We start from the raw sequence: 136,938 nt of genomic DNA, 5'->3' as shown, positions 1-136,938 counted from the left end.
TCTTTACTACAATACTCTTGTCCGTTATTTTCGGCAGATGTTGGAAAAAAGAGAAAAACAAACGACTTTGGACAGGTTTTTCATGAAACCATCGGCCAAAAAGCAGAAAATGGATGAAGATGTGCAAGATTCGGTAGACTCTACTTTGTCTGTCTTAAAATTAAAAAAATGTGTTTTTTTTTAAATTATGTTTTTAGATGTATGTATCTAAATAAAAATAATAACAAAAAATTTATCTTTTTTTATGTCATCTTAGCATATTTTATGCTACAGAACGAATTATTTTTTTATAACATGTATGTATTGTTATGGGAAAACGCGTTTCACATAACGAACTTTTCGCATAACAAACTTGCTCCTGGAACGAATTCAGTTCGTTGTGTGAGACACCACTGTATATGGAAGTTAAAATCTAAAGATTATACAAATAAAAGCTTAAAAGAAGAGGCTTACAAGAAATTAGTAAAAAAATTAACTGAAGTTGACTCAAACGCAAAAAAAAAGATGTTATAAAAAAAATAAATTCTTTACGTAGTTGCTTTAGAAAAGAATTTGAGAAAGTTACCGATTCAAAAAAATCTGGGTCTGGTTTTGAACAGGTATATAAGCCAAATCTTTGGTATTACGAGCTCTTATTGTTTTTAAAAGATCAAGAAATTCCAAGGGAATCGGTAGGATTTGATACAAGTTACATTCGCCAATCCTGTAGGGTTGCAATAAAATAAGAAGTAGGAGTTATAGATAAGCAGCTTCTATATAATAAGATGCACCACTACAATTAATTAAGTCTACTTTTAATCGCTGTACCGTGCTCGTCGGGTCATATGTTAATTTTCCAATAAAATAAAACAAATAAGTTTCAAGTTTAAAAGTTGTTTTGATTTAATTTGAATTTAAATAAAATAAACTCTTTTTAAAAACCTTAACCGCTCGACACGATTTGAAACTGGCGCAGTCAGTAGGATAACTTGTACGAATACTGGAATTTAGTGAAAGTGTTCGGGGTGAATTTTAATTCTTCAACAATCGAATACAACAATTGGAACTTAACGGTGACTTAAAAAGGCGTTCACTGTACTTAGCGAAGAAAGAAAAAGGGACCCACGGTGGAAGGTAAAATTCCTGAAATCAACGAACAAAAGGGTCGGATCAATATTTCCCATACCCACGACACCCACAGCGTGAGGATAATATTTCCCATACGCAACACACCCCCCAGTCCAGAGGATAGAATTTCCCAGCGACCACAACAAAGAAAAACCGAAGAAACGAACAAAGAAGAACGAAGACAAAAACCGAAAACAATTTAGAAATTAAGAAAACAGCTTCCACGTCCGCAACTGACGACAACAACAACAACATCAACTTTATGTGCACCACAAGGACCATAGCCTTACTCATAGTCCTTTTTCTTTTATATTTTTTTTGTAAAACTGATATTTTCAAAATTGACGAATTATTGGCAAATTTCAAAAATTTTAAATTAAAAATGGCAAATGCAAATCCAGTTCAACCTGTTGCGAACATAAATAGAATAGATCAGATAACAACTGTTGAGGTTAATATTATTTCAAAATTTACTGGTAATCCTATATCTTTACCGCTTTTTATTGAAGCATCAGAAAGTTTAATAAACAGACGAGCCAATAGGGTTAATGAAGATGATCCAATTAATTTTTATATATTGCAAATTATAAAATCACGTTTTGAAGGAGACGCGCAAGATTTAATTGCATCACGGGAATTAAATACCTGGGTTGACATAAAATCATGCCTTGAATTAGGTTATAGTGACCAACGATCAGAAGATTGTTTGTTAACTGACTTAATGAATATTTTGCCTACTACAAACGAAAATCCTTATTCTTTAGGTAATAGAATTAGAAATGTTTTAAATCTCTTGCTGACAAAAGTTAAGTTAACTGTACATCAACTTGCTGATAGACAATTAAAAATCAGTATGTATAAAAAAACTGCATTACAGACGTACATGCGTTCATTGATGCAATATTCAGATTATGGAGAATATATTTATTTAAAAAATCCCGCAGATTTAGAAACTGCTATGCAAAATATTTTAGAAAAACAAAATTGGCAATATTATTGTAAACAATCATCAAAAATAAATCAATTTAATTCACCAAAGCAAAATTTATTAATTCCGGGAAAAGATTTAAATTTATCTCAAAATTCACAAAACAAAACAAATCCTTTAAATTTATCATCAAATTTAAATAGGATAAGAGCAATTGATAAATATCCACAACAATTCAATAGAAATCCGTTAGGTCGAACTCCACAATTTAGTATACAACCAAGACCCACAACTTTTGCACAACCAAATTTCAATCAAAATCAATTTAATTTTCCAAGACCTCAATTTAATCAACCAAATTATATGCAAAAATATCCATATCAAAAGCCAAATTCTAAACAAAATATGAAACCATTTGTACAACAAAAGCCACACATGCCAACTCCGATGGATGTAGATACCACCATGAGTAATTATAGATTAAATAAATCTAAAATAAACAACATTGAAGGCGAAAATCTATTTTATGATGAAGAAAATGGAATGTACTACCAATACGTCGATCCTTACTTGCAAACACCATCAAATGAAAATTTTAATTCAACACAAGAAGAGATTATAGATGAAGAAACTCATAATTCTTGTCCTGAAATTTCTGAAGTAGACTCTGAAACAAATTTTCCTGTAACAGCCTCACCACATCAGAATCCGTAGTTGAAGTAACTTTTCAGAATTCTTCAAAATTACCTTATATCATATTACCAGAGTTAGATAATGTCAAAATTTTAATCGATACTGGTGCAACACATTCGGCTATATCTTCAAAATTAGCAAAAAGTTATTTTCAAGAGTATTATTATAATGAACGATATGTAGTAAAAACTATGCATGGATTAACAAAACACTATTATAAATTGAATTTACCCAGCTTTAAAACTTTTAATGACTACGAAAACAATTATTGTTTCAATATAATAGATTTTTCTGAAAAATTCGATGGAATCCTAGGTAGCGATCATTTAGAAATGATGGGAGCTAAATTAGATTATCAATCAAAAACGTTACAAACTAAAAATGCGAGTATACCATTTTATTTTAATAAAACTGTAATTAATCTACCCCAACGAACACGACAAATTGTTAAAATACCTGCAACTAACAAGGAAGGACAATTTTTAATAAATCATTGCGAAATAATAAAGAACGTAGAAATACCTAATGCATTAGTAAGTGTTAATAACTACGAATGTTTAGTAGAAATAACAAACTTTAACGAATATCCTGTACAACTAAATTGTAATCCTGTGGAACTTGAAGAACTTGACGTAAAACAGTATGAAACAAACAAAACACTTACAAAACAACAAGTAATTAAAATTCAAAGAGAAAACATTAGTAAAAAGTCACGTTTAGATCATCTAAACAACGAAGAAAAATCGATGATAAAGAACTTGTTACATCAATATCCAGAAATTATACATGATGAAAGAATTCCTTTAACATTCCATTCGGAAGTAAAACACGAAATAAATTTATCAGATGAAGTACCTGTTTACCAGAAGCCATATCGACAACCATATGTTCAACAAAAAGAAACAAAAAGGCAAATTGAAAATTTAAAATCACAAGGGATCATCAGAGATAGTTGTTCCCCATGGGCAAGTCCAATAGCGTTGGTACCAAAGAAATTAGACGCATCCGGAATTCCTAAATGGAGGATGGTAATCGATTATCGACGTCTCAATGATAAAACAATAAAAGATCGGTATCCCTTGCCTAATATTAACGAGATATTAGATAAATTGGGAAGAGCAAACTATTTTTCCTGTTTAGATTTAGCAAGTGGCTATCATCAAATTGAACTAAAAGAATCAGATAAATATAAAACTGCGTTTATTACAAATCAAGGTCAATACGAGTTCGAGAGAATGCCATTTGGGTTAAGTAACGCACCCTCAACCTTCCAAAGGACGATGAACAGTATGTTACGAGGACTTACCGAGGATATATGTCACGTGTATCTTGACGATATTATTATATTCAGTACCTCATTGCAAAAACACAAAGTACGGTTGCAAAAGGTATTTGAAAGACTAAAGCAGAATGGAGTTAAGATATCTTTAGACAAGAGTGATTTTTTAAAAAAGGAGATCAAGTATTTGGGACACTTAATAACCGAAAAAGGAATAAAACCTGATCCTTCGAAAATCGAAGCAATACAAAAATTTCCCTTACCAAGAACTAAACGTGAAATAAAATCATTCACTGGGTTATTGGGATATTATCGAAAATTCATTAAAAACTATGCGAAATTATTAAAACCAATAACACAATATTTGGCCAAGGATAAAGAAATTGAATTCACATCCGAATATAAAAACTGTTTCGAAATGTGTAAAAATTTATTGTGCAACGATCCCATTTTACAATATCCTGATTTTACAAGACCATTCATAATCACCACAGATGTAAGCAACGTCGCAATTGGAGCCGTGCTGAGTCAAGGAACAATTGGCAATAGCTTACGCAAGTAGAACCCTATCTAAAACAGAATTAAAATATTCTACAGTAGAGAAGGAACTATTGTCAGTCGTTTATGCTTGTAAGCAGTTCCGTCCGTATATCTATGGAACAGAATTCACTCTTGTGACCGACCATCGACCCCTATTGTGGATACATAATTTAAAAGACAATAATCTCAAGCTACAACGTTGGAAGATTTATCTCCAGGAATTTAACTACAAAGTCGTATACAAAAAAGGTAAAATGAACGTTAATGCAGATGCACTAAGTAGAATCCAAATAAATCACATTGATAATGAAAGTATTTTGGCAAACAACGGATCAATAAACTTAGATGATGATAATGAAAGTTTAAATAGCAATCAAAATTCCGAAATAATTAACACAATTCCAATTACTGAAGAACCAATAGACAATAAAAATAATCAACTTTTTATCTATCTACATGAGAAACCAACTGAAGTACAAGAAGAAGTGAAAGAAAACAAAAGTATTTTAAACATCTATATTAATAAAAGAGAAATTGAAACACATTTATTACATGTATTAAAAGAATACTGTACAGAAAAATTGTATCATTTATTTTGCAATGATGAAATGTATAAAATTATTACTGAAATTTATTTAAATCATTTTGAAAATGGAAAATTCAAATTAATTAGATGTTTAACAAGAGTTCAAGTTATTAATGCAAGCGATAAAATGAGACAATTGGCTTTAATAAGGAAATACCACGAAGGAATAACCAATCACAGAGGAATAGAACATACAATTAAGGAAATAAGAAAAAATTTTAGTTGGAAAAACTTAAATCAGATGGTAAATAAATACGTAAATAATTGTCAACAATGCCAGCTAACTAAATATGATCGAAATCCACCTGAAATTAGACAAGTAATTACTGTAACACCCACAAAACCGATGCAAGTTTTGCATATAGATTCATTTTCAACAGAAAGAACATTGTTTTTAACTCAACGATAAAAACGCCATAACTATTGTTGATAAATTAACTGAACATTTTAGCAAATTCGGAATACCAAGCGAAATCGTATGTGATCAAGGAAGTGAATTTAACAATTATTTAGTTAGAGATCAATTAAAATTATATAAAATAAATGTACATTTTACTACAATAGGTCATCATAATTCAAATTCACCTATTGAAAGATTTCATTCAACACTTATAGAACATTTACGACTTATAAGATTAATGGATAAAAATCTCTTTCTACGCATTGCAATGAATAGAGCAATTTTGGCATACAATTCAACAATCCACTCATCAACCGGATTCACACCCTTCAACTTACATTTTGGACATTTGGACAATTTGGATCCAATCAACATAGATTATGAGCATAGAGCCTCACAAGATTATGTCAATAAACAAAAGGAGATTACCCAATTAGTTTACGAAAAGATAAATGAAAAAGAAAAAGCGAGAAAAACTAATGTAAATGAGAAAGTAAACAAGAATATACCTGAATCTCAATTTACAGTAGGACAGCAAGTATACTGGTACAAGGAAAATAGAGAGAAATTAAAAGAAAAATATATCGGACCATATGAAATTATAGAAATTCTAGCAAATAATAAAGTAAAATTAAAATCTAAAAATATCAAAGGAACTAGAGTGGGACACATGAAAGAATTAAAACATCGTCTTTTTACAGGTGCTATGCCAGCACAGGACGACCCGAACTAATAAGATTAGAAGATTCTAATGGAGCGATTATACATCAGTTAGGAATCGCATATAACAGTCATTCAGACGCGGAATTAGTATTAGAAATAGATTTAAGAAAAGTTATTAATACTATAAACACTAATTTTAATTTCATTAATTCAGACGTAAGATTTAGCAACCAAAGTGCAGAATTAATTTTTAAATTACATAATGAAATACGCGATAAGTTGGAAATTTTGAGTTTAAAACAAAGAAATAAAAGAGCACTAATAAATATAGCAGGGAAATTAATAAAAGCCATTACAGGCAACCTTGATGATTCAGATGCAGAAAGGTATGACAATTTGATAACAAAATTAGATAAAAATCAAGAAAAACTTGATCATAGTTTACATTATTTGGCAAAATTGGTAAATAAAACTAATATTCAAGTTCAAAATAATTTCGATCTGATTATAAATAAAATCAAAAGATTAGACGATAAATTAGGGTTATTATGGCTCGATAAAAATGTAAATGAAATTATTGAATGCTACGAAATGACAGCAAGAAATTTGAACGAACTTATAGACGTATTAAATTATGCGAAAAGGGGAATTGTACACCCTCTATTAATAACTCCTTCAAAATTGATAGAAGAAATTAAATTAATACACTTGGATGATAACCATAAATTTCCTTTCGATATATTACTGGAACAAGTTGATATAATTGACAGAATAACGGAAGTAAAAGCATATAAAAAGAACGATAAATACACGATCATTTTACAGATACCTTTGATAAGTAATGAAATATTTCAGTATTACGAAATTCATCCATTGCCAACTATTGTCAATGATACCTTAATTCAAATTGAAAATCAATTTAAGTTTATAGCATCAAACGAAAATAAATACATTACTGGTAATACTATTTGTGAAAAATTATTTGAAGAACAGTATTTGTGTAAACAACAGATTGAAAGTAAAAATTTACAAAGTTGCGAATATCAGTTAGTAGTCAGAAATATTGTAAATGAAAATTGTAAATTAATAAATTTAATGATAGTAGATTTTGAAATAATTGAATATGAATTTGGTACGGTAATTGTATTAATTAAAGAAACAGAAATGTCAGAAATTTGTAATAAAATGATAAAAATTCATAAATTAAAAGGCACTTATTTAATTAATCGAAAAAATCAGTGTATTTTTAAGATAGCTGATATTATGATTCGTAATTTTTATACTGTTAGTATGGATACGCCATCAATATCAATACCAATTATAAATAAGAATGTATTAAATATAACATTTGATGAAAATAAATTAAAATTGGAGAATCTTACATTTGTTAACAGTAATAACTTAGAAAAATTGAATTCTATTAAAAGTTTTGGCGAAACCCATAGTTATATACTTTATATAAGGTAAGCTGGGGCAACTGGGTCATGATTTTACAACATGCCAATGTCGTTCATAAATTTGCACTCGTTTGATTCGAAGAAGAATTGTTAAAATGAACTTCTGAATACGTACGGATCTTAAAGAAGTATTTCTTTAAGATATCCGCATGTTTAACATTGATAATTCAAGATGCCAACGAGAAAAATAATTATTTTATGTTTTTGGCGCTCCTGGGCCCAGTTATCCCCGTAGAGTGGGGCGACTGGACCCCACCTGTCTATTCCATAAGCAAGATAATACAATTCAATCTGAGGTAGCTGGGCCTGTTTTAGGACGTGTTTATTTTCGGTACCATATCAAAAATTTCAGATTTTGTTTCATGGTAGGCTTTTTAGGGGTGTTGCAAATAGATAAACATCATTTGTTAACTAAAAATGTAACAAAAAGTGTCATAATAATGCTTTATTAAGTCATAAACTTCAACACAACTTCAACAAAAACTTGAGATACATAAATTACTTTGAAACTAAACATAAGTATTGCTTTTTCTGAGTTTTTAACAGAACAATTGGCTTCCCCTTAAAACAAATCAGTAAGTGCTAACATATTAATTTAACAGATTCGTTAAATCTTCCAAATAGGTACTAAAATGCAACATATTATTGTAGCGCGATGAGGTGTGTTTTAGAGGCTCTGATAATTTTCTACAAAGTTCACTTTGTTGAACATACGACTCTTCTTCTGTTTCAGTAAATTGCATATTGTGGCCACGCCTTTTGAAAAATTTTACTTGATAACCATTGTCATCAGCTTCTTGAATTCTTCCAACATACAATCGGAAAGAAACCTTATCTTTTCCAAAAACTTTAAATACAGCAAAATCATCAGGACTCAAATTGTCCGCGTTGGTTTCTTTCTCGGAGTCGGACAACTCCAAGCTATCATCACTTTCATGTAGAGAATAATTACTTTCCTCATTACTTGAATGTTCTTCATTCTTCTTCTCAGAGTTTGGTTTCCTTTTCTTAAGATTCTTCTGTTTTCTTGTAGTTCCTCTTTCGACCTGTTTCTGTTTCTTCTTCTTCAAATTTTCTTGTTTCTCAAGTTCGTCTTGTTCCTTCTTCTGCAAATATCCCGCTGTTGTTATTATCTCACAATTAGTCACCAGCCTCTTGCGTTTTCGTTCCGGGTTTGCTTTTGTGTCTTTATTGAACAAATCTAGAAGAACGTCTTCAAAACTTTTTCGTATCGGTGTTTCCAACTCTTTTGAGTTTTCATCATTCCTGAGATTTGTTGGTTCATTTGTGTACGTGTTCGGTTGTTCATCTTCATGGTTTTGTGTTTCTGCTGGTACATTAAAAAAAGCCTTGGATGTACTCGGCTGTTCATTTAATAGAACTTGTGGATGTGAGGTAGAAGCTATGTTAGTTTGTTGCTCAGTTGACGTCACTGGTACCTCACTGTCTTGTGCGGAAGATGTGGACAAAGTGGCTTCAACTTGTGTATCTGACGGCGCAAGTGATTTCTTCCTGTATTTTTTTAAATCTTCAGGTTTAAAAACTGAAACCGGAATAGCTTCCCGATTTGGACCATCTTTGCATGGATCGTATATTCCTGTTGCTTTGAATCCGTTTTTTATGCTTTCTTCAGGAATTTCGCCGCTAAGCTTTGTAAGGATGGTTGTGAATTCAGCTTTGGGAATTTTTTTCCGCGGATTCTGCCGTTGCCATTTGCACAATGCCTTGTCCCATGCCGTTTTCAAGCCTTTAAAAATGGCAACATCGAGGGGTTGTAGAACATGTGTTGTGTGTGGTGGCAACTTCATGATAATGATGTCATTTGCCCGTGCTAGTTGGATCAACTTTACGGAAATGTGGGTCACGTGCCCATCATAAATTAAAATTACAGGTCTTTCTCTACCAATATTTGCAAGGAAAACATCTCTAAACCAGTTGTAGAATAAGGTTGTCTCCATCCACCCACGCTCAGTTACTGAAACAGCAGTTTGTGTGGCCAATTCTTCGTTTATCCAATTTTCCATGACAAACTTCCCCTTAAAAACGCAAAGCAATGGAAGGGTTCTTCCATCAGCGGAACAACAAAGCAACACAGAAGTATTTTCGCGCCCAGAAGAACTAGTTTTGCGCTGACATCGCGCACCAATGGCCCCAACAATTTTGGTTTTAGAAGGGTCATGGCAAAATGACGTTTCATCACAATTGAATATCTGTCCTGGCTTTCCTTCAAGTTTTAAGTCTTTCATGAGGTGTTCCAACTTGTCAAAAAAGTCGTAGATGACCCAAGGGTTAACTTGGTCACACCGAACGTATTCGATACTTTGGGGTTTTTTGATAGACAAATGTTGCCTTTTCTTGAAAGAGATGAACCAGTCGGTTCCAGGTCGTTGGTCTTTGAATCTTGTTGGCAAATTATTCTGTCTAATGTACATTTGTACTAAATCCAGTACATCTTCTCGCGACAGACCAAATCCATGCTTTTCCATTACCTTGATGCAATTGGCAATTTCTTCTTCTTCGGCAGTTGACAGGTACGAAGTTACACCTCCGCCTCCTCTGCCTTCCTTTGATGTGGAACCCTTTCCCCTCGTTCCTAACACATGATGTTTCAGTGTGCTCCTTGGTATGTTGTAGAACAGTGCTGCACCTCTGGTTGTTTTGTTGCCATTTCTTACATCATCAATCGCACGCTGGAAATCTTCTACCGTGTAAGCGGACCCTGCACCTTTCTCAGTTTTTCGAACGTACGTTCTCACCATGTTGAAACGTTAATGTCTGTAAAAGAAAGAAGAAACATGTCGAAATTTATTTCTAAAAGTGTAAGTAATTACTTCCAAAATTCGGGGTAACTGGAACCCAAGGATCCAGTTACCCCCGAGGAATGATCCAGTTACCCCATTTCCACAAAACATACGGGGTTACTGGGCCATTTATGCTTGAATTACAATACGGAAAAATAATTGTCTGAAACACATGCTAATCACTCGTTTTAAACGTATTTCATTATTACATCTATAAGTTAATTTATCAATACTTACACTGCTCAAATCAGGACCACACAAATGCACTACTGCAGCACGTTGTCAGACCAAAATATATGCATTAAATTCAGAACGCACTCACGTGCATGCCGCATAGAAAAACGAGGTTATATTCGTTGTACCGGCAAGTCGACAGGTTGACACAACGTTGCCAACTGTTTGAATATTCCGTGGCAGCAGGTTAGACATTGACAGACTCATGGCCCACTTACCCCCTGGGTCCAGTTGCCCCAGCTTACCTTAATTATTGTTATAATTGTTTTTGTCATAATTGTGTATTTCATGAAAAAGTTCTTTAAAAGCAAAAATTTTAAAGTTAAGAGAATCCAGGAGGATCCTCAATCTAGCCAAGGAGGAGTTACATTCGCTAATCCTGTAGGGTTGCAATAAAATAAGAAGTAGGAGTTATAGATAAGCAGCTTCTATATAATAAGATGCACCACTACAATTAATTAAGTCTACTTTTAATCGCTGTACCGTGCGCGTCGGGTCATATGTTAATTTTCCAATAAAATAAAACAAATAAGTTTCAAGTTTAAAAGTTGTTTTGATTTAATTTGAATTTAAATAAAATAAACTCTTTTTAAAAACCTTAACCGCTCGACACGATTTGAAACTTACACCACATTTTTTTGAGGACACTAGTGACGTAAGTTTTGTTTTTCGGTTATATGAAGGTGCTATGTTTGTTTTTTTTTAGGGTAAATCAGATGGGAATTGTGATGATCCACAAACACCTAAGTCCGTATCTACTTGCCATTCATCAATATCTTCCGTTAAGAGAAGAAGAAATGCTAAAGAAAACGACAATACGGAATCGCTAATAACATTAGTAACCGAAAAGCTTAAAAAAACCGAAGAAGACGAATTTGACATATAATTGGCAAAAACGTTGCTGAAAATTAAGGAAACTTCCTACTAATATGAAGTTATTTTCAGAAAAAATAATAAACGATTGTCTTTTTGAGGCACAATTAGGCACCTTAAACAGGCATGCATATATAGAAATCCCACAAGCACAATCATACATTTGTCCTAGCGAAAATTTTACATTAACGGTAACTCATTAGATTTTGAAATATTATATTAAAATTACACGATTTATCATTTCAAAATTTACAACAGCAAAGACAAACCTCTGATGTTACTAATTATATAAATAATTTTCAAGGTTAATACTCAAAGTGTTAAAGGTTTAGTACTTCTGTTTATTTGTTATTATTAAACATTTTTTGTTACACAATATGTTACATTACATAAACAAAAGGAGTGTTTTTGTAAGTTTTTAAAAAATAAACCAATTTATTCATTACTCTTTGATTTAATAAAAAAATAGTAAACTATAAGCAAAAGTACTATCAGTACAATATTCTGGATGGGTTGCACCAACATTTTTAAGAAACATTTTTTATATTTTAATTCAGTTCAAAAAGTTTACACACTTGACAAAGTAGGATTAATTTTATAAAAAGGGAATATTTATGTTTACTTTATAGCATTTTCTTGCCACGAAACTTTTCCATCAGTCATAAAATATTCCAAAAATGCGTTCCTAACTTCTTTGCCTTGGTCCGAAGCATGCCTATTTTGTCCTCGTTTTAAATTTGTAAATCCATGTTCTTCTTCATAAATTAAAGCATCTTCAATATCAGTGTAATTGGATCCCAAATAATCTTTGCTTTTTTGTCTAAGAAAATTATGAAGCGCACAGGTTGCTAATACAACGGATTCTATATTTTTTATTTGCATGTTTATTTCTGTGTGATAAATTCTGAATCTACTAGCTAAAATGCCAAACGCATTTTCAACAACGTTCCTTGCACGCGAAAGACGACCATTGAATATTTTTTTAGGTGTTGAGAGATCTCTTTGGGCAAACGGTTTCAACAAATCTGTTCGCAAAGAAAATGCCTCATCGCCAATAAAAACAAAAGGTAGGTTAATTGTGTTGGTTGCATTAACAAAAGATGAATTTGGAATATGTAAATTCTTGGATTTTAATTTCTCATAAAAAATTGTGTTTTCAATTACACCGCCATCTGACACACGTCCGTTTATGCCAAAATTTACCAGGATAAATTGATAGTTACTATCAACACTAGCTAATAATACTGAACTGAAGGCTTAACGATTCTGACATGTTTCCCATCAACTGCTCCCAAACAGTTTGGAAAATTCCACCTCCGTTTAAAACCTTCAGATATTATTCTCCAATCATTTTCACTCTGAGGAAACTACAAATGTACATGATTTGAAACAATATTGCAATTAATGATTATACTAAAACTACCTTTACATAGTCTTTTAAAACAATACAAATTGCTTTGCATGTTTCAGGAATTGTCCGTCCCAATGCTTGTGCTGATATTATTGTTGTGAACTTCAGATCCTCATAACTTCTTCCTGTGGCTAAAAACCTGAGAGTGGCACTCAATCTCTCATGAGGTGTTATCTCTCTTCTCATTCTTGTGTCCTGATGTTTGATAAGAGCTGTTACTAAATTTAATAATTCAAGATAACTTTCTTCGTCCATTCTTAAATAATTTCTATAGTCGTCGGGCTGCAGTTTTAATTCAGTCAATAAATTAACTAGTACTTAGTACGTTTTGATATCTTTTTCATATTTTGTTTGTTTTTGATAGTAATAAGCAAAAGACCAATTGCAATTAATATTGATTCTTCAGAAGTCATCATATGAGAATATTTATGTATTAACAAGTAAACCACACTACCACATTAAATCTCCTTCTAAACAATTTCGTTAAAACTGAGAAACTGAAGTGAATAATGTATGGCGAAAACTCGCGTTCAGTTTTGCTCGAGAGCTTTAGGCCGGTTAACACATTGAGCGATTTTTACCGCGGCGGTAAATTTGCCGTCGCCGTCGTTCTGCTAGTGGCGCGAAGAAACAAATGGGAGTGTACACATTGGGCGATAAAAGTATCGCGTGGAAGATTTGCAGCCGTCGATTGCCACTGGCGGCAGTTTTGCCGCCCTTGTATTGACAGTGGCGCATACGAATATATCACCACTTTCACATTGAGCTGATTTTTACCGCGTTAATTGTTGTGTTGAGGTTAGGTTTTCAAATGAATTGAAAAATCGCAACATGGCTGAAGTAGTTATTGATAACGATCTTCTAATTTCGGCAAATCAGCGAAACCAGTATTATGGGACAAAACTTTAGATATTTTTAAAGATAGGGATGCTACGAATATTGCGTGGAAAGAAGTGTGCTCGGAAATTCGAAAGGACTTTAACGAACTCGAAGACGAAGAGAAAAATGCATTTGGTAAGTACACAATTTCATTTATTTTTTTCATTGATTTCCTGTTATGCACATAGATATTCATAGATAATAATAATAACCTAGATAGTAATAATAGATAATAGGACTAACTTAATAGATAGTAATAGTAATAATAATGAAATATAATATATAGATTTTCATGTTCACTGTTGTACAAATGTTAGCTTATATCTTAGACCATTGCCAAGGAACACTTCCAACACTAGATACAAAATATTTGCATAGGATGTTCCTTACATTATTTGCATTCAAACCTCCTCGTGTTGTTGTTTCGCGTTTAATATCTTCGATCCCTGCTATCGACATTGTGTCCTCAACTAAATATCCGTCTCTATCTCTAACATAATTGTGAAGGATAACACAAGCTGTTTAAATAATATCTGGGTTTCTCTGGGTTGCACTGGTTAAAAAACTTCTTTCGGTGAAAAATACCTTATTTTTATTTGTTTGCAACAGCCAAACATTAAAAGACGTGCGTTCGAGTTGTGAATAATTATTTTTATTTTTTGTTTTGTTTGTTATCGCGTTGACGACGAATGTCGCGTTGACGACGAATCAATTTTTACGCCGTGCAACGGATAACTTGATAACGTGAGGGTAAATACATATAATAAAAAATATATAATTAATAAAATAACAAATAATTAACATGCCCCCCGCCTTGAAAGGGTTCTTTCAATGAAAACAAAAGATAAATAAGGAAAAAATATGGATTACATTTTTTTTTTTTTAATCTCGAATTTCAAACCACCGGTAAACAGCAAAGTTTCACAACGGCTCTTTTTATAATTCCGCTGGAAGTTCGAACCGATGCTACTCTTGCAATGTTGTGAGTTCCTTTATGGAGTTCAACAATTCTTCCAGTCTTCCAAAACAAGGTAGGTAAGTTATCTTCCCTAATCAGAACTAATTGTCCAATTTTTAGGTTAGAGTCGCTCTTCGTCCATTTGTGTCGACGCTGTAATTCTGCGAGGTATTCTCGGTACCATCGAGCCCAAAAATGCTGTTGAACGTGTTGAAAATGCGATAGTCTATTTTCACCCACGTGACTTAAATCTGGATCTGGTGGTGAGATGAGTTGTTTTCCAATCAAGAAATGGGCCGGGGTTAAAGGAGCCAAGTCATTGGGATCGGATGATAACGGTGTAAGGGGTCGTGAATTAAGAATTGCTTCAATCTGAACCAGCAAGGTATAAAAATCTTCGAATCTAAACGAGGCATTACTAGCTACCCGCCTTAAATGAAACTTTACGGATTTAACCCCCGCCTCCCAGATTCCTCCAAAATGAGGAGACTTGGGAGGAATAAACGACCAATTTATATTACACGCATTAATCATGTCTGTCAGTTCGTTGGAATTATTAATTAGGAATTTGCTTAATTCCTCTAACTCTCTATTAGCGCCCACAAAATTAGTGCCGTTGTCAGAGTACATTTTCTGCGGTTTACCCCTTCTTGCTGCGAAACGACGGAGTGCGGATAAAAATGACTCAGAAGTTAATTCAGATAGCAATTCTAAATGAATTGCACGTGTCACAAAACATACGAATAAACAATTGTAGCATTTGCTTGTCTTTGCCCCTCTACCCCTTTTATTTTTTAGAAGAAATTGACCTGCGTAGTCCACTCCTGTGGTATGAAAGGGAGGTGCTGGTGTTATCCGATTTTTAGGTAAGTTACCCATACGGGGTTGTGTGAATTTTGGGTTTACTTGACAACAAGTTATACATTTACGCGCAATGTGCTTTGCGATGCTTCGTCCACCGATTGGCCAAAACCGTTCCCGTATTGATGCTAATAATTGTTGGGGCCCGGCGTGAAAAAGAAATTTATGTTCTGCTTCGAAAATTAAACGGGTTAATGTATGTTTGCCTGATATTATTATTGGAAATTTCTTGTCAAATGCATAATCCGAGTTACTTAATCGTCCGCCTACTCGAATTATCCCGTTTTCATCTAAAAATGCACTCAAATTTGTTAATCTGTTTTCCTTTGGTAAACATTTATCGCTCTCTAATAATTGTAATTCTTCAGGAAATGTTTCCCTTTGACTACATTTAACTAAATATTCCAAAGCAACTCTTAACTCATCAGCATTTAGAGGACCTTTAAGTCTTAATTTTCCTTTACAATTATTTTTGAATCTGAATACGAAGGCAACAATTCTTTGTAACTTTATTAAAGACGAAAACTTTGAAAATGGAATTAACTGATTGACATTAGTTGTTAAATTTAATACAACTCTTTTTTCAGGAAGATTTTCTGTCTGAAATTTCCGAACAGGCCACATGTTTTCGTTTTGTATTAACCAAGCCGGTCCCAACCAATACTTTTCTAAATTTGATAATTCCCGAACATTAACCCCGCGCGAAATAGGATCGGCCGGGTTGTCTTTTGTAGAGACGTATCTCCATTCATTTGAATTTGTTCTCTCCAATATTTTTGTGACACGATTACCTACGAATATTTGCAACTGTGATGGCTCTATTGATAACCAACCCAAAACCACACTAGAGTCTGTCCAGTAAATTGTTTTTAATATATCTACTATTAAGGCATTTTTAACCTTACTCATTAAGTCCGCAAGCAGTAATGCTCCCATCAACTCTAATCGCGGCACGGTAATTTGCTTTAATGGTGCAACTCTGGATTTTGCACAAATCAAACGACTTATAACGTCTCCGTCGACCCCACAAGAACGAAGGTAAATGCACGCTCCGTACGCTTTCGTTGAAGCGTCCGAAAATCCGTGTAATTCTAATGACCTTGAGTATTGAAGTGATATGTGCCGCGGAACACGAATTGAATTTAGATAAGGTAATTGTTGTCGAAATTTAACCCAGCTTGTATGGATATGATTTGGTAGCACTTCATCCCAATTCAACCCTGCTTGCCAAATTTCTTGTAAAATAATTTTTGCATTTATTGTTACCGGACATAATAACCCAAGTGGATCGAACACTTGTGCAATATCGGACAGAATTGTACGTTTATTGATCTTATTATATTTGGTACCTTCACTTATCTCATATCTAAATTCATCGCTTGTAGGATCCCACAATAATCCCAAAGTTCGAGTGTTTTCGTATTTGCCTAAATCGACCCGGTCTATCGTAGATGTTAAAGTAAGCTCGCGAATAATTTGGAGGTTATTTGACGTCCATTTAGCTAATTCAAAACCGCCTTCAAGTACGCTATTAGGCTACCGCATGTGCGGTCGTAGCCTAATAGCTACCTCCTCTCAATTCATTCGCATTCCTCTCTCTCAATAAATAATTGAGAGAGAGGAATGTCCAACCTGAACCTCGCTCATCTCAATAAAAAAATAATAGGTAATTAATATGCTTTTATAAAACAAAGAAAAAAACTCACCTGAGCTAAAATTATCTCGATAAATTCATTTAACCTTTAACTGGTGACGTGCATGTGGAGGAACGTGCGTGGTGACGTTGGGTCCTAGGGACCCATGTCTTTTTAAGAGCCTTTGGTATATTTTTCTTTTAGTTTGCCGTTTTATGCTTCATTTCATACCTTACTTAATTAGAAAAGTGGATTCTGCTCATTTTATTGCTATTAACAAGGGCGGTATTAAATAAACAGCAATAGCCTACAAAAAAAGGTATTATTTTATTCTTAGAGAAAGAAATACAAATAAACTAAATAAGGATCACATCTATGATGTCTATATTGTTTAACATATATATGATAACAAAATAAAATTAAAAATGGCACTCTAGGTTCTATTTTCACAATTTCTGCAGAGCATGAGTAGTGTAAGAATGCCGGTTCTAGACCGGAAGTTGCTCCTGCTGCTCCTGCGGTGACGTCACGCCTCAATGTATTAGGTATAGGGGGGGATACCAACTAAAGTTTGGGGGAAAAAAAATTAGGTTGGTATTAAAAGTAACTAGAGATCTAGGGATTTTTAGAAAATTAAATAGAAAAATTTAAATTAATATAAATAAATAAATTAACTTTTAATCTTTTAGAATTTTTTATGAAATTAAACTGAAAAATTTAAATAAATGAACTTGTAATCTTTATGAATTTTTTTATGAAATTAAACTGAAAAATTTAAATAAATTAACTTTTAATCTTTTAGAATTTTTTATGAAATTAAACTGAAAAATTTAAATGTAATGACGTCGATCGACTGTGATTGAGAATTGAACTTTAAATTGGTGTAACTTGAGCTGAAAAATTAAATGGTGGTGGTGGGGATATAGGATTAGAAATGAAAAAACTTATTACAAAAAAATAAATATATTAACAATTTTTAAAAAAAATTAATACATTTCAAAGCATAATATTATATAAACAATATATAAAAATAATGTGTGATTAACATTTTTTAAAAAAATTAATTACATTTCAAAGCATAATATAATCTATGATTCGCAATTAATTAATTGCATTTCAAAGCATTATATAAAAAACAATATATAAAAAAATAATCTGTGATTAACCTGTAATATGACTACTACATTTCATCATCATCATCATTGGAACCAATCTTCTTCTTCTTCTTTATAAATTCAATTTTTTGCACAGTACATGTCTTGTTCAGTTCAAGTTCTCCAAGATATACCAAACACATTTCACTTAGTTCAACAATTTCAGCATCGGAAATCACTTCAGCAATACGTTTAGGTAGAAACACAATAAATCCAGCTTCCAGTTCAACAATTACCATAGGCCAAGCTCGGCTTGGAATACGTTTAGCTGCTACAATTGGATACGGTGTATGTAAATGTAAATCACTCACTTTTTTCTTAGGTAAAAATTCACACTGTCCTAAACGATTTAGATGTTCCATCTTTTCAATAAGCGGTGTATAAAGTTCAAGTGAACAGCTTGGAGTGTAAGTTCGGAATGAATAAATTTCGCACCAGGCGGTAGAGATAATGTAACCGCAAAAAAAAATAATGTGGTTAGACGCAGTAACATCTCTCTAGATAAACAAATTTCCAATAACAACTGTTGATAAAATTAAAAAAAATAAAATTATCAAAAGGAAAATTCGAGAAACAATAGAAATTACTCACAGTATAAAAAATAAATCGATCCTAAGTGTTCCCAACACATCCCAATGGTTGGTAAACCATGTTCTCCACAATCTCAATATGATTTCGATGGGCAACATCCCGTAAAGCTCAAATAGATGAATTCTTTTTTTAGTCTTAAATTCACAACCTCGGCTGCTGAATCAAACAGGCTTGATGGCTGTTTATAACTCATCTTTTTATAATTTGATGTTTATGTTCTGTTTTAGATTGAACTAATTCTATAATGTCTTTTTACCACATTTTATATTAATTTTCTATCTGTCCTATTTCCCGATGTTGTCATCCGAAGAAATTTATCTGTTTTTTTGTGGTAATTTGTTTTTCGTGGTATTTCGTTTGTTCGTCACTGTATTTTTTGCAGATGTATTTCTCAGTTGTGATAATTGCGGTTTTTGTGGTTTTACTTTATTATGCACGTGTTATTTTTTTATTTTATTATCTATTTACTTAGAATAACATTTTAATCAGTTGTGTCCCACAGATTGATTTCATCGGTTCTATATCGGTTAAAAATGGAAAATTTTAATCAAATTGGTGCGTCATTGAATAGTAAACTTGATTTACTTAACAATATATATGCAAGATCCAGTAAAACCTTGGTTAGAGTCTCTCGTTTGGAGTGTAATAGAGTATATCGTATAATAGGAATTGAGAGACATGTTAATTCGAGTAGTACATATCCCAAAGTTTTAATTGAATTGGAGGATTTTAAAGTCTATATACCTAAATGTTATGAAGATGAGATATTAAAGGATGATACGTTTACAATTTTAACATTTTCAATCAATTCTATCGGATTGATCTTTAAAGGTTCTACCTATCTAATGGATATTTTAAATTTTGTAAATTTAAATGAAGTTTAATTTTTTTTATAATGTGAGTATTTCTATTGTTTCTCGAACATTCCTTTCAATAATCTTTATTTTTTATCTTTTACCAACAGTTGCTATGGAAAGTTTGTTAACCACAAGCGGATATGCGCGTGAAAAAACAACTATATTTTAAATAAAAAACAATGTATTAAATGAAAAAATTTATTTAAACCAATAAAATGTATATTTAATCTTTACAATACATTTTCTTTAGAAATCCAACTGTTCTGAGACGAATCAAAACCTAACCATTTCACGTACAATCTATCCCCTTTCCTCCTTCTTATCACTTTTTCAACGAGATAAACGTCAGGTTGTTTAGATAAACTGAGCTCAAATTCATAAAATGCTCCTGAAATGGGTTGACCATTCATATCCTCCAACAAATATGTTACAGGGTTTGTTATCTGAACTTTAGCAATTTTAAACAATTCAGTAGTCCAATTTGGTAGGTATCCTTTATCGAAAACATGTTTATGTGATACTGTGTTACTGATTCGTACCGTATCACCAACTTTAGACTTTCATTTACCAGTAATTTTTACGAAATTGTAGACTGTATTGAGAAGCTGATTTTCAATAGATTTAGAATTTATTAAATTAGGAGCTAGGAGCTAGCTTTGTAGTCCTATGCTTTAAAGCGTTATAAATTTTAGCTACGTCATTCAAAAGATGTAACCATTTATGATTCCCGTAAAGACTAAAGTATTTATAGAGCCTTCTGTTTTATCTGACCAACCGCTTCTATCGGCACCGATACTTTTTCGAACTGAAAAGCGGTTGGATGGGTAAAACAGATTGGTACAGATAAATTTTAACAGGCCGGTTTTAACCGATCTGTTTTATCTGACCAACCGCTTTTATCGGTTGTAACACCGATACTTTTTCAAACTGAAAAGCGGTTGGATGGGTAAAACAGATTGGTTTCTGATCAAATTATACCGTTGACGGATGGAATTCTTATAATTACTGGGGGACGTTAAGGATTGTCACAGGTTGTTATATAAACTGTTTTAGCAGATAAATTTTAACAGGCCGGTTTTAACCGATCTGTTTTATCTGACCAACCGCTTTTATCGGTTGTAACACCGATACTTTTTCAAACTGAAAAGCGATTGGATGAGTAAAACAGATTGGTTTCTGATCAAATTATACCGTTGACGGATGGAATTCTTATAGTTACTGGGGGACGTTAAGGGTTGTCGCAGGTTGTTATATAAACTGTTTTAACAGATAAATTTTAACAGGCCGGTTTTAACCGATCTGTTTTATCTGACCAACCGCTTTTATCGGTTGTAACACCGATACTTTTTCAAACTGAAAATCGGTTGGATGGGTAAAACAGATTGGTTTCTGATCAAATTATACCGTTGGCGGATGGAATTCTTATAGTTACTGGGGACGCTTTACGGACTGTGGAGGATATGGTTGGAACAAACTCGAGTTTACGTGCCTCCCGTCAGCGTCGCTTGAATGCGCATGCGCAGGAAATTAGGAATATTTCTAATAAAATTTCAGCCAACTTAAATACGACTAACTTTATTTTGTTTATATAAAAATCCAGTTCAGCTACTTTATTAAAACATAATGTTATTGACATAGAGTTGTTTACAAACTGATCTATATTTGATTAATCATACCAGTTAAAGGAACATATTTGAAAACTCTATCATGTAAGATTAAACAGTAGAGCGAAGTAGCATTAGGTATCTCTTCACTCGTTTCAAATTCAATGCGAATATCAACGGTTCCAACATTTAAAATATCATTTTGCCGTGAACAATCAATGTATCTCTGTTAAACATTGGTTCTGCAAGTTCTCGATCGTAATAGGTTTTTACCTTAGCAGGCGGTAGACAGTGGAACGCACATCTGTTGAGCGATAAATAGCGCGCTTATAGCTATAGGCGTTCTGGACCAAAATCCCATAAGATTTAACATTGGGGTTCAAAAGTATCCTTTTTATCCCCACCACTATCTCCTTTCGAGGTTCTGGCTACGCCAACATTTTAAATTCGATCAATCAGAGCGCAGCATTCTCCAAGAACCACCTTTTGGCGGAAAATTTGAATGAGGCTATCTAGATCGACAGGCTCAATGCAAATAATATATATGACGTGTTTAAACTCGAATAAATATGAAATCGGTTCGATTTAAGGAGGAGATTGAGATTTATGAAGTAGAGCGTGATGATGTACATAAAAGAGCAAGAAGCGGGCGGGAATGGTTAGAGGCGGTAATTGATAGACAACGATTTCAAAGACGTATTAAAGAAATTGAACGAATTCTTGACAAAATATTGCGTGAAAAATTGTTAAAAATGAATGAATAAATTAAACATAATAAAATACATTGTATTAATTATTTTAGTTTTAATATATAGTTGTATAAAACGTGCATATAAGTTAAATGTTATGTATGGTTGAATTAAATTCTATCCCCACCACCACCACCACTACTACTACAACAACCAGTCTCATAACCCCATGGAACATACTTACTTATTTACTGAGAATGCTTATCGCAAAATACTTGGGAAACGTTGATGCACAAAAGAAATGTTTAAACAAAATATATGATTTGAAGCAGATAAGTATACTACTAAAATAAGGGTCAGATAACATATTACAAAAATTGTTTTATTTAAAAAAATCTACATACTACTACACAATATCTGATTTCTTAATCCAACTTCTTTCATCTATTCCAAACCACTTGACGTACATTCTGTTTCCTTTCCGTTTTAGAATCTTTTCAATCAACTGTATGTCAGGATAATGAGTCCGTTGTAATTCTTCAGTGTAGAAAGCTCCTTTAATGTTATCACCTTTCAAATCTTGTAATAAATACGTCACTGGATTACTATATTGAATCTTAACAATTTTAAAAACTTCATTGCTCCAGTTAGGAGTATACCCTTTGGTGAACACACCACGATGTTTCGATATTCTTACAAAGTCATTCAAACGAAATTTTATGGGTAATGTTTGATTTTGATAATGTATTTTCCTATTATAAACAGTACGCAATAGCTTTTCCTCATCCGCCTCTATTGGTTTCATGCCTGTAGTGGAATGCTTGCGGGTATTATATGTTAATAAAATTTGCGGTAATAAATTTAACCACTTAAAAGATCCCTGCACACTAAATTCTTTCCACATTAAACCTTTTAAAGTTCTATTTAAACGTTCAACGATAGATGCTTTTAATGAGCTAAACGTAGAGTAATGATTAATTTTTAATTTACTCATAAGTGAGATAAAATCTTTATTATAAAACTCTTTTCCTTGATCGGTTTGAAGGTTTTTTGGTACGTTTGCATCCTTTAAAATACTTTTCATTGCTTTAGTAACATCTTTACCCGATTTAGTTTTTACCGGAACAGCCCATGCATATTTGCTAAAGACATCAATTACAACGAGTATATAACGATAACCACTATTTTGTCGTGCATAGGGTATCATCTCTACTAAATCAGCCTGGTATAAATCATTTATCCCTTTAGTAAGTACATGTCTCCTTTTAAAATGTATTCGAGCAGGTTTATGAAGTTCTTCAGCTAATTTTCTTTTAATATCAGAGGACATGTTACTACGATTTCAACAAACAGTGTATTAATCGTCGCAGTAGGAGATGGAATAAATCTTAATCTATCACCTTTCTTCAATTTGATACCCTTCCCATTTGAGCTATCATAAATCCTATTGTTTACTATAAAAGTGGTGTCCGATGGCTCAATAGTGATAGAGTAAATTTCTCCTGATTCAATAGGAAAAATATAATATTTTTTTAAATTACTCAGCGCATAACTATGTCCAGCTTTCCCACCAGTCAAAGAAATATTCAAATAAGAATAATGGTTATGTTCTACTGAGGAGGCGGAGGAGGAGGAAGAAATATGATGTCCGAACTTGTGGATAGTCATAACTAAAATGATGAATGTATTGTAGGTTTATACAATTATATGAGCTTCTCGTAACTCTTCTGTAATACTATTAATTTCATTACCATGTGACCTATTACCGGCAAGCTGAGAGGCTATTAAAAGTTTTAATCTATTTACTAATTCATTAGGATCATCCCAATAAATAAAATTTGACCGTTGATTATTGTACTGCTGCTGCTGCATGAGACCTTCACCAGTTCTCATACGAACAGGAACGCTTTTTACTCTGCTCCGTCGTACAACTCCTTCCGTTGCATTTAAAACAGGTGCAATTATTTGACGATACTTGTCCGACTTGTCACCCATAATTTGTTTGCTTTTATCTTGGTTTTTGTTTAATGCTGCTGTTGTTTTTAGTATTTCAACGTAATTCTTTTGATCGTCACTAGTATATTGTTCTGGTTCCCTCTTGAAAATTAGCTCATACAGACCTTTCGTACCCTTATAAGTTTTATTTGCAATGGTTATATCATTCGTTTTACTACTAAAGGATATTTCACTATCTCCAATGTAATATTTATCAGTTAAAATATTAACACGAACTCCCTTGTTGCTAGAATCGAATTCATTGTTATCATCTCTTACATAACCCTCAATGTAGGATCTTGTTAGAGGAGCAAATTGTTCCAAGTATAAGAAAAATGATTCTTCAGGAATATTCATAGTTTCTGGTAATGGAGATTCATCTGCTGCTGTCGCTGCTGCTGCTGCTGCAGGTGGTGATGTTTGCGTTGGTTGTGGTGGTGGTGATGGAGATGTTGCAAAAACATCGTCATCGTCATCGCTTAATATTGATATTGTTGGTGATTGAGGCGCTTGTTGTTGTTGTTGATGAAGTTCTGGTAGACGTGATGCTTGTACTGCTTTTGATACTCTTCTTTTCTTTGTAGGTATTACTGTTTTAAATTCTTCTTCTTTAACTTCCTCCGATTTAAGCTCTTCCTCCTCCTCTTCGTCCTCCTCCTCTCCCTTCTTAACTTTAATAGGATGTTTAATTGTGGAAATTATTTTTTCTAAAGGGGTTGTTACTGCTTTATATTGCTGTTGAAGCAAATGTTCAGATTTATGTTTCCTTGATTTTAATTTATCCAATTTCTTTTTCACATTTTCTCTTGTTTTAATAAGCTTTCGTGTTAATTGTTTTGAATCCATGTTTTCTGTACAATGAATGAACACTTACTGACTAATGCATGTGCTTACTGTAGAGTTTTATTAGAACTGTTCAAGTCGGCTTTAACTGATCTGTTTTATCCGACCGGTTTTAACCGATCCGTTTTATCTGGCCGGTTTTAACCGATCCGTTTTATCCGACCGGTTTTAACCAATCCGTTTTATCCGACCAACCGCATTTATCGGCTGAAACACCGATACTTTTTCGGATTCTCCAATCCGAAACCCAACTTTTGTTTTACTTTCATCGCGTTAGTAACAAACCATGCGTTAGCTTTTTCACCAATCGAAGAATCTTTCGCTAATACTCTTTTCCATGCTTCTGCAGCTAATACTTTATCTGCTATATGCCGATTGTGTAAATCTGTGTATTGTGTATAGGCTAAATCATGACGTTTACATGCTCTATCAAGGTCATTAATGCCAGGATCTCCACGTGCTAAGCGTTTCATGAGATTTGTCCCAGGTCCACAGAACTGATAGCCGGGTAAATGCAGCTCTCCACCTGTTCGTATCACTAACATGACTGATATAGAAACATACACAATCACAGTTTTATATAGTAATGAAACCCATTACGATATCTACCATTGTTCATATCGTCCTCCTTACTGATTACAAAAAATCCGAATCTATCTCTCCAACACATTGAACACATTTTCTTAAAGACGTTGAATTTCATATAGGGTATTACATGATCGTTATAAATATGTCTTAAATTTAGATCATCTTGTTTGAAAAGTATTAAAAAGTTTGCATTATCACGTATTAAATGCTTTGGAATATGCGTGTAACTCTGACATAAATAAAAACTGTCTATTGCCTTATGTCGTCCCATACAAAAATAATCACGAATAATTGATTGTTTATCGCATGCTACATCATCAAATATAAAAACCGAATCTTCATTCGCTTTGGAAGGATGCATTATGTCATCACTACTGCTATACTCATAATATCCTAAACCTTTTATAGGCTGTAGTAATTTTCTCAAATATTCATATTTGCTTTGATACAATGACTTTGAATACACATACACATTTTTAAAGGATAGTCCATTAGGATCCTGTAATAAGCTAATTATCAGATTTGTTTTACCAGAGTTAGAAGGTCCGGATATTATGCAACGTAGATTATTTGGAAATAAATAACTATGCTTTTTGTTTTGAGGTGATTGATTATTATTATTAAATTGTATTGTTACATCATCAACATTTAATGTGTAAGGTTGTTTTATCACTTTCATGTTTATTGTATAACTAACTCTTATATCAGTTTGATTTTGAATATATAATGTTCTAATTTGTCTGTTGACCATTGAAGTGATTATCAATATCATCAATATTTAATGTGTAAGATTGTTTTATCACTTTCATGTTTATGGTATAACTGACTCCTATATAAGTCTGAATCTGAACATATAATATTCATTTGTCTGTTGACCATTGAAGTGATTGGATGATCATGAAGAAAAGAGCCAGTGGAAAAGCCATTTCTTTTAATAGAGCCGTTAAAAATGCTAAAATAAAATTAAAAGAGTCAAGCACTAATGATTTGAAATCTGCTGCAAAGTTAGCTTTACGTGCCGTAAAAGGTATTGTCAAAAAGAAACCTCGTTCTAGAATTATTACAATTCCGAAAAGCGGTGGTATCCTTCCGCTCATTCCAATTTTTGCTGGTTTAAGTGCATTAGGAGCTTTAGCAGGTGGCACTGCTTCCGTTATAAGTGCTGTCAATAAAGCGAAGCAAGCACAAACGGCCCTCAAGGAAAGTCAAAGACATAATCAAACGATGGAATCAATAGCTTTAGGTAAAGGTCTATATTTAAAACCATATAAAAAAGGATTAGGTGTTTTTTTAAAGACACGCCAAGAAAAACCATACAACGGCAGAAAGCGCTAACAAACGTTGACTTGATGCGTTATGTAAAAATATTGGGAATACCAGAGTTTAGAGGGATATTCATGCGAGATAAATTGCCTATACGTATTAATAATAATGAAAGAGGTATTATTAACTTGGATAGTGTGAAAGGGCCTGGCACTCATTGGACAGCCTATATTAAGAAGGGAAATATAATTACTTATTTTGATAGTTTTGGTAATTTAAAACCAAGTAAAGAAATTGTGAACTATTTCAAGAGTGCTGGAAATAATGTAATTATTAAATATAATCACCATCAATATCAAACCTATAACACAAGTAATTGTGGTTATTTATGTTTAAATTTCTTACTATCGGACGCATTATAGCTTCAACAATCAAAGGATGTGGACGTTTGATTTAGTAGGAAAAACATCTGTTCTAACAGCAAATTACCACCCTGCAATAGAACTGAATCCTAATTATCAATATGAACTGGCACTTGTAAGCTTTGATGGTTACAACTCAATTCCAAATATTGATGAAACAAACAATTGCTTAAAAATAGATAATGTATTGATAGCACTACCAACAGGATCTTATGAATTAATACACATTTCGAATGCTATTAATAAACAACTTAAAGAAAAGAATATTAATGGTGTGACCTTTAGCCTACAAGCAAATGAGGATACGCTACAAGCAGTGATCACATGTAACAAAACTATTGATTTTAATATAAACAACTCCATCTCAACAATATTAGGATTTAATAAAACAGATGTACTGGATCCAATAAAATCCCCGCATAGAGCTCGCAATATTGTAGATATATTTAAAGTAAATTCTATACAAGTACTATGTAGCATAACTCATGGAGCTTATCACAACGACATACCTGCGCACACTATCTACTCATTTTTCCCTACAGTACCTAAAGGTTATAAAATATCAGAAACTCCCCACAATTTAATATATATGCCTTTGAATACACAAATAATTAATAATATTACCCTTAAAATAGTTGATCAAAACGGAGTGTTGGTCAATTTCAGAGGAGAAGTCATCAAGATAAGACTACATTTAAAGCTCTCTAGTAATAATGGTTCTTAAGGTGAAAGGTTATATAAACCCACGAAATCAAACCAATACTTTTAGTTCTCCTCACACTGTGAAACAGTTAACACCTCAAAACAAACAATTTCTTGAATCATTAGGTTTACAATTAATAAAATAATATTCAATATGAGTATCTTAAACGTCTCGGATAAAGTAGAATTTGATAATTCACTCGTACGGATTCAGTATCATAATCATTTACCATACTCATCAAATTCGTTTAACAATAGCGATGAAATTCGTATTGCAATTCAACAACAGGACGTTTACACGTTACCAAGTCAATCTTTTATTTACGTACAAGGGAAACTATTGAAAGATGACGGAACCGTTGATAAAGATTCAAAATTATCAGTAAATCCGATCGCTCATATGTTTAGTGAAGTACGATTTGAATGTGGAGGGAACGTAATTGACAGAGTAAGAAATCCAGGAATAGCTAGCACATTAAAAAATCTTTGCTCATTAACAAGATCGGAATACTATCATGCCTCTAACGCAGGTTTCGAATATCCAAATGTTAAAGTAAATGAAAATACAGGACATTTTGATTTTTGTGTTCCCTTGAAATATTTTCTTGGTTTCGCAGAAGATTATAATAAAATTTTGATAAATCTCCGTCAAGAATTAGTTTTAGTACGCAGTAATTCAGACAAGAATGTTATCGAAAGTCTTTTACCTAATGTGATAATTACTATTAATAAAATAGTATGGAAAGTCCCTCATGTTTCTGTAGCCGATGTTGAACGTTTAAAACTTTTAGAGTACATTGAACAAGGAATTGAATTAGACATGGGATTTAGATCATTTGATTTACATGAATACCCATCATTACCAAAAAGTAGACAACACACATGGACAATTAAAACATCTACTCAATTAGAAAAACCCAGATACTTTATATTAGGGTTTCAAATCAATAGAAAAGATAATCCGTTACGTTCTGCATCACAATTTGACCACTGTAATTTAACAGATATGAAAGTGTTTTTAAATAGTGAGAAATATCCCTATGAAGCTTTAAATTTAAATTTTAAGACAGGTCAAATTGCAGTTTTATATGAAATGTATTGTAATTTCGCAAAAACCTATTACGATCGAGAACTTGCAGAACCAATGTTTAACAGAGATACATTTTTAGCACATACACCGATTATTGTAGTTGATTGTTCACGGCAAAATGATATTTTAAATGTTGGAACCGTTGATATTCGCATTGAATTTGAAACGAGTGAAGAGATACCTAATGCTACTTCGCTCTACTGTTTAATCTTACATGATAGAGTTTTCAAATATGTTCCTTTAACTGGTATGATTAATCAAATATAGATCAGTTTGTAAACAACTCTATGTCAATAACATTATGTTTTAATAAAGTAGATGAACTGGATTTTTATGTAAACAAAATAAAGTTAGTCGTATTTAAGTTGGCTGAAATTTTATTAGAAATATTCCTAATTTCCTGAGCATGCGCATTCAAGCGACGCCGACGGGAGGCACGCCTTTAAACGCTCAGCAAATTTAAATTTTAAAAATGTAACAGTTCGTCAGGTAAATTTATTTTATTCATTAAATATATTATTTTTTTTTTATTAAATGTATTATTCTTATTCATCGTCTGCGAGCGAGTTTCCTCTTATCTAATCTTCGCACATATTCTACCGCATATTTCCTGCGATTCGCTAACGCGTCAACAACCGCCGCACTCGAAAGACCCGATTCAGTTCGTTTTTAACCGCTGCTGATTCCTCTAGTTCGTAAATCACGATATAAAAGAAAATGTTTAGTACAATTTCAAGTACAACGGTCTTCCTCTTCTTTCTTTTTATTACGACAACATTGTGCGATAGCGGAGAAGAAGAAGAAGGAGAAACAACCGTAGCAGTTACTGCATCACCTTCAGCTGAAACCTTAGAGATTACTACTACTACATACTACATTAGCATCATCTCCAGCTGATATTCGAAAAATAAATAATTTTCATTATCAACTACTCCGGTTGAAGACAGATCCTAAAGTAAGTTTCAAAGTTAAAAATCCTAAGAAAGGAGGAGGAACCTCCGCAAAACAAGATCAACCTACAACAACCACAGCGATGAAAGATGCATCTTCGATCATCAGAGGTTCAGTGTCTTTAATATGTTTAAATATATTAGGGTTAATTGTGTTTTAAAATAAATATAATATTAATTTTTATTTATTAATTTTGTGTTTTATTTATCCACCACACACCAGAGTGCGCATAACTCAGTCCTACTTACACCACTCAAATCTAGGTGGCGCCATTGTATTTAAATTTTTCTATTTAATTTTCTAAAAATCCCTAGATCTCTAGTTACTTTTAATACCAACCTATTTTTTTTTCCCCCAAACTTTAGTTGGTATCCCTCCCTATACCTAATACATTGAGGCGTGACGTCACCGCAGGAGCAGCAGGAGCAACTTCCGGTCTAGAACCGGCATTCTTACACTACTAGCATGTCCGAACATTGTAGACAAATGGGATGTTTACAGTCCTTGCAGTAATATGATGTCTTTCTATCCACATTTTTTGGGCACATGTAGCACCGTTTGCGCTTGGAACGCTCTACAGTATCTTCTACAGCTGCTAGAGGTAGTGTTTCAGGAGCATCAGGTCCTAAAATCCGATTGATCGTTATCCGAAGTTGGGATGGTAACCTATCATTATATGTACGACGTTTCAGTTCGGGTAGTATCAGCTCTCTTGTCAATTGCTTGATAAAATCTAACCGACTGATTTGTTTTCTATTTGGTAAACAGTTGTATAAAATATATGAGTTAACGGAAGACATGTTAATCATTGCGTAAAAAACTGCCATAGGCCATCTACGAGTTCTGCGATTGACGGAATAATTCGCACATTTTTTATCTAAACTGTCTACTCCGCCTTTAGTCATGCTATATAACGTTATTATTTCGGGTTTCTTTGTTTCTTGATCAATGCCAGATGTTTGATGCATAGAAGAAAGTGCAATAACAACCTTGGATTTTTTGGGTACATGAGAAACCAAAGTCATATTTCCGTGAAACCCGTACAACGTTGAGCATATCCCTTTTATTTTTTCGCATTGTGCCCACATACGTTAATTTTCTCTTTGTAAGTTCATTTACAAGTTTAACCGATGTAAACCAATTGTCGGCTGTAACATTTCTATTGGAGCCATAAAATGCATTATAGCAGTAATTATTTCTGGCGTCGGTAAGTATCATCACTTTTATGCCATATTTATTCGGTTTGTTTGGGATGTACATTTTGAAACTGCAGCGACCCCTAAATCCTACTAGCATTTCGTCTACACAGACATATTCTCCCAAAATATAGTTATCTTGAAAGTTTGACACTAGTTTTTCGAAACACCAAGATATAGGTGCTGCAGCATTATCTTTTCTTCTTTGCTGTCTTGTGTTTGAATCATCGAATCGAAGACATGCTAATAACGTCAATATCCGCTTCAGTGACATCGTACAGCGAAATAAATCACGACCAGTACCATCTGTCGCAAACAGTGAACTCAAATCTTCATGTCCTGACTTGAAGACCCCACTATACAAGAGCAACCCTAATAGCGCTTGAAATTCGATCTCATCCACATTTCGGATTTCTATGCGAGTTGTACCTTGAAATTTTTCGCGATTGGCTTCTAACTTTTGGTTTGTTTTGGAAATTATTTCTTGGGAGAGTTCTTGTGAGAATAGACAATTCCAAATATCGGAGATACGTGAAGAATCCTGAACATTTTTACAGGTCCTCTGACGCCTGGTAGTTTTATGGTTACTTTATTAGAGGCGGACACTCTTGTTGTTCTTTTTTTCTCTTGTGCGGCCCACTTCAATCTATTTTTCCCATAAAAATATTTAACGCGGCTCTCCTTTCGGTTACTTTTTTCACTTTCATCGTTTAGTAATTGTACGTTTCGTACAGGTACTGCACAGGTATCATCTATATCACTGTCACCTTGTTCAAAGTCAGAGTTATGGCAACTTTTAGAGTAGTGATCACTAGGACAATCGTCTATATCACTTGCATTTTCGTCCACTTCAGGAAGTTCAAAATCAGGAAATCTTGGATCATCCGGTCTCGTAGATTCGAGATAACGTTTTGTGGCCATTGTTTTTTAATTTATGTTCTTTGATAATATTTTCTATTTACAATTAGTTAAATGCACCCGGATACCCCAACAATGACTTTTCATAAAGTATCTTCAGATTATATTCAGAAATTGAATAGTTTAGACAAAGATGATGCTTACAGTAAGGACGCTTAAAATCAACTGTTATAAATTTGTTTGTATGCACAGTAAATCGTTTTTTTTTTCTAAGCCTACTTGGATAATTTTGAAACGAAGCCTATTTGGATTTTTTAGTCAACATCTACCTTAAATATAACGTTTACGACGACGTCGGGTCCCTGGGACCCAAGAGTCGCTGTCGTGTGCTCAATACACGCCGTAAACAATTAAAACATTACCGACTGAGTAAGTTGCTATGTTTTAGGAAGGTATTGAAGAGTTAGGTCTGAAAGTGTTTGTATATGTTGTTCAGCAACCAAAATTAACAGGCACGGGTCCCAGAGACCCATACGTCACCAGTTAAAGGTTAAGATTGTGTTGATACATGAAGATTGTAATATTACCCTGTTGGGTGTATTAAAATATTTGATATCCTGTTCTTCAGTTGTGGGAATAATAAAATTACTTGATAGTTCTACATTCACTTTTACTCCGCTCATTTTTGTTAATATGTTTCGGATTCTTGATTTAATGAGAGGAACACAATCTTCCAAAAATTTTTGCGGGTCTATATGCGTTAAATTGATGATCGCTGCCGTTCGTAATCGAGATTCGAATGCTGAAGTGATATCTTGCCATCTCACGCGTTTACTTCGTACCCTGCTATTTAACCCTTCACCCCTTTTAATTAAAAATTGTAGAGAACGTTTTATTTTTATATCGAGTTGTCTTAAGTCGCACAGTATTGTTTGATAACGCTTATTACACGAAAGATTACTATTACCAATACGCAAACATTTATTAATTAAACGAATATTGGTTTTATTAAATTTTTCGATATTGTTAAAATCTTCCACAGTTTTCGATTGTTCGATCATTAATCGCACAGTTTTTACTAATTGATTTGAAATATTTTCCATCGTTGTAGGTTGTTTATATAGCGTTTAAAATAAAACTAATGATTTTTCATATTAACTCGCCAATCTTACATACTATCGAGGAAGTATTTTTCCTCCTCCCTCCCTCACTCCCCTAAAAAAAAATCGTTTGGAAAGTTTATATGCGAAGGATTGTGGTTATGGTGAATAAAGTCATAATATATTTTTAAAATTATATTTATTTTAAGAATTCAATTTAATAGATTTTTTACATGTTTTGAATCTATATTACCATTAGCATTTATTTACATGTTTTGAATTCTATATTACCATTAACATTTAACGAATTTAAATTCGTGTAACGGATTTTTGTCTTTGGAAACACATTTCCGGGAGTGTAACAGCAATCCAATTCTTTCGTATTCCCCCGAATTTACCATTTCCGGAAACTCCTCATCTATGTGGTTTAGATATCGCTCTGGGAGAAAAACAACATTATCTTCAAGCTCCATCAGCAATGAAGGGAATGTAGCGTTCACTAATCGTTTCAGGGCAATAATTGGATATACCAAATCTAACTCCATTTCCGTACAGGATAATTTTGGCTTTAGCGAAGGCAAATTTGCGTTAATAAGCTTATCATCAAATTTTTGCTGTGAAACGGACGATGTAGATTCATCACTTTCATATATAACATTTTTCTTAACTTTTTTCATATACGGCATTGTTGGGGTAATCGCCGATTCACAAGTTTTTTTATTTGAAACTTTAGGCATTTTTAGCGTGTACACAGTAAAAACCGGCTTCTACTAATTTACTACAACAATGTAGTACTTTTTTTGTCGTAAAAACTGATACAATTGTATTAATTTCTAATACACCGTTTGCCGATATACACAGAACACGATTGTACTGATCTCAGCGCTTTGTAGTACAAAAATTGTGTTAGTATTTACTACAATGTATGGTATGCTGTCTTCAACGTGAATGAAAACAGCCGGTGTTAGTTTTTAATATTTTTTGTAGTAATATTTAAATAAAATTTGTTGTATATTTTTTGGTATTTTATGTAAAGAAACTTTAAGCGCGTTGTTCTTTTTACTACAATTATTATACAATTCGTGTATGGTCCACATTACTATTGTGTGTAGTAAAATCATACACCGTCATGTGTAAAATAAGTTAGATTAACCCGTTTTTTGTAAGAAGACGCCCGCCAGTTTGACGCGTGTTCGACCGTTTATTCCCTATATTTTCTGTTCTGTTAACTTAGTTAACGGCGTTAGTGGTCAGTGTTAAGATGTGTGACAACGTTAACAATATTCTCAGAGAATGGGAATTGTTTGATGTACTTGGAGAACGATTCAAAGGTAAGTAATGAGATTTATTTTCTTTTTTTTTCTTACATTTGTTTCGGCCCAGAATTGAACGCTTCTCGGTGTAATAGATTTATGAAAATCGCGTTAAACTAAACATTTCTAAATAATCTGAATCAAATTTTCGGCGGTTTATAAAAATATCAGAAAAGTGAAATGAAACAGCTATTTATCACGGAACTGTTGTCGGCAATTGTTATATAAAGTTCTTTTCCGTTTTTTTTTGTTCTTTTCTGTTTCGTTATTCTCGTGTGCGCATCACAACACGGAAGATTACGTAATAAAGCGTTTTGTTATATTATTCTGTTGTAAATTAAATGGTTGTTATAATTTCGGTCAAAATTTGCAACGCGGAGTGTATTGGTCAAAATTTCGAAGCTTCTAAACTCAGTCAGGCCGCGTTTCAACTTGTCGGATGTCAGATGTTCTAGTGGCATCTCGTTTTATATGGAACTGTTCACATTCATTCGACAAGTGAGAACAAGGACAGATCACAAACGGATCACGACACCCGACAAGTGGAAACGCGGCCTTAGAGTAGCTTTAAGCGGAAAACACATATACGCGATCACGACCACGATCGCGATAGCGTTGGCGATCAGATGCGTCACACGGAAACTAATGAAACCGAACATACATGTTACGACCTGTTAGCGATATAGTAGACTTGTGCAGCGTTCGTTCGCGTCCTCATCGACAACCACAGCGTTAGCGACCAAACGCAACAAGTTGTATTTATCGCAGATCGCGTGAAATATATTGTGTACGAAAAATGGCTGATTTTACAGAAACATTAATTGAAAATGTTAAGAAACATAAAAGTTTATATGATTTATCACATTGCGACTACAAGAATGTACGTATAAAAAATAAAGTATGGGATGAAATTGCGAAGGACATGGAATTAGAACAAACAGGTCAGTATTTTTTTCTAGTTTATTGTATATTTAAAAGTTATTGAAATATGTGACAAATTTTTCACGTATATTAAAGGCCAGGTTTATTGCTCTTCTTCCGTCAACCGGCAAGTTATTCAACACTTGTACTGATCCATCAATAGTTTCTTGTAAGTTTACAAATTGTTGATCAATTTTTTTTATCCGTAAAAGGTTATGTAATACGCAAGCCGCTTTGACAAGTTTTGTAGCTGTTTCCACCTTCACTTCTAATGGTCTAAAAAACAATCTCCATTTGTGTGCCAGTATTCCAAATGCGTTTTCCACAACGCGACGCGCTATACACAAGTGATAGTTAAAATTTTCTTTATTATGGTCATGTCTTGATTGTCTATAGGGAAACGGTCGCATTAAATAAGTACTGAGTGTAAAGGCTTCATCGCCTATCAAAACACACGGAACTTCAGCATCTTCACCTGGTAAAGGTCTACTTGGAGCAGAGCTGGGCATACTTAAAATACTTATATTTAAAATATGTATTTTAAGTATCAAAAGTATTTTGGGCTTAGTATTTTAAATACTCTGTAAAATTGGTACTTATATTTAGTATTTAAAATACTTCGACAATATATTTAGTATTTTATACTTAAAAAAGTATTTTAAATATCATACAAGTATTTTAAGAATCTGAAAAGTATTTTAAGTATTTTTCATTTCCAAAATACTTGTTAGATTTGCAAGTCTGAACGTGTTCAAACGAAAACTATAATTAGAATTCAGCGCCATCTCTACAAATTAGGTGGGTACTGCATTTTTGGTTTACTTGTTATGTCGGTAATATCATTTGCTAGTTGTTCTCTTGCAACTTGCAATTTGCAATCGTAGTTTGAGATGAGACGACTGTGGACTGAGACGAGTCACAAGTCGTGTGTTGCTGTGTCGAGTTCGTGTACACCAGTAGTGAAATTGTTAAATTGAATAAACGATCGCTGTAGTGATAGGTAAGATTTTTTTTTATTACAGATTTTATTAACGAGTAAATACTGAGAATTTTACGTTTATGGCTTGAATAACCGCAAAAAGACGTTTACGTTATCTGCACACGTTTATGTTAGAAATGGCTACCAACTCGTTATTTAAAAAAATATATACAAATTTTATTTAGCGGCTGAGCTATGGAAATTTACTTAAAAAAAATTTTTATCCAATATTTTTAAATAAAAATTATGCAGAGGTAAATTAGGACAATAGAAGATGAAATTTAAATTTTTTTTTTAAAAGAGTAGGTACAAGAATAGTGAAGCTTTAAAGATAAAATTTTGCTATAAAAATAATTTAATTTTTTTATTTTATTTTGGGCGGTAAAACAGGCCCTAGGACCGTAAAGGTGCTAAATAATCTGAACCTCAACGCTAATCACGATCAGCCATTTGGTACTTCAACAATGGCGTTGATGATTTGAAACATGTGTTAGAATCTCTAAACCGAAATTCTCAGATGGCTCTCGAGGCTCCTTTCACACTATACGGTTTCGACCGTACGGGAAAAAATCGTACGAATGGACAACAATGGGTGTCCATTGTTTTGCCCGACCGTATAATGTGAAAGGTGCCATACACTTCATCACTTCATCACAAAAATGGAAGAACCATTAAAACCAAGTTGTTCACATGAAAAAAATAATAATGCGATTGATACATCCACGCAATCCAGCATGAATGCACATTTACAACAACGACTAAAAAATAGTCCATTACTGGATGGTACTTTTTTTAAAGTAGCAGGTGAAATTCGAAATTTTAAAAACTTTGAAGTTACCTGCGTTACCTGTCAACCAAAAATAAAGATTCTAAAAGCAAATTTATTTGCTACATCTAATTTATTAAAACACCTGAAGCAATCACATCGGAATAAATTTGACACTTACATTAAACACAAATCCGAAAAAAAAATCCGTTAAGCGCAAAGCTGAAAGTCCTCTATGGAAGAAACAAAAATGTGAAAAATTACAGCAACCCACTTTCACTTTCACCCACGTTCAACAAGCTGAGTTTAACAGAAGATTAACACGGTTTATAATTAATACAATATCACCGTTATCAATAATTGAAAATGACAGTTTTAAAGCAATCTTTGAGGGGTTTAACGTAGATATACCTAGTCGGCGAACTATATGTAGAGATATGGAATTATTATATGAGTCTACTATCACTCATATTCAAGCAGAAATGTCAAAACAGAATTATTTCTGTACTACTGCCGACATTTGGTCTTGCAAAAATAGAAGCTTTTTGGGTGTAACAGTACACTGGATTGATGACAACTTAGAACGTCGATCAGCTGCTCTTTCGTGTAGCAGATTTAAAGGTTTGTGTATCGATACTATCGATACACAAACCTTAGAGAGCACTATCGATTCGATAGTGCTCTCTAGTTGTATAATTCCTATTTTTTTAGGTGTCCACTCATTTAACCGGATTGCTGAAGCATTAGATGAAATTAATATTAAGTTTTACTTAAATTATAAGAATATTGTCAGCACAATTACTGACAATGGAAGTAATTTTGTCAAGGCGTTTAAGGAATTTGGCTATGTAACTCCGGAACTTGATGATATGGGTATGTTGGTTAATTCCTGTTTTATGCAGTAGAATACAGAATGACCTAACATTTTAGATGATGGTGCTGAAGATGATGAAGTTCTCCATTTCGAATATATATCCGAAGGCGATAGGAATGATCAGGATAATATTAATATAATTCTTCCTCGTCATCTTCGATGTGCTAGTCACACCTTAAACCTCATAGCAACTACCGACATGAAAAATATTTTACAGAAAAACACTATATTACGCAGCAGAAATATTCACGCCATTAATAAATGTTCTTTGTTGTGGAATAAGGCTAACAGGCCAAAATCAGCTGAAGTTATAAAAGGGGTGTTGGGACATGCGCTTTCAACACCTGGAGTTACACGATGGAATTCTTTGTATGACTCTATAACACAAATTTTGAAAGAAAAAGAAAAATTGCCGGTTTTGTTCAAAGAATTGGATTTAAATTCTAGTTTTAAGGATGCAGAATTAGCGTACTTAGAGCAATACGTCAACATCATGAAGCCATTAGCGCAAACAATTTAACTTTAAAGGCATACCTTTAAAGTATGCCTTTACGATTTTGCCTTACAAGCGCTTACCTGACCGCATGGGCGCTTGGTCTACGCTCTCTTTTGTCATATGCTAATATATCTTTTGCCGATAGTACATTTCGGCGTTATAAGCAGATAGCAGATAAGCAGTATACATGAATTTTATGAATGATAAGTTTATGAAATTGCAATGTTTTTCATTTTTATATTAAAAATTTCATCGAAAGTGAATAAAAATATAATATGGCATGTGAATTATAGATTTAAATACGTTAAAGATTATAATTCACCCAAAGAAACGTTCTGATAACTTTTTAGTTATTCAGTAAATTTATTTTTGTTATTCAGTTATGATGTTTTAGGGGGAAGAGTGCTGTTTCTATGGATTTTTATTGCCTTCTATTTTATCGTTACACCGAAAATGGACTAAAATGATTGACTCTTCACTGGATCAGGTTGGATTGATATTAAGGGATGCATAGATGCCCTCAATAACCGTTATGGACTGCTTTTAAACCTAGAATGTGATACTGCCACTATTGCGGCTGTATCACATCCTAGGTTTAAATTGCGATGGCTGTGTGGGATTGAAGATAAAAAGGTGGAAGAAGAAAGCAATAAAATAAAAACCAAGATTTTAAATTTAATAAATGAAGAAAATTTTGAAATAATGGACTCTTCTCCAACTGGCAGTGAAGAGGATGATTTTTTTGAATTCGAAAAACGAGGAACAAATAAAGATGTGGGACATAACGAAATCCAATTATTGAACTATCTGCAAGATAAAAGATGTGATATTAAGATGCTGAATGATTATCCAGCAATGAAGAAAATATTTTTAAAATATAATACCCCATTACCATCTCCTGCGGCAGTGGAGCGTTTGTTTTCATTTGCCACGATGATTAATACGCCGCGACGACACGGACTATCAGATAATAATTTTGAAATGTTGACGTTATTAAAAGCTAATAAAGTGTACCACTAATAAGTTACAATAATTGATTTTGACCCAATTTCAAACAATAGATTAATTTATTTTTTATTAATCATTTTATTATTTTTCAAATGAATTAGAGAGTATTTGAAAAAGTATTTTGAAAAATATTTAAATACTTTACACGAGTACTTAGTATTTAAAATACTTTTTATCGAAAGTATTTGTACTTAATACTTTAAATATTTCTTAAATTTAGTACTGAGTATTTTGTATTTAAAATACTTGTGGGAAGTATTTTGCCCAGCTCTGACTTGGAGGAATGTTAAAAGTGCCATTTGCAAATCTTCTACCCATAATTGATGCCTCGAAGATACCACCGTCACTATTTTTACCATATCCTCCTACATCTATACAAGTAAATTTATACTCAGGATCAACAATCGCCATTAGAACAATTGAAAATTTTTTTAAGTAAGAAAAGTAGTTTGATCCGCTCTTTTGTGGACATTTGATTGTCACATGCTTGCCGTCTATGCTTCCCAAACAATTAGGAAACTGCCACAAGTTTTTGTAGCCCAAAATTGATTTTTCCCATAATTCCATTGTGGGCTCTGGCATATAAATTGGCTGCAATTTATTCCATATTGCCTGGCAAACTTCTTCAACAATAGTCACAACTGTTGAAAATCCTAATCGAAAGCTGTGACCAATTGTTTTGTATGAATCGCCGGTAGCTAAAAATCTAGAAAAAATAGAAAATATACCTTAGAAATAATGTTTTTCTGCTAGTGTTAAATGTAAATAAAAATACAATTTTATTTTAAAAAAAATTCCGATGGAAACAGGACTCTTGTTTATTGTAGACCTGTTCTTTGCAGGTGACGATTTAAAAAAACGGTGGAAAAAGTTGAGAGATTGTTTTTCAAAATATCTACGTTCTGAAACAACCCGAACTGGACAAGCAGCTAAAGGTGTATCCCGATATAAGACCTGGCCTTGGGCGCACCATATGGAAATGTTTAGACCATTCTACCAATTTGCTCAGACGTATACAAATGTACATGATGCCATAGCAGAGACTCCTGAACTAACAAATGAAGAAACAGAAACCACTGAAACTTCCGACAGCCGTCAAAGTGAGGCAAAGAATGATGAAGGATCTCTCTTCATCGACAACAGGAAGTGATCGTAAACAGGCAAAAAAAAGGAAACTGATCGAAGACCCCCCATCAAATTCTTCCTCTGTTGAGAAGGTTATTCAGTTTTTGAACAAAAAACACAATGAAGTTAATAATCATCCTATAGATTTAGCGTTTCAAGCGTATGCTGCGAGCGTAAAGAAATTATCGCCTCATCGTCAAACACTAATAAAATATAAAGTGGCAAAAATACTAATGGAAGAAGAACTGCAACAACTAGCAGAAACCCAGGAGGAAAACCGACCAATGACAAGTTCTTCTTTCAATTCTATTTCCCCACCTCACGCATCAAATATGACATCAAATTCCATACATAATACCCATCAATACCGGAATATCGATGAAACTGCTAATAACAGTTCATCTTCAGCAGCTTGGTATGAGGATTTCAGTCGTAATATCATATAAAGGTTTTTATATAGTATTTTTGTATTTGAGTATTATTTATTATAGTAGTATTAGTAAAAAATAAATAATATCTAAATAGTATTATTACCTTAATGTGACTGCTAAACGTTCTGTGCGTTTAGCGTTTAAAAAGCATATGTTCACTGCTTCGTATGATCGCAATCGTTAACGCAATCGCTATCGCGATCGTGGTCGTGATCGCGTATACAGCGTGTCCCGTATCTTCCGCATCAGAGCATTATACGGTTGTAGAATACATTATTCTGAAGCGATCTTTCTAATAAAATTTTTTCGAAATGTTTATAATAACCGCACGGGAACTGTTTAACGACGACCAATAACGGACAACTTTGATTCATCGAAAAAGTTTATTTCTCTTTCCATGACGAATTTATTGGTGAGTACACGTGGGAAACGAGTTATCATCGGCGTAGCGGACCGGCCGAGGGTGGCACCGATTACCTGAGTCTGATTTGCGATCTGCTGATTGGACGAAAAACAGTTCCTTTAAACAGTTCCCGTGCGGTTATTATAAACATTTCGAAAAAAATTTATTAGAAAGATCGCTTCAGAATAATGTATCCTACAACCGTATAATGCTCTGATGCGGAAGATACGGGACACGCTGTATGTGTTCTCCGCTTTACACGTGCCTGATAGATGCGTCCGGTGCCGGGTGATGGAACTGGTGTTGTATAAGTTAGTGTGCACCATTTCCGACGTACCGGACGAACCTACCCGGCGCCGGCCCGACCGCTGGCAACCGCCTTGTCGCCGGCTATCCCCACTGGAGCACTCGGTGCCGGGTACCGGATGGTTCGTAGTAGTATGAGGTAGTCGGTAGTCTATATGGATAGCCGGTATTGCGATTTTTTAAATTTTCTTGTAGTCATTACAATGTCGCAAGAAATAGACATTGAAGTGTTGATTAGCTTGGTGGAAGCTCAGCCGATGTTGTGGGACAAAACTATAGAAAAATACAAAAATTAAGTTTTGACGAAACACGCTTGATAATGAAAAAAACAAATTTGGTAAGTACTTATAAATCATATTTTTTTATTATTTTGTAAAATTTTTGACATTTGCCAACTGACTGATCCGACTTCTGACATAAAATAATCTGCATATATGAGGAGCAGACTTTCTATATGCATTTTGTCCAAAATTTGAAATTCTTAACTAAAGATGGTGTAACAATCTAGAAACAGTTTGCTATCATTTTATATATGATAGGACTTTCTAAAAGCATTATCTCCCAAGTAAAATAGATTATGAAAACCGCTTGGACTATCTACAGGGTGTATCTGAATGACTGCAACAAACTTCAAGGGGTGATTCTTTAGTGAATTTTAAGAGTACTTTGATATATGAACCATGGGCGACTTCGGCTCCCCTAAGGAGTTACACCCCTCCAAAAATGGCGGAACATTTTGGTTTAATTTTTTTTTCTCAAAAACCATAAACGGTAGGAAAATGAAATTTGGGGAATATGTTTAACTCATAATAGGGCACGTTTTGACCCTATTTGTAGTTTCAACCTACCCTTCAGCCGAAGTCGCCCATGGTTCATATATCAAAGTACCCTTAAAATTCACTAAAGAATCACCCCTTGAAGTTTGTTGCAGTCATTCAGATACACCCTGTATATGCTGTATGTCCATATACAGTGGACAAACCAATGGTAGTTTGTCTTATACTGTGGACTAACTGCTATTTGATTGTCGCTATCCGTTAAATGTCTTTCGTTAGTATTCTGTTTTCGTTTATTAACCCTTAATTAGCTAAGTTGATCGTTCACATAATAAATGAAACCGGTGAAGGACAGCATGTAGTCGGTGATGTTGACCGAGGAACCAGAAAGCGACAAAGAAATATTACTGCAAAACAGCGTAAAAGTGAAATTAGATAAGTTTTAATAATTTTGTTGGTTATGTTTTTATTAAATATATTGTTTTTTTATTTTTAGCATTTGTTAAGGCATTCAGACCATTTCCCTAATTTGGAACACATTGACTTTTCCTGTACCCATAAACGTAAAGATTTTCGATGTCATGAAATAAGCCAAGACGATATTATAAAAGAAATTAGAAATAATTTTTTTAAAACAAAAAATAAAAATCTTCAAGATAATAAACTAGGAAATTTTATAGCTATTGATAAACCAAGGAGAGTTAGAAATCGAAAACCTGAAAAAAGATATCCCATAATTTTACTATAAAATACTTTGTAAGTTTTATTTCGTATTCTTTTTCTGTCTGCAAGATGTAAAAAATACTATTAATACTTTTTGTAGGTTTGGAAGGATCAGGAAAAAATTAACATTTGCCAAAAACTGTTCCTAAAAGTATTCAGTGTAACTCAGAGACGTGTTAATACTATTGCTGAGAAAATTCAGTCTGGTTGTGGTATTGTTGAAAAACGTGGGGGAGACAAACGCTCTTTCAAGAATATTGATAGACTTGAAAATGTGAAAAAATTTATAGCCGGATTAAAAGGACATGAGAGTTATTACGGGCGCGCTAAATCTCGCCGAATTTACTTACCATCAGAACTGAATATCACTGTGTTATGGAAACTGTACAACGCAAATACGGTAGAAAATTTAATAGTAAATTACATGTACTTTAGCAGAATATTCAGTAATAAGTTTAACATTGCATTCGGAAGCCCTGCCACAGACGTGTGTGGTTTTTGTGTTAAGCGGGATCCACAAAATTTGCGTGTGTGTTAAATTTACTGTGCGGCGAAAATTTTTACCGACGTAAAAGTACCACACACAGCCAATAAATATTTGTGCTGTGTGTGTTGTATGCCCTGCTCCATCTGTGTGTGCAGTATGATTTTGTTAGGTTATGTTTTAGTAAGTTATTCCAACATGTGGCAAAAATAAATGAATGATGGGTTACCTATGGATTCACCTATATCAGGAATCCTAGCCGATATATTTGTCAACGATTTTGAAAATACTCTTTTCTCAGAAAAATATAATCTCTTTACACGCGACATCTCCTTCTACGCCAGATACGTGGACGATATTTTCATAATTTTTAAAGGTAACCCAGCTAAACTTCATGCACTTACAACTATTTTCAACAACATCTCAAATTTAGAATTCACCACAGAGTGTGAAAATGACTCCGGTATACTTAACTTCCTCGATTTACAGATTCAAAGAGACATTAATTGCAACAAGCTTTTGTTCAACATTTTCACTAAACCTACCAACACTGATATTATGATCCCAAAAGATTCTTTTAACTGTAGACAACATAAATATGCTGGATTTAGATTTTTATTCAACCGTTTATACAACATTCCACTCAGTGACGAAAATCTGATTAATGAAGTGAGGAGAATTGCCAAGATGGGTTTGAACAATAAGTATACTATTAAAGATTTACAATACATTTTCAATAAAGTTCACAATATGCAATTAAATAGAATAATCTATCCACACTTCAAAAACAAACCTAAGTTTATCGCTGTTCCCTTCCACCCATCCCTAGAAAACAAACTCTCACGAAACTTACATAAATTCAACATTATTCCAGCCTTCATTTCCAATAATAACAAACCTCTGTTACATTTATTTAATAATAAACATAAATTTAATAGTTTAGAACTGAGTGGTATTTACAACATTCATTGTCCAGAATGTGATTTAATGTACATCGGACAGACAGGTCGCAACATTAAGGTTATATTTAAAGAACACTCCTCCAAGAAAACTTCCGCAGTTTTCAAACACATGGAAGAATCTAAACACAAGATTTCCATAGATAATGTTAAGTTAATTAAGAAAGTTTGTAAATCACGTGAGATGGATTTATACGAAGAATATTATATTAATGCTAATAGCAGCGGTTCCCTTATGAACGAAAATATTGAACAAAATCCATTCAGACAATTTTTATCATTTTTGTAAAACTTTTTCTCCCTTATTTCAACTATAATGTTTTTTGAAAATATTTTTAAAAATAGTTTTAAATATTTGACTCTCACCGCCCCCATTTTTCTTACATTCCACCTGATACGCATGCTCAACTTGGTCTCATTTTCTTACCCTCAGTCCAACGAAAATATGTGAACTGTTAAGACCGACTCAAATTCACCTTTGTGTTTCTCCGTTTCGCCTCTTTTTTCTTTTTTAATTATCAACTTTTTTGATTATCAATTTTTTCTTTGTTTACTTTTCCAGTTCTCGTTACTCGAAGAACATTTCACCCTTTTTTGGGGTTTCTTTTCACATTCTCCGGTTTTTTCATTGAGGTTCCCAAAACCACTTTTGACGTAAGTCACCATCTGCTCATTCTTTTATTTCTCAAACTTATTTTTCGGGTTATTTTTCAGATTTCTGTTTCTACCTAAACTCTATAATTTAAAATCATCCTTTCACCACCCTACAATATTAATTATTTATTCCTTTTCATATTTCCCGTTACTTAATTTAAGTCACTCTTTGTTTTTTGTTTTTACCGTAATGATTCACCGCTGTGGGTTTTGATGGTTTTTGCACTTTGGCCGGACTTTCCTTTCAACTCAACCACGTATTCTTCCAATTTGACGGTAAATATTTGTTTTGTTAGTAGTGTTTAGTATCATAACAGTTAAGTTGGTTATGTTTAGTATCATAATATTTTAATTATTATTATTTTTTGACATGTCTTTTCTCTCTTTGTTTACTATTCTTAGTCGTGCCCGATGAAGACAAATTATTGTCGAAACATGTAGCACCGAACCAATTTAATAAAAGAATTTTCATCGTCATTCAAGAATTTTATTTAGAGCAATGTGTTCACGTGTTGTCGAGTGTTAAAGAAATTTTGGTTGGTTCGCCATTTTTGGTTTTGGTGTAAAATTTTGTTTCTAATCCATATTTGTGGGATTCATCACTCGAAATAAAGTTTTGGAAAAGTGTTTTTCTTTTACCAAATTGTACGGAGATTCCGGAATTTAACGTATTTCATTATATTTTCTTCTGTCCTCTGGTTAAACCTCGAACATCAGAGGTTTTTATTGAGGGGAGCAACTTTTGGCATCTCTTATTGGAACAACTTTTTTTTTGTTGGTATTTTGGAACCATTGTCCAAGGGTATAATTTCCATTACATCCTAAGGATTTTAATTATTTTTTTTGGAACAAAACAAAGAATATTACCTTACCTTTCCTGAGTCATCAGAATTTGTTGCTGAGGATTTATTTCGAATCGGGCCGCTGATCAAGACTTGGAGTAAAGGTCAGATAGAACAACATACTATTATTTTGGTCATTGAAGAATTTGTATCTTATATATTTTTTTTATTTTTTTTGATTTTCCTTAAGAAAATCTTTAAATTAATTAATCATTGGAACATTAAACCTTTTCATTTTTCTTATAATATCATTTCATTTTTTTTTTGTAAATTCTTGTTTGGCGAGAGTTTTTTTAATTCTATTTTTGGCGTTGATTTTTTTTTATAATTTTTGATTTCACGTTGAGCTCAACCATACGGAGTCAGACGCGGGTTAATTTTTCATTTTCATTTTTTTGGTATTTTGATTTAAATTTCCTTTCAGTTTTGACTTTCATTTTTTTTAAAGCTCGCAAACATCAATATAGTTTTTTTTGTTGTTTGAACCTAAAAGTTTACGGTTTTATAATTTTGTTATTAGTTTATTTTTTTTTACTTACCTGTTATTTACGGGAGTTTTAATAAATTTTGTCTGCAACTCAAAACCTATTTTGTTGAGCGTTTATGTTTTGTTGTGTTATTTGTTTATATCACCATACTCCATCATCTCACGTCACAGTTCGTGTTGTACGCGGGGTTAACTGTGTGGCGCCATATAAATACCCCTCCCTTCTTCACTGAGCCGGTCGAGGACTCGCGTACATCTCAAGGTGATAAAACTAGTTTTGTCCTTGTTGAAAATTTCGTTAATTTTTTTTTGTTTTGATTTAAAATCTTTTAACGCATTTGGCGTCATAATTTATAATGGCTGTAAGAGCAACAGATTCAAACTTTCAATCTACGGTGTTAAAGTGGCTAGACGAGATTGAACAAGAAACTTCGGATAATAATGAAAGTGATAGCGAGGACAATGTTTCAACTCAGTCAGATATAGAAGATGAAATATCCGCCGATGAAGATATTGATGCACTACCTTCCACTTCTGATCCCTCTACAGTAATAAAAGGTATAAACGGTCATATGTGGTCGAGTCAAGGAGTAGATAGAACTCGAACTCCTAAAAGAAACATTGTTCTACGTATCCCGGGCGTAAAAGGGCCCAGCAAAACAGTCAAAACAGAGTTAGAAGCGTAGAAAATATTATTTACAATTAACATGATAAGCAGTGTAGTTTTATACACAAACATAGAAATTAACAAAAGGAACAAAAAATTCAGTGGTGATTGTCGATATGTTGGAGTAACTGATGCTGAAGAAATTAGTGTACCTTTTGGACTTCTGTACATACTTGGGTGTAGAAAAGATGGCCACTTATCAACCAGCGAAATTTGGTCACAGTATGGACCTGAAATTTACAAAACTATAATGTCTAAAACTCGTTTTGAGTTTTTAGTAGCCTGCCTTCGATTCGATAATAGACTTGTGAGAAACGCACAAGACAAATTTTCGCCAATTCGGGACCTATGGACAACCTTTATATCAAATTGCACCAATTCGTATACACCACATGAGTACTGCACGATTGACGAGCAGTTGTTGGGTTTCCGTGGCAAGTGCCCGTTTCGAGTCTATATCGCCTCCAAACCAGACAAGTACGGCATAAAAATTGTCACCATATGCGATTCTCGTACTTACTATATGGTAAATGCAATACCATACATAGGAAAGGAGAACAGATCAAAAACAGATAAAGAACCTCTGCCAGATCGTTACGTCAGGATATTGACTAGCTCTATTCATGGCACCTTCCGAAATATAACCATGGATAACTGGTTTACGTCGATCTCTCTGGCAGAAAAAATGTTAAATGAATATAAGTTGACAATAGTAGGAACACTACGGAAGAACAAGAGGGAGATACCAAACAGTTTTCTACCAAACAAAACAAAAGAAGTTATGTCATCACAATTTGCATTTGACAAGCAAACAACTCTTGTATCATTTACTCCAAAAAAAGCAAAATCAGTTATCTTGCTTTCTACGATGCACTATAATGCGGAAATAAATGAATCTAATCGCAAACCAGACATAATCAACTTTTACAATTCTACAAAAGGAAGCGTTGATACGTTCGATCAGATGGTACATACTTACTCTGTCTGTCGTAAAACTCGTCGGTGGCCTTCGAGATTTTTCTACGGTATTTTAGATCAAGCAGGCATAAATGCTCAAGTGATTTATTTCATGGCAACAAAAACACCAAAGTGTGTAAGACGACAGTTCCTTTTTCAACTAGGTTTACAATTGGCTAAACCACATATGGAGAGAAGATTAACTAAACATATACCTCGAAAAGTAAGTACAGGCATTAGAAAAATAATATATCCGCCAGAGGAGAACGAAATGGAACCTCCTGTAAAATTACAGAAACAAACCAGGTGCGGACTCTGTCCAAGATCCTTCGACCGGAAAATTAAAACGTCATGTATTAAATGTTCTAAACCTGTTTGTGCTGATCACAGATATGACATTTGTATAGAATGCACCAAATAAACGATTTGTTCAGTTCTATTTTAATTTATTATTCATTTTTGTATACTTTACTTGGTTATATAGCCATGGGGTTATTTATCACCCCACGTAAGTGTTAACAGTTAGTTCATTTATGTAAGTATTCTAGGGTTAAAACAACCTGTTGGATACACTTTGGTAATGATACAACCTGTTTTAGCTTGAAGTAGATTTTGAAAAGCTTTTTCCGGACAAAGTTAACAAATTTCTATGTTTGAGGCCGCAATTTGCAGCAAAACTTTTAAATTTTGCTAAGAATAAAAAAGACACATATTTACAAAAAATATTAAAAGAAAATGAAGGCATCTTAAAAAATGAAAGTTCACGTAAGTAAACAACATAGATCTAAATTGTAATAATTATATATGTAGGAGTTTACCCAAGAGAGGGCGTCACTTTTCGCGTCCTCCCCCCCATTCGCGCACACACACATTTTATTTTTTAAGAATATCAAGACCAGTCGAGAGAGTTCCGCCGAAGACACCGTACGAAACACTTCTCAAGACGTGCAAAGACGAATTCATTGTTCATTTTTGTTATTATCAAACAGTTTATTTTAATATACGGTTTAATTCTAAAACGTGTTACATTAAAAGAAAATCCCTAGACAACATAAAGAAAGAGCCTACATATATATGCTTTCTTAGGTTCGAGTGACGTTTTTATGCTAACAATACTACCATTGTTATTTTCCACTGTCAATGTCAAAAGCAAGAAACCCGGAATTCACTGGAGACCTTCAAAAGTGGAGGTTCAAAATGGTTTTCTTTTAGTTTTAAAAGTAAGATATTTATTTATGGCTTTTGAAAATCGTTCCAAACGAAGAATGTTTTCTCTTATTACAGGATATATCTGATTTGGAGACAAAGCTAAAACAACGACGAGATAAATACGCAGTATACGGTTTAACAGCACAGCCCATTCCGGTCTTAGTGGGTAAAGACTTCGACAATTTTAATGCATGTTACGTCGTCATCGATGATGTAAAGTATAAAGTTGAAACACATTGATTTATGTTTTAAAGCATATCAAGTGTTCAATGCGTCATATCCGCCGGAAGCAGACGTGATATGGCAATTTCTACAACAAGGTGTATATAATATAACCAGTGAATTTGATAAAAAGTATGTTCAAATTTCTACATTATTATCGGATATAAAACATCGACAACCCTCTGCGTAGTATCTTGTCGATTATATATCAAGAGGTCGTTATTTTTTTGTTATTATAGCTAAGTGGATTTTAGTTTTATAAATGTTTTAAGTGTTCTAAAGAAATATATTCCTATAAAGGACTTTTCTACCATTTCAAACATGTTCACAATTTAAAGCAACATAGCGCTTACTTTTGCACTAAAAACAATTGTTTTCGTCAGTTTTCTTATCTTAATTCTTTTAGAAAGCATATCAGATGGCATTAAACTTTAAACCATACAGATAACTTCATCTTAAATAATGAAAGCAATAAAACTTCAAATCCTACCGCAAAGAGCAGGTTAAATAATGAAAGTACGGAAAATTTAAATCTTGGTACAGCTGGAAAAATGTCAAGTACTAATATGTTTGTCGCAGATAATTCTGAAACTCTAACAAAGCATTCTAACTTAGATATGGCTGTTATTCATACTTCTGTCAAAAACGATATAATACATTTTATTTTAAGTATATATAATAACGCTCTTGTTCCAAGAAATGCAACCCAATTTGTAGTCGATCAAATAGAACAAATATTTGTAATTAATTTTATCAATTATATAGAAAATGTGATAAGAGAAACTTCACAAAGTGCTGATGTAACCACGGTCTATGATCGTTTGGTAAAATTATTTGATATATATAAAAGTTGTTTGAAAAATTTGAATAGCGAATACAAGCGATTTAAACATTTCGAAAATTCCGAAAAGTATATACCGCCAAATGATTACATATTAGGTCAAAAAGACGTAATAGTACAAAATACTGAAGGTGTCACTTTAGATATTATACCAGCTATAGGAAAAATGATTCCACTTAGACACACTTTAAAGCAAGTGTTAGAAATTCCTAACATGCTATCATCAATGAAGTCATATTATCATTCTTTAATGGCATCGTCACTTTACATACATTTTATTCAAGGAAAATTATGGAGAGAAAAAATTATGCATTACTCCGATAAAACTGTTTTTCCTATATTTTTATTTTTTGATGATTTTGAGATAGGCAATGCTCTCGGATCCCATGCGAGTGTAAACAAATTGGGCGTTGTTTATGTAACAATTCCAACAATACCGCCACATTTATATTCACTTATCAGTAATATCTACTTATTTGCTTTATTCTACAATCGAGATCACAAAAAATTTGGAAACGAAGCGACATTTCGTCCACTTATCCACGAATTGAAACATCTTGAAAAATCTGGCATATCTATTCATTTCTAAAATTGCGTTGAGACTGTTTACTTCAAACTTGGACTTATTATAGGAGATAATCTAGGACTTCATACTATATTGGGACACACAGAGAGTTTTTCAGCTCAATTTTGTTGTAGATTTTGTAAAATGAATAAAAGTGAACGACAGTTAGCTTTGATACAAAACGATAATTTACTTAGAAATTTTGATAATTACTCATATGACTTAAGTCTTAATAATTTAGCTTTTACCGGTATCAAAGAACGATGTGTTTGGCACTTTATAGAGGATTTTCACATCACAACTAATTTTTGTGTGGATATAATGCATGACATTTTTGAAAGGGGCTGTAATTATGATTTAACGGCTTTACTCAACAGATTAATATTCGATTTGAAATTATTCCGATTAAGCGATTTAAATTCAAGAATAAATCTTTTTAATTACGGAGAATTAGAAAAACTTAATAAACCACCGGCGATAAGCGGCGAACTTTCAACGTTCAAACTTAAAATGTCTGCCAGTGAAATGTTAAGTTTTACTCGCTATTTAGGTTTAATGATAGGCGACTTAGTGCCACAAAATTTAGACGTTTGGCAACTTTGGATTAAACTTCGGGAAATTATTGATATAGTAACTTGTCCAGTCATGAGATATGAGGACATAAATCATTTAAAAATATCAATTGAAGAACATAATATGTTACACATCAAATATTTTGGCAATCTTAAACCTAAACATCATCACCTTGTACATTATCCAACAGTTGCAGAAATGAGTGGTCCTTTAATTCATATGTGGTGTATGAGATCCGAACAAAAACATAGACAATCTAAATTAACATCTAAAGTATCGGGAGGATTTAAAAATATTTTACACACACTAGCTGTTAAGGAGCAATTGCGACTATACTATAATTTGTTAACACAAAAGTCTGAGAAATATGAATTTGGTTCCTTTATTGCAGAAAACTTGAATAGGCTAAAAGAACATTTTACGCAACTTAACAATAACCTAACACGATTTGTAAAATGGGTGAATATAAAAGGAACAATTTATAAATCAGGAATGATTATTGTTTTAAATGTTGAAGATATTCCTTTATTTGCGTCTATAAGTTATATTGCTACTGTGCGGGAAGAAATTTATTTTATTTATGAAAAAATAAGTTCAACAGGTTTTGACAGTCATGTCAACATATTATAAATTGCAGTGAACTACATGATTATATACCTTGCATATTAGTAACTTCACCTATAGGTGAAAGCTTTGTATCAGTAAGATATTGTTTATAAAAGTTATTCTAACTACGCCAGAATTGTATTGTTGTGTTGTAATATTTTGTTCTATAGGTTATGTTTCAAAGCTGACTTTGTTTCACAATTACGTCATTCTTTAATAAAATAATTTAATAAAATAAAGTGTTTTTAATTATTTGTTTCCTCACCAACAATGTTTTATCTTTCAGTTACATTCAGCATCTTGTCATTTCCAGTTGCACATGTCAAATAATGCCGTCATATTTTTACAGATTTGACTGCATTATTAGACATGTAGGTACCTACGACCTGTAAATGATAAGTTTCTGATGGTTTCTGATTCTTTGCGAGCAGAGTCAATAACAACAATTGAGTGTAAATTATGTACTTTTTATCCTAAATATTACTACAAAATGTATAAATTATTAGATTTAATTGTAGTATATTTTACTACAAGAGAAAACAAAAATACAACAATTTTTGTGCATTGTGCATGTATTTATGGTTAGTATTACTACAAAATTGTTAAAAAGTTAAACATAATTATAGTAGATTTTACTACAAAGATAAGAGAAATTTAATAAATTTGTGTACAATGTGCTTTCATTTGCGGTAATTAATACTACAAAGTTTATAACATACTACACTTAATTGTAGTAGATTTTACTATAGAAATATTAAAATTAACTTTAATAAATAGTAACAAATTTATATTAATCATTGGGAGCATTACAATTAATTGTAATAAAAGCACCACATATTTGTAGTGAAGGTTACACTACATAAAATTTGGTTTCGACAAACTTCTGTGGTAGTATTTAATATATATTGTGTGTATATGTGCCACATTATTTTTACTACAATACGATGCGGTCGATTACTACAATTTGCTCTCGTCCCCATTTTAGATGCAAACTGTAGTCGAAACCACTACAATTGTAGTACGAGTTACAACAATTTTTTTTACTGTGTAGGGTGATGATGCTTATATTATGTCTACTTTATGACTGTATATATATTGCCGAAATTTACCCTGTTTATATATGTTGGTGTGACCATGAAATTTTTCCAATAAATAAATGATCAGGATGTAATGAATAATATCCTGCTAATTAAACATGTTGTTATAACCCCTGTATTTCTCCTTTATATTTTATATTATTTTCTCACGTAGATAATGTAAGAATGTGCTAACGTATTAGTATAAAACAAAGAAAGCTTGTGACAAAGTCACTCGGGTCGGACTGTACGTGACCATTGAAGTAGAAGATAAGTAATAAAACTGTGTAGGCGTACCGAGAGCATAAATAGAGAGCGAGCGCTAGTTTCGAGGACATTCTTTTGTTTCTCGTCTTGATCGTTGTAAAATAAGAAAAGCCACATCAACGTGTTAATTAATTAGTGAATAAGTTATACTTTATCATCGTTCTTTAATCATCTTCCGATCATCCGTCGTCCGTCTTCATATAATTTTAATCACATCGTCCGCCGTCCGTAAAATCGTCGGCTGTGTCATCGTTGTTCATTATAATTACCAATAAAATACAAGAAAAGGTCACTCTGAGTTTTATTTGCGGACACCAACTCAAGAACCCATTCTGTGCTGGATAGGAGCACAACAAATTTCGTGGCAGCGGTGGGATAACACTGATGTATTTTGGACAAGTATCTGGAGAAAATTGGAGAGAAGAAAAATCTAAAGTTGGATAAATTGGCAAGTGTTGGAAAATAGTCAAGTATAGAAGATAGTAGTGTAAAAAATAGTGATTGAGTTGGAGTGCCGACGGAAAAAAAAAATATAAATAAATAAATAAATAAAATTTGTGAAGTCGGGTGAAAAAAGTTTAGAAGATTAAGGAAAAAGAAAAAAAAAAAAGAGAACAAAGAAAAGGAACAAAACAGAAGAACGTAGTCAAGGATTGCTGAGCAGACAACGAGGTGCCGAGTTGAGATCACGTAGGCCGCTGGTCAGGACCGGATTAAAGACTTTGTGTGAGAAGAAAAATAAAGGTTAGGTTAATATTTTTCTTTTATTGTTTCTTTTTGAATTTGTTTAATAAATAAATATGGCGGAAGACAGATTAGAGAATGTTAACGAGGAAGTTGATGAGGATTGTTTATAATTAGAAACGGCTGTTAGACTAGTAGCTGAATTTGATGGAACCAATAGAGAACTGTTAAATTATTTCATAAAGTCTTGTGATTTAGCTCTTAATTCTATTCATCCACGATCAAAAAATTTGTTATACAATATTATACAGGGTCATCCACGACGACTGTCCATTAGAACTTTACAGGGTTCTGGCCAAAATAAAAATTTGAAAATTCAGATTTAAGTATTATCAATTGCGTTCTCTTCGACTAAAATATTTTCAAATATCTAACACTTCCGGTTATACCGGAAGTCGCCACCTACTTTATTTTTTCAAATGGAACACCCTGTATATTTTTACATATTTGGATTTGTCTGTTTTCAAGGTTTATGAATGACTTTACTTTTTGCAATATGATTCGGCCGTTCTCGAGTTATTCGAATTTTTCTAGAAAAATCTGCTCCAGTAGACATTTGTTCAAAAAATCAGAGAACACTCGATTTTTGGGATATCAATTTAGGATTTAGAACATGCTTAAGCAACATGATGGAGTATGTTTTGGTGCCGAGTGTGGCTGTCTAGAACGTTTGGTCACTTTACTATGTCACGCTCCTTTTTCGAAACTTCGAAGTACCATAACTTCATTTCTTTAAATGGCACCCCCCATATTTTATTACTTAGTCGTCTTCGGTGTCTCATTTTACATCTTTTATATCCGATATGTCCTATACCTAACATTTATAGTTTGGGAAATAATTAGGATTTTTTGAAAAATGCACACAAATATCGATATTTAACCTAGTGTGTCATGGATACCTAGTGCAACCTAGTGAATAACCGAATGAAGTGGAGGTTTGAAAATTTGCAGACTTGTGATGTTTGATGCCAGCTTTTTAACTAAAGTATTTTCAGGTTCCGGGTACTTGTGGTTACACCGGAAGAGATGACAATTTTCATATTTCAAATGGAACACCCTGAGTTTTATAACATTTTTCAATCAAAAATGTCAACTACAACGTTACTTTTTATAATTTATAAATCATCTACTTTGACCACCGGAAAAAAATTTTATTTTGGGAATGTTGTTGTGGTTATGTATTATCAGAGGATTAATAAGGAAAGAGTAAACAGTTTGACATTTGCTAAAGCTATGGTTTATTTCTGTTGGTGTGATGACTAGATTATTTTTTGTAGTGATCTGTTCTCAAGAAATGCCACGTTTGGAATTTAGTAATGAGAATTATTTGAATTTGATAATAATTTATGGAGAGTGCAACCAAATAATTGCGCGTACGTGTCGGCTGCAACATACAAGGGACCTAAAATTGAACAAAAATTTCAAAAATGTAATGAAATACAGGCTGTTCCATTTGAAATATGAAAATTGTCACCTCTTCCGGTGTAACCGCAAGCACCCGGAACCTGAAAATATTTTAGTAAAAAGTTGGCATCAAACACAGAAGTCTGCAAATTTTCAAAAAGCCAGTTCATATGGTTAAACACTAGGTCACACTAGGTATTCATGGCACACTAGGTTAAATATCGATATGATATGTGTGCATTTTTCAAAAAACCCTAATTATCTCCCAAACTATAAATGTTAGGTATAGGACATATGGGATATAAAAGATGTAAAATGAGACACCGAAGACGACTAAGTAATAAAATATGGGGAGTGCCATTTTAAAAAATTAAGTTATGGTATTTCCAAATTTCGAAAAGTTAACGTGTCGTAGTAAAGTGACCAAACGTTCTAGACAACCATACTCGGCACCAAAACATACTCCATCATGTTACTTAAGAGTAGATAATAAATGCCGATTCTGGACCGGAAGTTGCTCCCCCTGCTCCCCCATGACGTCACTTCCGGTGTGATGACATCACTTCCATGGTTACATGTTTATATTTACTGATACGAACGGTATCTCCAACTCTAAACTTTCCTCTGCCAGCAATTTTAATATGATTGTACACCGTATCGAGAAGTGTTTTCTCTACGGATTTCGAATTTATTTCCGATGGTTTCATTTTCGTAGTCGAATGTTTCGTACTGTTATATCGAGATGTTATATCTTTTAACAGGTGCGCCCATTTATGATTTCCATATAGACTGAAGAACTTGTATATCCTCTGTTTAACGGTTATTATTAATTACACGCTCAGCCATCGACGCTTTCATAACGCTATACGTTGAAAAATGATTAATTTTAAAATCCGACATTAACCGCTTAAAGTGGCTGTTGTAGAATTCTTTGCCCTGGTCGGTTTGAAGATTTCGAGGTACGCGACCGTCGGTGAGAATTGAGCGTAGCGCGGCGGTGACGTCCGTAGAATTTTTACTTTTTAACGGACGCATCCAGAGAAACTTGGAGAAACAGTCTATAACCACCAATATATATTTAAATCCGGAATTCAATTTAGCAAACTCAATCATTTGACACCTCCATTGTGATAATTAAGGTTTGAGGCCGACTTTTTTCTTTAATATATCAAGTCTGGAAAATATCACGGAATCCATAAGGTCAACTCGCGATTTCTGCGCACCCATCGAATGTCGCATATTCGATATGAGGGTATCCATCACCAGTAGAGAATAAAGGCCGGTTCTGGACCGGAAGTGCTCCCCAGCTCCCCCTGATCCTGCGCATGCGCGCCGGAAGTGACGTCACGACATCCTTAAGGATCGGTCGACGGTGGCGCCACCTGTAGCATCCTTAAGGATCGGTCGACGGTGGCGCCACCTGTAGCATCCTTAAGGATCGGTCGACGGTGGCGCCACCTGTAGCATCCATACATATTAATAGTATATTATTCAACAAGCGTATAATGGCGGCTGTTACCCACGAAGAAGAAGTTGCAACACGAGCGAGCGAAGCGAGCGAGTGTTGTAATCTGAGTGGGTAACATCCATTATACGCAAGTTGAATACTATACTTTATCTACAACTATTTAATTTTGAAAAAAAAATCAAAAAAACGAAAAAAAAATAAACTTGATAGACATTTCAGACATAACCTCAATATAAGAAAGCTGTCATTTCTGTTAATATTTTATTTTTTGATTAGTAGGCAGTGTCAGAAGTGTGGAATAATGGCCTCATTATTCAACACTTTGTCTGTCATGGGTAATGAGTGTCATTACCCGTCAAAAATCAATTGTATAACGAATAGATAATTCAATAGTTGTAGATAAAAATTTAAATTAAACATACTCAAAAAAATGATACTATTTTCTACTTAACCTACTTAAATATATTTAAACGTTATTCGAAATAATTGTAAAATGACCCCAAGCCAATGTTTTAATACCATCGGCATCGATACATCGCTTTGAATCATGTAGGGAAAGGGCCAATTTGTTTTGTAAAACGGTTAAAACTTCTAAATAATAACTGTTTTAAGTTGCTCCCCCGTGAAATAATATTAATAATAATAATAATACTTACCTTAAAATAGGTTCCCTATTACTGATTGAGGGTAGGAGGAGGAAGAGAAAATCACAAAAAATTAAAGTTAATACATATATTAAAGATTTAAATTAAACATATAAGCACCATCTATGTTCCAATAGTTCATACATAAATTTCAAATAACGTCCAATGAGAGAGACGAAGGCGACGCTCGTATGCTTATCAGCGGAAGTTGCTCCCCCGCGGAACGATGACTTAATTGAAATAATAATACTTACCTTAAAAAATATGTTATTTATTACTGGTTCTTTATTACTGATTGAGGGTAGCAGGAGGAAATCACACGCAGAATTAATACGATAAATAAATGTTAACGATACATATATTGTGAAATTATTAATACAAACAACAAAAAGATGTGTTTAAGAAATACATTTATTATTATTTAATTTTTAAGTATCCATAACTTTTATAATACAATTACATTTATATATTCATACAGATGAGCATCAGGGTCATCGGTCGGAAGTTTTTTACGTTTCAGGCTTCCTGATGAAATCTAATAAATATACAGGGAAATTAAATTTCATTTAACAACTATACTCAAAAAAAATGATACTATTTTCTACTTAACCTACTTAAATATATTTAAACGTTATTCGAAATAGCGGTAAAATGACCCCAAGCCAATGTTTTAATACCATCGGCATCGATACATCGCTTTGAATCATGTGGGGAAAGGGTCAATTTGTTTTGTAAAACGGTAAAAACCGTGTGGTTAAAACTTCTAAATAATAACTGTTTTAAGTTGCTCCCCCGTGAAATAATATTAATAATAATAATAATACTTACCTTAAAATAGGTTCTCTATTACTGATTGAGGGTAGGAGGGGGAAGAGAAAATCACAAAAAATTAAAGTTAATACATATATTAAAAATTTAAATTAAACATACTCAAAAAAAAATGATGCTATTTTCTACTTAACCTACTTAAATATATTTAAACGTTATTCGAAATAGTGGTAAAATGACCCCAAGCCAATGTTTTGTAAAATACGTCTAAAATAATTCTTCATGATAATGTAAATGTACAGGGCTGAATAATGAATTATCACATAGCAGACGAACTACAATATTCATAGCACAAGTAATTTTACATATAAATATAGTCATTTTTACCTGTTAACACGTGTACATTACCTGGGTTAAGAAGTAAAATTACATCAATCACAAACGAAAAGTACAAACACAGAAATGGAAAATGTGCTTGTTTAGATATGTATTTATTTTGCTATTACATACGTGTAACTTTTTTACACGAATATCCATGACAATAAATTACCAGTACTGGACCATGTAATTATTTTTTTACTGTGCATGGTAGTTCTCGATAGAGTCATGATACATCTACACGGTTTTTTATATTTAAATTTATTTTATCAAGGGTTAAATCCGCAAAGGAAGATGGACTGAATAAAACCATTGTAAGGTAACTAAACTTCAACATATTGATTTACCTTTAGATAATTTATATTATAATAATTACACGTTTCACGGTAAATAATAGGTTACGAGAGACGTATTGAAATCAAATTTGAAATAATAATTTTTATTAATTTTGATAATTTGTATTATCATAACGATACGTTTCATAAAAGTATAAGGTCAGCAGAGATATGCATTAGATGTATATATTCCCAGCGAGTGGTAGCGGTTTCTACACACAGAGGGTCCTTTGATTCACATTATGTATTTAAGCGAACTGGTGGAGAAAAGCGTCACTTCTTCACGCATCTTTATGGTAATACTCGGAATAATGGAAAATAGTGAGTTTTATTTATTTTTGTTATAATTGTTAATATTATTATTACTATTGTTTTACTATTTTTTAATTTCAGTTTGGAAATTTGTAAGAAACGTGTGTGTTAATTATAACCCAAACATAAGATTTTTATTTTATTTTCTAATTAATTTTTTTAATTCACATTTTTTAGCCTACTATCATAAACACAAATTTACAAATGCTACTGCATTTAAAAAATTTATATGCAGATTATTTAAACGTGGTATACAACGGTGTGTATAATCCATCGGAGGGGGATTATATTATTATACTAGGCATTCCTTCGGGGATGGAATTTTATTTTACATATTTCGGTAAGTTGTAAACACTAATATTTCTATTAATACTTCTATTTATATTTAAATTTTAATTTATAGATACCATTCCCGAAGGATTGGAGTGTAAGTAATAATTAAAAACAAAAAACGATGTATCTAATATCTCTTTTTTTCATAGATTATAACGAAGATCTCTTCTAATGTACTGTTAAATAATAAATTATTATAAATGTACTCTAATTTTTTAATACAAAATGGTATAATAAAAATGATATAATTTAATAAAAATTTCTTTTTTAACATCTTTAACATAAACGATAGTAAAATCATCCTTAATGTGTTTATTTAATATTCTTTTATTGATACCATAATTTCCTCCTACGATCAAATATTTGTTAAGGGAAATCAAAAGAAGCAGTTTTTGGAAATACGTAACAGCAATTCAATACTAATAACTGATATTGCGTTAGAATTTGCGGAAGAGGATGGGGTTAAATTAAATTCAACCACCAATCAATGTTGGTTCCACACCGGCTCTCCAGCAGTCGAAATAGTGGTAAAATGACCCCAAGCCAATGTTTTAATACCATCGGCATCGATACATCGCTTTGAATCATGTGGGGAAAGGGCCAATCTGTTTTGTAAAACGGTAAAAACCGTGTGGTTAAAACTTCTAAATAATAACTGTTTTAAGTTGCTCCCCCGTGAAATAATATTAATAATAATAATAATACTTACCTTAAAATAACCTACTTAAATATCCCACGGATACCTTTTTTAATGAAATGAACTTGATCAATATCCGTCAACAATTCCAATTTAATTTTAGTGAATTTCAACATGACATCCCAAGATAACCCCGGTGCCGTATAATAATACGCGGGATCTAGCCATTTCTTTAATAAATAAATGACAATCGTAACCGCTAAAATTATGAAAGAATATTGGAATAAAATTTTGAAGTTTGAAACTTGGTTGCTCATCGGTTGTTAAAAGTATCATTGGTTTTACGGTTTTCAAGTATTTATTATAAATAAATTTAACATCATCGATTAATTTTGTGATAAAAACTTGAGATGCATCAAGTCCCGTATACGTTTCAAATTTATTAGAACTGCCATCAATCGTGGAAACAATGGGGATTCGATTCATCGCATAATTCTTGGATATCAAATAAAGATATATCATAAAATTTCTCTATATCGTTGCGAATTATTTTTTAAATAAAATTTAATTTTTAAACGTCTATTATATAGAATTTTACTCGAGTTTCTTTTTCCTTAAGTAACCACATTTGATAAAGGGGTTTGCTGAATAAGAACGTTGCAGCCAAGTTCTTTACTTAGGAAAACAAACACTTGATAACTGGGTATACTGTAACGGGTATAAAGCCTTACGCAATACCGTTTTACAGCATTTTCGTTGGAAATGTTTAACCAAAGAGGTGAGCTCTAAATTATTAAAGTTTAGTTTAAGTTTTGAGTTTAAAATTCATATTTTTTTCAGCCAAAATAATTATATATAATTATAATTATAAAAATAATTATTAAGAATTAGCGGGAAGGCTTCTACCTCCCCATTTAAAAGTAAGTCTCCCTTCGGGGTTTAATTTCATTGATTTAATTGATTTCTATCTTTAATTTTAGCAGGTGCAAATGTCGATATTTGCGTCGAGGCTGCTGCCTCGATATAAGTGTCCGAGGGGTTATACGCCTCTCGGGTCAGGAATATTTTTTAAAGGTATGGAGACGTATGTCTCCATATTATATAAATTAGAAAGTGAGTTTAATCTTTTTACATTGTTATTATATTTATATTAATTTTCATTTTTTTAATTTATTTAGATTAAAATGTCCTGACCTGAATTTAATTTGTTTTATTTATCAAATTTCCACACAGAAGATGTGATAAAAATAGTCAATTATATTAAAAGCAGACCATTAAAATCACGGTTATTCAAAGAATTATGTGACAGCATGGAAGCTAATTACAATTGGAGGACAAAAGGAGAGTCAATTATGCAAAAAAATTTGGCTCGGTATTTCCAAAAAATGGGAGAGCGACAAGGCACGAAATTCGAACATTTTATTGACCTCCTTCTTGGCGCAGCTATCCAAAACGTTATACTCCATGACATCATACGACCTACTTTCGATGAAAGCACCGGACGACTTTATAACATTATTACGGGATTACAAAAGATTAAATTCCGAAATGAAATCTTCATTGTCGCAAGCCACAACTCACACTACCACGTCATTCATTCGTGTCCCTATACCTCAAAAAGGTGTCGGTGCGCGCGAATCGCAGCCCTCGACGAGTTCAGGAGGAAGAGCGCTCGCCGCGTTGTTTCGGCGCCCAACATTACAAGACACTTCCTCGAGCATTCAGCAATATATTTATGCACGGGAGGACGGAAGATACTCTACCAAATCGCCGGGCGAGAAGGACGGCGAGTATGTTGTACAGATCAAGATTTATCCCATAGAGCCTTGTTTGAGACAAGATCCGAAGAACTGGTGGAAGACGGCGACGATCCGGTCGCAGTTTTTGATACCTTCCACGGAGCATGTGATGTACTAGCAGTTATTGGACCTAATGGAGACGGTACAGAAGGAAATGGAGAAAGTCCCAGGGATAGACAGCCACGAGACCCAGGACTCCTTTTATTCTTAAAGGCCCATCCGTTCTCACCCGTACAATTAGTGTTAGATTCAAAGGTATGGATGGAGTCCAAGTACCGATTCATAATTGATAGACGTAAATTGGATCCATTCTTTAATGTTTTTAATTATTCGTTTATAAAAATGTCTACGCTTGAAATATATGAATATGTAAAAGATATAAATTGTAGTTACGGCTGCACGTTAACAGATCCTTTTGAATATTATTACTCTGTAGATGAAAGCGTAAATATTTTAAACGAATTATTATTATTTCAAATGGGTAAAGACACTGAAGTTGTTAAACAATTCTTAGTTGCGTTATACGATGTATTAGAAAGACAAGAAAATTAATTGTTTTGCAATTTTTTCTCCACCGAGCGCAGGTAAGAATTTCTTTGTTGATGCAGTCTTATGTTATTACTTTAATTTTGGACAAATACACGATTTCAATAAGCATTGCAATTTTCCGTTACAAGACTGTGTTAATAGACGAGTTCTTTATTGGAACGAACCGAATTTCGAACCTGCCGCTACAGAAACTTTAAAAATGTTACTCGGCGGTGATAACTGTCCTGCGAGAATCAAATACTTGTCAGATAAAGTAATAACTAGAACACCAATTATTATTACAGGCAATTATGACTGTTTTCCGCGTGATAGTGCATTTGAACATCCCTGGTCATCGTTATCTTGGTCCTGGTAATAATTTGAATATTGGCGATCCTATAGACGAAGACGACTTCATTGCATTACTACACGACTTAAGGTATGAACTCGCTGAATCGGAAGAAGACATTATCAATGCCGATTTAGATGCTATAGACGAATTTATAGTAGATTTTCATATAAATAATAATTATCATTCTTTAATTGGCGCTGTTGGATTATCTTTTAAAAATATTTTTGAGCAATTATTTGGCGTTGTATATCCAATGGTTGGTGGCGCAAAGAAAAAGAAATTAAATCGTGGTCAATATTTATATGCGTATATCAACTCTAAAGCCGCGCACGAGTATAGATTATTACGTGATACAACAGGCATTAGTTATAAAGATTTTCTTAAGTCAGATTACTACAAACATATTAAATAACAAGCACGCATTGACTTCGATCATGAGTATCCCCCCGGAACCACCTTGGAATCCCCCGGAGACAACGACGATGGAGTTTCTAACGACGAAAGTGGAGTTGAGACTTCACGGGATAATAACGTCATTGATAATGCTTCTTCTGATAATGCTGATTCTGAAGTATATAACGAAGATGATATTGTCCCTGAAACACAGGTTCAAGAACCCAGTACCTCTAGCAAACTTTCGGGGGAGTTACTCGGAGATAGGAACGGAGGTTCTTTAAAACGTAAGTATGGCGCCGATTCCAATCGTTGATCCAGAAAAACAAAATTTAAGTGCAAGTCAATCTGTACAATATCAAAATTTACTGCATAAATATGGACCCATTACCAAGAAAAAGTATTTTAAAAGCAATGGATTTCGCATTAAGAATTTGTACTTCTGGAAAGGAAAATTATATAAAAGTATAAATTGTATATTTATTGAAATCTATAATTTATTTTTATCTTTTCAGGTGTATTAGAACGTAATCAAGCGCAATTTGATTCCCAAGCCAAACGTCCTGCAATGGAACCTTCAGTAGAGGGTATGGAAGTAGAAGATAATACAAGATCGGGTGGTGGGGGAGCTGTATCCGGATCATCTGGAATGAATGGTGCAATGGTTTCAATTCCTCGATGTTCCAACTTTGTGTATTCTTTAAAGAAATATTTTCCATCCATCCATCCATATAGAAAAACATGACTGGATTCGAAACCCTTTTACTGGTAATACGTCAGACAGCAATCTTTGTCTTGAAGAGGAGGAAGAACTAATCTCCCTCTCTTCTGACCGAACATTAAAATTAAAATATTCAGAACTTCCACTCGATACATTTTGGATATCAATTCATGATGAATATCCAAAATTATTTAAAAGAGCAATAAGTATTTTGCTCCAGTTTTCAACATCCTATTTGTGCGAATTAGGATTTTCAACATTAACAACCATAAAAAATAAACGATCATAATTGAAAAATGTTGAGGACGAATTGAGAGTTGCTCTCTCAACAATAAAACCAAATATAGAAGAGATAACAAAACATCGTCAATCACATATTTCTCACTAAAATACATGTTTATTACAGGTTTCTTTATTTTGTATTTATACTATTAATTATTACTCATTTTTTATTTTATTATAGGAAATGTTTCTATATTGTTCTTATATTCATATTATAATAAATCTTTCTTTTAAATTCTTTTCTATTTATTTATTTATAGTTAAAAGTAATTTTTTTAAAGTTGATGTGCCCTCAATAAAAATTTTTTTCGAAAATGTGCCACGAGAGAAAAAACTTTGAGAAACACTGCTATACCCCCATTTATTCGATTGAAAATTTCGTCGCTAAAGTATTATTAAAATTTCAGTTAGCTTTATATACTATATTTTAATTTTTAATTTACCTGAAAATTTCTACATTCCTGAATAGGGCGCATTGCAACGTATGATTCAGGTTGAAATTAAAATACATCTATTGTAATGCCCCTCACGTCCACATCATCGGAACATTTTTTATGTGCCCCAAGCTCGAACCAATTATCCTGGAACCAGGTGTTCCACAACTCTAACACTACTTTCCAAGGTAAATATTGAACTAGTGCCAGCACATGTATACGTTTCGATAATTTTAAGTTGATTTTAGTTTGAGCCAACTCTTTCAGTGAAGGTACGTTGTTCAGAGTCATTGTAGTATATGTTAACGCAGAACAAGTTAAATGATACTAAACTCCTTAATTTAATATTATTATTTCAATTAAGTCATTGCTCCGCGGGGAGCAACTTCCGCTGATAAGCATACGAGCGTCGACGTCATCGTCGTCGTCGTCATCGTATTTATTTATCATCGCACCGCGGGGGAGCAACTTCCGCTGTTAAAACGTTTCAATATATTCGCGTTCGATTAATTGGGAAAAATTAAGTTGTATTATTCCCCAAAAATATTTCTAATTTCTTGCGCACGCGCTTACGTTAAATGTTAATAAATCCTATTATTTTAAATTGAAACTTTTAATTTATTGCTTCCTTAATAATTTCCTTCGCACTAATAATTCGATTACTCAGCGTTATTACAGCTGTGCGCCGATTCTCACAGTGTAACTTGACACTCTCTCTAGCGTAAGCATTTAATCTACTTGTCCTTGGCGATTTAATAAAAACTGCTTAATTTATGTTTGATGGAATTTGAAAAGATATATGTGTTGTAACTCGTAATTTATGACCCAGTTTAACTTCATCAACACAACGCTTACATCAACCATCATTCAGACGTTCAGTTGCATCGAAATAACTTATAACATATATTAAAAATGTTCGTATGTGAGGTTTGTGGAAAAACATTTTCATTTAAAAGTAATTTAAATCGACACATTCGAAATTCACACATGGTTGAACCTAACATTAGGTGTTTAATTTGCGATAAACAATTTACGAGGTCGAACAATCTAATTGTACACCAACGAAAAGTGCATGGAGTAAACGTGGATGCATGACATGATTCAAAGCGATGTATCGATGCCGATGGTATTAAAACATTGGCTTGGGTTTATTAAATTAAATTTATTAAATTAAAACAATTGTAAAATGACAATTATTTCGAATAACGTTTAAATATATTTAAGTGGTTAAGTAGAAAATAATATCATTTTTTTTTGAGTATGTTTAATTTAAATTTTTAATATATGTATTAACTTTAATTTTTTGTGATTTTCTCTTCCTCCTCCTACCCTCAATCAGTAATAGAGAACCTATTTTAAGGTAAGTATTATTATTATTAATATTATTTCACGGGGGAGCAACTTCCGCTGATAAGCATACGACGTCGACGGGGTCAATAGGGCACTAAGATGGGGTTGAAGGAGTTGAAGGGGTTGAAGGGGGTTAATAGGACACTAAGATGGGGTTGAAGGGGGTCAATAGGATACTAAGATGGGGTTGAAGGGGTTGAAGGGGGTCAATAGTGTACTAAGATGGGGTTGGGTTGGGTTGAAGGGGGTCAATAGGACACTAAGATGGGGTTGAAGGGGCGTCGACCGATCCTTAAGGATGCTACAGGTGGCGCCACCGTCGACCGATCCTTAAGCAGCAGGGGGAGCAACCTTCGATCCTTAAGGATGCTACATGTGGCGCCACCGTCGACCGATCCTTAAGGAGCAACCTTCGATCCTTAAGGATGCTACATGTGGCGCCACCGTCGACCGATCCTTAAGGATGTACCGCTAGGTGGCGCCACCGTCGACCGATTCTTAAGGATGTCGTGGCGTCACTTCCGGCGCGCATGCGCAGGATCAGGGGGAGCTGGAGCACTTCCGGTCCAGAACCGGCCTTTATTCTCTACTGATATTCAAGCTTTTCTTCAATTAGTGGTAAAATGTTTAAAACAGTATTCTTTGTTAAACGAAATCGTTGAAAAAATGTAAGGTTATCCAAATCTTCAAAATGATTGCGCCGTAGATATATCCGTTTAGGAAATCCATAATCAACAATCTCTAATATTTCTGCATCATTTCCAAACATATCTTCATCGTCGTCAAAAATATCCATGTTTTCACAATTTTCACGTGACACAAAATTAATGTAATAAATTAATAAATTTTTTTAACGTAATTTAAAGCTACGCTTAACCGGTAAACTCCGAACATTGAACGCTTAAATTAAGCTGAGAATAAGCGTAGCTTAAACAACGGTGCAAACCGATTTAAAAATTTAAGGAAAGCTTAGCGTAAAGCGACGCTTAACTATTGCGGTGCAAACGGGCATGAATTATTTAAAATTGTTAAAGTGCAAATTACAAATCCTGTAACCTACATATTGGAAGATATCAACGGGCAGCCGATTAAAGGTGCGTTTTATGAATTTGAACTTCAAAAATCTAGACAATCGGATGCATATCTTGTTGAGAAAGTGTTAAAACGTAAAAAGAATATGCTATATGTAAAAGGGCTAGGTTTTGATTCAACACATAATAGTTGGATATCTAAAGATAATATTGTTTAATTTTTAAGTTTTATAAATTATAATTTTTTTAAAAAATCTACAAGGACAATTTTAATTTATAAACAAATTGATATTAACAACCATGAAAACCGAGTTTTCCGGAGATAATTAAAATGATTCATATTCAAACTAAATCTTCCTGTTTTCGTTAATTTTTTTAGATATCATCTCTCGGTATAAATAGCGTGACTTATGTTTTTACAGTTAGTTTAAAGTAGGTTTTTTTTAATGCAACATGAACAATAACAACGCAAACGAATATGCGGCAATCCCCTGGGATCTAATCCGGGGGATTTGTGAATTACATCATCCAAATGTAAGTTATACCTATACTAGAATTAATTTTTCAATATGTAATATTATTTTTTTAGCCCATTATGATTGTAACAACTAATGGCGGTTTGGAGGACTCGCTCGTGCAGGGGGGGCGCATAGTTTATAGCTATGTGACCCCCACAGATTTTTTAATAATTTCTGAGAGCGAGGTTGTGCCATCTCATTTTTTTATACTCTGTAAGTATTTTTTCTTTTTACTTTAATTTTGTATTAATTTTTTATACTTTTATTTATAGTCGGAGGAGTAATTTTACCACCGCCACCGCTTATCCCATTAGATATGGTCGATTTAACCGGTGAAGGTAATGATGACTTATGTAGTTGGTTTTTTACTTTTTAATTAATTTTATTTTTACAGAGGAATTGATCGATCTAACGACGGGTACCGGTGGTGGTGTAGGCGCTGTTAATTCTGTGGTAATAGAAATAGACATTACCACAGATAACGATTCAGCGGTAATTGATATATTTTTATTTTATATTCAGTTGGCTTTTATACTTTTATTTCATTTTATTTATAGCCGGAAAAGTAATTTTTGCTGCCGCTTATCCCATTAGATATGGTTGACGTAACCACTAAAGGTGATGATGACTTAGTTAGTTTTTTACTTTTTAATTAATTTTATTTTTTTATAGAGGAAGTAATCAAACGCTGTTAATTCTGCAGTGCAGTATAGCTATGGGCGTTCTGGACCAAAATCCCATAAGATTTAACATTGGGGGTCCGAAATCACATTTTATCCCCACCATTATCTGTTGAAGGCAATGATGATGTAGTTAGTTTTTTTACTTTTTAATTAATTTTATATTTTTTACAGGTGGAGTTATGGTATCGCCACTGGTGTTGGTAATGATGACCATGTGATCGTTATCGCTGACTCCATGAGAAATGGAGTCAGAGTCAAGAAATTAAATTAATATATAAGAAATTAATTAATATATTTTATTTAACTTATTTTATTTAACATGTTTTATTTACATTTCATTGAATATCCTATGTACATGTGATGAGCATTCCGTTTTTAATAGCAACCTGAAGTTGGGGCGTCTTAAACAAAAGTTACACCAATTTCCAAACTCTAGAATAGTATCGCTACACTCTTCTGTTGAAACTATTTCATGATCGATTTTACATTCTTCATATGCTACTACGAACAGCCGTTCCGCAAAAAAATCTTTGAAACCTCTAACATATATGTTATAGCGCCTTATACAATCATGACACACCCCACCATGCGTTGTTTTATAATAGCACCACCACATACATATCTGCTGATTATCTTCAAAGATTGCATCACTTTGAAATTTTTATAAAAATTAGCATCCGTTGTTTATTCATTAATTTGCTCCTACCTACCTATAACTACTGAAATGGAATGATAGCGCTTTTATACACCGATGATTCATTTCATAATTAAACGTTTCCCGTTCGATACATAGCATTTCATAATTTATATTGTGATCATATGCACCCACTATCTCATCCCAATTATCTTCAACCCAGGTGTTCCATAGCGCTAATACTAACCCCCAGGGTAAATACAAATGTAGTCTTAAAATTCCCACTCTGTTATTTACACTTAAATTTATACGTTTTAATGCTATGTCGCGTAAAGACACTGGTTGGAATTTATATGAACTCATTTTTACTAATATTAAAAAATTACTATCATACATCCTTACTTATATATGTCCGTTCCACACCACATCCGTTATCCCTTGCAAATGAAATGTTTAAATACATAAAATTCTGAAATTAATTAATCAGTTACATATTTAACTTCTAAAAGAAAACATGTATAAAATGATGTCTCAGGAAGAATTTAGATGCGCATTGAAGGTGTTTTTAAACGATATTATTCTACATGCTGAAAACTCCGAACTCGAGTTGAAACTATTAAATTTAGAAGACCTGGACACTGAATTATTTGAAAATGTTGAGTTCATTATGTATTGTGATTATTTATCGATAAACTGGAAAATCTATCGGAATGGAAATACGTTCTATGCTGGAAATAGTGATGTATTTGAATTTCATAATAAATTTAAAAGTTTTTTAAAAGAAAAAGGACACTTTATTGAAAATGAAACCGCTAAATTAATCGTTATGGATAATGCTTTATCTTTCAATAATAATATCGAACATGTGGAATTTTGCTACTTTGATTATGCTGTTTGGAGTTTATATCATAAAAATAATGTGATTTTTTTTTGTTTTTGTAAAAGACATAGTTATCTCCATGGTTTACCACGACTTCCCGGAAATCCCCCGTATTTCTTCTTTCATGTAAACATCCTGTTTTTCATAACAGACATAATTATCTTTATGGTCTACCGCAACTTCCCGGAAACCCACCCTATTTCTTCTTACGCGTCAACATCCTGTTGTTCATAAAAGAGATAGTTATCTTTATGGTCTACCACAACTTCCCGGAAATCCCCCCTATTTTTTCTTCTCAACCAATAAAAGTTCTGTAAACACCCTGTTTTTTATTTCTAGATAATTCGAAATGACGTGAAATTTAGGTATATAAGACAGCTTTTAATTATGAGTATTCTAGTTAAAGTCAAAACTGCTATACCAAGTATGTCACTATCGCATTTAAATAAGTTGGGGCTCTGTGAATTCCCACAGAAGAAGAAATTGGTTGATTTGGGCTTGAAAATTCCTCATCCTATAAAACAAGCAAAACGTGTGACAACGTTGAAATGGCCATCAGTTGTTCCCCAATTAGAGGATGGTTTTTCGGTGTTTTTGCCGAAACGGATGGCTGAGGAGATGACTGATGAAGACATCCAGTCGCTAAGTTCAATGTGCATCATCTATGAAGGGGAGAAAGAAGTTGGGCAAGTCAACATGCGCACCTTGTATCGTTTTGTGAAAAATCTCCTCAACCAAATTAAGTATTCAAACACTTCGATTCGCTAAGTTCAATAATGTGCATCATCATCTATGAAGGGGAGAGAAATAACTTGGACAAGTCGACAATGCGCACCTAGCATGCAGTATCGTTTTGTGAAAAATCTCCCCAACCAAATTAAGTTAACATAATGAATGTATATACTATTTTTAGCAATAAAATTACATTTATACGTTAATATTCTTTTTATTTCAAACATATTAAATTTACATTATTTTTATTTCAATCCTATAATCTCATACTATGTTGCTCTACTACACCATCCTCAATTCTGATATGTTACTAGATATGTTTCACAATTAACACAATAATGATCAATGTTCATAATTTAAGCATCTATAATTTAAATATTTATTACATTTAAGAATCTCTTTGTACTATAATTTATTTACCCAAACAAACATAATATTAAACTGAACGTGTGAGTTCTTGTTGTTATTTTAGATTTAATTCTAGTTTTACCTTCTTGCCCACAATGTGAGCATACGATATTTTGACTTTCTGTTCCGTAAGCTATGTGTGACATATCTGCTCACTTGCTGTTCGCTTAATTCGTTTTAATTTAACCCATCAACACCGCCCCACCGCTAGGTGCCTGCATGCACTTGCGGGCCGGAAGGTGCTTCACCCCCACCTCAACAGAAACCTACATTACTCACACCGCCGACACTCTCCAACAGATGGGCATCACCCCCACCACAACAGAAACCTACATTACCCACACCGCCGACACTCTCCAAAAGATGGGCTTCACCCCCACCACAACAGAAACCTACATTACCCACACCGCCAACACTCTCCAACAGATGGCGCACTCCATGACGTCATACATTACGTCACACCATCTGTGACGTCACACGTGACGCGGGAGCCGAAGCCATTTCCGTTCCAGAACCGGCATTACTATACTACTTCTTGCGATTCCCCTCCCACAAACATACTCCGCGCGCATATGCACACACACAAGTATACTTATACTTACGTCCGTGTTGGGTGTATCTCCTAAAATTAAAGTTACCAATCGGTATACATTTACGTTGACTGGAAAGTCATCTGAATTGACTTGTAATTTAAATCCTCCGATCTATTTGAACGAATTTGGTAGTTACGAGTTGGCTCTTTTGAATTTCGAAACGTTTAATAGTTTAGCAAACGTTAATAAAAGCAACAACGTAATCCAATACGAAGATAAGACAGGACATTTTAAAAACAATATAATAGTACCTGTTGGAACGTACGATATTGATGATATTGCCGAGTTCGTGAATTAACAGCTAGACAAAAGACACGCTAAAGGAGTCGTAATAAGAATTAATAATAACACACAACATTTTTTAATAAAAAGTACGCGCCGAATTAATTTTGCATGCGATAATTCTATAGGACCGTTACTTGGTTTCAAGCATCAAATATTACCTAGAGATACGGAAGTGGAATCCGATTTCGTAGTAAACATAAATAAAACGAACGCCTTACAAATTTATTGTAATTTAGTGACGGGATCGTATAATAACGGAGTTCCCGTACACGTTTTATATCATTTTTTCCCAAATGTTCCGGCAGGTTTTAAAATAATCGAATCACCACAACTGCCTATTTATTTACCGGTTTTACCGAACGTGATTAGTAGCTTAACAGTACGTATATTTGATCAGGACGGAAACTTGGTAGACTTCAGAGAAGAAGAAATAACAGTGAGAGTTCACCTGAGATCGATAAATTGAATTATTTAAATTAAAATATTTAAATTTGACTAACGTTATGACAGTGTTATATCAAAACAAAAGAATGCGGTGGTCAAGAAGAGACAGAGCGAGAAAATTGTTTAATGGAGAAAACTATATAGCGCGCGTCATCAGTCAACGTAGCGGCAGTAGAAGACGATCCATTCATCGATCATCACCAGTCAATCGAAGGTATTTAGTTCAGTTAGGATACGAAGTGTTAAAACAATGGATATTTTAAAAGTAACCGATAAGATAAAAACAGATCACACTATCGTAAGTTATGAATTCCATTCGCATCAACCGCAACCGTTTGGATCGACCACATTCGATAACAATGACGAAATTAGAATTTCAATTCCGGAAATAGCGTTCGTAAGTTAGCCGCGAACGGAAGTATAACAAAAGATGCCAGCGCAACGGGGCAATTGGTTAACAATCCCGTTGCATTTATGTTTAGCGATATTCGATATCTTATTAACGGAGTACATGTTGATGGTGTGCAGAACGTCGGTATAAGCTCATGCATGAAAGGTTATTTCTCATCTACACAGAACGAGGTGGTGAAATTACAGAACGCCGGTTGGCACATAAAACCTTGGAAAGACGATATAGCGGGTGTTTCAAAGGCTTTAGATAAAAATGGAAATTTCGGTCTTATCGTTCCGCTAAAAACGTTGCTAGGATTCGCAGAAGATTTCAGAAAGATCATGATGAACATTCGACAGGAACTTGTGCTAATTCGCGGACACGATGATACGGACGTCATCTTTCAACCAGCAGCCGCTCCGAACGACGAAAAATTGAAATTGATCATTAATAAAATTATATGGAGAGTTCCTCACGTGGCGGTGGGACTACGCGAACAGTTGGCATTAACAAAACTATCAGAAAGAAACGTAGACATTCACGTTCCTTTTCGATCGTGGGAAATACACGAGTACCCTCAATTACCTCAAACTACGAAGCAATCTTGGGCCGTCAAAACTGCTCCACAATTGGAAACGCCTAGATTTATAATCATCGGATTTCAAACAAATCGAAAGGGTATATTTAAAGGAAACATGGCATTATTTGATAATATGAACGTAACCGTTTTCTTGAATGGAGAACGTTTTCCGTACGATAATTTGAATGTGGATTTTGATAACAATCACTATGCGATTTTGTATGATATGTATTCAGATATGTACTATCAAGAAAGCGAACCTTTGTTTTCACCAGAAGAATTTAAAACTTACGCGCCGTTAATTGGAATCGATTGCACGTATCAACAGGAAGCAATACATAAAAGCGGAGTAGAAATAAAAATCGAGTATTCAACGAAAAATCCAATTCCGGAGGGTACGACAGCTTACGCATTAATTCTGCATGACAGCTTTGTGTATTCGCCTCTTACGAAAATGGTTAAGCAATTAATATAGTGGTACTGTTGAAGCAACGTCATTTAGTGTATCTCTAAACATCGAAGCAAACGTTTGCATATGGTGGTATATTATGGTTTTTCAAAGGGATTTTATTATTTTGGACATTCAGATCAGTTTTTGATAACTTCGTAATTTCAGCAACTTTTTTCTGGTAAGTATAGTCTCCTTTCTTGGCATATATTGTTTTTAATCTTGTGTTTTTAGTTCCTATAGCTCCTTCTATTTTTCAAGTTAACTTTTGTTGGTAAGCATAACTTTATTTTTTCGAACGTTTTATCATTCATATCCTATCATTCAGCACTTTGTTGACAAGCACCCTCTGCAGTTAAATTTTAACGTGCAACTGTATTTTTCATCAAGCGATGTAAGTATACATGTTTTTTTATTAAAATAAAATAAATTAATTTTCTTTTCTTATCAAGATGTCTCAAGACGGTTTTAGTCAAATTGATTTAACTGCTCCGGGTTTCGCCAGCCAAGAATCCTTTCTGTTAAACAGTTTTGACATAAACCTGTTGAACATGTCGACTGTTGAGAAGGCTCTGGATCCAAACGTGCAGCCTAATGAGCAGCCGATGGATCCAAACGTAGAATCTAATGTACAGCAAGCTACGGCGCTTCCAAATATCGCAGGTTCCTCGAATGTCGACGATAAGAATGTGAAACACCTTTCACTTTCACTTCGTCGAAAGTCGGGGAACCGTGAACACCGGACGAAGGGTGCAGGTGTGTGGTTACCGCCAGATAAGTATAGAGAGCTTCGACGGGAGACCCGTGCTCGTTCGCGAAGTACCAAACCCAAGCGTGTGTCATTTGAACCTGCGACTCTGTCAAAGGTTGAAGTGACACACTCGGAAGTGGCTAGCGGCGATGAGTCCAACAACTCTCTTTCTTTAATGGCGGTATCCCAACACTGCACCGAAAACCGGACATACCTTAAAGCTATTAATGCAGCTTTTGTTTCTAAGGCTTCTTCTTCTAAAGCTTCGTCGATTCCCACTCCCCCTACTAACATAAACATTCCTACCATCGAAATTCCCTCATTAAGCCCGAAAGTACAAATCTTAAGGGTGGACACAATTCCCGCTACTTCAGTCATTTCCGATGTACCTGCCAGCCTTTTTTCAAATGCAATGTGTGCAGCAGTAGAAACAACCAAAGGGGAGATTTTGACCGAAATTAATATTTTGTATCAAAATTTTTATAAGGACCTTCATGCAAAGGTACTTCAGTTGCAGACCTCTTTGAGAGAACTTTCACAGTTTAGGGAAGGGCTGGCGTCGAGTTCTAACCACTCTTTAACAACGTCACTCGACATCACCGTTGCAACATTAACCGTTGAAATGAAAAAAGCAGAATTCATTTTGTCTTCTTTACATACTAATAACTTCCCTTCCTAGCTAAAAGATGTCCGGTAGCAACAACGTCGGGAGGGTGCTCACGTTGGAGCGAAGAGTTGCTTCATTGGAGGTAAAAGTAGATACCCTGTTTCAGCTGGTAGGCTATATCTATAATCTTTTTTGCACGTTTTTAATTTCATAATCTTCTTAGGTAAACAGTATTGTCTCAGAGTCGGCAGTGGTGAGAGGGCAGGTGCATGTTCAAAACATGCACATACACCATTGTTCGACTGGGATAGAACCTCCGACACCGACACCTGCAGCGCCTCCGTCCCCGTATGAAGTGCGGGATGAGCAGGAAGAGGAGGGATTATTATTATTCTTCTTAAATATATGTATATATAGTTTCTTTTGCTATATTTTCATTCAGTCTTATCCTGTTAATGTTATAATTCATTTAGTACTGGAATCATGATCGACGAGAAATTAAAGTGTTTACCGCAACTTCTAACACTGCCTATAGTAAATTTTAGTAATGGTTCGGTCGAAGAACACTTTACAAGACACAGTAATTTATTTGGTGGAAAATGTAAACGAGGTTTAATTGTACGACACTCAGGTGTCGGAAAAACAAATGCTATGTTATCGCTTTTAGTTGCACGTAATGGGTTGCGCTTCCTAAACTTGTACTTATGCTCTAATTCGTTATACCAAAATAAGTACGATTTTTTAAGACGTTTAATTGAACCTATAAAAGATTGCGGTTACTATGAATTTTCTAATATAGACGAGTTCATTCGACCGGAAGATGCGAAAGAATATTCGGTAGTCGTATTTGACGATGTTTCCTGTACAGGTCAAAATGTCATTAAGGAATTTTTTTCGTATGGTCGGCATAAAAACATTGATTGCTTTCTAATTTGTCAAAGTTATAGTGCAATTCCAAAACAATTAGTTCGCGATAATTGTAACTTTTTGGTGTTATTTAAACAAGACTTAACAAATTTAAAACACGTATTTGAAGATCACATAATGAGCGATATGGAGTTTCATCGGCTAAAGGAAATTAGCGATGCTTGTTGGGAGAATAGACAGGGCATCCTAGTTATTGATTTAGATTGTAGTGTATCTAAGGGACGTTACCGTAAGGGTTTTAATAAATTCATTGAAGTTTAAAACTAACGACTTCAGCTGTACAGTTCGTAGTAACTTCACATACATCATACAATGAACAAGACGATAGCTGCAGAACTTATCGCGGCACGAGAAGTCGTGAGAGACAAAATTATGATATCCAGGGACGTAAACTAACTAACGTTCAACAACCGACGGATGAAAACGATTGTGCGATAAAAATTTACGTAGATGAAATTTGTGAAAAATTGAAAGCTACAATCTTAAACGAAATTGCCGTCATAATAGCGAAAGTTAAATTAAATCAATCGGATATATCGTCTCTACAAGGATCTTACAATAGAATCGAGCAAAAACTTAAAGAAGACATTACAAAAATTAACGCGGGAATCCTATTAAACGAACAGCAAACTTCAGCTCTAAAAAGTTCATTCATTTCTAATTTAAATACAATTGATATACTCACAACCAATCTACAGAATGGAATACAGGATGTTGCAAATCGTATGCTTGATACAGAAAACAGTATAAATTCCCGACCAGACGCATTAGAGAAAAAAGTTGTACCTAATCCATAAGCGTAAGAATGCAGGTATCGAAAGCAAAACAAACTATAGTTGAAGAACTTCATCGGCCTGCTAGACGTTTATTTTTCAGACGAAGAACTATATTGAAGGGGATTGATGATTTATGGCAAGCTGATCTTATTGAAATGATTGAATTTAGTAAATTCAATGCCGGACATAAGTACATATTAGTGGTTATCGATTGTTTTTCGAAGTATCTCTGGATGCGACCGTTAAAAAATAAATCTTCAACGGATGTAACACACGCGTTACGTTCAATTCTCTCTGAAGGTCGTCTACCTAAAAATCTACAAACAGATCAAGGAAAAGAATTTTACAATACTCACTTTAAAAAGTTGATGATGGAATTTAAAATTAATCATTATTCAACCTATAGTGTAATGAAGGCTTCAATAGCTGAACGTGTAATTAGAACCATAAAACAAAAGTTATATAAAATGTTTAGTCTTTACGGAAATCATAAATGGTTACATTTATTGGATACTATTACAACTCAATATAACAATACAAAGCATTCAACAACGAAAATGAAGCCATTTCAAATAAATTCGAAATCTATAGAAAATAAACTTCTCAATACGGTGTACAATCATATTAAAATTGCTGGTAAGGGAAACTTTAAAATTGGAGATGTAGTTCGCATTAGCAAGCATAAACACGTTTTCGATAAAGGATATTTACCCAACTGGACCACCGAATTATTTAAAATAGTTAAAAGACAAATTACGAATCCAATTTCTTATTTATTAGAGGATATGGATGGTCAGCCTATTAAAGGAGCTTTTTATGAATTTGAACTTCAAAAATCAAAACAACCTGATGTATATCTTGTTGAAAAAGTGTTGAAAAGGAAAAAGAATAAAGTGTACGTTAAGTGGTTAGGATTCGATTCATCGCATAACAGTTGGATTTCTAAAGATAATATTGTTTAATTTTTATGTTATTTTGTAAATAAAACTTCTACGCTTTCAATCGATATTACATAATGGAAACCTGTTCACATAAACCGTATTCTATACATTATCATTAGGAAAACTTCTACGCTTCTTTTAACCCTTCCGCGTGGAAGTTAAAAAATTCAATTACTATGTGAGATGCGTGAGTGTGATCTACTCTATGCTATCTACTCTAATGTGATCTTCCGCAGTAGAAATAATTTTATGCATGACGTACACGTGTACGACACTCCACGCGGAAGGGTTAACCTCTTTGCATAAACAGTATTCCATAGTATATAAAGAGGATAAATGCGCCTTTAAGCCACATAGTTCAACTAGTTCTTCTTCTTCACAAAATGCCTTTACCACAACTCGTTCACGATATGTGCAATGCCGTATGGCAAAATGTAAGTATTAATTCCATACTCGTTTAATTTTAAATTTTATTTTTATATTATTTTCAGTGTATAATACATGAAGTGACAGACATTCAAATGACACTAATGCAAATATGGGGGTGGGAAATCATTTTTTGCGGCCCCTTTTATGAGGGGTCGCTGCGAATATCGAGAGATCCCTACTACGACGACAAGCTCTACGTCTGCTGTAAGTTATTGATTTTTTATTTACTTTGAAAAAGTGGATTTTACATTTTTACTTTTTCAGTGAAGCTGCCCCCAAATGCGTAATTGTTTTGAGAAGCGTCTGGGTAAGTTATTGATTTTTATTTACTTTTATAATTTCACATTTTAATTTTTTCAGTCATCAAATTTTTTATTTATTAAGTTTAGTTTAATTTTATGATCTTATTTTAGTAAGTTTAATTTTATGATCTTATTTTAGTATTAAATATAGTTAGATAATTAATTTTATATTTTATTATTATTATTATTAAATATATATTTTATTGCTTAATATATATGTTTTTTTCTACGCTTAAACTTCTACGCTTCTTTCAATCGACATTAATTAAAAACCTGTTTACATAAACGATGTCCCATAGTATATATAAAGAGGATATACGCAGTTTTAAGCTGCATAGCGGCGCTACATTGTTTTCTAAAATGCCGTCAATACAGCTATCGATGATACCGTATCATGTGATTGGGATAATTTTTACAATTTGTTCTTTCGTATGTGAAAATGTAAGTGATATTTTATTGATCATTATTCCTTCCGAATTGTAATAATAATACATAGTCCTTTCAATTTACAGCCCTCCGTATTCATAACGTCGGTGGAGGAATTAGAGGATATCATCCTCCGTGAGGGGGGTAATGTCCTTTATTGGGGACCAGTTCCCGGAGGATCGTTAAAAATTATCTGGGAGGTCGATAACGAAGGCAATAATTTTTTTGCTGCTTGTAAGTTATTTATTTATAGCTTTGAATATTAATCATAATTAATTAAATTAATTTTTTAGTTATACCCCATTAAAAGACAATTTTTGTTACTTTAATAATAATAATAATTACACATTTTTATATTAAATATATAATAATAATTACATATTTTAATATTAAATATAATTAATTTTTTTATAATTTTTGTTAAATATATGTTTTATATTATTATTTTATTGTTTTAATATACATGTTTTTCCTATAAGCTAATTTGAAATTAAAATTTCATGAACCTTTTCAGAGCAATTTTCTATTAAAATAAATTTAAAATGTGAGCGGGTTAAACAGAACGCGCACCACATAACTTCAGTTTCAATTAAATTGATGAAATTATTTTTAGTAATACTTTTGTGTTGTAATCTACACGAGTTTTTGTGTTCAAATTAATTTTATCAAGGGCAAAATCCGCTAATGAAGATGGATTGAATTGAGCCATTGTAACGCAACTAAACTTCGAAATACATATTTACTCCATTATAAATACTTATGTTAAAGCGTAAATAACGGTGGTATGTGGTTGATGAGATCACACTAACTTACGCAAGCAACTTAATCTTGCACTAAAAATGCATTTTAAATTTCTATTTGCATAGGGTACGTACATAAATCGAGGTGCGACGTAGATTCAAGAAAATAAAATACATAATATATTGGTAATTCTCTAAAGAGTCTTAACGCATCTAATACATATTTACTCAATTATAAATACTTATATTAAAACGCAAATAACGTTGGTATGTGGTTGATGAGATCACGCTAACTTACGTAAGCAACTTTAAGATGTACACATAATCTTGTACTAAAAAATGCATTGAAACTTTATATTTTCATTTGCATTTCTATTTGCATATTGTCCGTAAATTCGAGAAAATAAAATACATAATATATTGGTAATGGTTGATGAGATCACACTAACTTACGCAAGCAACTTAATCTTACACTAAAAATGCATTTTAAATTTCTATTTGCATAGTGTACGTACATAAATCGAGGTGCGACGTAGATTCAAGAAAATAAAATACATAATATATTGGTAATTCTCTAAAGAGTCTTAACGCATCTAATACATATTTACTCAATTATAAATACTTATATTAAAACGCAAATAACGTTGGTATGCGGTTGATGAGATCACGCTAACTTACGTAAGCAACTTAATCTTACACTAAAAAATGCATTTTAACGTAATTAACTTTAAAATATGCGAATAACCTTGTACTAAAATGCGTTTTTATGGCTCAGTTTATTATTTAATTGTAAATTTAAATCATATTTGTCTCAGTTGACTATTAAAAATTAAAGTGTTCACATCACCGTTATAATGTCTTGGACTGACTTCCGCCTCCATTTGAAGCAGTGCTTAAACACAGATTTCCCAGAAGAAATTACCCAGCTTGATTTGGTACTTCTAGAAATACAAGACCTCGATGGTGATAAAATGATCGATTCGCAATTTGTACAGTTTTGTGAATTTGACAATAATACATGGAGAGTTTATCGAAAGGGTGATATTCTGTATGTTGGTAGTGATGATGACTTTGAAATTCATCAAAAATTTAAAGACTTCCTAAAAGATAATGGATACTTTCTCGATAACGAATCAGCTAAATTAATTATTGATGGTGATATTAATTTGTCTGATTTTGAATATATTAACGATTGTTATTACAATTATAACTACTGGCATGTGTACCGTAATGTGAATACTATATTTGTTAATTTTACGGATTATTAAATTTTATATTTGTTTAATTGCGTATAAACGTTTAAGTTGTTGTCCTGCGCAACTCGCATTCTAAAATTTTTCAAGGTTTTTCTCGATGGTATATAAACGGTTAAAATTTTTATATGGAACTCAGTAACTGCTTTCTACTACTACTCTCATCGCTCACAAAAGCTATTAGTATGTCACGGTTAAGTCGGTTAGGACAGTGTCAATTTTCCCCGAAGAAGAACATATCTGAATTAGAGGTGAATAAATTATATGCGATTAAGTCTGCGAAGCGGATTACATCATGTACATGGCCATCAGTTGTTGTTGATTTGGAGGATGGTTTCTCCGTATTTTTACCAAAACGTATCGCGGAGGTGATTACAGATGATGAAATTACTGAGCTAGGAGGTATGAGCTTAATTTTCAAAGGAGTGAAAGATGTTGGAAAAGGGAATCCAGCGCATCTCATCGACTTTGTAAAAACGTTAGAAAGTAAATAAATTAAAATGTTCTCATCGACTAAAAAACGTTAGCAAGTAAGCGCATTCTATCGACTTTGTAAAAACGTAGAAAGTAAATAAATAGAAATGTTAATAAATTTTGTTCTTATTTCTAATTTTCCAATCAGAATAATTTCTTCCAGGCAAAAAGAGGGTTCTTGGGACTTTAAAATGTGGGCGTGGTCGGAACCTCAAAAGGAGGTAGTGGTAGGGATAAAATGTGATTTCGGACTCCCCTATGTTAAATCTTATGGGATTTTGATTTAGAACGCCCAGACGCGCGCCATTTATCACTCAACATATGTACGTTCCACCGCTAGGTGACACCACGTTGTTCGATAACGATTTTAAATTTACGCGCGCCATCTATCACCCAACCCCCTTACCGCGCCCTACAGAACTCTAAACCGCTAAGTTCCACCATCCACCGCTCATGACGCTAATTCCACCATCCACCGCTAGGTGGCGTCCCACGAGGTAGGCAACCAACATTACATGCACGTACTGCGCATGCGCTGATGTCATATCCGCTTCACTGCGCATGCGCGAGGGAGGATCAGGATCAGAATCGGCCTTTTTACACTACTCATACCGAAGAATCTGCAAACGGATAACGGAAAAGAATTTTACAATGAGGATTTTAAAAAGCTCATGTCACGATATCACATCAATCACTAGAGTTCATTTTCCAATTTAAAGAGTTCTATTGTTGAACGGTTTAATAGAACAATAAAAGAAAAAATGTGGAAAGAATTTAGTATGCAAGGTAACTATCGTTGGTTGGAATTGCTTCCCAAATTAATTCTGGATTATAACAACCAAGTTCACAGGACGATAGGAATGAAACCTAGCGAGGTAAATAACCGAAACGCACCGACACTGTTAAAAACTGTTTATAATTACATAAAAATTGCCGATCCTTATACCAAAAAATTTAATGTCGGTGATCACGTCAGAGTGAGCAAGCATCGACACGCCTTCACCAAAAACTATACTCCCAATTGGTCTAACGAAGTGTTTACAATACATTCTGTTCGTAATACTTTCCCAACAACATATCTGCTCAAAGATGCATCCAATGAAAAAATTATGGGTGGTTTTTATCGAGAGGAATTACAAAAAGTTAAATATCCTGACGTCTACTTGGTGGAAAAAGTGCTACGGCGAAAAGGAAATCAAGTGTTTGTGAAATGGTTAAGATTAGGTCCGTCTCATAATTCTTGGATCTCAAAAACTAACGTTCTTTAGAACGTATAAAGACCTATTTAAAAGTTCACAAGACTTTATTAACAATCGAACATTACAAATACATTATTATTATTATTATTATTATTCTTTACAATTTTTTTTTAATTAAATTCATTTATTCGCATTCAATCGTTTTATCAACCAATGACCCCACGCCAAAGTATTACATCCGTTCGGTAATATGTATCGTTTATCATCGCACGATGAAAGAGCAATTTTATTCTTTCATTCGGTATACATAGTATGAAATTCTGACTTAAAAATGTACATTTTTTTATGAATCGATCCGCCACATTCAACCACACGTTTATAATCGGTCACGCTTAAATGTTTATCTATAACATCTTTTAGCCTTTTTTACATTATCATTCAACAAGGTGATGCAGTACGCCTTAGCTCCTATTCCAACAAATGACGTTATGCATCTGTTTGGATATTCTCTCCACTACTCGAATTCTTATCTACTACTCTTTTCCACGCTTCTTCTTCTAATATTTTATCCGCCTCGTGTCTTGTATGTAAATCCTTATAATTTGAATAAGCTATATCGTGATTCTTACAAGCTTTATCAAGTAAATTAATGCCGGGGTCTCCTCGACTTAGACGTTTCTGAAGTTTCGTGCCCGGTCCGCAATATTGATAACCGGGAATATGTAATTCGATAGGTAATTTATTTATGAATGAATTGAAAATATTGCTGTCACTAGCACCACCTGTAACGATTCTATTCATTACACTAATTATTAATATGCAAAACATAAATATATATGTATTTCATTTGCGAGTTGTTTTTAGCGAGCGATGCGTCTTATAAAAGCAAAACATAATATTAAAATACACGACATCGATCAAGCTCAAGTGCATGAGGATAAACAGCAACCACGTCACAGGAAACAGCTAACGTGTACGTCTATTCAAAATCGTTATACCAACCGAAATATAAATTTTTGGAGCGCGTATTAAAATCGGTTAAGGGAATTAATTATTATCCGTTTAAGGAAAATGATGAAGTAATAGAACCGAATAAGGCTCGTAAAAATTCGATCTTTATCTTCGATGATGTAACGCTTAGCAATCAAAAAATTATTCAGCAATTCTACTCGATGGGTAGACATAACGATGTTGACAGTTTTTATTTGACTCAATCCTATTCTAAAATACCGAAACAATTAATTCGAGATAATGTTAATTTACTTATTCTGTTTAAACAAGATGCTGCTAATCTTAAACACGTGTTCAATAACCATGTTGAACCCGATATGAAAATTGAAACTTTTCAATCAATGTGTAACCTATGTTGGAAAAATAAATACGGATTTCTCGTTATCGATAAAGATAGTGATATAAAAGATGGACGTTATAAATGTATGTTTGATGACTATATATTACCATAAATGATTTATACATATACAGTCATGAGAGCGCGTAGGAAGGGAAGGGTAGTAACGCACGCTAAAAATAAAGTAAACACTGATATAGTGCATTTAAGCGATGCTATTCGACGTAAATATCTAGCAATCAAAATGGGTAGAGAGGGGGAAGAAAAGGAATTGGAACGAATACATAAACCGATTATTAAACCTTTGGATGAACTAATTAAGGTGGTAAACAAGAAAAATCCTAAAGCAGAATTTAAACAGGAAAAGATTGAAGCGAAAAATGAAAAAATTTCGCCTATCGCCCGATCTCCACCATTTTTTTTAAATGAGGAGGAAATATTTATGCGTGAGCCTACTAATTCTTCCATTCCTCATCCAACTCAACAACCCTTCGGATTATCCACAGATGATATTGCTGCCGGTGATGATGATAATTATAGCGAGAAGAAACCCTTTGATGAATCTATTAATATTTACTTAGAACAATATCCTGAAATACCTCGAAAATATGTTCGGGAATTATTAATATCGAAGAATGATGCGAATTACAGAGATACTGTTTTCGGTATAGCGCATGACGCGATTCTCGATAAGTGGAGTATTGGAGATAGCCTTCTTACTATTGATTCAAAGGGTGATATAACAATAGAAAATACTAAAAAAAAATATAAAGGAACAGCTGGATTATATGAACTTCTAATTAAAAAATATCCTGAAAATTATACTGAAAATGAAATGAAACAGTATGTTGAAATTCTGAAAGATACAAACGCAATTAGACGCAACAACGATCCTAACGCGCCCAGAAAAGGAAATAAATCGGCGAAATATAGAAATATTATTAAGCGTTTAGTAGATATAGATGAGCAAGCTACTGGCGTATCCACACCTCGTTCTAGCATCAGACAACAACTTAAAAGAAAAAAACAGAGTTTGGTCATTCGCATTCTCTAAACCTAATAGCGGGTGATAATAGACCCTATCAATACGTTTATTTTGATGATATAAATGAGGTGGTGGATAGATTACGGTTATTAGTAGCTTCTCAGAGCGCTGGAAACACATCTCATAATAACGAAATATACAGTCATAAAGTAGACATAATATGAGCATCATCGTTGCTCTATACGCTAAAAATGCCTAAAGTTTCAAATAAAAAAACTTATCAATCAGCGAATACCCTAACAATGCCGTATACGAAAAAAGTTAAGAAAAATGTTGTATATCGTCGGCCTAATGTGAAAATTGCATAAGTCCAATTTTTCACAAAATTGGTTTTTAGCTCCATCTGTTAGAAACGCAGCGTATCTATACACCCAAATAAAAAAACTATGCAAAAAGTATTTAGATGGCGCTAGAAACAACAGTATGAAATGCGCGTAAGTCCAACTCGTTCTACATCAGTAAGAAAGTTGCACAAGTCCTAGCAAGGTGTACGACGACGTGTCTATATGTTTGGTGTCGTGCTTTTTAGTTTGTCAGGCTTTAAATTGGCCGTTATTTTATCAGACCGAGCTTCAATATCATTTAGGTAAGTACATACTATGTAAATTTAAGCTTTTTAAATGTGTTATTATACATGAGACTGGACTAATGCCATTTTTGTAAACTTAAGGAGTTGTGCATTTTGCACACTGTTGATATATTTAGAACTCACGGGAGTTATGCATGTTTCAAAGCATTTTGAATACCAATTACTGCAAAGAATGATGAGAATTTCACATTTTTTTGCCTTACCTACAAGTTTTGAACAGTTCGCGTAGATGGAAATTCTTGTCAAATCTTGAGGTATTAGTAAACCCTCCTTTTGGTATAAAAAAGAAACAAATTTGGCACTTTCTGGTTAAACAAGTATTTTGTTTCAGCTATGGATCGTAGAAGCAGGGGTTTCAAACTGTTGAGTTTAACACTACATCCGGCCAACGCTTTGAAGGACATAACAAACGATAGCTTTGTAAAATTAACTAGTGTCACTAGTGATTCTGTTGAATTAAACAAGACAATAGAACTGTTCAAAGAAAAAGATGAAGACGACAATCATACTGATACAAAGAGTGTTTTGCAGAAGAAAACAAGGAACTGCAGTCAGCTCTAACAGACTTACAAGAACAAATTCATATGACACAAAACATTTTAGACAATGATTTATCGTCCAGCTTTCTCAACAATGAAATAATATTATCCGGCATAGATCAAAACTATGATAGTTTTATTTTTTCCGATGAGATGCTCAATGCCAATACAACAAGCGATATTGCTGCGCAAACAGAAACTCCCTTGAATTTCAATAAAAACCAACGAGAAGGAAATATTAGAAATGAAGATAATGATGAAGAAGATGCAACAAATCACCCAGAAGAAGTAGATAATGAAAACAATGACCCTACATATCAAATAGACGATAATGGGGAACAACATTCTGATGAAGAAAATAATGATTCCAGTGAAGAAGTTACACAGAAAAGAAAAAAGAAAAGATTTTGTAATCCTGCAGAATGGAAATATAATACTAATAAAAGAAATAGAGAGAAAGGGGTTGAGTATATGGCTAGAAAAAATAACAAATTCGACAGAAAGAAAACTAAGAGAGTAATGAAAACGAGATGCCTGTGTTCAAATAAACCATTGAAAACCGGTAAAGAAATAGCAATTCAGTGTTACAAGTTGACGGATGAAGAGCGAAAGTTAATTTTCGCGAAGTTTTGGTCCCTGTCGTGGCCTGAAAAGAAGATCTACATTTCTGCAAGAGTCTTGAAGAATAAAACGGAAAGGTCAAGGCATAGAAAGGATCCAGAAGTTAGAAAAAGGACAAATTCGTATAAGTATTTTTTTAAAAAGAAAAGCGAAGAAATTAGGGTTTGTAAGCTGATGTTTTGCAATACGTTAGGACTTTCTATGAGGACCATATCAGCGTGGATAAAAGATGAAATGTCTAGCCCATCAGCCAAAAGTGAAGAACAGAATAGTGACAAAAATACTCGCAAAAATATTTAAAAAAAAACCTTACGTTTTGATGAAGAAAGAATAAGTTTGAAAAAATTCTTTGAAGAACTGCCTAAAGTTGAATCACACTATTGTCGCAAATCGTCAACAAAATTATATCTAGAGCCAACGTTCAAAACTAAATCGGAGCTTTATTTACTTTATAAAGATAATTGGTGTGTAGAACATAATGTAGCTCCCTTATCCATTGCCACATTCTCAAACATGTTTGAAGATCTGAATCTTGCATTGTTTTTGCCAAAGAAAGACGAATGCGATGTCTGCATAGGCTACAAGACCAAAAACGTAGAGGAATCTGTCTACCGGGAACACATTGTCAAGAAAGAAGAAGCACGGGAAGCAAAAGCAAAAGACAAAAATTCCAAAAATAGGGTATTTACGATGGACCTCCAGTCTGTACTGTTGTGCCCGAAATCGAACGTATCAGCTCTGTACTATCGCACGAAGCTTATTGTACACAATTTTACAATCTTTGATTTGCATTCTAAAAATGGCTATTGTTTTCTCTGGCACGAAGGTCAAGGGGAGCTCAGTGCAAACTGTTTTTCATCAATAATTTGTAACTTCTTGATTAATAATGTAATTCCCCAACTTGAGCCAATGCAACAAATAATATTATATAGTGACGGTTGTAGCGCTCAAAATCGTAATTCCACTTTAAGCAACGCCTTGTTGAATCTTGCTCTCGAAAAACATGTTTATATCATCCAGAAATATTTAGAAAAGGGTCACACTCAAATGGAGTGTGACTCGATGCACTCTACCATAGAGAGGCAATTAAAAGGTAGAACCATTAATTTGCCAGCTGATTATGTCTCCCTATGTAAATTGGCTCGAAAAAATCCTAGACCGTATGAGGTGAGCTATTTGGATTATACTTTTTTCAAAGACTTTAGTAAACTTAATTTAATAAAATCAATTAGACCCGGATTTAAAGTTGGTGATCCAACTGTCAACAATCTTAGAGCACTGAAGTATAATCCAGATGGTAAAATCGAGTTTAAGATTAAACATACCGAGGAGTTTCAAGATATGCCTAAGAGATTAAAACCAAACTTAAATTATATATCAATTGACTCTCTTCCCTTATTGTACAAAGAACAACTGAAAATAAAAAAAGAAAAATTTGAACATCTTATGTTTTTGAAAAAATCTCTTGCCAAAGATATGATTTTTATGACAATCTAAGACATGAATAACTTATTAACCATAAGACTTAACCATTTGATTATTTTTAATATTAAAGTTATGTACTATTATCTTCCAAGTTCTTTAATGTTGTTTTATTAGTAGTTATTTTCGATTTAATAAAAATAATGCCTTAGGTAGGTAAATACTAGCGTTGTTTTATTATGTGAAATTTGCATAAGTCCATCTTTGTACTGGATATAAGAATGAATTTTGCATAACTCCTTTATTTTTCAAAGAAATCAATACTTGATAACAGTTCCCTAATGTTTTTTTAATCCAAATTCCACTTTCACCCGAATTACTTTATTTTTAAAGAAATAAAATAGTTTTTTTGCTCTCCTGCAAAATTTAGGTTTTGGGACTTGTGCAATTTTCACATTAGGCCGACGATATTTGAAAACACGATCGTGTAAGATTAAACAGTAGAGGGAAGTAGCATTAGGTATCTCTTCACTCGTTTCAAATTCAATGCGAATATCAACGGTTCCAACATTTAAAATATCATTTTGCCGTGAACAATCAATTACAATAATCGGTGTATGTGCTAAAAATGTATCTCTGTTAAACATTGGTTCTGCAAGTTCTCGATCGTAATAGGTCTTTGCGAAATTACATTTCATATAAAACTGCAATTTGACCTGTCTTAAAATTTAAATTTAAAGCTTCATAGGGATATTTCTCACTATTTAAAAACACTTTCATATCTGTTAAATTACAGTGGTCAAATTGTGACGCAGAACGTAACGGATTATCTTTTCCATTGATTTGAAACCCTAATATAAAGTATCTGGGCTTTTCTAATTGAGTAGATGTTTTAATTGTCCAAGTGTGTTGTCTATTTTTTGGTAATGATGGGTATTCATGTAAATCAAATGATCTAAATCCCATGTCTAATTCAATTCCTTGTTCAATGTACTCTAAAAGTTTTAAACGTTCAACATCGGCTACAGAAACATGAGGAACTTTCCATACTATTTTATTAATAGTAATCGTCACATTAGGTAAAAGACTTTCGATAACATTCTTGTCTGAATTACTGCGTACTAAAACTAATTCTTGACGGAGATTTATCAAAATTTTATTATAATCTTCTGCGAACCGAAGAAAATATTTCAAGGGAACACAAAAATCAAAATCTCCTGTATTTTCATTTACTTTAACATTTGGATATTCGAAACCTGCGTTAGAGGCATGATAGTATTCCGATCTTGTTAATGAGCAAAGATTTTTTAATGTGCTAGCTATTCCTGGATTTCTTACTCTGTCAATTACGTTCCCTCCACATTCAAATCGTACTTCACTAAACATATGAGCGATCGGATTCGCTGACAATTTTGAATCTTTATCAACGGTTCCGTCATCTTTCAAGAGTTTCCCTTATACGTAAATAAAAGATTGACTTGGTAACGTGTAAACGTCCTGTTGTTGAATTGCAATACGAATTTCATCGCTATTGTTACAAGAATTTGATGAGTATGGTAAATGATTATGATACTGAATCCGTACGAGTGAATTATCAAATTGTACTTTATCAGAGACGTTTAAGATACTCATATTGTTATTATTTTATTAATTGTAAACCTAATGATTCAAGAAATTGTTTGTTTTGAGGTGTTAACTGTTTCACAGTGTGAAGAGAACTAAAAGTATTGGTTTGATTTTGTGGGTTTATATTACCATTTACTTTAAGAACCATAATCCTATATTTGATAAAATATTTATTAAAGGGATACCTATTGTAGATGATGGTAATAATCTTGTAACACATACCTTTTGTTGTACTATAACGTGGGAATTAGATATAGAATGTATACCAAGATCAAATATAACAATTAATCGTTTACAATGGCAAATAACACGTCCGTATTTACAACAATTATATAAAAAAGATGGTACGATAGAACAACGGTCTTTATGCCATGATGGTGGATTTGGTATTAAACCATATAATAATGGTTTTAAACGTGCATCTAAAACCACACACATCACATAGTTACGGCAATAGTACAACATATAGACCAGCAACAACACATCAAGCTCAACCAATCGCGGGTCCAAGTGGTGTTCAACAATCTACACAACAAGTAAATCCTGTGGAACAACCAAATCAACAAGTAGAACAACCAGGAGGAAACGCCCATAATACAGGTGGAGCAGTTCAAGGTGAAGCCAGTAATAGACAGATTCAAAAACCAGCACCTCGATTTGGTGAAATAGAAGTAAGCATGAGTACTTATGTATTTCATAGTACTAACGAAACTAATATTGATAATTTAGCTGAAATATTAGAGATTACATATCCTAATACTAACATTATACCATGTAAATATATAGAAATTAATGGAAAAGATCTTACTGATTGGTTTATACTTTGTTGGGTATCTCCATTTAAAATTGGTTATAAAACTCTTGCACAACGTATTGGTAATAAACATTTACAAACATATTGTTTTATGCATCAAATACCTAAATTATATCAAGACAATAAAGATGACGCTAGTGTTAATGAACACATTCAAACATTAATGCGTGTTCGTATTACTAATGATGTCGAAATGAGAACTTTAGAGGAGCAAATCGAAATTACTGAACCTAATAGTAATAAATATAATAAGATTAATAACTTCAATTAACGATGAAGCTCCACCAAAAAGACGTAAATTATATTAATTATATTGTTGTTTCAGATATGTCACTCCAATCCAGCATGTACGATGAAATTTTCAGTGTTGATCCTCCTTCAATTGCTGAACATTCTATTATTATTATTGATTCCGATAATTCCCACTATGTTTATCTCCCTCCGGAGTTGGATGCTTCACATCATTCAAAGTTTGCTCATATTCCTGCAACAAATGCAGAGACATTAACAAAAAGGTATAACAATTATGTTGCATATAGTTTTGTTATTACTAGCGATAATAGTTCCTATAAAGATAATAGCGAACAATTTTTGGCTACTATTCATGCAATGTTGAAAGACTTTAATGAACGTGTTTGTTCTAATAAACTAGAACTTTTAACTTCATTAAATTCTCGATTCCTTGCTGTATTAGAAAAAAGTAATGTTCGTGGATATCATATGCATATTATTTTATTTTTACTGGATGAAACTACATCCGTACATGCTAAACAGGATCATAGAATGGCAGCTACTGAAGCATACAATGAATTTAATATATATTTACAACATACTAATAATCATCTTTATGAATTTGAATATTTTCAAATAACTAATGAATATGTTAAATCTAATGCATCTATGTTTAGTTATATTAAGAAAAATCCATTACAAATAATTTCTGATGATTTAGATATTGTGAAAATGTTTTTAAACTTTAAACGAGAACATATATTTCCTAGTACAAGTGTATCAACCAATCAATTACAAGTATCTACATCTTCTGTTAATTATGTTTGTTATTTCTTTAATAAGTGTCTTGAAAAAGGATGTATTGATTTTGAACAATGTTTAGCACAACCAGACTCGATTAAAATCATTGGAAATAAAGGTTTACGAGAAATCTTTATGAATTGTCGTTCAAAATATATGGCTTCTCGTACAATAAATGATGCTATAAATGAATTATTACAAAAATTTGTATCTATGAATTATATGAAACGTTGTTTTTGCACAACGTATTGGTAATAAACATTTACAAACATATTGTTTTATGCATCAATTACCTAAATTATATCAAGACAATAAAGATGACGCTAGTGTTAATGAACACATTCAAACATTAATGCGTGTTCGTATTACTAATGATGTCGAAATGAGAACTTTAGAGGAGCAAATCGAAATTACTGAAGCTAATAGTAATAAATATAATAAGATTAATAACTTCAATTAATGATGAAGCTCCACCAAAAAGACGTAAATTATATTAATTATATTGTTGTTTCAGATATATCACTCCAATCCAGCATGTACGATGAAATTTTCAGTGTTGATCCTCCTTCAATTGCTGAACATTCTATTATTATTATTGATTCCGATAATTCCCACTATTGATTTTGAACAATGTTTAGCACAACCAGACTCGATTAAAATCATTGGAAATAAAGGTTTACGAGAAATCTTTATGAATTGTTCAAAATATATGGCTTCTCGTACAATAAATGATGCTATAAATGAATTATTACAAAAATTTGTATCTATGAATTATATGAAACGTTGTTTTTGTTCAATTATTGATTATTGTAAAATTCAATCTATTGATTTTAATGAATTAACTAAATCTGTTGCATATTGGTTAGTTGGTAAAGAACCTTATAAAAAACGATGTACATTAATCTTATTAGGTCCTGCCAGTAGTGGCAAAACTGTATTTTGCCAAAATTTACATAGTTTACTCCGATTCGCTAATCGTTTAACTTCTGATGGTATATTTACCTTTCAGAATATTATTAATGCTGATGTAGCGTTGCATAAAGAACCATTAATTTCAGTTGATATAGCTCAAACCGCAAAACTTGTCTATGAAGGTAATCCAAATGCTACTGTCGCTGTAAAAAATGGTTCTCAACAACGTTTAAATAAACGTATACCTATATTAGTTAGTAGTAATAATGAACTGTATAAATACGTGTCTTCGGAACGTGACGCATTCGATGCTCGCTGTCACAAATTCTACACACACGTGGATATGACAAAAGTTGAGTTCTGTGTTCAAAATAATCATTCTTGTGATTTTTTAACACTAGACTGCACCCGTCGTGCCAATAAGCACATTACCAGCTCCAGAAATTGGCAAAATAAGCGGCCACGGCTCAATGAAGAAACGGAGGACCCTCTCCATGTGGATGTAAACGCAACAGATACATTAATTGAATGTAATAAACCTCATCGTTTACGTAAATGTCACATGTTAACGTTTGTCATATACGCACTTAAACGTTATTTTCCAGAATTAATAACACTTGATTTAAACATTTGTTCCAATTCACATAATGCCGAGTTTCAGTAAGACACGTATTTTTTATTATAATAATGATGCTAATACTTATACCACAACAAGTCAATCTACAGATTTTTATATAAGTAAGATTATACCTGATTCTAATGCGTTTTATTGTGTAGGATTAAAAGCTGAAAAACATAATTGGCATTTAATACCTACGAATTGTTTAGGATTATATATGACTTTAGCTGATTTGCAAATGGTTGTAGAAAATAGTGATGCTTTTAAAATAAATAAATATAAAATAACAATTGGTCATACTATTCCTATCGCTAAATATCCTGGTACTGTTAACACTGTACAATTAAGTTTTAATAATACTATATATTCAACTATTGCAATTGAAGATTCTAATTACATTGGTGTAAATACAACGTTAAGTGCAGAAGAATTTTATATGTTACGTACATTTGATGGTGTTAGTTCATTAGATGGTAAATCACGATTAGAATTACCTAAACGTAATATATTTTTTAGAATACCAGCTACTTCTTATACTGATTCTGATGCAGTTGATAATACTACTACGAAATTATATGGATCTTATTCAAATACACCTGGTACTATAACTTCTGAAAATGCTAAATCTTCTAATAACTTGACAACAGCAGATTTGATTAATGCTTATTTGGTATTAAACCATATAATAATGGTTTTAAACGTGCATCTAAATTAAAATACTTAGGTGATATATGTAAAAAACCAACTAGAACTACTTGGAAACGTAAATATAAAGATGTCCCTATTTTAACTTTTGATTCCAACATTGCTTATCCTGATGATACACACCCTGCTAAATTTGGTTCTGCATATCCGTTTGAAGTTTCTACAATAGGTCATCCGAATTTTCAATAACTTCCCGTCGCATGAGACATAATGTGACGGGACGTAGTCGAACCGGTCGCAAAAAGAAAAAACAATTGTTATAATTATCAATAAATCTATATTTACTTTAACCTTGTTGTTTTATTCATGGCCTTCCATTTCTTACTGCGCAGGACCTCCTACGTCTGCGTTAGGCGCAATTGAACGCCGTGCTTGAATTAAAACGACGCTTTTTTACTCGATCTTCTGAAGAATTCAACTTAGAACCCCAATTCAAGTAAGAACTTTCCTTTTTTTCTTTCGAACCAACACCTACAATTATTCCCGACATTTGTCGCGCGAACAATATCCATAACACGACGTCCATTGAAGAATTCTGTTTAAATAATTTATCGGAAATTAATTTTTATGTGATGGAATACTTGGAAATAATAATATAATATAATCAACTGAAAGACATTCTGGAACAGCATACATGCGGAGTGGAGGTGGTGTTTGTAAAGGGATCTCAAAAAGAAAAGGTATTGAGAGACCTATTATCATCGGTAAAGCCAGTGATTATTAATTTACAAGATAATATATATTGCCCTTTGCTTTCGTTGAGTCAAAATTCTTGCGCATATCATTATAAATCGGAAAGCAGTTGTGCAATTGAAAATGTTAAATTAATTTTGAAATTTTTAAAAATAGATTTAAATTAGTGTTAAAATTTAAATAAATTAATTTTTATTGTACTGACTTTTTTTATTCAATTTAAATGTATCACATTCCTAATCCTAATATATAAAATGGAAAAGAAAAACAACCGAATTAAATTTCATTTAATTTATTGAACTCGTCTTTAATAAATGATAAACAATTGCATATCTTCTCCCAGACTCAATAAATGGACTAACTCTGATCCTGCAGAGATGCGAAAATTTCTAGGCATCGTTATTTGGATGGGACTAATGCATTTGCCTAAACTAAGAGACTACTGGTGCACGAAAAGAATGTATGAAAACGGAATTCGAAAAGTAATGAGCCGCAATAGATTCGAGTTGTTGCTGATGATGTTTCATTTATCAAATAATGAGAAACTCATAAACCCAGAAGACAGGCTTCACAAAATTTCAAAATTTGCTCGAAAAAAATTTCAAGGAATCCTATTATCCCGAAGAAGAAGTGTGTATTGACGAAAGCAACGTCCCATTTCGGGGACGTATATACTTTCGACAATATCTTCCTAACAAAAGATACAAATACGGCATAAAAGTTTTCAAACTTTGTGTCAATGGAGGATACACTTGGTCGTTCAAAGTCTACACAGGAAAAGAGCGAGTACAAGAAATATCTGTTTCCGAGAAAATTGTGAAAGAACTAATGAATGGACTACTGGATACAGGTAGAACTCTGTATACAGGCAATTGGTATACAAGCGTCTCGCTTTCTGAAAACCTAATCCAGCGGCAAACACATCTGGTCGGAACCCTAAGATCTAATAGAAAAAATAATCCCCCAGATATGGTGAAAGCAAAATTGAGAAGAGGTGAAGTCGTAGCCCAACAAAATCAAAATAAAACCGTAGTCTGCAAATGGAAAGACAAACGCGATGTTTTGATGCTGTCTACCAAACATGATGACTCCATGGTTACAGTACATCGAAGGGGAAAAGAAGTTCATAAACCTACAATGGTGGTTGAATATAACAAAGGGAAGGCTTTTGTTGACCACTCCGACCAGATGGCAGCATATGCACCATATGTGAGAAGAACTGTCAAGTGGTATAAAAGACTAGTTTTTCATTTTATCACATCGACCGCTATGGTAAATGCTTTGCATTTGTACAACAAAGTAAACAACAAGAGAATGGGCATCACGGAATTCAAAGAAGCTATCGTCGAAGCTCTAGTTTACCAAGATGATAATCCTAGAGTATCAAGACCTTCCAGTTCCAAGCCAAGACACTTTCTGAAAGAATATGAGGGTCAAAAAAGGGTTACCAGAAAAAGGTGCAATCCGTGTTATAAAACTATGTCCCAACGACGAGATCCAGCGTATGCCCGTAAAAACGCGAAAAAATCAATACATATTGTGATTCGTGCGAACTACCAATGTGCCTGGAATGCTTCCAGAAGCATTTAGAAACTGTTTCTTTAGAATAAGCCAAATAAGCTCGTTTACTGTTTTTATAAGAATATAATTTTATTATTGTTGTGCCTTTGAATAAGTTTTCAAGTTTTCATTTACATTATTTTTTTTTATTTACATTATTTCGATTTTTCGATTTCGAAAACTGTTCAGTTTATTAGTTTGTAGTCGTTTTCTATATTAGAATATATTTTCATTTACGTTTGTGCAATATTTCAATGTATTTTGAATTATTTTTGTAATAAAATATGTCAAAATACCAAAATATATAAAAAAAAATTCAGCCCTCAAAATCTCACCCTGTCTATTCGTTCTGCCCGGTCCAAGGCAAGTTTTGTTTGCTCGTGGAACCACTAAATACGTCATTATACGTGAAATCAATGTAATACTTGAAGTAAACAACACCACGTGCCCATCGGTGAGCACGCGGTCCGAAATGAAAGACTGAAAATGCTCACCGGTGGGCACATGGGGCTGAATGTGTTAACGCGAATTTGCCTTCGCTAAAACCAAAATTATCTTGCACGGAAATGGAGTTAGATGTGGTATATCCAATTATTACCATGAAACGATTGGTGAACGCTAAATTCCCTTCATTGCTGGTGAAGCTTGAAGATAATGTTGTTTTTCTCCCGGAACGATATCTAAACCATGTAGACGAGGAGTTTGCGGAAATGGTAAATTCGGGGGAATATGAAAGAATTGGATTGTTGTTGCACTCCCGGAAATGTGTTTCCAAAGATAAAAATCCATTACATGAATTTAAATTCGTTAAATGTTAAAAAGGTAATATATAGAATTCAAAACACTCGAAAAAATCTATTAAATTGAATTCTTAAAATAAATATAATTTTAAAAATATATTATGACTTTATTTACCATAACCGCAATCCTTCCCACATAAACTTTCCAAGCGATTTTTTTGTTGGAGTGAGAGAGGGGGAAGGAAAAATACTTCCTCGATAGTATACAGGGTGAGTCAATAGTGCGGGGACGGAAGATAGTGGCTATACTATTGAAAATAAAAGAAATGTTTTTATGCCATCATATATTACCATCAAAGCTGTATCGATTAAAATTATTTTCAGCTATACAGGGTGTTTCACTATTCCAGGACCATACTCAACTTCATTTTTTTAAATGGAACGCTATGTATTTTTTTACATATTCTGATTTGCTGTCTTAAATGCTACGACTGCATATCTTGTTTTTAAATTTTGAATGCAAGGTTGCCAAGTTATTATTTTTTTTGTGAAAAAGTTTGAAAATTCAGGTGGTCACTTAAAATTCGTTATCTGCATTAATATTGAATATTGAAGATTGCAATTTGGGGTGTCGATAAACAAAGCTTGGGTCTTTCGAACACTGTTCATACTATTGGATATCATTGTACAGGGTGTTTAGCAAAAGCGATTAATTTATGCAATGTTTGGAGAACCATAACTTTGTTATTTTAAATGGAACACCCCGTATTTTTCTAAGGTTTCGGATAGCCTTATTAATTATCTTTCATTTTTGTTAAGCATATGGTATCTCTAATACGTGTACTTTTTGAGAAAATTAGACTGCTTTAAAAATGTCGGCATAAACGTGATTTATTAAAAAAAAGTAGGCTTTGAAAAGATTTTTATAGCAATACGAAGTGTCAAACAATTAAGTTTTGATTTCTCTTTGTTTGTTCATAACGTGTTTCCAAAATCTGTTGTTTGATTAAAATGAATTTTAGTCAAGAAGAACTTATTGATATGGTATATTTCTTGGGTGCGGGAGAGCGAAATCCATTTCTTGCCTCTAGACTTTACGCTCAACAATTTCCAGAGCGTAGGCATCCTAGGGTTGAAGCATTTGAAAACCTTCCAGAAAGGTTTGAAAGAACAGGACACGTCAAATACGAAAAAAAAGATCGCGAGAAACGAACCACTCGGGAAGAGAACGAACTTTCTGTATTATTAAAGGTAGTTGAAAACCCGCACACTAGTACACGCAAAATAAGCAATGAGCTTAACGTCAGCCAAACGTCTGTTTCAAGAATCTTACGAAAATATAAATTTCATCCATACCATATTCAATTAGTACAAGAACTTGATGCAACTGATTTCCAGAAAAGGCTAGAATTTTCGGAATGGGCATTAGAAAAAGTTCAACAAGAGTATAATTTTTTTGATTATCTATTATTCAGCGATGAGGCAACGTTTCACAAAAATGGCTACGTTAACCGCCATAACTTTCATTATTATGATACTATCAATCCTCATTTTATACGACCAGTAGACCACCAACATCGATGGTCTGTAAATGTCTGGGCAGGGATAGTAGGATCTTGTTTGATCGGGCCGTATTTTTTCGAGGGAAACGTTAACGGAGAATCTTATTGGAATTTTTTGGAAAATCACCTGCCAGCACTTTTAGGAGATGTTCCACTAAACGTTCGGCAAAGAATGTGGTTTCAGCACGACGGTGCGCCACCTCACTATAGTAGGATAGTTAGAAGACATTTAGACAGAATTTTTGTTGATCGGTGGGTAGGCAGAGGAGGTCCTGTTAGATGGCCACCACGTTCTCCGGATTTGACAAAATTAGATTTTTTTTTGTGGGGATATGTAAAAAGCTTGGTATATGAAGAACCACCAACGACGAAAGCAAATATGATGAATCGTATTCGCGATGCGTTTGAAACAATAAACGTAAACATGTTGCAGAACGTTAATGTTTCATTTCTTAGACGAATTGAAACTTGTGTTCAACAACAAGGAGGCTATATTGAACATTTACTTTAATTTTGTTTTGTTAATGGTTGTTGCTTAATTCTTCATTGTATTTTTTTTAATATTGTGTATTGCACCTATATCTTTTTCGACATAAACTTACTTATATGTTCAAAAATGTTGTTCCATAGCCTACATTTTGTAAATAAATCACGTTTATACTGACATTTTTAAAACAGTCTAATTTTCTCAAAAAGTACACGTATTAGATATATCATATGCTTAACAAAAATAAAAGAGAATTAATAAGGCTATCCGAAACCTTAGAAAAATACGGGGTGTTCCATTTAAAATAACAAAGTTATGGTTCTCCAAACATTGCATAAATTAATCGCTTTTGCTAAACACCCTGTACAATGATATCCAATAGTATGAACAGTGTTCGAAAGACCCAAGCTTTGTTTATCGACACCCCAAATTGCAATCTTCAATATTCAATATTAATGCAGATAACGAATTTTAAGTGACCACCTGAATTTTCAAACTTTTTCACAAAAAAAATAATAACTTGGCAACCTTGCATTCAAAATTTAAAAACAAGATATGCAGTCGTAGCATTTAAGACAGCAAATCAGAATATGTAAAAAAATACATAGCGTTCCATTTAAAAAAATGAAGTTGAGTATGGTCCTGGAATAGTGAAACACCCTGTATAGCTGAAAATAATTTTAATCGATACAGCTTTGATGGTAATATATGATGGCATAAAAACATTTCTTTTATTTTCAATAGTATAGCCACTATCTTCCGTCCCCGCACTATTGACTCACCCTGTATAAGATTGGCGAGTTAATACGAAAATCATTAGTTTTAGTTTAAACGCTATATAAACAACCTACAGCAATGGAAAATATTTCAAATCAATTAGTAAAAACTGTGCGATTAATGGTTGAACAATCGAAAACTATAGAAGATTTTAAAAATATCGAAAAATGTAATAAAACCAATATTCGTTTAATTAATAAATGTCTGCGTATCGGTACTAGTAAACTTTCATGTTATAAGAGTTATCAAACAATAATGTGCGAGTTAAGACAACTCGATATAAAAATAAAACGTTCTCTACAATTTTTAAATAAAAGGGATGAAGGGTTAAATAGAAGGACACGAAGTAAACGGGTGAGATGGCAAGATATCGCTTCAGCATTCGAATCTCGATTACGAACGGCAGCGATCGTCAATTTAACGCATATAGATCCACAAAAATTTTTGGAAGATTGTGTTCCACTCATTAAATCAAGAATCCGAAACATATTAAAAAAAATGAGCGGAGTAAAAGTGAATGTAGAACTATCAAGTAATTTTATTATTCCCACGACCGAAGAACAGGATATCAAATATTTTAATACACCTAACAGGGTAATATTACAATCTTCATGTATCAACACAATCTTAAATGAATTTATCGAGATAATTTTGGCTCAGGTGAGTTTCTTTCTATGTTTTATAAAAGCATATTAATTAGCTATTATTTTTTTTATTGAGATGAGTGAATTCGCTGAGCGAGGTTCTGGTTGGGTATTCCTCTCCCTCAATTATTTATTGGTCTGCATCAATAAATATTCGCCCATCCATGGAGGTAGCTATATAGAGTTGCCTAGTAACTTGAGCAATAGGAAAAAAGGAGCGATTCTTAATATTCGAAATTTAAACGATAATTTGTTTTATTTATTGTATGCTGGCTTCTATATATAAAATCAACTCGATAGAGGCACGATCATATAATTATTACAATATTGAAAAGATCTTTAATTTGCAAGGATTAGATTTTCCTCTTAAATTATCGGATATTAGTAAATTTGAAAAACAGAATCCTACAATGTCTATTAATGTTTTCGGATTCAATGATGCTTTAGAATTAGTAGGACCATACTATCATACAAAACAAATAAAAGATAACCATTGTAATTTACTAATTTTGGAAAAAAATAATTTGCATCATTACTGCTTAATACACGATTTAGCTCCGCTATTATTTAAATCTATTACCAAAAATAGAAACAAATTATTTATTTGCGATCGTTGCCTCAACCATTTTAATTCAAAAGATCTACTACATAAACACTCGTTAAATTGTAGTGATCATAAAGCAGTTAAATTAACAATTCCCGAAGAAAATAGTCTGCATTTTAAAAATTTTAAAGCATTATTTAAGAAACCTTTCGTTATTTACGCAGACTTTGAATCTTTACTAAAAAAAATTGATGGTTGTTCTAATTCGAACTTAAAGTCGTGTATGTTAAATTATCAATTACATGAAGCATGCAGTGTTGCATTTAACATCGTTTGCTCGTTTAACGAGTGCTACAATAGTTTTAAAATGTATCGAGGACAAGATCCTCAAATATGGTTCATTGAACAATTAAACTTTTAAGTAATGAACTTTACTTAATCCTAAAAGCCGGCACCACAAATCGTATGCATCCCATGACGCGAGCAGAAAAGAACGCATTCCATTCCACAAATAACTGTCCCATCTGCTTTTGTAATTTTACAAACACAAATCCCAAAGTCAAACATCATGATCAGTTTACAGGAAAATTTATATCTCCTTTATGTTCCAACTGTAATTTACAAATCAAAGTAGACTATAGCATCCCTATTTTTTTTCATAATTTAAGCGGTTACGATGTACACCTTTTTGTTTTGGAGCTTGCAAAAAACTATGAAATCAACGTGATTCCAGTTAACCATGAAACATACATTTCTTTATCAGTGAAAATTAATCAAATAAAATTTGTATTTTTGGATAGTTACAGATTTATGTCTGCATCTTTGGAAATCTTTGAAAAGGTGTATATCCTTACGACTATATAGACAATTTTGATAAATTCAATGTGTAGCGTACAAAAAAATTAATAATCAAAAACTCAAAACAAAACGCCACGAAAAACAAGGTGCCGGCAATCTCAGTAGAGAAGGGGTGGATTTCTTTTTTTTTTATAGGGCGCCAGTGGATCTACGATAGTATTCCTTGTCTCAATGCCAATCACAACAGGACCCACTCTGAAGTGAAATGAATGACGAAAATCAAAGAAAACAAAACGAATAATAATAATACTCTATTAAAAGAATTAAAAAAATAAAGTAACTTTTCGTGAAAGTAAAAAAAAAATAAATAAATCAATTATAATAATAACCATTCAAAAACTATAAGAAACAAAAATTTAATTTAACCAAAGTTTACTCGAGTTAACTGTGATCTTACAAAATCAAAAAAAAATAAGAAAATGAACTAAAAATAAACTAAACCAAATAATAATAAATAACCAATTATTTCAGGTGAGTATAAAAATATCAAACATAATTCTAGGTAAGTAACAATAAACTGTTCTATTTTTTTTATATATTTTTCCCTTTTTTTTTATCTCAACCTTTATTATATTAAATTATATATTCAATTCAATATTTTTCTCAAAATATATATAACGTTCATATATTTGAGAAACACGCTTTTTTTGTTTGTTAACAGGTTACGAAAAAGAGGACTCGACGAATGTTCCGGGAATGAGAAAATTAAGTAATCTGACCTTGAAAATTCTGCACACGCTGAAAATTTTACTTTCCCGATGATAATTCTTTATCCGGAAAAATCATACGATCTTGGGAACGACGGTTTTTAACGATGTTCGCCTTTTGGATTGACGGACCGAAATCGACAGGTCGTAGACGGGAAAAATTTAGACCAAAAATAAATATCCAATACAAGAAGCGTCTCACTTCACGCACGAAAATTTATTAGAAGCACGCGTAAAAACGCAAAACGTGGTTTGAAAAATCCTCCCAAAGGAGTACCGACGAAAATTTGCAAAAACTAACAAGAATTAATCGTCGAAAAAAATTCACAATGAGACCCACAATCCCAAAATAACTTTGGAGGGCACTACTAAACCCTTAATTTGGTCTCAACGTAAAAAAACGCACGCGGATGTTAATAAAATTTAAGCTTTCGTCGCTAGCTCAACGCTTCAACCACTTCTCCAAAATCTCTACGTTTTCAAGCACGGCCCGCCGCGTCAAACCCGTTCCGCCAAAAAACCACGATCCGAAAATTTAATAAAATTTAACCCCTCATCTATATGTAACCCTTCAAACATATTTAAAATAAATAACTTTTTTCCAAAAAAAATTCGCGTTTTCAAATTATTTCAAATAAAACCGTTAGAAATGAAACATGTTTACCTGAACAAGAGAAATTCTTTTCAATTCTCGCGAATGAGGGAATAACCGATGATGATTATTCGCATGCGCTCGATGTTTGGAATACATTCGATTGTAAAACACTAGGAGACTATTCAGATTTATATTTAAAAACGGATGTGCTTCTTTTGTGTGATGTATTTGAAAATTTTCGTAATTTAACGATTAATCATTATGGATTAGATGCTGCAGCATTTTACACTGCTCCAGGATTAAGTTGGGCTGCATCCCTGAAATCAACTCGTGTAAAATTGGAGCTCCTTAAAGATATTGATATGATTTTATTTATTGAAAAAGGAATTAAAGGCGGAATTACTCAATCATCGGTACATCTTCATCGGTATGCTAAAGCAAATAATCCATACGATCCCAATAATTTCGATGGAGATCCTTTTCATACATACTTAATGTATTGGGATGCAACTAACTTATATGGTTGGGCTCAAAGCCAATATATGCCGATTAATGAATTTAGCTGGTTATATGATACAAATTTTAATGTATTAAATGTTGCCGACGATTCTGAATATGGATATATCGTAGAAGCGGATTTATCGGTACCAAGAGAATTACACGATTTTTACAGTGATTTTCCTTTACTCCCTGAACATATCAAACCTCCAAACAGTTCCATCTTGAAATTACTATGTACGCTTAATAATAAATTTTCATACATAATTCACTATATTAATTTAAAACAAGCTGTTAAATTGGGTATTAAGATTGATAATGTAAAACGTATTTTAAAATTTAGACAATCACCCCGGCTAAAGCAGTTTATAGATTTAAATACGAAATTGCGAATGAAGGCCGACAATGAATTCGATAAAAATTTCTTTAAATTGATTATTAATGCACATTTCGGAAAAACTATGGAGAACGATAGAAAAAAAAGGAGAATTGTTATTTGTAATAATTGGAGGAGCGCTCGAAAATATATATCAAAACCCGAATTTAAATGTTTAAAAATTTTTAGTGAAGCCATCGTTTCACAATTGAATTAGAAAAAACAGAAATAATTTTTAATAAACCTATTTATATAGGTTTTACTGTATTGGAGCTATCGAAAACATTAATGTATTCCTTTCACTACGATTTCGTTAAACAAATTCTAGATAGTAAATTTCATGTTCAACTTATGTATATGGATACAGATTCCTTAATTTATAAATTTAAATGCAAGCTTAAAAATTATTCTATTTATGATGCTATTCGCGATAATATTGATTTATCTGATACCTCGTATCTATCTTCTAATAACATTTGGAAAATTCCTTCGATGAATAAAAAAGTTCCAGGTAAATTTAAGGATGAATGTAAGGGAGATATTCTAACGGAATTTATTGCATTAAGAGCTAAAGTATACACATTAAAGATTAATAATAAAGAAATATCACCTAAAGTAAAAGGAATTGGAAGAACCGCTTCAAAATTATTAACCTTTAAAGATTTCGAAAACGCTCTATTTAACGATTCAATTAAATGAAGCAATTTTAATAGTATTCGTTCAAATAATCATCAATTATATTCGGTGAATATAAATAAAATTTCATTGAGCAGTAATGATGATAAGAGATTTATTTCCTCTGACACTCCGATAATCACGTTTCCGTGGGGACATTATAAATTATAAATAAAAACTGCAGCATCTGCTTCTAATGAGTGGGGGAGCCCGCATCCATATAATATATATAGACGCAAAAATTAAAGTTTCGAATAGAAAATAGCATCGTCTCGAAATGTTTACTCGGAGCAGATTAGTACGGGCATACGGAAACTCGATCCGAGTAACGTTTGTGAATGATGAGGCGATAGTACCTCTCGCACCCGCATTTGGTGAGTATACTTTTATTGTTTTAAAAATGTTTTTATTATAATTTATTACCAGCGCTGCCGGTAGCAGCAGCAGAGGTGGCGGTGACACCAAACGGTGAGCAATATTTTTTTCTCGTTCTACTATTATTATACCGTATTTTTTTTTCATTTTTTGATGTTATAGAAATAATTTATATAGAAGATTCACCGCCGCCAACACCAGCGCTGATACCGATAGCATCGAACGGTAAACAATATACAGAGTGGCCCAAAATTCGCGCAACGCTAACACAAAATACGCATGCGCCGGTTTCACCCCACTAGTACAAGGTTAACCGTGTCAACCAGTTGTCCGTGTGTAGCTATGGCAGCCGGAGCGCGTTATCGGTTCACAATTGCGGAACGCGTGTTTTTAGTGAGCTCGTACTACCGTTATCATGCCGATTATCGAAACATTTTCTCCGATTTTGCCGAAAAGTTTCCTAACAGTCAAGTTCCGAGGCGTGAAACTGTGTATCGCTTGATAAAAAGGTTCGAACAAAATGGTACTGTTAATGACACGAAGCGTTCGGGGCGGCCACGCAGCGTGCGAACTGCACAAAACGTACAGATGGTCGCTGAGAGTTTCGTTGAAACACCGGCGCGATCAGTCCGTAAGGCTTGCCATGAATTGGAAATTTCTCGTTCCAGCTTGCAGCGAATAATGAAGGAATTAGGTATGCATGTTTACAGACCACGTCTTTTACAAGCATTAACAGAAGACGATCCGGACCGCAGACTTCAGTTCGCTGAGTGGTACGTAATTCGATGTGAAGCGTTCGAAGAGTTCTTTAAAACCATTTTGTGGTCAGATGAAGCACAGTTTAAATTAAATGGCCGAATCAACAGACACAATTGCGTGTACTGGTCTACAGAAAATCCGCATATCACGGTGCAAGAAGAATTAAACGTTCCTGGTGTAACAGTATGGCTTGGTGTTTGCTCCTTCGGCATTGTCGGCCCCTACTTTTTCGACGCAACAGTAACAGGTATTGCATACCTTGATTTGTTGATGGAACTGCGCGATGAAATGAATAATAACCCGGATTTTTCTGGTCGTGTTTTAACTCTTCAACAAGATGGTGCGCCGCCCCATTACGCTATCATTGTTCGCGAATTCCTAAATCAAAATTTCCCGGATTGGATCGGTAGACGAGGTCGAGTAGAGTGGCCTGCAAGATCTCCTGACCTGACTCCCTTGGATTTTGCCGTGTGGGGAATTTTAAAGGATAGGGTGTACAAAAATGATTTACCAGATGTGGAGACCATGAAAAACATCATAACCAACGAAGTCGATACGCTGAATGCAGATAAACCTTTACTTGAGCGCATCTGTAAAGCTGTTAAAAAGCGATGTCTGAAGTGCATCGAACAAGAAGGAGGTCATTTCGAACATTTGTTATGATGCCAGAGAGTCGGTTTTTGCCTTGCTTCAAACTAATTTTGTGTATTTTGTTTTTTTCCGAATAAATTTTGTATTTTTGCTACGCAATGTCATTTTTTTTCAATTGGTTGCGCGAATTTTGGGCCACTCAGTATTTTCATCTTACTATAATTATCTGTTATTTTTTTATTTTTTATTGATATAGAAATCGTGTACATGATTAGCGATAGTGAAGAGGAGGAGGATGAGGATGAGGGGAATGGAAGCGAAAGCACGGTATACCACCCTCAAGGACAAGATTGGAGAGATAGTCCTGCATCTCCCTCGGAACAACCTCCTCCCCCAATTTCACCCGTCATAGTATTTGATATCGATTTTTAGATGCTATCAATGGTAAGCAATATTTTTTTTCTCACCCTAGTATTATTATATCTTATTTTTTATTGTTATAGAAATTTCGGCGCTAGTGAAAAAAGGAGGATGAGGGAAGTATATTACTGCCTGCATCCTCTTATTATCATCTATATTTTCGCAATCGCACCGTCTTAACAGTATAATGTCGACCCACAACGTGATAAAAAGTATTGGATGCCATCTCCACAGGGGGTTTAAAGTGAAGGAATTGGCGATATCAGATGGTACCCATCTTGTATTTCAACCTGCAATAGCCAAAACAGCATCTCAATAGAAAAGAAACCAAGGATGTAGAAGAATTTACATAACATCCCCTACGATGATGGGGACGTTCCATACTCCTCGCTCAAAGAAATTTTGTTGGAGCGTTTGAGGGATGTGGAGGTGGTTTTTGTGAAGGGACATCAAAAAGAGAGGTTTTTGCGGGAGATGATTGGAGAAGATTTTAAAAATTTAGTTATCATAAATTTAGATATAAGTAAGACGTGTCATCATCGCAACATAAACAGCAACTGTGCATTCGAAAAAAAAAAAAAAAAACATGAAAACATTGTGTAAATTTTTAAAAATAAGTTTAGATTATTAATATATACTTTAAATTTAAGAAAATAAAAAAAAATTATTTTGGCGGCGGGGGTGGTGTTGGTGGTGTGGTAAGTCACTTTCTCTCTAAAAATGGGGGCACTTCTTTTGGTCACGTGTGGTGGCGTGGGGTGGGGGACTACTTTCGTCAACGCCCATCCTAACCCCACCCTGCGGGGTGGGGGCTTGGAGGGACTCTGACGTCAGAAGTATCCTCATGCCATGCTGTGACGTCAGAAGTGTCCTCATTTTCTACCTACTACAACACTAATCTAATTCCATTCTCTCAACCGGACCATGATAGACTCTACAAAATAAGATCACTAATTGATATATTGAACAATAGATTTTCCAGCGTACCCCTTGAGCAGCACCTCAGTGTGGATGAGCAAATGTGTTCCACTAAAATAGGACACTACATGAAACAATATTTGCCCAAGAAGCCTCACAAATGAGGATTCAAGTTATACATAATAGCTGGAGTTTCAGGCTATTCTTATGCATTTGAAATTTATAGTGGCCAAGAAAATTCTGCGAATCGTCCAGAAGGAGAACCTGATCTAGGACCATCATCTAATACAGTTGTTCGCCTCTCTAGAATTATACCAGAACAGCAAAATTTTCGGTTGTATCATGATAACTATTACACAAGCGTACCGCTTATGATATATCTAGCAAAAAAAGGAGTATTTTCTTTGGGCACGGTTCAGAGGAAAAGAATACCAGATTGTAAGCTACCCACTGAAAAATGTATGAAAAAATGGCGTCGTGGTGAAAGCTGTGAATATGTAGCAACAGTCGATGGAGTTGACATTTCATCAACAGTATGGAAAGACAACAAATACGTCACTATGTTGTCAAGTTTTGCTGGTACTGCTCCGATACGAAAAGTGAAACGTTTTGACCGAAAATTAAAAATGGTTGTGGAAGTGGATTGTCCATTCGTCATTCGGGAATACAACCGCCATATGGGAGGTGTGGACCTAATGGACAGTAATATTGGAAGATACAAATCTTCAATATTACTGATATAGAATCAATTCTTGGATTCTATATAAAAAAGTATTACTCGCCAAAGGTACCTCCACTAAAATTCTTTCACAAGCCGAATTTCGCACTGAGCTTGCTGAAACTTTGTACAAAATAGAAACATCAGTCTCAAAACGAGGCAGACCCAGTACACTAGAAAATGAAATACAGAATAAGAAGAAAAAAGGTCCTTGCTAGTACATTCCCCCCAAGGACGTCAGAAGAGATCAGTGTGGACATTGGCCTATTTTAGAAGATGGTAAAATGCGATGCAAATATCCAAATTGTAAAGGGTTCACACACAAAATGCCAAAAATGCGGAGTAGCACTTTGCCTGAACAAAGACAATAACTGTTTTTATAACTTCCACATTAATTAGATAAATGATAAGTTTACTGTATGCGCAATGTTGCCGTACGGCAACATACGTTTTTTGTTAAATAAATATTTAAAAAAATAAAATTTAATTTTTTTTCATATTTTTCCTTGACTTTTTATCATCCACTAAACTCGTTTTTCTATGGTTGAGTTGAAAAAAAAATATCATGCATTTAAGGGTTAAAAGATTATTCGGATTTGTATCTAAAAACTGATGTCCTTTTACTTGAAGATGTATTTGAAAAATTCAGACAAGTTTGCTTCAAAACCTACGATTTAGATCCCGCTCATTATTATACTGCCCCAGGACTTTCTTGGGATGTAATGTTGAAAATCACCAAAATTAAATTAGAATTATTGACGGATATAGATCAAATCCATTTTATTAAAAAAGGTATCCGTGGAGGCATTTCCCAATGCTCCCTACGGTCCGCTAAAGCCAATAATAAATATATGGATGATTATAACCCCAATTTACCATCAAACTTTTTAATGTATTGGGACGCTAATAATTTGTATGGGTGGGCGATATCCCAATTTATGCCCGTTTCCAATTTTAAATGGTTACCTGAAAATGACATACAAAATTTGGATTTTAATAATATACCTGATAATTCTGATTTTGGATATATTTTAGACGTAGATATTGAATACCCTGAAGCTTTACACGATTTACACAACGATCTCCCGTTTTTAGCTGAGAATTTAATTGCCCCCAATAATCGATGTGAAAGTGAAAGGAGATTAATTCCGAATTTATTTGATAAGAAAAATTATGTGATCCATTATAGAAATTTAAAACAAGCCGTTGCTCACGGTCTTAAAGTTCGTAAAATTAATAGATTAATAGTTTAATAGAAATTAAACTTATTGATGAAAGTGTATTTTCTGTAGGTAAACTTGGTATTAGTGTTGTTAGAGTTTAAGTTTTTAAATTTATTATTTTATAATACAACAAATGAATTTAAAAATGTGGTAAGGTAATTTAAAATTTGGTAAGTAACCTTTTTTACTTTGCTTATATAATATGTAAACTTTCATGTTTTATTTCATCATAACAGCTCTTTCTACTTTGTTTTTGTGAGTATAACTTGTTTATTTGTTTGTTATGTTAAATTGTTGTTTTTATTTTTTCAATTCCTACAGGACCTTACTGCTGATCACTTCGATTTTTTTGTTTGATCAGTTCGATCAGTTTGGTAACTTCGTAATCTCGGCGACTTTTTTCTGGTAAGCCTTCTTTTTCTTTGCATATATTGTTGCTAATCTGGTTTTTTCATTCCTATAGCTCCTTCTATTTAAAATTTCAATTTTTGTTGGTAAGCATAACTTTATTATCGAACGTTTGTATCATAATATATACAATAATTTTTTATCATTCACATCCTATCATTCAGCACCCACTGCAATTAGATTTTAACGTTCTTTTCATCAAGCGATGTAAGTATGTGAGTAAGTGATTTTTTATTAAAATAAAATAAATTAATGTATGAATCTTTTTTATCAAGATGTCTCAAGACTGTTTTAGTCAAATTGATTTAACTGCTCCCGGTTTCGCCACAAGCCAGGAGTCATTCCTGTTAAACAGTTTTGACATAAACCTGTTGAACATATCGACTGTTGAGAAGGCGCTGGATCCAAACGTGCAGCCTAATGAGCAGCCGATGGATCCTAACGTGGAATCTAATGCGCAGCAAGATCCGTCGCTTCTGAACGTCGCAGGTTCCGCGAATGTCGACGATAACAATGTGAAACGCCTTTCACTTCGTCGGAATTCGGGGAACCGTGAACATTGGAAGAAGGCTGCAGGTGTGTGGATACCGTCAGAAAAGTATAGAGAGGAAAGAAGGGAGGCACGTGCTCGTTCGCGACGTAGCCAACGCAAGTATATGTCAGTTGAACCAGCGACCCCGTCGAAGGTTGAAATGACACAGTCGAAAGTGGTTATCGAGAACGAGTCCGATAAATCCGACGACTCTCTTGCTTTAATGGCGGTATCACAACACTGTAGTGGAAGTATCTTCAAGCTACTAAGGCTTCTCCTTCTTCTTCTAAAGCTTCATTGGCTCCTGCTCCACATCTTAAGGGTTGACAATATTCCTGCTAATTCAGATATTTCCGATGTGTCTGAGAGCCTTTTTTCAAACGCAATGTGTACAGCAGTAGAAACTACCAAAGGGGTGATTTTAGCCGAAATTAATAGTTTATACCAAAATTTTTATAAAGACCTTCACGAAAAGGTTCGTCAATTGCAAACCTCTTTGAGAGAGCTTTCACAGTTTAGAGAAGGGCTGGCGTCGAGCTGTAACAATTCTTTAACAATATCGCTCGACATCACCATAGCATCATTAACCTGTGAAATTAAAAAGGCTGAATCTATTTTATCTAGTTTCACTACTAATAGCGTAAACTTCCCTTCCTAGCTTAAAGATGACTGCTAACATGAGAGTCAATTATATGATCAGACTGTGTGAATTGGAGCAGAAAGTTGCCTCGTTGGAGGTAAAATTAGAAGCTATATTTAAGTTGGTACGTTATACTTATAATACTTTTTTCCATGTCATTAATTTTATCTTCTCAGCTGCAGAGTGTGTCAGAATCGGCAGTGGTGAGGGGTGAAGTGCATGTGCAAAACATGCACATTAACCGTTGTACTACATCTGTTAGTTCACCGACTCCGGCAACGAGCACCACCACCACCTCCTTACGAAGAAGTAAACACCTTCTCTTCTTTTATTTATTAAGTTAATTATTAAGTTAAATTGCTATTATTTTATAGTTCAATACTCAACATTATCAATATATTTTATGTATCTATATAAAGTTACTTTTGCTATATTTTTATTCAGTCTTATCCTGTTAATGTCATAATTCATTTAGTGCGAGAATCATGATTGATAAGAAACTAAAGTGTTTACCGCAACCGCTAACACTGCCAATACTAAATTTTAGTAAAGGTACGACCGAAGAACACTTTTCAAGACACGGTAATTTATTTGGTGGAAAATGTAAGCGAGGTTTAATTGTAGAACCCTCTGGTGTCGGAAAAACAAATGCTATGTTATCGCTTTTAGTTGCACGTAATGGGCTGCACTTCCTAAACTTGTACTTATGGTCTAATTTGATTTTGAATGAATCCACAAAGGAATACGAAAAAACTCCTGTCTGTCGTATAAGTCGAAACTGTTCTTCGTTCCTAAAATATTTTCTGCTTTGAACGCATTGGTTGTGTTCCAAAAATGAACCCAACTTGTCTAGCGATAAAGCCATAAACCTAAATGAATTATAAATTCACGTCTTTATACATTGGAAAAGCGAGTTGGACCTAATCCTTGAGGATGTTACCATCAAAGGCTAAACATATTATCGTTGAAGAGATACAGCTCGCCCCGCACGTCGCATATTCCCATGACGACACACCATACTGAAGGGTATTGATAATAAAATAAAAAAAACACGTGCATAATAAAGTAAAACCACAATTATCACAACTGAGAAATATGAAAAACGAAATATTAGTCATGGAAAAATAACATTTGCAAAAAATACAGTGGCGAACAAACAAATAAAATACCACAAAAAAAAACAGATACATTTCTTCGGATGACAACATCGGGAAATAGGACAGATAAAAAATGAATATAAAATGTGGTTAAAACGACATTATAGTTATATTAGTTCAATCTAAACAAGAACATAAACAGTAAATTAAAAAAAAGATGAGTTATAAACAGCCATCACAAGCCTTTTTGATTCAGCAGCCGAGGTTGTGACTTTAAACCTACAAAAAGGGTTCATGTATTTGAGCTTTACGGGATGTTGCCGATCCAAATCATATTGACATTGTGGAGGACATGGTTTACCAACCATTGGGATGTGTTGGGAACACATAATCACGACGTAAATAGCCTAATTATGTGTATCGAACCATTCACATTTAATTTCCCATTTCCCCACGATTTACAATGCGATTTCTTTGGAAACTTTGAGGACTACAGGTACGAACATTTAATAGTTAATTTTAAATTTATATATATTTCACGGAACTGTACAATTTTAAGATATGATATTGCATATAGTCCATTCAGACGTCAATGGTATTGCATTATAACCCTCTGTTATACAATTCCGGAGGGTAATGTCTGTCGAAGTTGCGTGGATGAATGTAACGATACATTTCAAAGGTACTATGAGCCTTTACGAAATGTTGGTTTTAAATTCATCCACGATACGCGAGTTCGTAAAATGGATCATGAGAATTTTGAACTGGCATACTTGGCAAAATGTTATTGAAGGTGAAAATCGGTGGTGTCAATATTGCGTCAGAAAGACGGTTTTTCGTTTTATCCGAACAGAAAGATGCTTTCCAGATTTGCATGACTATGTTAAGGAAGAGGGTTAAAATGTGTGTGTGTGAAAGACGAAAACAAAAAGAACCGGTTTATTTTATACTGTGAGTAATTTCTATTATTTCTCGAATTTTCCTTTTGATAATTTTATTTTTTTCTTTTATCAACAGTTGTTATTGGAAATTTGTTTATCTAGAGATGTTATTGCGTCTAACCACATTATTTTTTTGCGGTTTACATTATCTCTACCGCCTGGTGCGAAATGTATTCATTCCGAATTTATACTCCAAACTATTCACTTGAAGTTTATACGCCGCTTATTGAAAAGATGGAACATCTAAATCGTTTAGGACAGTGTGAATTTTTACCTAAGAAAAAAATGAGTGATTTACATTTACATACATCGTATCCAATTGTAGCAGGTAAACGAATTCCAAGTCGAGCTTGGCCTACGGTAATTGTTGAACTGGAAGCTGGATTTATTGTGTTTCTGCCTAAACGTATTGCTGAGGTGATTTCCGATGCTGAAATTGTTGAACTACGTGAAATGTGTTTGGTATATCTTGGAGAACTTGAACTTAACAAGACATGTACTGTGAAAAAGATTGAATTTATAAAGAAGAAGAGGATTGATTCAAATGATGAAATTCCATCGGCATCTATTTCTTGAGTGTAGTCATATTTCAAGTTAATCACAGATTATATATATATTGCTTTTTATATTATGCTGATATAATTTATTGTTAATTTGAAATGTAATAATTTTTTTTTTGTAATAAGTTTTTTCATTTCTAACGTTACGCTAATTTACAGTTCACTTATCACTCACTCTTACTTACACCACTCAAATCTAGGTGGCGCCATTGTATTTGATTTTTTCTGTTTAATTTTATAAAAAATTCCTTAAATCTCTAGTTACTTTTAATACCAACCAAATTTTTTTTCCCCCAAACTTCGGTTGGCACCGCTCCCTATACCTTATACATTGAGGCGTGACGTCACCGCAGGATTGGCAGGATTAACTTCTGCTTTAGAACCGGCATTCTTACACTACTTATGTGTCTCGAAATCAACATAATATATGAAGTCAACATCCCCAGACACTTGGATGATGATACCGTGGAACGCCGCAATGAACTACAAAGGGCAAGGAGAGAACGAGGAAATATACTATCTATGGGAGTAATGGTTTCGATCACTTAAAGTCATTTTTGACCCCCAAATCCACAGTGGATTTGATTCAACAGACAAATAGTGCGGTAAATGCGGATCCTTTTCTAACAAGGGAAGTGTCACAACTGTGTCTCACCGATTTCGATGCAATTTGGTACAGTCATAGAATGGGCCAAAATAAGGTTCGTACATTTTTTTATACGTGCGGTAAAAGCCCCTGGGGCGAGTTATAGGGGTTGAAAGTTTGGAGAAAAAGTACGTTTTCACTTATATTTTAAAAATGAAAAGTGCTATCAAAATTTGGTAAATTGTAACTGATATTCATTTTAAAAGAGCTTTCTTTTGATGTATCACACATATACCAGAGGGTTAAGAAGGGCGAACTACCCCTATTTTTTTGGAATTATTTAAAAACCACCCTATCGATTTTGGCGGCATTAAGTATACTTCCAGCACGTTCAAAAATATTAGTTAAGGGTTTTTTCCCATTCGCTCTAGATCATCCCCAGCGAAGTTACGGGGGTTAACATGTAACCACTTTTCGTAAGAATGATGTGATAAAATTGTCAGGTATTTTGAAAATACTTTAACAAAACCGTAAATTAGTCGCACAATAAAATGTTTAATGTAAAATAAGGCATAATACACCATTTAGGGGTGGTTGGGGTTAACCACCCCCTTAAAAATTAATTCTATCCCGGGCATTACTTGTTGATTACGGCGAAATTTGGTACTGTGTTTGTTTTATATAGTTTATTAGTTTATTTTTATTCTACATAATGTTGCCAAAAATACACCTACCAAAAAAATTTTGGCACAATATTTGTTTTTTTAGTGCCGCTTGCTAAAGGTCATTTCTCAAAATAGTTTTTTCTAGTATAAAAGAACGTGTGCCCAGTGGGTAGATTTTAGTTTCAGAGCAACTGACAGAAGCAATGGTTACAATAAACCCAATAAACGTTTTAAATTTGCTAATGACAGTTTTTACTGTTATGAATATTCCCCAGACTCCTGTAAATGAAGCAGAAGTTAGTTTAAAAGAAAATATACAGCGTATTTTAATGGAAAGTATGGAAGACTACAATATGCAAATTGAAGACGAAACTGTATTAATTTTCGATTCATCCAATGGCATCAATGACGGTCAGCAAATTATTGAAGACCAGGATACAACTGACAGGTTTGTAGAAGATACTGATGCTCATTGTCCATTGAAGGATGACATCGACTACGAGTACAAATTAGAGGCGGTAAATTACTGGACAAGTGGGAAGAAAGGTTATTTGAAACTAGAAACCGTAAAAAACAAATACCGAAAAGTAACGTCAAAGACCCAATTGCACAGATGGTCTAAATATATTGAAGAAAGAGGGACATACAAAGAAAAATTAGCAGAAATTACCGAATTTGTAATTAATCAAGCGAGAGCCGCCGTAGATAATAAATTGCCACTACATGATTTTGATATACGCAGATGGGCTATACAAGCTAGAAATGAAAAGAATTTATCTCCTCAACTGTTCAAAGCATCTCATAGCTGGGTGCAACGTTTTAAGAAAGCAAATCGGTTAGTAAGCCGAAAAATAACAAAATTTCTATCCCAAAAACAAATTGGAAATGTTGATCGAGTAAAAACTTTAGCAAAAGATTTCGTTAAAGAGGCAAAGCTACAAATCCAAATATATGGACCTGAAAACACCTACAATTCGGATCAGAGCGGTTTTAACTTGGAATTCCATTCGGGAAGAACATTAAGCGATTTAGGAGTTAAAACCGTAGAAAGTGTGGTCCAGTCGGTGTCATCTACAACGCACAGTTACACAATTCAACCCGTAATATCTGCTGATGGGAAACTTCTTTCTCCACTTTTTATTGTTTTAAAAGAACCCTCTGGCAGCTTTGGACCGAGGGTAGCAAATACAATGTTTAAAGCAGACAATATATACGTTTTGGCATCAAAATCTGGAAAGTTAACTTCAGAACACATGAAAAATTGGCTCCAAAATGTATATTTTCCAAATACTGGTTCTAAATCATTATTATTATTAGATTCTTGGAGTGGCCATTGTCCTGAAGTTATTAGTGAAATAACTCCATCAGGTACTAATTTTAAACATTTATCTATACCTGCAGGGACAACAGGTCAAATACAGCCCCTAGATGTATTTGGTTTCAGAATATGGAAAAATTTTATTAGAAGATTCTCTGATCAGATTATTCTTTACCAGTATGATGTCAATTTACATCAGAGGGATAACATATTAAAATTGCAATCGTTGACGCATAACCAGTTGGCTTCCCCTCGGTTTATAAATGTTTTTAAATACGCATGGTTTGCAAGTGGCTATATAGAGGAGAGACCAGACCATTTTGAAAATCCCGTGGAAGTTTGCTTTTCGAGTGAGAAGCCAACGTGTGATATCTGTGGGGATATAGCGGTCATAACATGTGCATGGTGTAAAAAATCCTTATGTTTAAAACATTTTTTCCACGACTTTCATTTTTGCCAACACTACGTAGAATAAAAATAAATTTAATATTGAAAATTAATATAATACATAAAAAACGTCAATTAGTAATGTAGAATAAACTTCTTTGGTATATTGAACTATTTTTTTTGTCAGTTGCTTTTTAACTCATAAATAAATAAAATATCTTATTTATCTAGTAGTTTTATATTTATTATTTAAAGAAAATGAGGGTAGTTTACCTCGTGGAACATCGATAGATAGATTTTTAAAAAACAATACCACAGTTACGATGGCAGTTTTCATCTTCGAGGTATAAACAAAAAACTACCCCTAATTTGTAACCCTTATAACCATTTTCAAAAATTTTTACTTCAAATATAAAACAAACACAGTACCAAATTTCGCCGTAATCGACAAATAACGCCCGGGATAGAATTAATTTTTAAGGGGGTGGATAACCCCAACAACCCCTATATGGTGTATTATGCCTTATTTTACACTAAACATTTTATTGTGCGACTAATTTACGGTTTTGTTTAAAGTATTTTCAAAATACCTGACAATTTTATCACATCATTCTTACGAAAAGTGCTTACATGTTAACCCCCGTAACTTCGCTGGGGTTGATCTAGGGCGAATGGGAAAAAACCCTTAACTAATATTTTTGAACGCACTAGAAGTATACTTAATGCCGCCAAAATCGATAGGGTGGTTTTTAAATAATTCCAAAAAAATAGGGGTAGTTCGCCCTTTTTAACCCTCTGCTATATGTGTGACACATCAAAAGAAAGCTCTTTTAAAATGAATATCAGTTACAATTTACCAAATTTTGATAGCACTTTTCGTTTTCAAAATATAAGTGAAAACGTACTTTTTCTCCAAACTTTCAACCCCTATAACTCGCCCCAGGGGCTTTTACCGCACGTATAAAAAAATGTGCGAACCTTATTTTGGCCCATTCTATGACTGTACCAAATTGCATCGAAATCGGTGAGACACAGTTGTGACACTTCCCTTGTAAGTGCCTTTGTAAATTTGGTCAAAGCGGCTGTTCAGACGGCAAAACAGGTAAAGTTACAATCAATGACCGCTGCACACCTTGAAGTTCCTGAATGGAGCAGACCCCTATATGCCGTTGATTAATTTTTTTAAAAATTGTCGAAACCACAACTTTTACGATTATCGAAATCGTACTTTAATAAAAAAAACTTTTCTTATTGGAATCAATTACAAAATAATTGCGTGGATATGAAGTTAAATTGTTATGATTACCAGTGGCGCACCGTTAGTTCAATGCAGTCGAGTTGATTTGAGCTTATTTAAAAACATCAAGTCGGAAAGAAAAATGACACTTACTGAGATAAAGAACAATTGAGGAGCTCGCGTGCAAAACCGGATATATCCATCTTTTTACACAAACTCTTGTTTTTGTGGTTTTAGAGAGTTGGGCGTGAGATGTATCAATAGAAGTATTCAGTTGCGGCCAAAACGAGATATATCCCATTAAAATCGTTACGTAAAGTTTGCAATTTGGAGCAAAACCGATTATATCCAGATATTGTAAGCAAAAACGGATATATCCATATCTACAAATTTGTGCGAGTTGGCTGCATATTTTAGTTCGTTACAGGTATTTCTGTACTCTTGTAAAGCTTTTCGAACAAAAGTAGTGTTTTTATTGTTTGAATCTGACTCGTGATTATGGAGGAAGAAAATATTAGTGTAAATGAAGGTAATAATGGAAGTAGGCAAAGAAAAAAACGCATGAACAAAAAAGAGTTGCGTAAAAAGAAAAAGTAAGGAAAAGATTTTGTTCGATTTCAAAATAGTGAAGACTTCTTTGTCGCTGGGAAAGGAGTACTTGTCATTCCAGATCAATAGACGAGACCCTTAAACAACATTGGTATCATTAAAAAATGGTATCTAAAATTGGATGCGAAAACACAGCAGCAAAATTAGTTTCTATATTTAAAGAACTAAATAGGAAATAGGACAAAAGCGAACTAAAGAAAGACAAGATAGAAGGGAGGCACGTGCTCGTTCGTGATGTATCCAACGCAAGTGTGTGTCAGTTGAACCAGCGACCCCGTCGAAGGTTGAAATGACACAGTTGAAAGTGGTTACCGACAACGAGTCCGATAAATCTGACGATTCTCTTGCTTTAATGGCGGTATCACAACACTGTACCGTAAACCAGAAATATCTTAAAGCTACTTAAGCTTCTTCTTCTAAAGCTTCGTTGGCTCCTGCTCCCAACCCAACCCAACACCGAAATTCCTTCGTTAAGCGAAAGTACACATCTTAAGGGTTGACAATATTCCTGCTACTTCAGATATTTCCGATGTGTCTGCCAGCCTTTTTTCAAACGCAATGTGTACATCAGTAGAAACTACCAAAGGGATGATTTTAGCCGAAATTAATAGCTTATATCAAAATTTTTATAAAGACCTTCATGAAAAGGTTCGTCAATTGCAAACCTCTTTGAGAGAGCTGTCACAGTTTAGAGAAGGGCTGGCGTCGAGCTGCAACAACCCTTTACCAATATCGCTCGACATCACCATAGCATCATTAACCTCTGAAATTAAAAAGGCTGAATCTATTTTATCTAGTTTCACTACTAATAGCGTAAACTTCCCTTCCTAGCTTAAAGATGACTTCCAACAACAATAACTTATAATCACATGATCAGATTATGTAATTTGGAGCGGAAAGTTGCCTCGTTGGAAGTGAAATTAGAGGCACTGTTTAAATTGGTACCTTATATTTATAATACTTTTTTCCAAGTCATTAATTTTATCTTCTTAGGTGCAGAGTGTGTCAGAGTCGGCAGTGGTGAGGGGCGAAGTACATGTGCAAAACATGCACATTAACCACTGCACCACAACCGTTAGTGCACCAGCAGCACCATCACCGCCTTATGAAGCAGGGAACCGAATACATCAAGAAGAGGAGGAGGAGTGGTAACTACTCCTTCTCTTCTTACTGTTACTATTATTATTACTAGTATTACTATTATTATTTTATAATTATAGATAAATATATCTATATAAAGTTACTTTTGCTATATTTTCATTCAATCTTATCCTGTGAAACTAAGGGAATCAAGTGTAAGTTTAGTAGAAGATACAGAAGCTTGTTCATTGCAGAATGATATCAATTATGATTATAAATAATAAGCGGTCTGGTCTGGTCAAGCTCTGGACAAGTGGGAAGAAAGGCTACTTGAAACTAACCATGTAAATAGATACAAAAAAGTAACGTCAAAGAAACAATTGCAAAGATGGGGAGAATATATTAAAGTAAAAATCGCCGTGTCTATATAAACTGACTTTATATGTAGACACAGAACGTTCAACGTCTTTTTAAGCTGCAACTTCATTTTATTTAAGTTCCTTAAATAACAACTGGTTAGTGGACTTTGATTATAATTCAAAATATATTGAAACGCAAGGGACATACAAAGAAAATTTATCAGAAACTAACGAATTTGTTATTACCAAGCCAGAACAGCCATAGATAATAAATTGTCTTTACATGACATCGACATTCCCAGATGGGTCTTATATACCTCAAGAAACGAAAAAAAATATTGCAACTGTTGAAAACATACCATACTTGAGTGCAACGCTTCATAAAGCAAACAGGTTAGTGAGCAGAAGAACAACAAAATGTGAGAAATAACAAAGAACTTGAACTTTACTAGTATTTGCTGTTTTTCGAACTGTTTTAGTTTGAACATTTTTAGTAAGAAAAGCTTCAATGTCCAAGTTTGACTTGGAACCATAAAAAAATTATGTTAATTTTCGACAAAGAATCTGAATCCAATATTATCGCATTTGTAGAAAACCCGCGTTTGTATTTTATAAGCAAGATCGGCTCATATCTTGTAGTCATAATATCATAAACACGTCATATTTTGAAATATATCTCGAAAACATCTCATCTCAACCTCTCTGGCCAAGATAAGTCCTTTTCGAAACAATTATTATGGACATTGAGCATCATGACTTAAGCATGATGGCTTCATGATATTCTTGAAAATTCTAAACATTGCGTAAAACGTATATTATTAATATTTGGGTTCTTGGTTATAATTTTAAAAATGATACTTATACAGAAGTTTGAACGACTCATAACAACTGTGGGAACAGTTACATAATATCCAGTACACAGAAAAATAAGCAGAGTTATAAGGAAGAATTACATTTTGGGAATTTTAATAAAACAAATGATCAAAAAAGCAGATCCCAAAATGTACAGGTTGCACATACACATGCGTTCCACAAAGAATTATTCAAACTCTCTGGCAATTATTCTTGGTAGAACGTTTGTGTACCAATCAATAGCACAGCCATAAAAGACTGATTCCTAACTACACATCATAAATATGAAATCATTGAGATATCTCAGCAGCATATTGTGGAAATAATACACAAATTTATGTTGGTCTGATATGTGACAGTGGAAAGTTATGTTCAGCATCAATTTTCATTTTTCGTAATTAATTTGATAGGCCTACTGAAGGAAGTTTCATTGAATTTCAAACAAAATATTTATTATCAATGTAATGGCCCCATTTTAGTTGCACAATGATTGACCATCTGAAATCCATGTACTTCACACACAAGCTGAAACAAAAAGAAAAACATGTAATTAATTAATTAATAAGTATTGTAATTCATTAATTTATATGCACTATATAGTCGATATTTCATGAAAAATAATTATTGTGAATGCTAAATCAAGCTCGTTTGCAATAAATAACATTTAAAACAAATATCATAGTTAAAATTCTTGCAAAAGAAAGAAGACATCCCAACGTAAAATTGTGCTTTTTCTTCCAAATTGTACATCATTGATCCAACCACTAAATCAAGGAATCATTTCAGCATTTAAGGCATACTTCTTTTGTTGATAAAGATCATTCAGTAAATTTAAAAGAGAATTGCAAAGTTTTTTAGAAATTCTGAAAGAACTGCAAAATCGAAACAGACAGGTAATTGCAACTACGTCAGATAACTTTTGTAATTGTGGAGAAATAACTAGTGGAGTTTCAAGCAACTTTAAAAAAAATTGTCTTAACTGTAATTTCTAATGAGAGTGATGATGAAATTAATTTTGTGATCCTGATAAGCAGTTTCTATTTATTTTATAATAATAATTATTAAAAGTATACAGGATCAACATGGCACCAAAAGGGCTCTACACAACTTTAACTCTCGCCAAAAAATAGGAAATATCATAAAAATTGCAAAGTGGTTATAGTGGTAAAGTGCTAGCAGAGAAATATTATGTTGGTATATCCACAATTTTCAATGTTAAAATTTATTTTCAAATTTATTTTGTCATTGTGTCAAAATACTGACAGAATGACAAAATAAATCCATTTAACGGTAATTTATTAATGGTGCGTTTATGTATTTACAGTTACATTGCAAGTTGTGTTTCTACACCAGTGAATATGAAAATTCTGCGAAAACCAGAATATCCAAAAATAGAAAATGAATTGTATAAATAATGCAATATATGTTAAAGCCGATAAAGGCGCAGGCATTGTTATATTACGTAAAGATGAATATATAGAAAAAACTGACCAATTCATGAAAGAAAATAACTATGTTGAACTTGAGCGGAACCCTTTGGAAACAGTTATTCGTAAAACCAGAGAAATTATTAATAAAAGTAGGGACACATTGATTAAGTACTCGCCACATATAAATATTAACAGTAAGATAGTCCAATCAAATTTTTTCAGCACTCTTTTTATACATATGAACCCAACTATCCCAAAACTGTATGCTTTACCTAAGCTTCATAAAGAAAATATACCAATACGACCAATAACTTCCTATAATAACTCACCTACATATAAACTAGCATATTTCATGTTAAAAATTTTCAAAGAAATGAATTTTAAACCAAATTATTCTATATTAAATTCATTGCAATTTATAAAGGAAGTAGAGGGTGTGGAACTTAATAATAGAGTACTAATCTCGTTTGATATAGTAAACCTTTACTCAAACATTCCCATTGATTTCGTCTTGGATCTCACTAATAAAATGTTCAAAGATCATTTTGATGATGACACAAACATTAATGATTTCAATAAAATCCTGAAACACATTGTCACCCAAAATTACTGTAACTTCAATGACAAAATTTATAAAGTTTCTGCAGGTTTACCCTGTTAGATATAAAATGTAATGTAACTAATTCTAGGGACTTTTAAAGTATTATTGTTAGGTTGGTATCTATGAATAAGTCAAGTAAGCCGTAAGCGAGAAAAACCGAGCGTGCTGTAAAAATTTCAATAACAAGTTTTAATTAAACTACGTTCTTAATAAAAAGCAGAGTTTCAATTATAACCCATAATATACTCATGGGTATGCCATTATCCGGCATTCTGGCAGATATATTCTTGAACCATTATGAAAATAATTATATTATGACAAAACAGAATCCTTTCAGAAAACATATAATTAAATGGATAAGATATGTGGATGATATTTTTTGCATATGGGAAGGAAATCTTAGCACCTTGGACGAATTTCATAAATACCTAAACCAACTACATAATAAATTACAGTTTACCATCGAAATAGAAAATAATCACGTTTTAAATTTTTTAGAAATAAGATTAATTTTAACATTTATAGGAAAAACTCTTCTATAGCCACAATAATCCCATACGACTTGAATCATCCCATATCGCAAAAATTGTCTAGCTTCCGATTTTTCATTGAAAGAATTTTTAATTACCCTCTTTCGCAAGAAAATAAGATCTGTGAACTTAATTACATTTTTGAATTGGCGAAAAATAACAAATTTCCTACAAATATAATTAATAAAATAATACATAAAGTTAAATTAAAACAAGATCCTTTGTTTTCTAAGATTCAAAATTCCAATATTCATAAACCTATACCCTTTAACTCTATTACAGCTGCAGCTAAAAAAATATTTATGAAATATAACATTAATCTAGCATTTTCCACTCACACTACACTAAATAAATTACTATATTACTAACATTTACATAGGACAAACAGGCCGAAAGTTGGAATGTAGAATAACAGAACATAAAAATAAAAGTAATTCTAACATTTATAAACACAGAAACGAAACAGGTCACAATATAGAATATAGTAATGTTAAACTTCTACACAAATGCAGCAAAGGTTTTAAATTAGACCTTTTAGAGGCTTATGAAATTAATAAATATAAAAAGAAAAAATACACCCTCCTTAACGATCAAATAGATCTTAATTTTACACCCCTGTTTAAATGTTTAAAAGATTTCTGAAACGGCGAATTGTTAAATTTAATCTTCCTTTTTTCTCAAACCCGTTTTTTAAAAGGTGCATTCCACAACTTGTATTATTGTATTGAGTCCTTGATTTATGTTTCATGTCTCATGTCAAGTGTTGTCCTTTTCGTGAAAATAATTTTAAATTGTTAGTTACGTGTGAAATTTTATCTCTAATGACCAAACAGATGTTTCCAATTTTAATTTAGTTTTTATTTTTGACCGTAAGTTTGTAAAAAATTATATTTTATAAGATTTTATATTATTTTATATATAGTTTTAATTATTCTCATTCATACAAGATTTTTTGTAATTCAAATTGACTGATGATTGCTGATGATGACCTAATATAGCGACGAAACCGGTACCGAGGAAATTTAAAAATAAACGCGAGAAACTGAAGTTAAAACACATTATTGTTTTATTATTTCTTATAATTGTATAAATGGTTTCAAGACATGCAACTATTACAACTAATATTTTAAGGAAAAAGACTATTCAAATTTACTCTAAATATTACAATGACAACAAATTTATTGCATGCAGAGGGTTTAAAAAGGGGCATGGTCGTCAATTGAAAGTGGTTGGAGAGAAATTATAACTTATCTTGCCTGTGCCAACGGCGATGGCACGCACAAACTCAGAATGAGGGTAATTTGAAAAGCAAGAAATCCTAGAGCTCTTAGGAATTGCGATAGGCTTCTAGTTGAATACTTTGCAACAAAAAACGCCTGGATCACTTCTACCCTATTTGTAAAATCAAGGTTCGACTAGTCATTTGTTGTACAAGTAAGGAAATTTCAAGCGGACAATAATCTTAATGGAAAAGCCATTTAGTCGACAATCCCCTAGCCACGCGCTGGAGACACAACTAACAAACGACGATGGCCAAATTATAACCATATTTTTACCACCCAATTGTACCTCACTTATTCAACCCATGGACCAAAATGTGATAGTTAACCAAACTGTATTATCGAAAGAGCCTTTTGGTCCATGTAATAGGTTAGGACGAAAATTACATTTCTGGGGCTCTTAAGGACATTGAAGGAGGCAGTGTTTTTTCTTGCCAATGCAAAATATATCCAATAGCAAAATATTAGAAAAATATATTTTGTTATTCAGAGTATTTCATATTTTTGCTTTTGACTAAAAACAGAATTTAACAATGGTTATAACCTAGAAGACATGCAGAATATATACAACAGAACCTATGATAACTACATAAATAGCTACATAATCCGACATCGTCGCAACCATTCATTCAGTTCGACTTGGAGAGGAACCTGAAGAAGTTTAATATAACACCTGTCTTCAAAACCAGAATAAAAGGACAGGCCCTCATTAACAACAAACACAAATTCCAATATTCCGAACTCAGTGGCATTTATAAAATAAATTGTATCAACAGAAAACAGATCGTTCCTTAAATGCTAGAGCTAAAGATCGTTTATCCAAAAGTAGTTCATCTTTTTTCAAGCACCTATGCGTTTCTTAGAAATATGGTATATCTAGGGTTACTATTGAATTCAAATTAAAAGATCCTAGCCATCGGGATTTATTTGGACCTCCAACTGTATTGACAGAACAAAAGGAAAACTGTCTAACAAAATGGATTCTAGATTTGGCTCAAAAGGGTTTTCCTCAGAAGAAGGAAAATATTTTGTCTAGCGTTTAGAAGTTTTTGCAAGATCAGGTGATGGCTGGCTAAGACCTTTCTTGAAAAGCACTAAAAGAACAAGTGAAGCTGTAACTTCAGCCAATGCATGCGTCAGCGAAACTAATATAAGAAATTGGTATGCAGATATTAACTCTTATGTGTATGCAACAAAATTTGGCAGAAGTCGTCAAAGACCTTACACGAGCTTATAATGGAGATGAAAAGTTTTTGAATGGAACGTCTATTCAATTGAACACAGTTCGTCTAAAGAGAACATTACCGTAATGTTTACGTTTTCGGCTTAATGATAGTTTATCCTTACAAAAGGATACCACAAAAGGTAGCAAACTCTCTTGATCCATCTTGGGGAATTGGCCAAAGTGATACAGGTTGGATGACTGCAGATACGTTCTATGAATACATTGGCAACGTATTTTATCCTCATTTAATAGAAAATAATAGAGTTATCATTTGTTTTATTCATTGTAAATCAATTACGACAATTATTATTGTCGATATTAATGTGGGTGAAGATAATAAAATTTTAACCTATAATGATTTTGATAAAATTATTAGACATGAAAAAGTCCAAAGATTTGAGACAATTCATGAAAGAAGGAAGTAGTGATGAAAGTTTTTTGAAGCTTTAGCAAATATGGCGGCATTTTAAACAAAACAATAGAGAAACACCGCCGAAAAATGTAACTAATGAAGAAGTTTTACAAGAAATCAACGAACAAATAATTTTGCAAAATAGCTGCGACTTTGGAGAAATTAACCAACAAAGACAACCAATAGAAAACTACAGTTGTTATTCACAACGAATTAACTACAAACTCAGGACCAACTAGCGTCCAATATTCCCAAACAAGTAATATCAACGACTACCCATTTATCCTGCCTCTACACAACGAAAAGGCAAAAAACTACCTGAAACATTACCCTTTGTTATCACTTTCCAAAAATACAAGGACTTATTAACAAGAAAAAGAGAGCTGCAGGAAAAAATGCAAACTGAAAAAGAACAAAGAAAATAAGAAAGCATGGTTAATAAAATCAAACAAAATTTGTTTTATTTGTAGAACCTGCATACATTCAAAAAAATTTTTAAAATGTGATGGCTGCCACAAGCGTTGTGCTCCAAAAATACACACATAACAATAATGTACATTTCAGATTAAGAAACTGACGACTTATTTTTATGCCACATATGTTTCAAGCAGGATGATAGTTCTGAAAATGAAGAAGTTATGGAAGATGGAGAAGTTACGGGAAACGAAGAAACAGGAGATGAAGAAGAAGCCAAGTTTTCAAGTAGTAACTAAATTGATTGAAGGAAAAAAAAATCGGTGAAGATATCAGAGAAGTGCCTATGTAGATGAGTCCAATGAAGTTGAGGTAGACGAAATGTACAATAACGAAAATATTTATTTCTAAAGTGTGATAATAAATAAAATAATAAAAATTTCCTACTTATTTAAAATTTTAATATTTTTAACCACAATAGCAATGTCCAATAACTGTCATTTTTGCAACTAAATAATAAATATTTTTTTCTTTCAAAAATAATATTGCATAACTTAATTTAACAGATACTACTGTAATCTGCACATTTTGGGCTACTAGAAGGATAATTTTTAGTGGGCATTTACTAGTCGTCATTGATCTGTGAATTTTCATAATTGAAAATTTCCTTAAGTGTCCAATAACTGTGTGATTCACCCTAATTGTATTATTTTGTTAATCAAACAAAGTTTGGGAGGTTTTTACGTTCTGGACGCAAAAAAAAACTTTATAATTGATGGTATTTATTATTTTATTTTGAGTTTTTATTCAGTTTCAAAATTTTTTATCAAGAAGTGCAACTTCTCTTCCAGGAAAAGACAGTATGCGTCTCCATTTAATCTCATTGGAAGAAAATATGTTCCAATTAAATAATTGTCAATCATACCAAGCCACACATTTAATGAAACTTGGATTCAACAATTTTATGTGGATTTTCTTCAGCGCATATGTGATAATTCTGGAAATTGCTAATAGATTCTTATGAAATATTCGTCTCATCAGTAAACGAAAAAGTTGTGTAACCATTTGAAGAATCCATTGACAAAAAATTAAAAGAGGTAAAAAATCTCGTAAAAAATAAGGATACAACAGTTGTTCTTTTGAAATCCGAAATATGGAATAACGTTTGGGCAACAACCAAGTTGTGAATTTATGTCGAATGGGTCTGAGTATTATTTTATTTTTGTTTTTATTTAAATTTGACAAAAAGAATTAAACTATTACCTGTTAAACAGAGGAATTGTCTTCAAACGTTAGACACAGGAAAACCATAGTTGGTGTCATCACATTGTTAGCAAAATAACTTTCTTGTAACACAACTGATACAAATCGGTACTATCTGTACTTTTAAAGGGTTGGCATCACCTAAAATACACAAAAAAATATTAGATAAAATAACATATACTACAAAAAACAATACTACAATTCAAGCTGAGGATGCATGACCTAGCTTTGATATCATGGGAACTTATAAATAAAGTAGCATTACAGATTATGCGAAAATTAAATCAAATATTCAACTAGTGTTACCTTGGGCACCTTGGGAACTTCTCGGATTCTGATTTTTTGTTCTTTGTTCATCCAAAGTATTTGGTCCAGTGGTGTAAACATTACTCTTCAGATATCCCTAAAGGGAGAAGTCCGGTGATATTAAGGCCACTCAATTGGCCCTCTTCTAACACAATCCATCGATTGAGAAATAATTGGTGAAATAAACTCGAACAGGAACGGCATAGTGTAATGGCGCGCCATCTTGTTGGAGAAATCGCTGCCACTGGAATTGAATTGAATTGATTTATTTTATGTATGTATTTATTTATTTGGGATGCAAACAGGGTTAACCCCAAAGTAACATCCAGGAAAAATAACAAAAAAAAACTTATAAAATAGGATTATATAAACTTATAAGGAGATATAATAAAACATATACCAATTTATTAAGGTCTGTCTTAAAACAACTTAGTAAGCAGATGTTTGAGAGGCCTCACCCAGAATGTAAGCAATGGAAGTTTCACCTTGACGGTTTGGGCGTTGACCTCAACCTACTATTCGGTCTAAAAATAAATTCTGCTTTCGTTGCTCTGAGCGTCATTAAATATTGTAATTAAAAATAATTAAACTTCATTTTATACATAAACAGAAATTTTATTAAATGGTCTGAAATTGCAGACTAACTGGTGAGACAGAAACAAAAATTGAGTATTTTTACACAGTAATAAATGTTATATGGGTGTGTATGAAGACTTTATTGAGGAGCCAGCGTATAATAACTTGCGAGTTCTGCGACGAAGTATGAAAAATAATGTAACAAAAGTTATGGTTGCATCATGCTTAGAGCCGTTTATAATCTGGTTATAAATAGGTCTGGTATAAGAGGGGTCATTAATTAATGACCCCTATTCGAAAAGATAAAATTACTGATATCACAAACAATTATCAGACATAAATAATTTATAACGATTTCCGCCGGATGTAGCCTAACGCACATATCCCGTAAATAAATGTTTGAATGTTGATAAAAAATGTGAAACACAGATGAGAACTAGAGTTTAAAAAAATTGCCTTTAAAATTTGAAAAATTAAATCATTGTCTCAAAAAAATCCAGATTTTTCCATAAAATGTTTTTAAATGTTTTAGCGCACTTCTTTCATTGCGTTCTAATAACCAATTACTATCTCGTACTTATCTATTAAACTTGCCAATGCTCTCAAAATGGGCAAAACATGCTAGTTAGAAAATCTTAATAGTTTTTTTTTGGGATAATTGCTTTTAACGATTTGTGAAAATTCAAACAATAAAAACAAACTTTTTCATAACTCGGCCTCTAAAAGATTAAGCGAATAAAACCAGATTATACATTAAAAAGACACAGAAATAAGCCATATGAGGAGAGAGGGGTTCGGGACAATCGGAAAAGATGGGTCTAGTGTGTTCCAAACTAGATTTTCTTTATGTAGATAAAATAAAGGTGCGAGTCCAGTCTGGAACACACACCAGCAAGATTAGACGGAACCCCATTCTACCCATATGGTTTATTTTTGTTTCTTTTTAATTTATAATTCGCTTCAATCGCTCTAATAATATTAGCGATATAACTTTGAAAAACTGACAACGGAATCCGACAAATTATTTTTATCGCCTACCGACAACAAAAACATACGTTGTATAGGACTACCTTATAATATACACCTTATGAACGAGTTTTCTAAACCAAAAAGGTAGTTGGTTGACAACTTTTAAACGTTTGACATTAAAAAAACCTAAACAAATTCCTTTTTTCGTATGATTTAAGAAGCATAACTTAATTAATTTTCGTAAAAAAGAAACGACGTTTTATAAAATTGACATTTAATTTTGACAAATTGTTGTGAACAAATTGAACAGTTGGTAACATTGAATTTGTGTCACATTGACGTTTAAACTTTATACAAAAATGTATTTAAAAAATGAATTTATGACTCATTATATGAGCTATTATTCGCTCAGGTTAATCACTAGTGATGTTGTTACGTGCCAATTTTGTGTTACCGCTTTTCTTTTTTTTCAACGAATACTTTCTTTGTTAGTAACACGAAGTTTTCAAGCCATTTGTTGTTGTTTTTTTTTGTTTGTTTCAGGCCAGCTCGGCGAACGATTATTCTTTTTTGAGCAAGGTCAGATAACATATTATTTTTTGCTAATCGACAAAAGTAGTGTGTAAATTTTTTTTAATGAAGTTTATTATATTTTTTTTTAAATCTGGTATTTGAAATTTCACTGGTTCGATTTTGATTGTTAATTTACTTTGTAAAAGATCGATTTAACAATTTATGTTGGGGGTTTAGTTTTGTTGATTTTTTTTATTTATCACTTATACGTTTGCCTGAACCAGATCTGCTTCACTCGGGAACGTGTCGCGATTTAAGATAGGGTTTTATTTTCTTTTGATTTTTTTTTTGGACCACTTTGGTCAATTAGGTATTATTATTTTATCAGTTTTTTTTTAAATTACCCCAGATAATTGGTTGGTCAATTTTTAGTTGTTTTTTTTTGGTTTTGTTGAACATGAAAAGAAAGTTTAGTTTTTTTTTTTACCAAATTCAAAACCATTTACGAGTCATTTCATTTATATACTTATTTTTTTATATACACACATTTTTTTTTATTATTTTTTTTTTCTAATAAACGTTATTGTTTGTGGCTTGAAAATTTCTGTGTTTACTTTTGATATTTCTTGTGTATTGTTCATTTTGTTTTTTATTTCCTTTTAAACTGAACAACTTCTCTTCGCAATTAGAGGCATTTGCGGTGGTAAATTGCGTGGCGCCCTTAAAAATTAAAACAGCCCGTCTTCCCTGGGTAAGCCGAGGTGCCGCAAATGAAACGACTTTAAATAAAGGAAATATTCGTGCTATTGTTTTCGTAATTGTAATTTCGATAAGGTCGTCGTAAAAATGTAATGAATTCCATTACCTAACTACATATTGATAAATTGACAATCTGTCACTAATAGAATAAGTCAAGTTTTAAACAAAAATTGTTTTTTCAATGGTATTAGATAAAATTTTGTAGTTAACACGTCATGAAACGGGTAATTTTTTTATAACTGGATGTAATGATTTCATGAGTTTTGCAAATTACGTGAGTTAACCAAAATTAGCCGTTTCATAAAGTGTTAAGTACAAAATTTTATCTAATTCCATTGAAAAAGCAGTTTTTGTTCAAAACTTGACTTATTCTATTAGTGACAGATGTCAATTTATCAATTTGTAGTTAGGTAATGGAATTCATTACATCACTAGTGATTGTATATTAACAATGTAATGAAATCATTATATCACTAGTTATAAAAAAGTGACGTTACGTAACGCCAAAAAGACATGTAAAATTTAATTCTCATAATGGAATTAGGTAAAGTGATTTTTTGGTAAGTTTTTCACTTTTCCGCACTTTCTTTTTATTTTTAACGTGTTTTTTAGGCCATTTCACATCAATTAAAAAAATCAAATGTCTATTTTTAAGCGTACGGCCGATTCTTCATAAATGCCCAATATATTATTTAGTATTATACAGTAATATAAGTTTCTATTCATTAATAAACATTTTTTATAAAAGTTCTTACCTCATCCTTGCCGACATCTTGTTCTTAATCATTTTCGAAATGCACAGTTGAAAATCTGCCTCTTTTTTGTGTTTATTCGATGACAATTGATGGAAGTTTTGAGGTAAACGTTACAAGAAACACTCCATATGCAATATTCGGACATTTCTACGAGATTGTTTCTGAAAAAACTGTTAACACCACAAAAGAAGTTTCTTCCAGGCCAACTCGCCTTGGAATGGAATTTAATGGAAAGCAGAACCAGAACGCGGTCGAGATGCCACGTCAGCGAAAGAGCTCATGCGTCATTGAAACGACATCTGGTGGCAACTATAGTTTGGTTTCCTGTTAATAGATGTCACGATTTAAATAATTCTAATTTTTATATTTTTTTGTAATTATATATACAATAATATATTTTAATGTATTTGTTAAAAGCAGCAAAGATAATTTTATTTTAAGTATGATCTTGTTAACACTTTGTTTACGTGACCCTGACTCAGCGCTATCCTATGCCATCATGTGTATAGCTTCACGCAAAAATATTGGTACATCTATTATAAATATGATTCTATGAAAGTAATCTTTTAAAATTATAATTCATTTAGATATATTTTTTTCCAAAAATAAAAACTAACCGGAAGGAGTTACATATCTTAAAACGAATTCCTTATATATTTTCTGCCGGTTTCAAAGCATTTAATATTCCCTTTAATTATTATTAATTAATTTAATTAAATTTTTTTAAATTTAATTAATATCCCTTTAATGTTATATAATTGTAATATTATATTTACAATTATATTCATATACAAATTTTTAGCTCCCACGTTAATATTTTCTGATTTTGAAGAATATTTTATTAATAGGTTTTCGAAAGCATTTTGAATAAGGTGTGTGGTTGAAGTATTGTGTTTTCGTCCGTTTCATTTCAGAGTTATAAACTAATTGTAATTTAAGGTCAAGGTTTAGAAAGATCTTACACCTAAGTTAAATCGACTTAGTATTATGGGTTTTTCGATTAACTAACGTAATACTCGTATTTACGGATTTTTCAGTACGGGTATTTAATCGGCAAGGTTAAGGGAATTGTTAAGGTATACCAACAAATTCAAATGGTCTCCCTTATGTGAATCAGCATTCCTGAAAATAAAGCAAGAAATTTCTAGTGACCGAGTTTTGATAAGCTACAATCCTGGCATCTGTTGCCGTTGGTCATCGCAACAGATGCCAGTCCAATTGGACTGGCATCTGAACTGTCGCAGAGAAGAACTATTCCCAGCTGGACAAGGAAGCCATTGCTATTTATTTATAACATAGGGAGCAGACTAAGAGGGTAGGTACTAGAGGTAAAACTCAAGAGATTTTCTTAATAATGTTTTATTAAAAACTTAATAGTTACATAGATATCGCATGTTAATTTTTTAAATATCCATTTTATAGTCCATTTTTGAGTATCGCTGATATTTAGTAAATAATAATAATTATTAAAATACATAGTGTAATACATAGAGCAGAAGATATGCTTAATAATGAAGCCACTTATTTAAAACTTGGTAAGAAGGACCTTACAGGTACTACCCAAACTAAGATTAATAATTTGATTAAAGAACTTTTTAACGCCAATTACATTAATGACACAGAATTAAAGAAATTTATCAATAACAATTCGGTTATCTCTAAGGCATACTTTCTCCTTAAAATTCATAAGGTCAACTTACCCTTGAGACCGATTGAGACCTTTCAACCGTATTTGACAGCACTGTCTTCACGTTCAAAGACAACACCTACAAACATCTCCCCTATCTTGGCTCAGACTGTAATGGATTATACTTTAGATGTAATTATACCTAAATTAGACTTTCAATTACCTTTCATAAAAAAATATGTAGACGACATTATTTTGGCCATACCTACAGGTTCCCAGGATAGGGTCTTGTCCCTATTCAATAGTTTTAATGAACATATTCAACTTACAATAGAATTAGAGACTGATAAGTATGTACCGTTTTTAGACACTAAGGTGATAAGAGGTGATAACGATCGGGTTTTGTTTGACTAGTACATCAAACCGACGTATTCAGGGAGATACGTCCATTTTTCATCTTTCCATAAAATAAAACACAAAATAAATACTGTCCTAGCTATGAAATATAGAATAACAAAGATTGAGAAAAAGTGCTGTAATCATGAGCGATTCCACTTAATCAATTTTTTAATTATTTTAAAATTGATTTCTTTAAATTTTCATTATTTGTAAACAGCTTACTTACATCAACTTCATTAAATATATCTACAGCAGTATTAGTAATGGAACAGGAAATGGTGATTCGGATTTTATCAAACTATGGCCAGGTGTAAAATTAAGTACAAAATTAATACAATTAGCCGATATTATATATTATTCTATTGTGAAATTCCGCCCATTTTACCCAATCATTATCGCTTTTTCAATAAAATTGTGCAAATTTTAAATTATTCACTGACCGTAATTTTAAAATGCAGACATTTTGAGATTATAGCTTAGGAACATTATTTTTATGTTAACTATTTGTATAATCCTGCTGAGCAAATAGCAATTTTCATATTATATTGTGATATAATACCTGTAACTTGTTAGCAGGTTTTTCTTACTGACGGAATATTATCAAAAAAAAAAAACGTTTTGTTAATACCTATTGTTTAATATCATTTTTTTTATATTTTATTTTCTATAACACTAATTAATTCTATCAGCTGTTGGATAATAAAGTTTATTTATGTTACCATGTTTCATTTTTTATTTTGGACTGATATTGTTTTTTAAACATCGATATACATATACGTATAATATCCACAAAGCTCTGACAAGGGAAGTATCAGAACTGTCCCTCACCGATTTTGTTGAAATTTGATACAGTGATAGTATGGCCAAAAATAAAGTTTACGTATTTTTTTTATACGTGCTACCAACATTGTAAGAACTTACAAGGGTTAGAAGTTTGGGGTAGAAAATATATTTTCGCTAATAACTTTCATACTCCTACAGAAAAATGTTTTTTATGCTTATTCTATTTAAATAACACAAAAGTTAGGATAATTATATAAGTATTTATTAATAATGAGTTAAAAAGTAACTGACAAAAGAATGGTTGACTATCACAAATTGTATTCTACGTTATTAATTTAATTTCTTTTTTTTTTATTTTTTTTATTCAATATATAGTTGGCAATAATGAAAATCATGGAAAAAATGTTTTAATCAGAACGATTGTTTACACCATGCACAAGTTATAACAGCTGTATATCCACAGATATCGCACGTAGGTTTTTCATTGGAAAAGCAAACCTCCACGGGATTTTCAAACTGTTCTGGTCTCTTCTCTATATATCCAGATGCAAACCAGGCGTATTTAAAAGCATTAATAAACCGCAGGGAAGACAACTGGTTATGCGTTAAGGATTGCAATTTTAAAATGTTATCTCGCTGATGCAAATTGCCATCGTACTGGTAGAGAATAGCTTGATCAGAAAATCTTCTAATGAAATTTTTCCATATTCTAAAGCCAAATACATCCAGGGGTTGAATTTGACCTGTTGTCCCTGCAGGTATAGACAAATATTTAAACTTAACATCCGATGGAGTTACTTCACTAATAATTTCAGGGCAGTGACCACTCCAAGAATCCAGTAATAGTAATGATTTGGGTCCGGTGTTTGGGAAATAGACATTTTGTAGCCAATTTTTCATATGAGCAGAAGTCAGTTTACCAGACTTTCATGTCAAAACGAATATGTTATCTGCTTTGAATATTGCATTTATTACCCTCAGTCGAAACGTACCAGAGGATTCTTTTAAAACAATGAAAAGAGGAGAAAGTAGCTTTCCATTTGCAGATATGATGGGTTGAATTGTGTAGCTATGTGTTGTCGATGACACCGACTGGACCACACTTTCCACGGTTTTAACCCCTAAATCGGTTAAGGTTCTTCCTGAATGGAATTCCAAATTAAAACCACTCTGATCAGTTATAGGTATTCACAGGTCCGTATATTTGGATTTGTTCTTTTGCTTCTTTGACAAAATCTTTAGCTAATATTTGTACACGTCAGTTACTTTTTAACTCAATATTAATAAATATTTATATAATTATCGTAACTTTTGTGTTATTTAAATAGAGTAAGGATAAAAAAGCTTTTTCTGTAGGAGTATGAAAGTTATTAGCGAAAATATATTTTCTACCCCAAACTTCTAACCCTTGTAAGTTCTTACAATGGTACTACCTAACGTATAAAAAAATCATCGTTGTAAATTGCACCAAAATCGACAAACAATTTTCGCAAAAAAAAATTATTTTTGGGGTATTAACCCCAGCCACCCCTTAATGTCGTATAGGGTTTATTTTACTGCGCAAATCTTAATTTACATCTAATTAATGGTTTTCTTCAAAATATTGTTCAAAAGTGTTACAGTTTATCACATTATTCTTAAGAAAAGGGGTTATCTATCATACTCCGTAACTTTGCAGGGGATGGTCAGATACAAATAAGAAAAAACACGTCATTAATATTTTTAAACGTACTATAAGGATACATAATATCGCCAAAATCGA

The 136,938-nt window shown here is 33.1% G+C and overlaps 8 protein-coding genes and 4 long non-coding RNA genes across 15 annotated transcripts; 8 read left to right on the top strand and 4 right to left on the bottom strand.

Annotated features, from left to right (window-relative positions):
* Window positions 1–5,177: 5,177 nt before the first annotated feature.
* On the bottom strand, window positions 5,178–14,480 carry LOC111421860 (uncharacterized). The gene is made up of 2 exons (XM_071199784.1): window positions 12,985–14,480; window positions 5,178–12,928 (listed from the first exon to the last, which is right to left on the bottom strand). Exon 2 carries the CDS (start codon window positions 10,410–10,412, stop codon window positions 8,244–8,246), a length of 2,169 nt encoding a protein of 722 aa, XP_071055885.1. The 5' UTR covers window positions 10,413–12,928; window positions 12,985–14,480; the 3' UTR covers window positions 5,178–8,243.
* A 266-nt stretch (window positions 14,481–14,746) lies between these two features.
* Window positions 14,747–18,820, bottom strand: LOC139431813 (uncharacterized). Its single transcript, XM_071200001.1, has 2 exons — window positions 18,593–18,820; window positions 14,747–17,206 (listed from the first exon to the last, which is right to left on the bottom strand). The coding sequence occupies exons 1-2, from the start codon at window positions 18,818–18,820 to the stop codon at window positions 14,747–14,749; spliced, it is 2,688 nt and encodes an 895-aa protein (XP_071056102.1).
* Window positions 18,821–28,166: 9,346 nt separating this feature from the next.
* Window positions 28,167–29,369, top strand: LOC139431812 (uncharacterized). Its single transcript, XM_071200000.1, has one exon. It carries the CDS (start codon window positions 28,167–28,169, stop codon window positions 29,367–29,369), a length of 1,203 nt encoding a protein of 400 aa, XP_071056101.1.
* Window positions 29,370–44,844: 15,475 nt separating this feature from the next.
* LOC139431684 (uncharacterized) lies at window positions 44,845–45,544 on the top strand. Its single transcript, XR_011641740.1, has 3 exons — window positions 44,845–45,261; window positions 45,334–45,425; window positions 45,486–45,544. It is a non-coding gene; the product is annotated as an uncharacterized lncRNA (long non-coding RNA).
* A 16-nt stretch (window positions 45,545–45,560) lies between these two features.
* Window positions 45,561–45,902, top strand: LOC139431685 (uncharacterized). Its single transcript, XR_011641741.1, has 2 exons — window positions 45,561–45,701; window positions 45,828–45,902. It is a non-coding gene; the product is annotated as an uncharacterized lncRNA (long non-coding RNA).
* Window positions 45,903–51,359: 5,457 nt separating this feature from the next.
* Window positions 51,360–52,418, top strand: LOC139431811 (uncharacterized). Its single transcript, XM_071199999.1, has one exon. The coding sequence runs from the start codon at window positions 51,360–51,362 to the stop codon at window positions 52,416–52,418; it is 1,059 nt and encodes a 352-aa protein (XP_071056100.1).
* Window positions 52,419–68,111: 15,693 nt separating this feature from the next.
* On the top strand, window positions 68,112–68,514 carry LOC139431760 (uncharacterized). Its single transcript, XR_011641836.1, has 3 exons — window positions 68,112–68,184; window positions 68,240–68,381; window positions 68,441–68,514. It is a non-coding gene; the product is annotated as an uncharacterized lncRNA (long non-coding RNA).
* A 4,563-nt stretch (window positions 68,515–73,077) lies between these two features.
* On the top strand, window positions 73,078–74,273 carry LOC139431810 (uncharacterized). Its single transcript, XM_071199998.1, has 2 exons — window positions 73,078–73,125; window positions 73,200–74,273. Exons 1-2 carry the CDS (start codon window positions 73,078–73,080, stop codon window positions 74,271–74,273), a joined length of 1,122 nt encoding a protein of 373 aa, XP_071056099.1.
* Window positions 74,274–86,745: 12,472 nt separating this feature from the next.
* LOC139431809 (putative histone-lysine N-methyltransferase 1) lies at window positions 86,746–87,513 on the top strand. The gene has a single exon (XM_071199996.1). It carries the CDS (start codon window positions 86,746–86,748, stop codon window positions 87,511–87,513), a length of 768 nt encoding a protein of 255 aa, XP_071056097.1.
* Window positions 87,514–89,322: 1,809 nt separating this feature from the next.
* Window positions 89,323–90,267, bottom strand: LOC139431808 (uncharacterized). Its single transcript, XM_071199995.1, has 2 exons — window positions 90,153–90,267; window positions 89,323–90,074 (listed from the first exon to the last, which is right to left on the bottom strand). Exons 1-2 carry the CDS (start codon window positions 90,265–90,267, stop codon window positions 89,323–89,325), a joined length of 867 nt encoding a protein of 288 aa, XP_071056096.1.
* A 20,313-nt stretch (window positions 90,268–110,580) lies between these two features.
* LOC139428876 (uncharacterized) lies at window positions 110,581–111,912 on the top strand. Of its 3 annotated transcripts, XM_071199906.1 has the most exons (3): window positions 110,581–110,678; window positions 110,747–111,767; window positions 111,820–111,908. In XM_071199906.1, the coding sequence occupies exon 2, from the start codon at window positions 110,747–110,749 to the stop codon at window positions 111,659–111,661; it is 915 nt and encodes a 304-aa protein (XP_071056007.1). In that variant the 5' UTR covers window positions 110,581–110,678; the 3' UTR covers window positions 111,662–111,767; window positions 111,820–111,908. The 3 variants fall into 3 exon arrangements, with proteins under 3 accessions (XP_071056007.1, XP_071056009.1, XP_071056008.1); XM_071199908.1 differs by having other exon boundaries at window positions 110,747–111,912; XM_071199907.1 differs by having other exon boundaries at window positions 110,581–111,767; window positions 111,820–111,909.
* Window positions 111,913–121,886: 9,974 nt separating this feature from the next.
* Window positions 121,887–132,631, bottom strand: LOC111420065 (uncharacterized). Of its 2 annotated transcripts, none has more exons than XR_011641834.1 (4): window positions 132,368–132,631; window positions 128,796–129,039; window positions 128,490–128,630; window positions 121,887–128,233 (listed from the first exon to the last, which is right to left on the bottom strand). It is a non-coding gene; the product is annotated as an uncharacterized lncRNA (long non-coding RNA). The 2 variants fall into 2 exon arrangements; XR_011641835.1 differs by lacking the exon at window positions 121,887–128,233 and adding an exon at window positions 128,240–128,430.
* Between the last annotated feature and the right edge of the window lie 4,307 nt (window positions 132,632–136,938).

The sequence above is a fragment of the Onthophagus taurus genome, chromosome 11 (assembly GCF_036711975.1).
Source record: "Onthophagus taurus isolate NC chromosome 11, IU_Otau_3.0, whole genome shotgun sequence".
Taxonomy (NCBI): domain Eukaryota; kingdom Metazoa; phylum Arthropoda; class Insecta; order Coleoptera; family Scarabaeidae; genus Onthophagus; species Onthophagus taurus.
This window is presented reverse-complemented; position numbering and strand designations above follow the sequence as displayed.

Excerpts from the sequence above, each read along its gene's own strand:
- LOC111421860 (XM_071199784.1), bottom strand. The coding sequence starts at position 10,412 with ATGGTGAGAACGTACGTTCGAAAAACTGAGAAAGGTGCAGGGTCCGCT.
- LOC139431813 (XM_071200001.1), bottom strand. The coding sequence starts at position 18,820 with ATGGAACATCTAAATCGTTTAGGACAGTGTGAATTTTTACCTAAGAAA. Across the intron at positions 17,207-18,592 it reads AACTAAGTGAAATGTGTTTG|CCTAATAGCGTACTTGAAGG; the intron begins GTATATCTTGGA and ends CACATGCGGTAG.
- LOC139431812 (XM_071200000.1), top strand. The coding sequence starts at position 28,167 with ATGAGTATCTTAAACGTCTCGGATAAAGTAGAATTTGATAATTCACTC.
- LOC139431811 (XM_071199999.1), top strand. The coding sequence starts at position 51,360 with ATGAATAAAAGTGAACGACAGTTAGCTTTGATACAAAACGATAATTTA.
- LOC139431810 (XM_071199998.1), top strand. The coding sequence starts at position 73,078 with ATGGATATTTTAAAAGTAACCGATAAGATAAAAACAGATCACACTATC. Across the intron at positions 73,126-73,199 it reads TAAAAACAGATCACACTATC|AATTTCAATTCCGGAAATAG; the intron begins GTAAGTTATGAA and ends TGACGAAATTAG.
- LOC139431809 (XM_071199996.1), top strand. The coding sequence starts at position 86,746 with ATGCTCAATGCCAATACAACAAGCGATATTGCTGCGCAAACAGAAACT.
- LOC139431808 (XM_071199995.1), bottom strand. The coding sequence starts at position 90,267 with ATGAGTATCTTAAACGTCTCTGATAAAGTACAATTTGATAATTCACTC. Across the intron at positions 90,075-90,152 it reads TAACAATAGCGATGAAATTC|ATGACGGAACCGTTGATAAA; the intron begins GTATTGCAATTC and ends AACTCTTGAAAG.
- LOC139428876 (XM_071199908.1), top strand. The coding sequence starts at position 110,747 with ATGTCTCAAGACTGTTTTAGTCAAATTGATTTAACTGCTCCCGGTTTC.